The sequence below is a fragment of the Thermobia domestica genome, chromosome 9 (genome assembly GCF_964235325.1).
Source record: "Thermobia domestica chromosome 9, izTheDome1.hap1.1, whole genome shotgun sequence".
NCBI lineage: Eukaryota > Metazoa > Arthropoda > Insecta > Zygentoma > Lepismatidae > Thermobia > Thermobia domestica.
The window spans coordinates 203,064,527-203,180,471 of record NC_137462.1 but is presented as its reverse complement, the minus strand read 5'-3'; the positions used below and the strand labels follow the sequence as shown (position 1 = coordinate 203,180,471).

At 36.4% G+C, this 115,945-nt stretch overlaps 1 protein-coding gene across 1 annotated transcript; it reads right to left on the bottom strand.

The window, feature by feature from the left end:
• Window positions 1-26,300: 26,300 nt before the first annotated feature.
• On the bottom strand, window positions 26,301-97,284 carry LOC145660541 (UDP-glucuronosyltransferase 1-2-like). Its single transcript, XM_081725734.1, has 5 exons — window positions 96,989-97,284; window positions 48,204-49,086; window positions 40,878-41,100; window positions 30,344-30,560; window positions 26,301-28,808 (listed from the first exon to the last, which is right to left on the bottom strand). Exons 2-5 carry the CDS (start codon window positions 49,062-49,064, stop codon window positions 28,427-28,429), a joined length of 1,683 nt encoding a protein of 560 aa, XP_081581860.1. The 5' UTR covers window positions 49,065-49,086; window positions 96,989-97,284; the 3' UTR covers window positions 26,301-28,426.
• Window positions 97,285-115,945: the final 18,661 nt, after the last annotated feature.

Here is a 115,945-nt window from a genome sequence, read left to right as displayed (position 1 = left end):
GCTTGGTGTCTTCTTCGCTAATAGCAGTAGTACACTCACAACTCGTCTAGAGGTGGATTCAAGGAGTCGATCGCCCTCCCAGAAGAAACGTTCTTATTTTATATGTAAATAAAACCCATTCCAGTGTTTCGAGCTCTTAAAAGTAGCTCTAAGTAGCAGTATTACACCCCCCCCAGAAGTCCGTCCTGGATCCGCCCCTGCGTAGCACATTGTCGATAATCACAAAACACTTATTTTCACTTCCCTTATGCTCTTCTGGAAACCTGTACCCTGCTCAAAGTCCATGTGGAAGCATAAACAGCACTTCAACTGTACATAATTCATGAGTTATTCATAATTCTGCTACGCACCACTGGTTATCATAAGTATATGCAAGGGCGCCGATCCTGGGGGGGGGGGACCGGACCCCCCAAAGCTGATGTGGGGCCCCCTATTGTATTTATGAATATACAGTATTTGGCATAATTTGAATGCAATTTGTCTTAAAATCCTCATATATATACCTTCTGCATCTGAATCCCCCCCCTCAATCTACAGAGAAATCGGCGCCTTTGCGCATATGTATGTAACAAAAGTTCTTTTTTGCTGACTTCTTAAATCTACACTTTGAATTGTAGAAGCTCGATTATGGGGGAAGCATGAAGTTAGTTTATGGTGACCTGTTACTGCCATAAAAACTTCACCATTTTCCGAAAGCCAAAGGTGACATCGTTGAATACCAGTACTGTCGCAGAGACCCTAGCATGGCCGGTTTCACTGCACAACCACTGCTTTATCTGACCTGTCTGCATCTCGAACATCTGAAAGCGATTTTTAAAGTGGGATGCAGCACCATCATAAATCACTGACAAGGTTTGGGAAATTGTAGACACTTATTTCCACGTATTCGAACCTTTTTCTATAACCTATATTTTCGCTTTTCTTCGAGTATTTTTACAATCTTGTCTATGGCTATGAGTTCATGAGCCGAATCGTGTGTCTTGTCGTCGCTTATTACAACAAAACTGTCAGTTGTTCCATATTCGGGTGATAACTCTGAATTTCACTTTGCAGAATAACAGTCCAGTTTTCAACGAAGTCCACATGAAGTAAAATAGAATTTGCATCTTGAAATTTTATACGATGCTTTTCGGTAGCAATTAATTCTCTTTGGATTTTCTTGATATAGTCATGAATTACAATTCTTACAGTTAAATCAGCAATGTACGATACGAAAACGGAAAGTGGCACACTTTTTTTTTTTTTTTTTTTTTTTTTTTAAGAGATCATTTGTTTTCCCATACGGCGTACGTAACACTTTCATTTTCAGCAGGATCAAAGACTCCATTCCTTTCATTCCAGGACATTCACCACATTCTTGAAGAAGACAGCTGTCATTTTCAGCGGATCATACTACTAAAGGAAATAGGTCACTCATGACAGCTTCAATACAGGTTGCACCTTTGATTTGTTGCAACGCAGTAGCAGATAACTTAAAATTTGCACAATACACACACACACACTTCCCTCGCAGGTTGCGTACTGACCCACTTTAGTCGAATACTATAAAATTCCGAGTGACCCATTCTTATGCTGAGATTGTTCTGTTTAAAAGAAAGTCCGTAAATTTCTTTGATGGAACGCGTAAGAAAATGTTTCGATTTTTTTTTTAAACTTTTTGTCATTTTTCGATCACTGTAATGACATCGCACTTAATTGAGACTTTGTCTGGATCATTCCAAGTCATCACTGAGGTAGAAGTTCAGGCTTTTTATAGATCATCAGAATTTATTGGATGGCCATTTTAAGTAAACTTAAAATTCGTGTATTTCGTAATCGTAATTTCCATTTCAGATTACTTCGGTTTAAGAAAACGGACGAGTAAGAGGGAGGCTCATTTTACTATTCCAGAGAGCTTTTTTAATCAAAATAATAAAAAAAAACCAGTCAGGAAGACCTTTTATTCTTCATTTAATTAAAGTGAACCACAAACATCATCAAATCACTGCACTTTTATTGTTTCCAGTGTTGCTAACTGTGACATCAAAGTTAACGAAACTTCGCTAACTTCAAAAGGCTGTAGTTAATTCATGAAACATTAGTCGAGAATGGTATTTGGTGTGTTTATTATTCATGTAAAGCTAAACCATCTGACAAAATTTCAGAATTTTAAAAGATGGTGTTTTCGAGAAAATGGCGCCCAAAAATGGCGTTTTTTGAGAATTTTACAATTTCTCGAATTTTTTGCGACAAAACGGTTGGACACGGAAGCAATACAATTTTTTTTTTCCGAAAGCGGGTAACTAGGTCTTACCAACCGTGCAAACAGAATTTTAAAATTCGAACCGCAAGTGCTCGAAAAAAATTCGCAAACTTCGACTTTTCAGATAAATTTACGTTCATTTGTTAATTTATGTACAAAAAGGTACGCATGCGCAAACCGAACTACAATAAAATATAGTTTATTTACATCCCTATGTACATACCACAACAAGAATTATAACTCTACCTGTCTCCATAGCCGAATGGTGAGACTCCGAAGTTGACCATTTTTCATGTCTTCTACAGTTCACAAATTGTACTCCCCGTCTTTGATGGCCGATTACTTGGCGGGAAAATTTTTTTCGACAAAACAAAAAATATGGGTCTCTTAAAAACATTTTAGTTGCTATAAAAAAGTTTCAACAATATCTGAGATGGTGATGGTACATGCTCTGCCTGAATTGAGATGGAAGGCACGAAATATGTTTCAGGGAGTGTAAAAATTAATCGAAAAGAAGATGTTTTCCATGGAAGAACACTTACGGGTAGACAATTGGGGGGGGGCGTCATGGGCATAAGGGGGGGCACCACTGACTTTACTTATTAACAAGATCTACGTGACTGGAGAATGGCCAAAAGATTTTCTTGGTGTTACAAAGATTGCATTGCTAGTGATTAGCAAATACAAGACCAAGACCAAGATTTAATACTTAATAATAATAATAATAATAATAATAATAATAATAATAATAATAATAATAATAATAATAATAATAATAATAATAATAGAACAAACCCTCCTGGTAATTAGAACTGATGTTTACCGCCAAGATTATAGCCAATATACAGTTAGATGTTATTTCTTACGGTAGCAGTTGAAATTTTCTCTTTACAGTTAATGGTTTTACCGAAAGAGGACTGTGCAACTCTTTTCATATTTTGTGCAAAGTTACCCTTGATGTACAAAGTAACCCCGTCTTACGGTATATTCTTTTCAGTTCTCCAGTCCCTTTCGTCATGCAATCCAGTCGTTGGTTGAGCGATAATTAAAGTGTGTGGCTGCAGCTGAGACTACTTTCATTAACCAGAACTTGTAATTTGTAGGTTCCTTTGTTTCTCTTTGAAAATGACAGATAAAGAAACATTTCAATCACACCAACGTAATACTTAACAGATGTAAAGTTAAAGAAATAAAAACTTTTTAATAAATTATTTTCTAATTAGAAAAAAGAAACTTATGTCGGTAGACAATCTCCTCTCCTCCCTCCCCTTGTGGCAAAATTAGAAAGGATATATCGCATTTCAAGGGTACACATTTTATCATCTCTTTCAATCTTCAATAAGAAAGCAAAAGTCTTCCTTGTGCTCATCCAACCGAGGAATGTCGTTGGAAGCAATCAGATAAGAAATTTTGCCAGCCGTGGACCCAATACTTCTTGTTATCTTTCGATCAGCGTTTTTCTTCTAAGATCACTGTAAACATTCTCCAAGGAAGTGATTCCTTGTCACGCATTAAAAATAACAGGAAATCACTAACTATACGCTATCTCAGACTAGTTGATAGGAAAACAAGAAAACTCCCCTACTCTCCTCCTCTTTCTCGCCGCAAGAGGGGAAAGCAGGAATACCACCCCTGACAGGGAAGGAAACGTTTGAGACATTCATATTAGTATTGCTTAAAATCTAAATTTTCCACTCCATACGCGCGCGCTTTCTGTCAATGTGAGGGAGTTTGCTGTTCCTTTTAGCTACTCTTAACCCATCCATCATTCACAACTTCAATTAATATGGTTATTTTAAGAAAAGGATATAGCATTGTTTATGTATTTTATAGGACTAATAAATATTGATTTGACCATTTAAAAAAAGTATAACAACAGTTATATATAAACCAAATTTATGCTGATTCTTTTATTTGATGTTACAAGGGGGGAGAGAGTTATGAGGACTTTGCACAGACTATTAAAAGTTGTGAAATTTAAATACGTGTTGCGCAACAGGAAAGGTTTCATAGTTGATAGGGATGATGTTGTGATCTGGAGGTGAAAGTATTTCCGCAATCTTCATGGAAAACTGGAGGCCAGTAGCCAGTCCAAAAATGTAAAGGGGGTCCGGTAGAATTTAGGGGGGGGCGATCCAATCACATTATAGTTCATCAACATATTGTTCATTTTCAAGTCTACAATGAAAATTTTAGGGGAGCCAGTAAAAATTTAGGGGGGGCGGCCCCCTAGACCCCCTTTGGTACGGGCCTGAAAAGGAGTCGACACACTTTTTAGTTTTCTTGTCATATGTTGTTATATATTTTTGCCATATGTTACGGAGGAATGGGGGCTCAGTGGTAAATTATTTACTTCCGGTCCGGTCCTTGGTCATGTAAATTCGTGGCTAATGACATCGTGTCAGTGAGTTTTCTCGGGGTTCTCCCTTTGCTGCCACTTTCCTCTTCCATCAATACTTCCTTATCATTCATTTTCAATAATCCTTTAATCTATATGGCATACGTGCGAGACGTTAACGTCATGCATATGTTGGTGTATTAACAAAAAAGAAACCTGATAAAATCATTGTGCTGACACAATAAATTGTGTACAAGGTCCAACCCTGCCATCAGTTGTAATGCGCACTCGAGTAGCAGACATAGTCCGCTATTCCAACGCTTCTGCACACCCCCGCCTTTTGAATTAATGAGCATACTTAAATTGAGTTGACAGTTACTTGTTAACCCGTTTTGGTTACTCTGTTTAATATGTTAAGAACCAAGAAGTACGTACACGTTTACCTGAGAGTTTCAATCCGTTATTTACACACTTTTTTTTTAAATATCTACATAGCAGCGAATGGGGGTTTGTATTGCTAAAGAGAACAGCAACACAACCCCCGTCTCAAACTGTAGGCAGCTAGCAGGTGGGTGGTGGGGATAGAAGTTCCTATCAACTTGTCTGAGATAGATTTTAGTTCATTTTTAAAATACTGATTCTATTTCACAGGTAGTGAGGTACATAAAGACACAATCATATAGGTATATGAATCTCCAAACTTCACTGCTATTCCAGTTAAAGTTGTCTAGTATATGTTTCAAATAAATATTCTTGCTTTGAATTTCTTATTGCTGATCATTGGGAATAGTTTATAAAAGTGTAGACATATATGGACGTTCAAGTTAGGGCTTTACGTTGATTGACATAGAACAAAAAACGATAATGCATAGCTAGAAACTGTATTTTTAGAATTCAATCAAATTCTCAATAAAATATATCATCTCTACTCTTAACATTCTTCTAAAACCGAACATTTTTGAAATTTACTAGTACCTCTGGTTTCATTATTGATTTCCATTAAGCAAAAACGGCGAGAGATACCGAGAAATGTTTTCCTGGAATCGATTAAACGTCCCAACAATACATGCTTTCTACTCCGTTAACCTTCTATTGAAACAAGGAGTGTTAAAATCAACAATTTCAAATTTTAACGTTGATAGCCGTAACATAAAAACGGTAATATATAGGGACGAACGGTTTTTGGAAATCGGTTCAGCGTTTCAAGGAATTAAGGAACAACAGTAAATTTTTAAACATACACACGAGAATTTCAGGAAAGCGATATGGTTATGTAGTATTATTAGCATTAAAAAAAGTGTTCGTTGTGTGACTTTATCACGTACTTTATGGCTTGCCCTTCTGAGGTTGGGAGTTTGTTGAAGGAGTAAATATAAAAGAGATTTCTGTTATTTTTCTTCACCCTGAGGTTTCTTTTATCATACATGGCAGGACGTAACCAAAACATATTCATGCATCGTATCATTGAAGCGTTTTGTGTTTTGTATATTAAAGTGTTCAAAAATATTTAACATATTTGCATTTGTTCATGTAATCTCAGGTTCAATTCTCGGTGGGAACACACATGAGACAATTGGAAGCTAAAACAATATAAAAATAGTATTTAAGAGTCAGGAAATTGATATTAAAACTTGAGCTATCTGTTGGGACTGTAAGGCCGTAGTTAAATTAACCCACACGTTTCGTAAAGATATATTATGTCGTTATTGTTTATTTACTATAAGCTATCAGATACATCCTCAGAGGCCACTTTACACTGTAGTAATCAACAGATGAAAACAACATTGGAAAAGGAATGAAAGGAAGGTTTCCAGAGCCTTAGATCAAGGTACTAACCTAGCATTTGCCCGGTATTTTGAAACGGAAAATTTTCCGATTCATAAAAACATACTCCACTTATTCCTACATCGTTGTTTAGCCGTGATGTGAGGTGGAAAATTTTCTTCTATATTTTTCCGGAAAATTTTCCGTTCTTAACAAATATCAGTGATCAAGTAACAATTCCTCAGTATTCATAAAATTGATTGAATTTATGTATAGAAATGTTAAAATTGGAAAGATCGTTTAAAGAATCTGAAAATTTTCATGGCTCACACACTTTTCAGTACTATGTAGGAACAAGTGAAACAATGTTTCATAAATCGAAATATCTTGTCTCTTGTATGAAAAAATTGAAATTTTTAGTCGGAAAATTTTCATCATTTTGAAGCAAAAAGTAAAACAACTTTTTGTGAATCGGAAAGTTTTATTGCTCTGTAGAAGCAAATTTAAGGAATTTTCATGAATCGGAAAATTTTCATCACGATGTAGAAACAAGTGAAAACACTTTTCATAATCCAAACAGTTTTGGATATTATATAATAGTGATGTTAGGTGGAAAATTTTCCACTATATTTAACTGCACATTGAGACATACAATTCCTGTAGAGGAAACTTAGACAGCAACAAATTATAATTTTCCAATTAGATTTCGGGAACCAGAAAATTTTCTAATATTTCAAGTTGGGAAGTAAAAATTTACAGTGTTTCTCTTTTTCTCTCTCTCTCTCTTATATCTACTTATTTCTAAATGTTGCAGAGTGTAAATCTATAAAAGTAGTAAAGCTATGAGAAAACCGTCTTATGCGTATTAAACTGACGAAATCTAATATTGTAAGATCAAAGGTGGATTCTGAGGGAAGAACGCATTGAAGTTTTTGAAACATTCTTGAAATGAAGAATCGTTAGATTTTCATTTCATGAAACTTTTTAAAACAATATTTATTACCAATAAATTCTACGGCTAAACAACGATGTAGGAATAAGTGGAGGATGTTTTTATGAATCGGAAAATATTCATGACTTTTAATAAATTGAAATTTTAATTAATAGAATGGGATATTTGCACTCTACGAACTCATGTTCTCTGCTCTTTGCATACACACACACACACACACACCACACACACAGAGAGAGAGAGAGAGAGAGAGAGAGAGGAGTTGAATTGAGTTGGTTTTGAAAAAATGAAATGAAATCTTTAAGTTTTACGTCCCACGGTTATGCCGGTTAGGCTAAAAGAGACGGTGATGATGAGAGAGGAGTGAAATGAAGAAAGTGGGAGGAAACGGAAGAACCCCGAGAAAACCCACGAGCACGGTGTTTGTCCACTACAAAGTCCACACGGCGCGAGCTGGGATCGAACCAGGGACCCCAGGCACCGGAGGTGAACGCTCTACCACTGAGCCACCGCGCCCCCAGAATTGGTTTTGAGTTTAACGTCCCTTTCACCAGCGAGACTAGATAAGACTGGACCAAGGGACCAACTGATTAACGTGAAATCCGAACTACATGAGCTCCCGCTGGGAATCGAAGCCAGGTCTCCCATGCCAAAGGCACGTATGCTAACCGCTTTGCAACGAAGGAGGTCGCAGATGAAGAGAGAGAGAGAGAAAGACTGTGTAAAAGTTCACTTCCCAACTTGAAATATTAGAAAATTTTCCGGTTCGCGAAAGCTAATTGGAAAATTATAATTTGTTGCTGACTAACTTTCCTCTACATAAATTCAGTTTTGTAGCTGAATGTGCAGTTATAGTGGAAAATTTTCCAACTAACATCACTATATATAATATCCAAAATTCTCTGGCTTATGAAAAGTTTTTTTCCACTTGTTTCTACATTGTGATGAAAATTTTCCGATTCATGAAAATTCCTTACATTTGTTTCTACAGAGCAATAAAACTTTCCGATTCACAAAAAGTTGTTTTACTTTTTGCTTCAAAATGATGAAAATTTTCCGACTCATAAAAAGTTCTTCAAGTTTTCCATATAAGATAGAAAATATTTCGATTCATGAAAAATTGTTTAACTTGTTCCTACATACTACTGAAAATTGTGTGAGCCATGCAAATTTTCAGATTCTTTAAACGATCTTTCGCTTTTTTACATTTCTGTACATGAATTCAACCAATTTTATGATTGCTGAGGAATTGTTACTTGATTACTGATATTTTTTTTAGAACGGAAAATTTTCCGGAAAAATATAGCTGAAAATTTTCCACCTCACATCACTACATATATTGTTACAGATGGCTGTGGGTGCTGTTGTTTACTCTGAGAAATGAATCTTCTTAATAAATCTCTGTTAGAAATTCCATCAGACTAAATATGCTTTGCTGAGTGAGCGTCAGTGAAATGGACATACACCATTTCGCCGTCTAAAATGAAATAAAAATCATAGTGTAAACTGGTAATTAAGTCAGCAGGCGACAAGAAAATTGGTCAAACAAGAAGACACCATTAGAGACACATGATCCTAGGTTTTAACCCCTATGGTCTCACTGGCCTCACTAACTGCCTCCAATAAATAATTAGATATATTAGTACAACATGTGGCTATCTTTGATCTCTTGCGTACTATTACATCCAAAAGTTTCTTTCCTTTTACTTTTTTAATTCAAAGCTTTAAACATACTAAATTTTAGTGTTTAATTCGTGAGAGGAAGGTTGGGATACATTCGCTTGTTTTTTTAGCCTACTTCTGGTACTTGAAACACATTCAAATATTGTAATTTTTGTCATCTAGCATCTCCTTTTCTAAATTTCATAAATCGTAAAGTATTCTAGTAATCTGTTCCATTGGCGTCTTGGCATGTAAAATTTGGGGGGGACATCAAAGGAAATGATCTAACTGCTAGTATCTCAGTGGAATTTTAGATTGTGTCACTTCAAAATATTGGGGGAACGCGTCCCCCCCGTCCCCCCGCCAGAGACGCCCATGATCTGTTCTATGTTTCCATTTGAACAATCTATTTATATTCTTATTCTCTAACTCGGTTTTTTTTATAGGTATTGCATTTATTTGAATCTGGTCTCTAAACTTACATTTAGATAATGAAAATTCAAAGTATATACGTATATTCAAACGGATGTAAATGCTCCCCTAAACCATCTCTTGGAAGCGAGAAACAGTAGTAAGAAAAATCTACCATATACTCATATAACATGATTTTTGATTTACTAATTGGTTGTAGAGTTAATGGGCACATAATTATTGATGCGTTTGTTCCCCGTTACGAGGAATTTGATTTTGTATGATTATTTATGTTCGCACCAATTCCTCCGGATATAATTATAGAACCGTGTTAACCGGGGAAATACAAACTTGAGTAGTGGTTCAGATCCACTTATGTCCCGTCTCGCATATCAAAAAAAGGAATATGTATGTATCATATATATTAGACAATTAGAATCGAAATAGCAACTTGAGCTTTTGTTGCTTACGAGTTTAAAACTCATATAAACGAATTTTATATAAATCTCAATGCACAGATTTTTTGTTTTAAATATCTAATTTATAATTCAATTTTGGAGATTTATATATAATTGTGTCTTCATATACCTCCCTACCTGTGAAATGAAATCAGTATTTTAAACATGAACTAGTTAGTGATTTCCTGTTATTTTTAATGCGTGACAATGAATCACTTCCTTGAAGAAAAAGCTGATCGAAAGATAACGAGAGGTGTTGAGTCCACGGCTGAGTGGACACCTGCAAAATTTCTTATCTGATTACTTCCAAAGACATTTCTCGGTTGGATGAGCAAGGGAAGACTTTTTGCTCTCTTATTGAAGATTGAAAGAGATGATAAAATGTGTACCCTTGAAATACGTTATATCCATTAGAAATGATGCAACTGAATGTAACGTTAATTTGTTCAGCATATTTTATTACTCCATCCGTGTTGATCCAGTGGCATATTTTATCGGCAACCGAGACTACCGGCGGTAGCCCTGTAATATAAATAAAGTTATTTAATTTAACACGTACAAACTAATTTAAAATAATAAGTATACAGCTTATTTTCCTTTCCTGGTACTACCGTTAACGCTTGGAACGCAATCCTTTTCCCTTTATTAGAGACTGACGATATGGCAATCCCTGTTATACCACTGTCTACTGTCAGCAGAAAGAAACGTATAGGTAACTGCTTGCGCGCTCACTTAAGGCCGATGTCTAACGTTTTGAGCTGAGATCATCAATCCCTATATAATAACATGGTGAACTTCTTTCCAAAATATTATGAAAACTATTTGTCTTATGCAGTTCAAACTTTTTCCAGATGTCAACCTACCCCAATACTACATGTTCACTTTTTTTTTAAACTAGCTCTTATAGTTCATTAATATTACATTTTAAAAATAAATGTGACAACGCCGGAAATAATATAAAAATAAACACAAATTCAGGTATTGGGGAATCACCAGGGTTTCTTTTCCTGCTCGTGAAGCTGCAGATACAATCTCTCCTGATTCATTCACATCATTGTTCCTCACTGATCTTCAAAAAGTTGGTAGGGGAGGATAACAAGTTATGAAATGAAGAAAAAATTGTTTATCTAATAATGTGGAGAGTATATATTTTCGAAGTTATGTTAGTTGACAATCTGATCATATGGTTCGGAAGAAGAAAGGGTTGCGGAAGGCAAGAATGGCTCCTGTCAGAAAAGAGACAACCTTATCTGCCTACACATCTTTTTACTTCTATTTTATAACAAGCCTTGTCAAACAGGATACACTTTCACTATTTTCATTTTTCGACCATTTTTAAGCCTAAGTCTTGATTTTTGCACGGTGAAAAAGGTGATACACATCAGAGGAAACGCAAAAATTAAAAGCATTATTATCAATATTTTGCTTTCCAAAATAAGGAATGTAACTTTAAAAGAAATATCTGGGAAGATGAAAGAACAAATCATGGAATTGCAGGCGTGTGCCTAACAGTAATATACAAAATAAATAAATAAATATTACAATATTTCTGAGGATCTAGGTCATTTGGACCCGACATTGGCATTCCAAGGATAAGCAAGTGAAATATTTTTTCACTTGATTTTGACCGAATACCTGATTTACAAAATTGATTGAAAAGTTCGCAGCAAAACAACGATAACTCTAATTTTAAAACCGCGTGAGTTGGTTACAGGGTTACAGGAAACAATAATAACACTCATGTGAACTGAATTGCGGAAACAATTCAAGATTAAAAAAAAAAAAAAAAAGAAACATACTAAATATGCTGTTGTTTCAAACTTGATCTCTTTCGACAATTAAGCTCACATGAGTGTTAGCTTCCCCCAAACTCTTCAATTATATATATATATATATATATATATATATATATATATATATATATATATATATATATATATATATATACAGAGTGATTCAATAAGAACGTACTAGGCCTATATCGCAGCTAATACTGCACGTAGAGCCTTCAAACAAAAAATTGCATTACTAAATCGTATGTGTAGAATGCAATAAAAATAGTAGCGAGACCAGTGGCGTCTCGTGAATACCTCCAACGGGGGCAACTTCAAAATTTGCAATGGAAAGTGGTATAACTGTTGGAATCGTTCGAAAGGACATTAAATGTCATGCAACTTTTAGAGGACAAACTTTGTCATATCCTTTCCCATTTAGCCCATAAAATATTCACTAAACACTTGGAAAATAATAATATTTATAATAAATAAATGACAAGGCAGAACATAATAAGTGATTTTATTAATTTTTGAAAGAGGAAAGAAAAGATATTTAAGCAGTTAGTTCCCGGCTTATTAATATAACACTTGCGTCGAAGAGAGATCTTCACAGTTCGCTCATCATATAATTTAATTAGATAAAAGTGCAGAACAAGAATGGAGTGCAACTTTTTTTTTTAATTTACGTGTAAAATCTGTTAATTCAGAAACGAAGAATTTATTTATGTAGGCGAATAACGTGTAACCCATGTAACTGAGATACAGCGCTAAAAAGTTTGCCCCATCACCATGATATTGTTCTATGTGAACAATGCAATGAGCATAAGTATTTAGTAATATTATGAAGGTTAATTTACATTTATGCACTAATAATTATAACAAATATATTCTGATCAGTGGCATATTTACGGAAGCTATCGAACTCGAAGCCCCCCCGAAATAATTTCATTATTATTTTTCGCATTATACGCACAACACAAATGCATCTTACTGATTCTCAAGCCCCCCTCCCCCGAAACAAGATCCTAAATTTGCCGCCGGTTTTGATAATATTTGAATCGGTATTATAAGCAGTAATACTATATAGGAAGTTCAAATCTGAATTATCACAGAAATAGGAACACGTAAGATCTTAATAACTGTAGTCGCATTGTCGAATGAAGTTTCAAAGGGTTGACCTCTTGAATGAAAATGTCATAGATACTTGTTAATTTGCATTTGAAACTAACATCTCTACAAGTGTATTGGCAGTTTATACTAGAAAATATTTCACTGTGGCGCAAGAAAACAAAAACTGGATATTGTATCTTTTTACCTTTTTAAATTCGAGACGAGGCAAGAAACACAACAATTATCGTCTCGTTTTCGAGACGAGAAATTCCTCGAGTCCTGTGGGCAACACTAATTCACCCAAGTCTTGGATCTCAAACACTTACACTTGGATTTTAGTGGTAAAAAGCTACAAATGGCTAAAATGATGGTCTGAAAACAATGAAGAGCATTTATCTACGTTTAAAATATACAAGTCATTACACAATTTACTCCAATAATAAGTATGGTTTAAATGTTGTTATATCACACTATTCGTGAACCAATCGTGACGCAGAACGGTTGTGATAACTTCCAGTTGAAATTAAGAGAAATAATTAGGGCATAATTTTTTTTAACATAAATTAACAAAACGAAGAATAAAATTTCGAGATAAGAACAAAAGAAGCCTCCGAGGATCGAGACAAGACAAGACCTATTCCGCCTTATGCAGAGTCGTTTTGACGTATGATTAGCGTCATATTAAAGGCCTGACAACTGCAGGAAACACATGTTAATCGAACTCTTTAGTATGATCGGGTAAGGGTGAGGGAAATGTGGAAACGTTTCCACATTTCCCTCATCCACATGTTTCCAAGTTACCAGCACTGTAGTCAAATTGGATTGTACGAGTTAAGTTAAAAACACGTTTGCTTGTGATTGATTGAAAGCCACCAATACCTTCCCAATAACCCCCTTTTACAATACTCTGACATGTATTACACTACATCTGTGATACTTAAGACTTAATAATACTACACACTTACTGCCAAAAACTTCACGAAAATGTGTAAACAACAATGGACGCACCACCATTAACTACACTGGCCGACTGCTTCATAACGTTGTGCCGTGACTAATGGGAACGAGGATGACTGTTTACAGCAATCGCCGCTAGGGTAAAGCTCTCTGCAGTCAACATACGTTACGTTCCCACATTTGCACCCTCTCCTCTATATATTTCACATTTTGATCTTTGCTAATATATATTGATCAGTATTTCAGAATTAAAATAACTATTTATACATTACTCAAAATGAAAGACTGCTATATGCTAGCACACAAAAACAACTTTTTAAAAAAAAAAATCAAGTAGCATCACAGTTACTTTTCGTAATTACAATGAATTATCTTACTGTAATATGCTATACGTATTTCAAAGGTATTAAAGGTATAATAAGTAGAAAAACCCAGAACTTTTTATATGGGTGAAAGTAATTAAAGCTAATCTGCCCTTTTATTATAACATTTTTATGCATTTTAGGAGTTATCAGCATTTTAAAAGAAAGAAAAAGTTATTTCAGTTGAAAAATTACAGATAACATTTTAGAATATATGACAATTGAAGGGAAAAAATAATCAAATAGGGTGTGCACTGGTATATCCAATATATGCTCCTATGATTTTGCCCTTTGGGTTTTGTCTTCGTCAGAATTTTCATTTTGATCGCTTGGATTTAGTTACTACAGCTATTTTATATATAAGTTCCGATCTGCATACAAACAAGCTAGGAGTCAAGCTTTTCGATGCTGCATTTCCCTAAAAGTTTCCTCCTTGCTTAGATTCTTTGTCTCCAAAGATTAGGCAGAACGGAAATTCCGACCCGACCCGTGACCCAAATTGACTGACCCCACCTGGCCCGAGTGACCCGACCCGTGATCTTACTAGATTGACCCGACCCGACAACCCGGCCCGAGCTGACTCGACTGACACGACCTGATAACCCGACCCGACTAGCCTGACCCGACAACCCGACCGGAGCAGACCCGACTGACCCGACCCGACAACCCGACCTGAGTTGACCCGACCCGTAACCCGACCCGAACTGACCTGACCCGACAACCCGACCCGAGTTGACCCGACCCGTTTGCGAGCACTAGCTACTACCAACAATGCTAAATAAAACACTAACACAAAAGATGTACGGCGTCCAATGAATAACATCAATTCTGGTTGAATTGCCTTCACATAGGATAAGGTCTAATAAAAAGTTTGTTTCTACAACAAGGAACAGACAATTGTATACTTTTCTTCTGTACTTTTTTATAGTTGGCACATCTCTTTTCTCTCCTCGTTTGCTTTCTATGATTTTTTAATTTAAAGATAGTGTATATCGTATGTGATCTACAAAATTCATCCAATCTTCACCAAACTTGACATAGAAGTATTCCTTGACTTGATTAGTATTCACGTGAAATATTTTCCTTACGAATCTTTACGGTTCCTAGTTATTAGCAATAAAAGTTGAGGTTTGGATTTGATCAAATTTTTGAAAACATGATATTGATTTTGAGTTTAGCGTTCGTTTCAGTAGCGAGGCTATATGAGATATGGACCTACTGCTTAACGTGGGATCCGAACCACATGAGCTCACGCCGAGAATCGAACTCGGAATTTTTTTAAAAGGAAAGAATTACTATTTGAAAAATGAAACTATATACATTGAGGTCGAACGTTATAGGTAAATGCAGTGCGTAGTTATAATTAAGATTCGTTAAATGAAGAACGATTTTCCCTCCAACAATCAGGGACGCCATTTGGTGACGAGGGGAATTGCCCCCCAGAGTTCGAGGAACACGAATTTTTAAGCAATTATGGTAGTATTGTATACTGATAAAAGAAGCGTAAAACTTATATAACTAGAGTCTTTCCCGCCTCCTCCAGCTCAGTGTAAAAAAAAAAAAAATCCTGCTGCCTTCAATCACAGCTGCTTTTCTTTCTCTCTTTCTTTTCTTTTTTTTTTTTTCGTTTTCAACGATATTGATTGTCATCTTAGAAAACACAAGTTCTTAAGAATCCTACATCACGTTCACCTTCGATTCATATTTCGTGTCTCTTAAACTATGTCATCGGTGTTGAAACACAAAAGTTAAAAGAAAATATTTAAGGCTGTAGACGTACCGTACCGTCATTTTTATGGAAATGTAAAAAACAAAGGCCTAAAAATGTATCTATGAATATCAACTTCTTATTCTTGAGATTTCTGTATTTTAGTGTGTTCGCAAGAAATTTGGTCGCTATATGCCACTTTCGTATAGTGTGTAGCATATCAGAAGACAGTAACATCACTATTTCAATCATGGGTAATGATGAAATCTGGCTATCGATTCTTCGTCTATCACCATGTTAAATAAGATTTCCTTTAACACTTTTCACTCTTTACTCACTGCCAAAACACACCATAATTGTATCCTAAATTCAATGTTTTCTTTTTCTGTTATATTTTTAGACTAGAATGTTTTGTGTGAACTTTTGTACTCTACTGGGCCAGAGACATGAACATTAGCTATGCAAAAGGGATGAAAACGGACTGTAGACTTTCGAAATGTTAATGTGGAGAAGAATTGAGAAAATTTGTTAGATCGAACGGAAAACAAATTAGGAAGTGTTAGGAATAATAGGAAAGGAAAAACATAGATAATGGAATAGAATAAAAGAAACTGGTTAAGACATTATCTGCGAATGAACTGTATTCTTTGGAGAGTGCTAGACGGAACGATGGAATGAAAAAGAGGAAGGAGAGTAAGATGCTACAGTTCATGAATATAATTAAAACAGAATTCGTACGTGAAAATGAATAGGTTAGATGAAGACCGATGTGCATGGAGATATCTCAGTTTGCGTCAAATAACTTGCCAATAATGACATTATACGAGGGAGAATCAGACACTAAGGTTAGAAGGCCGATATTTCTGGAATTTCGTCTGTTATAGAGGAATGAGGAGTGTGCGGTAATTTTAATACCTGGAGTTGGCAACTTTGCAGTTTCAGCCATCCGCCACCTACAGCGCTAGTTGAAAGTCAACACAAATGGCGAATCGTTTGGAAAACTGGTCTCGCGAAGAAGTCTACTCAGTTATTTAATTTCTGTGGGTGAAACATGAAACCGCGACTAAAATTCACCGGTAGCTGGTAGAGACTTACGGAGAGACTGAAATGTCTCGTCAGCATGTTGCAGAATAGTGTCGAAAATTTGCGCCTGGTAGAGAAAGCGTCACCGACGAGGAGCGCAGTCGCCGATCCAGCACACTCCCTACAGCTCCGACCTCGCTCCAAGCGACTTTCAATTGTTCTCGCACTTGAAGGAGCACCTAGGAAGGCGTCGCTTCGCTTCAGATGAGGAGGTGAAACACTTCGTGACAACGTGGCTGTGCACACTAAATTAGAGAAAACCTATCCCTGCCAAACTCTATACTACAATTCGAAACCAGAAGTGCGGCCCTTTTTAGAGCCATGCCGAGACCAAGGAAGAAGACACCAACAAGACGATTGTGTGAGGGAGATGAAGTAACTCAACCAGAAGTAGACGTCTTCAGGAAGATCCCATTGTTAGGGTCTACGGATTATATACTGAACGAGACATAAACAGTCGTCGAAAGGAAGATGCACAGCAGTCAGTTCCAGCTAGAACATCTCCAGGACCACGACTATAATGTGTATTTCAAATCAGAAGTGGCAAGGGACGCTTTTCTGAAGTTCTTTCTGAATGCAGACCCTGCCACAACCTTCGGATAGCTCTCAAGAATAGTGGACAAGCAGAATACTCAACATAGAGAAACTTCTCCAATCCCAGAACCAAGAACAGATGAAACTACACAGGAAGGGAAATCACAGCACACACAGGTGAAAAACCCACGCTCCGGCCCTTATCAGAGCCACATAAACACGCAGGTGATAAACCTAAAAACACAGGTGAGGAAACCACACACCAGAGAAAGAACTGGCTCATATGAGGACCGGAGGAACGCACACCCAGACGTGACGGTTATTAAACCAGCAGAAAAGAAGCCACAAAAAGAAAACATATAAAGAAACCAAAACGAAGAGGATGACTTCCAGGAGTTGAGAAGAAAAATAAGAAGAGTGAAGCAGAGGGAAGACCAAAACAAAAGACAGAAGAAAACCACAGCAAGATACCACATATACTTGTGTGATTAAAGGAGTATTTACCTCAACAGATATCTCATAAATCCAAGAGGCCCTAATAAATGAAAACATCCGCTTCACAAGCCTAATCCAGATCCAAACAGCTAAGGGACCAGCACCGATGCTTAGACTGTTCTCCAAACACCCAGAAGATGTAAATCGCCTTACTACATATAGACTTAAAACTCAGGGAAGACCTATAAAATAGAGAACTCAAAACTTCAACCCAGACCGATGCCCTGCTGGAATTACCAGTATGGGCATTGCCGCCTGCAATGTACAGCTCAGTGTGTATGCTTCCGCTGTGGAAATTCACATAAAGAAGAATGCAAAAATCCAATAAAGAAAAACTTCTGTGCAACATGCAAATCAACGACCCACAGAACAGGAAGCAGCAGTTGTCCGTCCAGACCAAAGCACAAAAATTCACAACCTTCACTTACGAAGAGGGAAACCAACCCAGCGGTGCTGGCGGCCCTGTTCAGAGTCACAACAGCATACAGCAGGAAGAAGCTCAACCAGATACACACCAGCAGTTTCCCCCACATCCAACACAGGAGCATATCCAAGAAGCAATAGAAATAGCAACCAACCAGATTATAACATGGATTACTTCAGTTTTAACCATCTCCGCACCACCAATCAATCATCAAAGGATACTGGACGCCATACAAACAACCACCAAGAAGATTTTTAGAAAAAACTATAAACGCTCTCACGATAACAAGCAGAAAATCTTCACATAACAAGGCCAACATATGCACAGAAAATAAAACAAACAGCTAGCCGAAAACCAGTCACAACCACTAACGCAAGTAAACAGAGCCAAACGGGGGTCAGAGGAATAAGCAGAAGCAGCAGCGGTGAAGAAAGCAAGGAGAGGGAGTAGCTGCAGCCTGCAGACCGATGACTACCCAAAGCACAGATAATGAACAAATTGCAAGCCAAACTGCATGCTCATAAAATAATAACAAACCCCACTAACAAAACACTTCCCGACTACAGACAACACAGACTTAATCTAACATTTACAGACAGGGTTTTGTCTTATTACTACAGACTTGTTTACGTGGATTTTTGCCACCCTTCAATTGTGGCTTTGCCATGTAAATACTATTGCATGCAGCATGACAGATACAGGATTTTTCCCAGCTTCCAGGTTTTTTTATCCCTCTATCAAAACATAATAAATCTTTTCTCGCGGTTTCCTATCTTCTTGTTTACCTTTCTTTCTTCTATCTTACACTTTAACTACAGATCCGCGTGTAAATGTCTACCGAATAGATAGAAACTGCGGCACACACACACACCAACAGCAGCTTTAGTTTACTAACTGTATGGGGGAGAGGCATGTAGAATGTTGGTTGATGCCTCACCCACTATCCAGGGCGCGGGCTTTCCCGAGGGGCTTCCTTATTTTTAACTTTTCTTTTTCTGTTTCTGTTATGTTCTATAGTGTCTATATAATGTCTGATTAAGGATATGTTAGATATCCGAAATTGTAGCACATTATATTGCACATTAAAATACAGTGTGTGTTGAAGCTTTGGTGAGTGTTTCTTTTGTTAGAATATCCAATCCAAAGCCATGGATAGGGTTGTTATAGAAATAGTAAAGACAAAATGGCAAACATTTAGAGTTTTGAAATTTACTAAAGCTAAGGCGTAAATGGTTATTACAAGTTGTGTTTTATTCACAATTTCACATTTTATTTCTGCCATTGCTTGCACCCTCAGGTTGGGAACTACTGCTTTACATCCCGAACAAATTTGATGGTGATTGATCAAATAGTTTTAAAATTTTTGTCTTCCGGACGGAGAGACGGATAGGGCAAATATATTGTAATATTTCACGTGGTATTGTGTACAAACAACACATTACACATGGTTTAACGTCAGTATACTACCCACCACATGATCAACTACAACTAGCAGACGACGGACTTCTGGCTCCTCCTACGAAACAGACGACGATATCGGAGCAACATTGCCACCGCCGTCTGGAGATCTATAAATTCAGAAGCAACAAGTGGACCAATACCAGTTCTCTGGTGTTCCTCCTACTGTTTGCTTTGAAACATTAGGGATAACCTAACCCCAGGCCTAGTCTGCTACAGGACTCTTGGCTTTTCCTTTCTCCTCGCTTAGCCTGCTACAGAGCTTTGTGGAGATCCAGTCTGTGACCTCTCGGTCAAGGACTACCTATTTCTAACCTCACAAATATAGAGAATAACTTTGTAGTATTTCTGTAAATACTGCTATTTAGTGAATTTTATAATAAAAGCCGGTAGTGGGAGTCTATTCCGGACACTCATTTTATTACCTTGCTCTACCTATAACCTATATGGGACAGAGATTAACAATATGAAGGAGTTCTGGCAGACTAAACTTCTTAAAAATAGTATTCCTTGAACATGTAAAGCTGGCTCTTCAGATTTCAGATATTTACTATTACAAGATTTACGAACGGCTGTTCATCAACAGTTGAGTTTTCCTTTGATTGAACACAGTTTATTGACTGATTATTGGGGTATACTCAAAACTATCAAAATCGAAATAATAGAATCGTGTTTCGGTGATAGGACCCAGTAAAATTATAACAGTGTGGTAATTCTGCACTGATCAAGGTAAGTGTCTAATATAGAATTTTTAGAATTATTTACCGTGGAGTAGAGGTAACATATGTGTCTGACAACTAGGCGACCCATGTTCGAATCCCATACGGTTACGTTTTTTACGGTACAAAAAGTTATTTCAAGATAAATGTGTATGGAACCATTGAAATCACACTAATTTGACTCTTGAAAGAAAGGCATGTGACAACGTCGTAGAAGTTTTCCGATCTACGTGTAGTATGAATTGAAACATTCACTATAGATTCACATGATGGTTGAGTACATTTCCAAGTATTCTTTCTGTTCAAGAGATGAAAGTTAACATTTCACTCTACAATATTATATATAATTCCACAATTGTTGTGGCTTTGAGAAAAAAAAAAATACAAGAGAATTGACGATTAAAACGGAACTTTGGAGATTGCACAATTATACAGATGTTTACGAGAAGCTTTTATAGTTGATTTTCGTTTGACTTACTTAAAAGAAGGATGATCTTCACTTAAAATGACTGAGAAATCTAAGACACCACATTACGCAGGTCGATATGGAAATTTGGTAGATAGAAATGTTCACAATCAATAAATGTTCACAATCAAGACCTATACGTTTTCAGTGGACGCAGGCCCGTGCTGGCCCACCGGGACACCGGGACATGTCCCGGTGCGCCCTCCAAAAAATCACAATATAAATAAAGGTACGAGTTTTTGTATAATAAATTCTTACAGTTGTTATTGGTAAAGAACCTGTGATAAGTACACTGTGCCCTTTATATAAGGCGCCCTTGCGAAACCACATCAAAGATAAACGGTTTTATTTATTCTTCTGTATGGCACAGTTCTATACAATGAATACATACTTTTACTGTTGGTAAAGAACCTGAGAAGGGTACACTGCGTCCTTTATGTAAGGCGCCCTTGCGAAACCACATCAAGGATAAACGGTTTTATTTATTCTTCTGTATGGCACAGTTCCATACAATGAATACATACTTTTACTGTTGATTAAGACTCATTTGAAGAGTACAGGGCGCCCTTTACAGAAGGCGCCCTTGCGAAACCAGATCAAGCATAAACGGTTTTATTTATTCTTCTGTATGGCACAGTTCCATACAATGAATACATACTTACTTTTACTGTTGATTAAGACTCATTTGAAGGGTACAGTGCACCCTGCGCACAGGGCGCCCTGCGAAATATCACTTTATATATTAGCGGCTTTAGTTGTTCTGTAGCATACCATTTCAATATAGTAAATTCACATAGTGACTTGGTAAAGAACCTGCGAAGGGTGTAGTTCGCTCTTATAAAAGACGGCTTACGAAATAGCATATTACAAATATTTTTTAAAAATTCTTCTGTGTACTAGTTTTGTATTATGCATTCATACAGTTGCTATTGAGGGAGGACAGGTAAAGAGCACAATCGGGATATACATAGTCCGATGAAATTGCTGTATAACAGAATATGAAGTGATGCGTTCAACGTTAGAGGGTTGTCTCTAGGTATTCAGGGTCGAATAAAAGTGTAGACGTTGGTGTTTAAGTAAAATTGATTGTGTTAATCTGTACGTGCCTGCGCAATGGCAGATTACGCTATCCATGAGCTGGCAGATATGCACCTCATTTATGGAGAGGCAAAAGAAATAGCCCAGAGGCGATTCGTTTATATCGTGACCGTCGCCCTCAAAGAAGACTAATTTTTCTTGTATTTTTTCCACGCGTCCATATTCGCATTCGAGAGATAAGGTCTCTTCAATTTCCCTTACGTGAAATCGGATCGCACCATGTGGGCAGTTGAATTTGAAGACAGCGAACTTGGCATAATCAGAGACCGTAATGAAACTAGCAGCAGCCAAGTGTAGGGCGTAAATGTCCACATGCAACTTTAGTGAAGGATCAGCAGCAGAGATTTAATACGAGCGTGCTGTGCAGTATGGTGGATAATTTTGTGGTAGGACCTTATTTATTACGGATTCTCCTGTGTGGGAGGACGTATTTTTTATTTTTACGTAATGTTCTCCCGAAACTGTTAGAACATATGCCCTAGAACATAAGACAGCAGATGTGATTCCAGCATAACAGAGCACCTGCACATTTTAACAAAAATATGCAGGCCTACCTAAATAAAACATTCCAGGATCCCATGCCGTAAGCGTCGGTGGACCACCGATGGGCACCTAGCAACATCTTGAAGATCCGCGGTGGCCCCACTTCCGTTTTGAAAATTATACCATTAGTGGTAGAAACGCGACGAAACGTCAATGAACCACAAAATTTCTCCACAAAATATGTCAAATCGTCTATACGAATATTTTTTTTAAATTTAGGTGATCCTAAAAAAAAACACTAAAAAAGTATTTAAAAAAGTACCTTGGGAGTGGTAGAGGCACGAGCCATCAACCTTTGGATTACTTGATTCGCATGCTTCCGACCTGGCCACGGAAGCGATGAAGATTATGTCGCTTGTAGATGGATAAATGTTAGAGGTCTTTTTAATTTGGCTAATCAGAGTGCTCCTTTAACAATGTATATTCTATGATAACCGTTTGGGATCAGGTAAAAAGCATTCGCCATGTAATTTTATAATAAAATGTTGATTGTCTATTTAATTTATTTCAAGGTTCTCCCATATTCACTTTCAAATAATCGGTGACAGTTGTTATCTAAATTGATACAATTATACGCACTTATCTCAAGATTTTTCACTTCATGATGCTGAGACAGGAGTCACTCTTGGCCCTAGAGCCCACTTTAGGAACAATTCGCCAGGAAAAAATAATATATAATAATAACCGCATGCAGATGACTGGCGATAATTCGTGTTGGTCCCTTCGCGATTCTCCGCGACGAATCGAAGGAGCGCGGACCAAAATGAAGTCCTCGCTGTTACGCGGTGGTAACCTCAACACCCGACTGTAGATATCTCTTTCGAATCGACGAAACCCTGCCACCAGTGGCACACTAGTGGGAGTCCTTCGACGCGTCGCTATATCGACGATCGACATTTACTGGCAAGTGGGCCACTAGGTGTTGGTGACTTTTACGGCATGGGGACCTGTCTTATGACAACCTTGTTCATTCTACCTCACACTCCTTTGATTCCTTTTTAAGGAGGTGATTGAAACGCGTTTTGTATGCAACACCAGCTACGACAGCCGAAGAACTTGTTGCTCGAATTAATATAGCTGCGGCATTCATCTCCGAAATTTCAGGTGTGTTTCACCGCATGCAAAAAAATTTTCTTCTCCGATATCATCTTTGCAATACGGTCAATGGTCCACAATATCAGACTGTGAACTCTTATTATTCCCATCTGTCTCGTGTACACATCTCCATTGCACAAATGCTGTACAAGGTACCTATGAGTATTTCATAGTTATACTACTTTGTACAAAACAGAATAAATCGGTAGTTTGAAACTGTATTCCTTTGTATCATTGTGCAACACACGCAACAGCTTGTGTTTCGTCGAGTTTCATTGCTTCTGTGCTTGGAGTTATTATCTTTCACCGAATTACGTATTACAAGGAGGAAACCTTTTAATACAGGTTACTTTTGCCCTAATTGTGTTGACATAATTTGTGTCAAATCACTGTTATGATATGACGAATCCCTTGTACTCTCGTTCATCATACATGATCTCTGCTGCCTGACTGTCTTATGCACAATCGTTATAAACCTAATCTGGATCAAAGTTATTTTTTCCATTTTCACACACTGTTACTTTGGACAGGAAGCAGTTAATTTGTAATTCGTTACCATTAGCATAAGATATAACTGCGATGCGTTAAAGACTTCTTTTCATTTAAACTCTTCTTCAGAGAGTTTATTTTGTGCTGAGACAAAAGAGCTCAATCACACATGTGTATCTCTCTTTCGAACTCTAAGTGTTCTAATTTGAACTCTGTACTATTACTTTTGATTGTTGAAATCTTGTACTTGATTGTTGTACATTTCCTCATTCAACGTTTGCTAAAATACTCGAAGCCATACTTCAGTTTCTTTGGGAGTCACCCTTGCACCGCCCTTGCACTACACACAATTGTACACTAATGGAATCTACAATTAAATATAATGGATATTCTCTTTTGCCCAGTTTCGATCCGACATTTTGTTCCCGAGTATGGCTGTTTTTGCATTTTTCCGAAAATTTTCGGGTGTTCATAGCTCCGATACATCTCTACACCCAAGTTGGTCTATACTTTCCGTTTTATCTCGGGGACAGGAAACACCTCCGAATGTTTAAGACATTAATTTATAACGCACACACACACACACACACACACACACAGAGGCATATATATATATATATATATATATATATATATATATATATATATATATATATATATATATATATATATATATATATATATATATATATAATATTCACGTTTGTATGGGCGTCCTTTTGGTAGACTTGTCCACCGCCCTCGTTAGTATCCCAGCACGGCCTTGGACCAGGGACGCCTGCAGGAATTTTTCCAGAGAGGGAGCAAAAGATTGATACACAAACGCGCTTCCGAATATGCATACACTTTGATGCACCTGTGCAGATAATATATAATTTAAACAACAATTATTTACACACATATATCCTTATTAGCATCAGTAAACAAACTCCAGCACTATAGTTTTAATCTTGTGTACATGTATTAAGTACTAGGTATTATAGTATATAGTAAGCAAATTTGTATTTTTTCGCATTTACTTCCAAGAACTGAACACTTTTCTAAAATCATACTAAACACTTGCCTTCCATCCCCTACCCACACCCCGCTTCAGGTGGCCATGAGTGGAACTAATTGTATTTCGAGTGAAACACAATTGGAAAAATGTACATATAAAAGGTACAAAAATTACAAAAAATACATATAGGCCTATTAATTTCATATACGTTAATCTTGTAGAAAGTTGATTTTTTTTCTTTCTTTTAAGATTCTTTTGTATCTAACTAACGTTATGGCCTATGGAACCCGAGATTCAATACGCGGCCACAAAAGCTCTCCATTGACTTCTGCCCTTAGCCAACTAGATCCAGTTTCTACTTTGTATTCCTATTTCTGCATCTTATGATTTAAATTTTAGAAATCTACTTTTACGCCCAACGCTATACTACAAAGTTTTACTTCCCATTAGATTATCAAATATGGGATACTCACACGGTAATTCACTGTATTAATCAATGAGCTTCTCAGCAAGTTATTGCATTCGCGTATTAATAGTTTTTGGAACAATTATTAAAAATCAACAGCTAAAACTCAGAAAGCAACGAACTTTCATTTTACGTCTGATATATGTTCATAGCAGGTGATTGATTAGTTGTTTTGTTAAAAAAAAAAAAAAAATGAAATTATAAAGTTCTGTCAGTTTCATGTCCAGGGCTCGCAAATCCCGAGCGCCAAGTCGTTACGGAGATTAGAAATACGAGTCTGGTGAGCATAGCTTTTTCGACGTTAGTATTCCCAGTTTTTTCTTATAGAATTCTCATTTCAATGTGCATAAATTTATAAAAATTAACATAATAAAATTATTTATAAATTTCCAATATTCCAATTTACCTTGAGTCGCAAACATACTTAAGAGTCTTCATTCCGGCGAAATTAAAATACCGCCAATTTTACAGTAATTATGTGATATCTTCAAATAGATAAAAGCTAATTGAAATATGGAACAAGAGCGCCCTAGACAATATTATTTTGCGTGAGGTACCGTTATCACAAGTCACCTAGTGGCTTTCCGTTTTCAGCTGTTTAGAAACGCGAAAATAAATGCGGATTTTCAAAATGGCTCGAAATCGAAAGCAGATAAGTGAGTCGTGATAACGGTTTCTCATGTAAAATAATATTGTTTAGGACGCTCTTGTTCCACATTTCGATTATCTTTTATCTATTTGAAGATATTACATAATTACTGTAAAATTAGCGGTATTTTAATTTCGCCGGGATGAAGACTCTTAATTCGTACCGAACAATGAACAATTTGTATTTCAAACTACGAGATATGTAAATAAAGCACACACATTGCTGCTTTGCCGAACTTCACTTATATTGTCCTCAATAACTAAGATAAGACATTAACTATAATTTAAGGCCAAAACGTAAGGCCTATGTATCAAACTGAATTTACATTGTTGTAGCACTTTGTTTTCAGAACTGGTGCCTAAGTCAGAAGATCATTTTTGGAGAGCTCAGTTTCTGAGAGGAAGACATGATCAGATTCAGACTCTATTCAGAATATTATTTACATTAGGCCTTTTTGAAATTATAAGAGTTCTTACTTAGTTTCCATGAGAACAAGATCAGCAAGATCTACCCAAAAGAGGAAAATCAGGGCGTTTATTAATTTAGAAAAACTATGATACGACTTAAAACATATTTCTACCGTGTGTAAATGCTAGTATTTAAGTAAAAGTTTCTACCCATAGGCCTACACCATCCTCCTTCCTGTTTGCAGTCATATAGGAGACAACTCTTTTCAAGATCATAACAGATAAACGTTTATGATTTCGTCTACTCAATCAAAGTAAATAAAGGAAGTGTGATAAAAGGCAAGCGTGATTTTTACATATTTTTAAGTATGATTTTTACATATTTTTAAGTAGTTCATAAATTTAAGTAAATTGATTGTACTTAGAACTTTGTGGGAACCTTTGAGAAAATTTTATACAATATAGTGGAATTTCATATGGCATTATCCATAGCGTCTAGAACAGTGCTATTTAACGGGGAGGGGGGCTACGCGAGGGTGTTTCTGGGTATACGTAATCAACAGAACATGCGTATTAAGTTTAATAAGTTCATTTCAATTTAATTTCTTGTAAACAGCTTCAGGTGTACACAATTGGATGGCAAACTGTGTCTAGGGTTACGCGAGAGAAAAAGGTTGAATAGCACTGGTCTAGAAGATTGAAGAATACCTTTCATAATTTATAATGCACAAGGTTGTCTTCTTGTTGAGATGAAATTGAGATTCTTGTAAAAGTTTAAAACTATCTCTTAAAAATCGTTAAAAATAGTTTATTTAAAATATACATACTTTGAAAGTTTAAAAAATAATTTTATTATTCTGCAATATAGTATTCTTTTGTCTGGTTATCATGGTTGTAGGATAGAATATGATCTGAGCCATATTAAAAAATGATTTAGGAATTACAGTGTATGAGCTAGGATACCAATGATAAAACTGTTACATTTGGCATATTAGTGAATGCAACAGTTCTGAATATTTATTCAATAAAGAGTTGAAGTAGTTTTACGATTACATATATGTTGGGACTAATGGACTTTATGAGGATTCGTTTTGATATATGATTAGCATCATACTAAATGCCTGACTACTGCAGGAAACATATGTTAGTCGAATTCTTTAGTATGGCACTAATCACGCGTCAGACCGACTCTACATAAGGCCCAATGTTACTATCGTTAGGAGTTTTCATATTTTGAGTTTAGTGGCGACAACATGCCAAAAACAAGAATAGACTTTTACATTAGTACTGGCAGTATTGACAGATAATATCATCACTTCTTTTTTACAAAGGTTTTTTCTCGCATCATTGATTCTTGATACTATGACTTAAAACGTAAATACAGAATATTTAAGGAGACCAGCTCCGATGTTCTTATTGTAATAATGTTCTATGAACATTCTATTTATAGACGGAGATTTTTCATCGAAATGGCAAGGAACCACAAGATAAATAACACTTTACTTGATAATTATGCAAATTACTTAGCTAATAGGACTTCTTTTCATAAAGAATGGAATAATGGATTTCTCCCTTATTGCCTCCCTTATTGTGCCATCGTATGCCTTTTTATTCGATGAATAGACTACTGATAGAACTTATTATGAATTAATGTCTACATAAAGCTGATAGTTACAAAATAAACACAAATTTGCATTTGTACTTGAATACCAAGCCCAGCTTAGTACACTTAAAACCTTTTATTTGTTCAAAAATGTATTTTTTTTAAAGTTCCTTCTTCAATATCTGGTAATCAGGTGATGGTGTTAGTTCTACAAATTTTTCCCAGATGTCACTAGTGGGAGGACCAACAGCTACAGCAGGTATAAAATATCTCCACGCTCTCTTGAACAATAAAATTAACGTACGTAGTAATACCCAGAGTGTTCGATAGATGGCATAAAATATTGCAACAGTCACAAGAATTAAAAGGGGTATGACGTCAAGGCCATATAGTTGGAAGACGTTGAGGTGTCTACTTGCAAGTTTTAGATGTTCAGCTCCTCCGTGGCGTATGATGTACTCGATGAACCAGACCGCTCGATCCATCGGATGCTGTGGCTGATCTCTGATAAGGGATTGACATTTTCTAGCATTCTCTCGATAGCTGTAACAAGAATTAACGAGTAAGAGAAATATTACTAATCAGCTCGTCATAGCTTATATCTTGAAAAAAAAAGGGGGGATATTGTAAAACACCAGTAATATGACCAATTTAGTGAAACATCATTAGGATATTTACCTTCTATTATATCTATTTTAATCAAATTTCATTGTTTCATAATACATTTTATTCATTTCTCAGAATAATAATTGGGGATTTTAAATAAATGAAATTTTAAAACATAAACTTACGATTTTTCGAAAATTATATAGGATCATTTTACGCAACTTGCATCGCGACCAATTTAGTACCTACTGGCCTGATTCCCTTGCTTTCTTCCGTATTAAAAAAAATGAAACTCTTAAGACAAGAACTAAACCGTAAAGGTCGATTTGGTAAGATATACAGGGTGGCCCAAAAGTAGATATACACTCCTGCTTGATGAAGTATAACATTCTAGCTTATAGGTTTATTTGCTTTGGCTGTTCTGAGCTTAAGATATAAGTAAAGAGACATTAAGTACAAATAATAAAGAAACTAAGTCTATCTGATCGATAACAATAAGAAATGATATAAAAAGCAATGAGTTGATCAGTACGGCACAGTAAACTACTTTTGGGCCACCCTGTAGAATATCAAGAATGCCTTACAATCCTTTTCTAGTGGGAAATAGGTTGAACATTTGCCATGCACAGAATACATACCAGGTATTAGAATCTTCTAAAAATGGCACCCACTACCCAGAGACGTAGCTACATTCCTTCATTTGGGAGGGTTAAAACTAATGACCCGCTTATTTGGATAAATGACTTGGAAATCTAGAACTTATACTTATTTTAAAGTACTTCTCTAAAGTTAGTATCACCACTTCCCTTGTGTTTTCTCACAATACATTATAATTGTAAAACATTCTATATTGTACTTGATCGGTCTAATATAGTGTTTGTCATGGGCGGATCCAGGATCGACTTCTGGGTGGGCGGTGTGGGTTGTCATACTGAACTTTTAAGGGCTCCAAACTTTGGGATAAGAAAGCTTCCTCTTCTGGGGGGGCGATCCCGCCCGGATCCGCCCCTGGTGTTTGTTTATATTATTTTATACTTCTTACGAGTGATTGATTTCAACCAGGCAAATATGAAACACACACACTTAAAAGAGGACAATACCGGTATTTTCCTGATTAAAAAAATGTTCATAAGTATTTAATTACTTTCTATTCTAAAGAAATAAGCTAACAATAGAAAAGATCTGTGATGATTTTATTATGATACCTGCCGAATGATCCAATTTTCGTGTACTGATATACAACACAAAATAAATAATTAGAATGTTGGCTCACTTGCATTTAACCGTGATTCTTAATCAAAATAGATAATTGTACAGTAATAAGATAAATCTGATGTGCTTTAAGTTTTACAGTAGGGGCTACTAAAATGGGCTAGAACCTGCACTCAGGCATACAAGATTTAGATAAATATATAGATGTATTTAGTTAATTTTTAAACTATAAAATAATTGAAATGTCATATTATACGTACCTAGAGTTTGTGAGCACTTCAACCATAGCAGCATGTAATTCATCAGCTGTTGCTTCTTTCTCCACCCTCACACCGAGCCCTTTATTTTTGAACATTTCCGCAACATCCGCTTGGTCCCCGTATACAGGCATCCCAACGATTGGAACTCCGTGGTACACTGTCTCCATTGCACTATGCATACCACAGTGCGTAAAGAATAGTTTAGTTTGAGGATGACCTGCGAGACATTAAATACAGTATGCGTTATTGTATTGTATAAAATACCGTAACCTGCAAAGTTCCTAAAGAAAGACTCTGATCTATGTCAGGGTTTCTCAACCTGTGATACGCTTACCCTGGTGGTAAATGAGCTGCTGTTGATGGTACGTACGATTTATGGTAATATTAATAATTAATATGCTTTTGTGGTACCGCAGTGAGTGAGAAACCCCTACTCTATGTTAAACAATTTTATATGTATTTTCCATGACTCGAGTGTCACTGTCTATAAAATCAATAATAAAGCTAAAACCTGTCTTTGGGTGAACTATAACTGAGGTAATCAAATAATGTTTTATTTGTTTGCATAAAATAAAAGATTCTTTTTAATAACACATTTATTTTAAGAGATTTAAAAATTTATTCTTAAAATGTCCCTGTACATTGCATTATGATCAGTTCCCATTATACCAACAATACAGTGAAAATCCATTATCCGTAATAAATGAGTTCTGGATAATCCAGATACTTAGAAATCCGAATAACTGCAAAAATCACCAAGGAAAGGTCATGAAGTAAAAACAATTTCTAAAATCGTTTTCGTTTAGTAATAACAATGAAAAATAAGTCTATTATATGTCGCAAATAAGATCAGTTTTGCCACAAACAATTGGAAAAAATACAGAATGTTACAAACTAAATATAAATTTTAACGTTGGTCAAATATAAAATTTGGAATTTATATCTTTACGGACGAATATATACAGGTCGGATTTCAACACTTTTTTAAATATATATATATATATATATATATATATATATATATATATATATATATATATATATATATATATATATATATATATATATATATATATATATATATATATATCCTTGTATTGATCCGGATATTTGGCGCTGCGGATGGCTGGAGTTCGGATATTCGAAATTATACTGAATAAGATAATTTCTACTTTTGTAAGTAGTATTTTGCTTCATAAGGGTCTTTTTTTTTTTCCCTGCAAAATGCGTCTGCATGGGAATCTTACATTTTAAAAACTCGTACTAACAATAACACACAACCAAGTATCACTTGATAAATTTGCCAGTAAAAATAGTTTGCCTTTACATTTATGCACATAAACGTGTCGTTGCACTCTAAAATTGCTTTGAATTTCATGGTGTAATGTCCATATTAGATTACGACGTTTTCATTGTTAATATTATTACTATTACTTTTATCCATATTTTTACTGTCATATTGAGTAGCAGTGATAACTTTAAGGACAACATTTCGTTGTAGTTTCTTAGTTAAGTTTTCTCTACGGGTATGGGTGGCTTTTCATTGAAGAAAGCAATGCGTTGTTATACACTTTTCAAGATTTATTTTTTAACTAAAATATTCAGTAACATTCTAGAAATAAACGTCAGTAACAACAAACATTCTTAATTTGGCCTTCGATATCGGTATATCAGAGAAAAACAAAAGAAGAGCCAGCGTCTATAACAAGACTTCTTGTAGGTGATCTTCAGTAGGTTTCTCTTCAGTTTAAACGAGCCTCTAGACGCTGACAATCTTGTATATGATAGAAGTAACATCATATCAACCCCGATATAGTTCCTGGAGATGTCTGAATATCAGTAAATAATTGAAAGAATAATTGCCTTATTACTTTTCCTTTCTATTCCACAGGATCAAGGCTGTAACTTGTTGGGAGGGGACAGAAGAGGCAACTGCTCCCCCAGGGAAGCTTCCCGCCTCTCGAGGAGGGGCCCACTTTAAGACAAAATTTTCTTACTCCGTATACGATATGAAGATGAAATTATAAATGAAGCATCAAACAGGTTCACTACATTACATAAACAAAACAGCATACAAAAAGTAAATAAAACAAAAATGAGTCGTAGGTAGTGCTCTCAACGGGTCGGGTCGGGTCGGGTTGAAGACCGACCCGACCCGACCCGACTGACCCGAACCGTGATCCGACCTCATTGACCTGACCCGACAACCCGACCCGAGCTGACCCGATTGACCCGACCCGACAACCCGACCCGAATAGCCTGACCCGACAACCCGACCCGAGTTGACCCGACAACCCGACCCGAGTTGACCCGACAACCCGACCCGACCCGTTTGAGAGCACTATGGTCACGACACTGGGTGAACGCCAAAATCCACTCACATTGGGAATTAAACCCGGACCACGTGTACCGAAGTCTTACACGTTAACCACTAGCTAGATCAAGCGGTGGATTTGTATATGCATCTTAATGAATATTTGGCACTTTTGAGGTTTGGTTATTTCTTTTTATAACTGATACCAATGTCCGACGTGGGAGAAGTTTATTTTTTTTTTCTTGCTTTAGTTATATGTGACGAAATTTTTATTCAAGGTCAGTGTTCTCACCTGCTTGGACGGCAGGGGGTCTTCTCGGAAGGCAATAGCAAGAGTCTTTTGGAGGAGACAAAAGGAAATCGTTTAACCACAATGATAAGGGTTGAGGAAACAGGAGAACACCTGTGATTTTTTCCAAGCCTTCAACTTTCATTCCAAAATAGGTTCTTATGTTTCCGGGACCCGTGCCACTTTGACTTTTCTTTCTTGGTAATTAAAACGTATTTTACAGTATATATAGTTGCAAATAAGAAGATACATAATATGAATTTTGTAATTTAAAATTTAAAAATACAGTATGATATTTAATTACAAAGTACTAATTTTATTTAATCACTTTCAGCCCAACAAATGAAATTCAAACAATTCGCACCCTGGGTCTTGGTCATCAATACTGCGTCATATTCTTTGTCTTGCAGTCAAGTCTTGGTCCTGCATTTCGTAGTTTTGGTGTTCTTTCATGCTATACAAGAGCCAAGAATGCTCGCCTCATCGGTACAAATGAAGACCAAGTGTGATTTTGGTTATGGTCTTTCATACTATACGGAAAGCAAGAAAATACGCTCATCGCTACTTCGTGATCACCAAAACAAGGCCAAGAGCAAGATTACTATGCACTTCGTCTTGCATATCCAATCTTTATCTTGTTCTTGTATTGATGTCCTTGGGCTTGGTGAAATAAAATGAAATATTCAGTTTAAGGTCCCTCGATTCTGCACCGAGGCTAAGGGATACGGTGACCATGAGAAATGAATGAAATGGTGGAATGAAGAAAGTGGGAGAAAACAGGAGAACCCCGAGAAAACCCACTACACGGCATTTTTCCACCACAAAGCCCACTCAGCACAAGCTGGGATCGAACCATGGACACCATGCACCAGAGATGAACTCTCTACCACTGAGCCACCGCAGCCCTGCTTGCGCTTGGTCGTCCATATCCAATCTTTCTTTTAGCCTTGCTTAACATGTTAGTTGCCATGTGGGTCCGATCGGACCTACTGGAGTGATCTAAGAAAATGTTCTTGTAGGTCCGATCGGACCCACAATTTCTAATTCGTCGAATTAACGTTAGAGTACTTGTATTGTTAAATCCTGTCTCTACTGTTATTGAACTGTAGTGTTTTTATTACACATGTAGGTTTTGGTCTTTGATATTGATTATTAACGCCGCTAGGGGCGCTAAATACCAAGTAACAAGCATTTGTTGCTTTTGTAGACCCGATCGGACCTATGTTTTGCTTTTTCAGTGACATGTTAAAAAGTTTAACAATGGATTCATTATTTATTCTAATTTATTTTCACAAGATGTCAGTGTCCCTGTCATTTGCTGAATTTTCAGAAAAGTCTAGATCACTACACTGCTATTACTAATGAGATCGAGTTCTGCGCATATTTCTTCGTTTTTCATTGCACAAAGATATTACTTATTAGCACTAAAAGCAAGATGAATATATCCACACTTCTCACTTCTGCACATGTAGTAATAAACAAATAACTTTCTAACAGAGTTGCCAGTTCAACTGTAATTTATCCCCTTGCCCATAAACAAAATATACACACGTAGGTCCGATCGGACCCCCGACTTTTATGCACGCGGATTCACTACCATGCCTTAGATTATGTTTCAATATTAATATTATGTTATTATGTTTAAAAAATATGAACAAAACAAGAATAATGTAAGTACGCTTGGCACTCTACCGGTGAACAACAAAATTCACCCTTGGCAGCAACGTGTTAAACAACTTCTAGTTTTGTTCTAAATCCAGACTCCATATTGGCGTAGATATTAATATTACAGTCGATTGGTAAAATCAATCTTCCACATTTACAAATTAAAGTACACACAAGTACAAAAATAAGCATTTACCATAAAAACACTAGCTGCAAGTGTTCAAAATAGATTTATGGCTTCTATAAAATCAATTGAAAATTGCTATTTTTAATTAGGCAGCTAGTGAAAAACAGCAGCTTTCGACTCCAGCCGAGTTTAAGCTCAACCTAAACTCAGTTGACCAAAGTGAGCTGACCCGACTGACCCGACAACCCGACCCGATAACCAGACCCGAGCTGACCCGACAACCCGACCCGAGCTGACCCGATTGACCTGACCCGACGACCCGACAACCCGACCCGAGCTAACCCGACTGACCCGACCCGAGTTGACCTGACCCGACCCGACCCGTAACCCGACCCGTTTGAGAGCACTAGTCGTAGGTCTATTTCAGTAAAAAATTGTCTACTACTAGAGGCCCTAGAATTAATATTTATTCGTATAGCTTTGAAATTTGTTAATATTGTCGCCTTAATTAATTTTTCTGGAACGGGTCCAGGGGTTTGCGGGAGGCCCACGGCTCCGGGGCCCACAAAGAGTAAGAGAAAGGTGGAAAGAAAAGGCCTATTTTAAAATTTTGCGAGAGGGACCAAAACAACTTTTTATAGGGGACACAAATATTAATGTGGTGGCGCGAAGGCTCAGTGGTAGAGCGTTCACCTCCGGTGCTTGGAATCCCTGGTTCAATCCCAGCTCGCGCCGTGTGGACTTTGTGGAGGACAAATACCGTGTTCGTGAGTTTTCTCGGGATTCTTGTGTTTCCTCCCACTTTCTCCATTCCACCATTTCACTCATCTCTCATTATCACCGTCTCCTTTAGCTTAACCGGCATAACCTTGGGACGTAAAACTTAAAAATTTCATTTCATTTTCATTTCATTTACAAATATTAATCCTTGCCCCTCCAGAAAAAAATCTAACAAGGAACCCCTTGAGTGCGAGGTCGGAAGTGCAATCTCTAGTAAGGCTAATTTGAAAGTGTAGTGTGAACAATGATGACAGGGAAAATATTAATTGCTAATGGAGGGCATGGGATGCACCATGTGCATCAGGAGGGCAACAGAAAATACGTGTCCGGGAGGTGCAGAGATCAACCTTCTATGGGTATACGTATTACACTTCACAAAATGGACATCGTCGACATTCACGAAATGTTCAAAATAAACCATTAACTTCACCATGAACACCAACTGAAAAATGACTCGCCACAGTGATCACAAATGTTCGCACCATCAAGATCGAAGGCGAACTTCTTGGCAATTACAAACTGTTCAGGACGTTCAGCTAGGTATCCACTTTTAAAGGATGCATATAGAATCATCTTGATATAATGGGGAGATGAGAACTGTTGGAATGTGAGGGCACCCGTTATACCAATTGGATTCTATATGGATTCTTTAAGAGTGGATACTTAGCTGAATGCCTTGAATGGTTTGTAACTACCAAGGAATTCGCCTTCGATCTTGATGGTGCGAACATTTGTGATCACTGTGGCGAGTCATTTTCGAGTTGGTGTTCATGGTGGAGTTAATGGTTTATTTTGAACATTTCTTGAATGTCGACGATGTCCATTTTGTGAAGTGTAATAGATATATCTCATAGAAGGTTGATCTCTGCACCTCCCGGACACGTATTTTCTATTGCCCTGCTGATGCACATGGTGAGTCATTAGCAGCTAATATTTTCCCTGTAATCATTGTTCACACTGAACTTTCAAATTAGCCTTACTAGAGATTGCACTTCCGACCTCGCACTCGAAGGGTTTCTTGTAAGTTACGGCGTTGCACAGGATCCTAAAACTTTAATGATATTGTAGCATGTAATGTGAATAGCAAACGATACAAGTTTATTAGAAGTACGTATTTGTGAATTTCTCACAGATGCACTGATAAAATTGTATGACTGCAGCAGAAATAATTTGTGTTTTACTGACATACTAGTTTGAAAAAAAATGCTTAGTTTGTATGAGAATGAATCCCATCGAAATAAATAAATGAATAAAGTCTATGTTGATAGTGATGGGACACAACAGAAGAAAATTCCTGCGTAGAATTGGAAATCAGACAAGAAAAATATGTGATTACTTAGTGCAGAATTATAACTTGAGAATCGGGAAACTGATATAAATTCGAAACTTTAGCAGAAGTGATATTCATAGTGTTGCCCATGAAATGAGGAAACAAGGTGACGTCACATCTTGTCTTGATTCTTGAACAATTCTTTCTCTACTCGTCATGATTTTCCAGTAGCTTTTCTAGTCCCGTGTCGAAGATATTTTGTCTCGTAAATTTATGTTCAAAATTTGTGTCCTGAGTTTTTTCTTAGTTTCACCTAAAAGTTATCACTATTCTTCCGCGTCACAAGAGGTCCCCGAAGGGTGAGATGTAACAACATTTTAACTATATTTACGACGAGTATATTGTGTAATGATTTTCGTATCTTTAAACGTTCATAAACGTTTTTTCATTATGTTCGTACAATTGCTTTATCAATTTATACTTTTCACACTATGCATCATACAACACTAAAACAGTTTTTGAGATATAATGTTTGGATAAACTGTTGTTGTCTCTGGTACTCGAAAAACGTCTCGTCTCGTATCGACCCTCGTTTGGAAAACGAAAAGTGTTGTTAGGGGAGACCGGAGTATTCACGAACACTTAAGCTTTGATTATAAATAACTCTTTCGTTTCTGCAGATACAACTAAAATTTCTTGTGCATAGAAAACTTGGAGTTTTTCCTGTTTACTAAAGTGCAGAGGAAAGTCAACAGTAGCATTTTTCACAAATGAGTGACATGTTTTAAAAATGTACCTATGTTCGGGATTGTCCCAGTGGTCGGGGTAATCCCGAACATACTGTTTACTTTAAACTTTCCTTTACAAAACAAGCGAAATGCATTAAAATACATTAAAAATATACCGTAATTTAGTATTTAAATCTTTAATAAGAATTATAATTACAAACATAACTAATAAATACTCGTATAGCAAATAATAAATACTGCAAGCTATCCTAATTAATAAAGCTAATGGCGTTTATTACCAAGACATGATCTATTTCCCAAACCAATTTCATTAACTTATTACTTACTTTTCAATTAAAGAACTATTTTTTTAAAAAAAATCATAATTTATTTCACATCATGAGGCAATCCCGAACATTTTGGGATAATGGCAAACATTCTGTCTGGCATTTCCTCATGAGACATCATTTTATTGTTAAAGTTGAAACTAATTGTTGACTGCATATAGGCTAGTAAAATTACTAGGAACTAATGCTCAAATATAGGAGAATATATAGCCTTATCTGTAACAATATAGATAAGATAAGAGCCTACTTACCTTGCCCAGATTGTTGAATCAACGTTATAAGTGAATCGACAAAAACAACAAAACGTCTTCTTCCCGGCAATCCACTCAATTGACTCTTACCAAATTTATGCTACACTTTTCTAGGTTTTTTTCCTAGCGTGCAGCAAAATTCCCTGTTTTCTAACATGCTTCCTTGGGCGTAAACTTGTGTGTTCGACATTACCCCAGTGTTCACGAATACCCCGGTTTCCCCTATATATTTGTCGTCTGTTTTGAATTTAAGAATAGATTTCTCGACTTATCTCGTGGTCAACACTAGCTATTCGATATTAATACGTAAGGTTTATGAATAAAGATATCTGCGATTAATCATTTCTTAAATAGTAGCCCAAAATTATCATAATTTAAATTCATAATTGAATTAACACTGAAATTTTCAGTGCACTCTCACAGACAGAAATACAAGATAGAATAGTCCAGAAGCCAGACATTTCTGTGGTATTTCATCGTTGCTTAATCCTAACTTATATTTAAGTGCGTTCGTTAAATAGGTACTGTAGAGAGTGTGCCAGGAGAAAATTAGGACATTGAAACTAATGAATGATGTAGATCCTCATTACGGAATATATTGTATAAGAACTATTTTTCGTTATTTGGTAGTCAGGCAATTGCAGTCTCACATCCTCCGACAGCAGTGATGCCAAGATGTCGTATTCTAACATTCGTCGATAATCCATCGCCGTTAATTAGTATTCCGTCGATGAAGCATGGACCCACAATACGAGTTGCGCACACGCTACATCATATTATCACCTTGCCGGGAATATCTGCGAATGTGCTAAATCTATGCGAATTACTATTCGACCAGTACTGCACGTTCCATTTTTTAACCTCGCCAAACATCAAAAAGTCTGCCTTATCAGTAAACAATATGTCAGAGGCAAATGTGGAGTTTTTTCGCAGCTACTCTGTGGCCCATTGAGCAAACTATAGACGATGATCTTGATAATCTTCTGTAAGTGTTGGTGAGATTGCAGTTTGTAAGCTTGTTCTTCACTGAATGATGTGCATGATTCATGTTCAATTAACACCACTTTCACGGGCTACACTACGCGTGATCTTCTTGGGATTTTTACTGAATGATGCCAACATTCCCACAGTTGTTGTCTCGTCTGCTGTTATCGGTGGTATACCAATCTTGAGTCAATCTGCCATAGATCCGATTTCTAGGAATATCTTCAGCGATTTGAACTCAATAGCATTCCTGATGGGAATTCTTTCTAGATGACAGCGGCTAAAATCGTCTGCAATAAACCTGATGCTTCATTCTCCAGAGATCAACACGATCTCAATGCGCTCTGCATGCACTAAGGCTATCTTCTACTAAAGTTCATTCAACGAACCTTCTGATCCTAATGTAAACATTGCACAATGGTATTACTCCGCCAGTCATCGGATGATTGGCTATCGGTCAGCGCTTCTTTCAAGAAGCATGTGCTTGTAGCCAGCCAATGTTTTATATATATTCCCCACACGCGGCCATATTGTAAACTGTGATTCGCGCTTAAGATGGGTCAAAGCCACTTTCTGCGCATGCGTATTTTCTTTTATTGCATTAATTCAATTTACTTCTTAGATACAGTGTTGTTTCTGTTATTTAATTGTAAGAAAATTGTATTTCTGGTAATGACCTTTATAAGCAAAAGCAGCTTACTTACCAATGGACTATTTCCTTCTGCCGCATGGATGTTCCAGGGCTCTTTAACCAATAAAATGAAACAATCACCACGTGTATTTGTTTACATGAGGTACTGTACGTTCCTTGAATAAACTTTAGTAAGTCACCAGCAACGATACAAACAAAGAAAATAGTTATAACTTCGTAATGATTATAGCATTACAGTAAAAATAAGCGCTATTCAACTTCTACAAAAGTTTGCTATTTAAATTACATATCACATACCATGGCTTTCATTCAAGACAATTGCGTAAAATTCAAGATGGCGGAAGTCATTGTTATGTGTCCTCACATTTTTATATCCGTATTCCCCGCCAACATTATACTTGTATATATTTTATAGTGTTTACCACTTATTAGAGTATTTCCACACTTATGGACCATCTTGTATATATATCCTCTCGAGATCTGATGATCGATATATCGACTATTACAATTTTCCGTTTAAAATAATTGAGATATGAATAATATAGCGATATGAGTGACAGTGCAACATTTACATTTATATATCTTTGTAGAGATATTATACTTTTGCACCTAGATTAGTTAGCAAACTGCTGTTCAGAATATCGGGAACATCAGATTCGGCAAGAAGGTAATACTTTTCTTCTTGCCGAACCTGAGAGAAGGAGACAGACGTAAAACTCAAGTTACACTCATACTGTACTCCATGAATGAAATGTCACGGTGGTTGACAAATTATCCTGTAATATTTATATTTTTTAAAGAAAACTATATAATTTCCACATTTGAACCAAAAGTATTTATATAACTGACTTCGTCTTATGGTGATAAGATTCTCAACACAAATCAATCAGAAACAGAAATTGAAGAAGTGAACTCCACAACCAGCTGAAATGTTTATTTTGTATAGTTATGACTCACGTTTTTGAAGTTGAACAAAGATATCTATATGGAATAATATTAACTGCTGATCAGTTACATTAAATATACACATTTATATAGAATACATCACCTTATCTAGCACTATATCACACTTTGTAATATGTCACACTTACCTAGTATATCAGACTTATCTAGTATATCACACTTACCCAGTATATCTTGTTGTGGCAGCCATCTAACGATACGAACGTTTTTCGGAACTCCTGTTATTGTCCCGTCGAACTTCATAAGAACTCGTTGCTCCAAACGAGAGAATGCTTCCATTAAACGTTTCAGTAGGGATCTTGGAACAACAGATGCATCAAATGTAGCGCCCATGGCGAATAAAATTACGCCGGCTTTCCCAGCATCTTGCATGTATTCTTCTAACTCCTAATTTTAAAATAAAATATTAATAATATTTGTAGTCGACGAAAAATTTATTTTATTCAACTCTTTTAAATAAAATTTTATTTGTTCATAATAGCAGCTCAAAATTCATATGTTACAAATTTGGTCAAAATCTATCTAAAAGGTTAAACAAATTAGCGCAATAAAGATGCATTTTCAACATAAATTAACCATCAATAAATTAGAATAAAATTTGATATCTAAATTTATTATACTGAAGAAATGTTCTGGAGTCTAAAATTTACTTTTGGAATGAAATCCATTTTTTTTAAATAGTGCAATATATTGATAAACCTTCTGTAAAAGTTAACACTTAATTTTCTCTAATTTTTATTTCAGTATGCAAAATATTCTTCCTTTTCTTAAACTAAGATCTTTTTTATTTTGAAAGCTAGCGACATTTCTGATTTTGGGGGAGAAGGGACAAGGTTCTCCACCGACATAAGAGTTTTAAGTTTTTCATTAATGTATTAGATACAATTCTTTAGCAAATATATTATATTTCTTAAACTCAGGGGAAATTTAAGACGCTCCCCAAATGACGCTCCTAAAGTATTACTATTTTCCGAAGCTTGCTACAAATTTTACTATTACAGTAATTAATATATACGCTATAATACAGAAGATTCATGTCAGCATAGTTAGTAGTTTGCAAAAAGTCTATATACTTCTGACACACATACTCACATTCACATATAAAAAGATGTTTCTTGTGTTCCCTAGACTAAATCAAATCCAAGCGGTCTTGTACCGGGTGCTTTCAGATAAAACATAAAATACTTCTAAATCACAAATATTTGAAAACAAAAGAATGAAACAAAAATGGGATAGGAGAATAATAGAGACTGTATTGAATGGAGGCTTCTGTATGCCTCATAGGGCTCCTATCATGCGGCCCAGCGGGTCACCCAAAAATTTTAAATAGAAATGTAATTTTTTTACATCATTGACAAGAACATGGAAAAACAAACAACTTTTGAGTAAAAATATTTTGTGCAGGGCACCCCTTACGAAATGGTCACCAGTTACTTGTGAATTATTGAACATTGGAGTAGAACGTCCAATAGTTCTGAATCACGAATAACTGAAGATAAAATGGTAAAACAAAAAGGGAGACAGGAAAATGTCAGTAAAAGTGAATCGAATGGAGGGCTCTATTTTTCCCCACAAGGATCGTATCACAGAGCCTACCGGGGCACTTGAAAATTTTAAAAGTTAAAGTATGAATTTCACATATCATTGAAAGAATCATGGAAAAGGAAAGCTTTTATAGGAAAATTTTTCTCGTTTAGAGCACTTGGATGAAACGGCCACTAATTCTTCCCAGCTTATAAGTAAAACTCATATTTAAAAGGTGGAAATTTTACAAACGGTGCCCTGCAGTGAACACTTTTTCCCTAGAAAAGTGGTTTAGGTTCCATTTTTTTTTTTTTTTCAATAATGTGAGAAGGTACATGCTTTGCTACTCAAAATTTTCGAGTGACACCTGGATTCCATGATAGGAGGTCCTGTGAGGCAAGCAGAAGGATCCATTCGATTTGTCCTCTGACCCCATCTGTTTATCTCCATGTCTTCAACTGTTTCTGTTTTATAAGTACTGGAGTTTTTTTTTTTCTGAAACACCCCGGTATTTTATATAAAACGTTCAGTGCTTATTCACATATATCAGCTTCTTTCTTCCAGATGGTAAGCTTCTAAATCAACTTAAACTTGCATAACAATTTATAAGTTTTGTGTAGCATTTCCGGCATTAAAGGGAAATAGTTATTAAATTAGTTAGATTAGAGTTTAGCGTTCCTTGAAGCACCGAAGCTATATGATACGTGGATTTACAATTTGTACGTGGAATTCGATTCACAAAAATGCATTCAAATTTTTCAAGGCTCTCCCACTGGGTATCGAACCCGGGATAGAATAGTTATTATTCAAAATAACGAAAGAAAACTAGCGAAAAGGTAATGAAATTATATTTTTAAGATATCATATCTACCTTACTTTTCCATTTTGTAACCTAAGCTACATCTGTTCATCTGGAGAGTTTTAAGTATCGTGAAGAATGATTACGAAGTGAATTTTCATTTCCATGACAAAAGCAAAATAATTTATCTTCATACAAAAGTTCATTTTCTACGAGTAATTCACATTGTAACCAAAATTTTAAGCGGAACCAATTCGTTTCTCAATTTGTTAGCATTCAAAACTGAATACTACTTTCTTTCTCCAATTCAATGAAAAAGAGGGCATGTAGTCCGGTGCAGAAGGCCAAACTTTGAGTGAACTTGCATTGTGGTTTGCGCAATTTTCTCATTTACGAGATCATGCTAGAAGTGAAAATCATGGCGACATAGCCGAATAGCGGGCATCCAATATATACTGACTAGAAGCGAAGCGTAGTTGTTAGTTTTGAATGCTTGTAACTTCTAAACTAGCAACCTAAGCTGTATCGTTCGAACACTAAATTATGTAGAAGATAACAAGATAAAGTATAACATCACTTACTATTACTTACACTTAATATCGTAACGAGAAAAATAACTGAATTTAAAATACTTATTTTTTGGAACAACTTTTCAATTAAAAATTGCGAACTTATAAGCAAGCAAGTAGAATAATCGTAAAACGTGTGGAACACTTTTCAGAGACCATTAAATTTACTTTAATTTGACGATCGTTTTATTTAGATTCACTAAATGATAAGTTATTGACATATGTTAAGAAATGATAACTTGAAAACCTTTGTTTTTCAGTGAAAGACTTATTTAAAAGACATTTTGTTATTTGTTTTACATTTCGTTAACACATAAGAAATATACAAGTGATGTATCTATTTTACTCACATGACTGAACTAAATAAAGTGAAATGAAACTTGTTATTCCATCTAGTTGCCCGAATGCAATATGGCTGCTAAAGGTTTTTTTTTTATTTTATTTTAAACCTAAAGTTAACTTACAACTAATACTAACAAACTAATTTAACAAACTTCATAGTTTTACATTGTCATTACATAACTTTGAACCTTTGCTTTATATGAGTACTATAAACACACATTAAACGTTTTTAACTTTATACTAAATGCCTGTGGATTGTTCGGCCACATGAATAATATACATTTTATCTCAAATTACATTCGTAGCGAAAAGAATCTTTCTGGACCAGTCCTATGAAACAACGAGATATGCCACTCATAAACCCTTAACAGAGTTTGAAACAACTATGAAGAGGTAGAAGGGCAGAAGAGAGGATAATGTAAGTCTTGTAATTTTCCTAATGATCTAATTTCTGGAAAGTAAGTTAGAACCTTACATTCCGAAAGCTCATTAGGGGCTCTATTTCCAGATACTGTACTGTAAAATGTCAAAGTGCACATGGTTTATTTGTCAATTCTAGAATGCAATTGTAGAATGCAATCTGTAGTGGATTGGTTAATGTTGATGAGAACCTAGAATGTACGTAAAGGCAAAGTCAGATTTTCGAAAGAGTACACATATCACTGTACTTTAACTGCGATCGAAAGAAACCGTTCTGTCGTAAAAATTACTCACTTCAGTAATAAATATGATAATAGATGCATCAAATGTTGCAACTCAATATTGCGTTTTTATAATTTTGTGTATCAAACTGCGATGTGATACCGTTTTCTATATATAAAAAAACGTTGATATAAATAAATATAATGAAACATTGTACAATGCGATTCAAAAGTCACCGAACTCGAAGTTTAAAACGTAATTACTGAAAAAACTAGTATTGCTGCTTGTTATTTTTTTGAAGGACTTGGAAAAACGTTTTGCCACCATCAGGTGTTGTGCCAACTGGCACACTTGTGCGGTATAGTTGATTGCATGTCAAGAGGGGAGGAGAAAATGAGTCTTTCACAAGAACGGAGTTACGTTTGTAGAAGTATATTTTGCAAGAAAATCGTATGAACGTTGCTTCTACATATATATCTATTATAACAATTCTCTGATATTCCTACGCTAGGAGAAACAACAGTGTATGGCGTAGTTTAACTTTTTTGCTAGACAGGCAGTGTTTGTAAATGGGACTAGAAACGGCAGATTATCCGCAATTTATAGGCAGCAAGTTATGACTCCAGTTTTTGTCGATATAACTGTGAATTCAAATAAATTCACTAACAAAATATCATTCAGATCATGGCTATGCTTAGTAATTTCGATGCTTTTGTTGGTTCCAACAGGACGAGGCTATCATCCATACATTCAATATGGGCATGGAAGTGCTTCACATATTCTTGCACGAATGACTGATATCAAAAGGTTTGTGTCCCTCGCCCACATGATTTCGATCTACCAGATTTGTGTTTATGCAGTCTCTGAAGAAGACAGTGAGGGATATCCCATTTAACGCATAGAAAAGAAAACCTGCAATCAACATGTGTCTCTGGTCAGTTTGTACTCACCCGGGATGTACTTAAGCCTGAACCCACGAAGTGGGGGTGATGTATATATTTCCTGAAAGCTTATGTCAAGGTAAAATAAAAACCGGTTACCAAAATTGGGGAGGTCTCATGCACTCCGCTTGTGGGCAGCGTCATTTTTATTAAAATTTTTAAGCGTGACCATAAAGTCCGTTGCAAGCCCGAAAAATCTGAAACGGTGAGACGGATATGAAAAGAGAAAAACATGTCTTCCATCATTTCAAAAGTACAACGTATCAAAGTAAAATAAATTGTCCCAGGGTCAAAGACGGGGTCCAACTCAAAATTTTTAAATGGAAAGGGGGGTCAACTTGCACATCGTATGAAAGTTGGTTTTAAATGAAAGAAGATAAATCAAGTCTCGACTCCCTACGGTAAGCCTGTGCAAAATAGCGGTGGGTCAAAATATCAACACAATCTTCATTGCATAGTTTATGGCCACTCGTATGAATCTGAAATGGTGGGGTAGGTGTAAAAACAAAAACAAGGGTATGCCATTATTTCAAACATATAATGATTCAAAGTAAAAGAAATGTCTCAGGGTCCCAGACGGGGTCCAACTCAAAACGTTGAAATGGGAAAGGAGTTCAAGTTAAATATCGTATCAAAGCTGATGCTAAGTGAAAGAAGATGAAACAAGTTTCGACTCTTGATGATAAGCCTGTGCAAATTGATCATGGGTCAAAATCTCATTACAAGCGTTATTGAAAATTCTATGCTCTTCACCTCTTGTTTAACAACACTTTTAAACGACGCTTTTTAACATAGCCCCCTTCCTACTTACATATTTTGAAATGGACTCCATCTGGGTCTTTGACAAAACAAAATCCTTCAGTGTGTTCCACTTATCAAATGATGGGACACACGTTTTCCTGTTTTTACGTCTCTCTCACCGTTTCAGATTTATAGACATTTGGATGAATATATTTTGACTCGCTGCCATTTTGCAATGCTTATCGACAGTCGGTACTTGTCCAATGTCCAATTTTCTATCATTTAACACGAGTTTTCACATGATTTTCTTATTTACCCTCCTTGGCATTTGAAACTTTTGAATTGGACCCCGTCGGGAATCCTGCGGGTGACCCTGTCATTTCTTTTTTTACTTTGATACATTCTTTTGCATCTGTCTCACCGTTTCAGATTAATAGGAGTGGCCAGACTTTTCAATGACGCTTGTGTTGAGATTTTGACCCACCGCCATTTTGCACAGGCTTATCATCAAGAGTCGATAATTGTTTCATCTTCTTTCACTTAACATCAGCTTTCATACGATACTCAATTGAACCCCTTTCCCATTTCAACGTTTTGAGTTGGACCCCGTCTGGGACCCTGCGAGGGACCCTGAAACATTTCTTTTACTTTGAATCATTATACTTTTGAAATAATGTCATATCCATGTTTTTGTTTTCACACCTATCCCACCGTTTGAGATTCATACGAGTGACCATAGACTTTGCAATGAAGATTGTGTTGATATTTTGACCCACATTATTTTGCACAGGCGTACGGTAGAGAGTCGAGACTTGATTTACCTTCTATCATTTAAAATAAACTTTCATACAATGTGCAAGTTGACCCCCCTTTCCATTTAAAAATTTTGAGTTGGACCCCGTCTGGGACCCTGCGGGGGACCCTGGGACAATTTATTTCACTTTGATACGTTGTCCTTTTGAAATGATGGAAGACATGTTTTTCTGTTTTCATATCTATCTCACCGTTTCAGATTTTTCGGGCTTGCAACGGACTTTATGGACACGCTTAAAGATTTTAATAAAAATGAGTAAAGCGCTGACCCCAATGAATCTCCCCAATTTTGGTAACCGGTTTTTATCTTACCTTGACACAAGCTTTCAGGAAATATATACATCACCCCCACTTTGTGGGTTCAGGTCCAAGTACATCCCGGGTCAGAGGTCAAAGAAAATTTGAACATCTTTTGTAGAGATAGTGTAAAGTCACTTGTTGTTGAAATGAAAGTAAAATGTATTTCATGAAAAAAAAGATATAAAATATTGTACACTATTTTATTTGATTATATTTAACTAATTTCAACAGAGTTCAGGGCGTGTATTAAATTACTGTGGTATTAACGTAGAACAGTAGCCAGAAGTTTCTTAAGAGACAGAAGCATGACTAACAATAACTTGTTTCTCCTCCGCAAGAAATTTCTGGCTACGTTTCTAGATTAACACACACAACTTGATTATTTGTATTCAAAATTTAACACTTTGCTTGCTAAGCTTAATTTTTCCAGTAACGAAGACACAATAACTTAATTCCTGCAAGAGAAATTTGATGTCTAGCGGAATCGCTCTGTGTGGCATACCTAATATTATAAATACAAAAAAGTTGAATTAATTTTAAAGTCCCTTTCAACAGTGAGGCTATGTGAAACGTGGATCTAGTTATTAACATGGAATCCGAACCACATGAGCTCCCGCTGAGAATCGAACCGGGTCTCCCACACCGAAGACGCGTACACTAACCGCTTAGCCACGAAGGAGCTCAAATAAAAAGCTGAAGTCCATATCTCATATACTGAACGGTATTTTTGTGATAAAGTAAAACTACGTAGTAGAATTGCATGAAATTACGAAGTATGAAAGAAAATTTTATATTTGTTCTTGTATTATAATACATTACCTTTGGTAAAGTGCGTGGAAGTCGACACTGCATGCAGCCTACGTTCAGCACGTTTGGCGGCATCTGTCGAGGATAGTCCAAAGCGAAATCAGAGTTCTCCAAAATTGCTGAAAGATTCGCTAATAACTGCCTAGGATGAGCAGATCCTGGATAATACTTCTGAATAACACTATTAGTAATAAAAAATTGAATTTCCATTATGAGATGTCCTAGAAACTTATAAAGGTAATTCTTGACTCGTTGCCAATAAGTCATTTTATCTGTAACTTGGGACATAAACGTTGGCACATATGAAGGAAACAATGACATTGATGTGTAATCTATCTCACCACTGTTGAGAGGCAGTGCCCAATATGCAACTGCAGGAATCTGTAATTGGTTCACAAACGCCAGACCACATTCATTCGTAAATATATCCACAATAGCAACATCAAATGATTGAGTTCTAAGCTTGTGCAACAGACGCCTGTTACCTAAAAGTGTTTCACATAAAGGGTACATGGTAAGAAAGGCATCTTTTGGAATCTTTGTAGCGAATAATCCATTATTCCACATTATGTCTAACGGTAAATCAAACCTACCTTCTTTCTCATTTGTTATATATGGATATAAACCTTCTCTATTATCAACTGATAAGGTAATAAGCGTTATGTTTGGGTTTTTGTTTGGGATATTTATAAAATTTTTGAATTTCACATATGTCACTTTGTGTCCTCTACCAACAAGCACTTCACTTAGTCCCCGTAACTGGATCTCATGGCTTCCACTGTGTAAAGGATGAATCACTAAGATATTAGCAGCTTTGGCACAGGTGATTAGAAGCATAAGAATGGATGAAATTGAAGTCGAAGTTAGCACCATTTTTTTTTTTTTTCAATATTATCTGAAATGGAAAAGAAGAAATGATAAATAGTTAAATTGAATTGTCGGTTTTAAGAAGAAAATGAAGAAAAAGACTGTTTGTACTCTTCATTATCTACTACCAGTGGCGTATTTAGGGGGGTGGCTTCCGGGCTTAAGCCCCTCCCGAAATCTTAGTTAGTATAGTAAAGCAAATGAAATATCTTGCAGAATTTTTACATTTCCAGGCAAAGCCCCCCCGACAGTTAGCAAAGCCCCTCCCGAAACAAAATCGTAAATACGCCACTGTCTACTACATTAGTTTCTAAGTTCACTCTGTACATGGGTGGTATAGCGTATAGTCCTCAATTTCCAGTACAAACATGCTGTTTGTTGAATGAAAACTCTACCACTTATACAGTTTTTTTTCTTCGATTTCTCAACATTTTGGTTTCGGATTTATTTCCTTTTTAAAATTGATCATTCAATTGAAATCTAAATATTTAACTCTAGGGTCCTCAATGAAATAATGATTAGTTGTACTTCTTAGCAGAGATTCTTTCTTTTCTCTCTAGTATGAGAGCAAGGCATATTTATTAAAAAATGGAACGTAAATATACTGTTTTATTTTCGCGATTACAACCTGAATGCTAATGAAGATGATTAATGAAAGTGAATAATTATAAAAGAATTTGTGGAATGCAAATAAGGAAAAAACGGGAGAACCTACACGAATCCCACCGACACGATGTTGTTCACAATAAATTCTCATGTTCTGGAGTCGAACCAAGGTCCCCTCATATCATAAGGCAGCACTGTACTATTAAACTACCATGTCTCCCAAAAAGGCTTAATATGAAAGTTGAAAGAAAAGTAATGCCTCCATAATTGTAATTTTTTTTTTTAAAAAAAATGTTAATCAATATTCAAACTATTTTTTCTACAGCCACCAGCAAACGTATCTCCCTTCTAACAAGGAGACTTACGGAAGTGTCACTAATCGATTTGAATGAAACTTTGCACGTTTGTAGAACATCGAAAAATAATCGGTACGTATATTTTTTATTTCGGCAATGGTGCGGGTTTAAAGGTAGAAACCACTCTTTGAACGTTAGGAGTAGTATCGAAGCATAGACAAAAGAAACAATCATTTAATGTAGAAAAAATAAAATGCCAGGAAGTTTTAGAACAGCTTATTCAAATCTGACGTCAAAATTACAAAATTCAAAATGACGGATCCAATATGGAGATTACAATTACAAAAAGTCTTCTGATTTGAAATGCTTTACTTTTAACCAAGAACAATCATAGTTGGCAGGGATTACTGAGAGGAGGTTGCAAACCTATTTGAAACCCTTTTCTGTACTTAATTATTTTAACGAGATGCTTGATTAAACTGCGTCTCTGCACCTTCACTATTGGGGGTGCGTATTTAAAATGAATCCCCTTGCCTACCGCTATTCGATGTGCTTATTGAAAGTGACTTCCCTTCCCTCTCACTAGTTCGGGTGCATATTTAAAGTAAGTCCCCTCTCCTCTCACTATTCGGAGTGCTTATTTAAAACTAGTTCCCTCTCCTCTTACTATTCCGAGTACATATTTCAATATCTAATGCAAAGTTGATTTTGTCATTAGATTCGTGGAGTGGTCACAATTCACCAATTTTTGAACCTATTTTAAGAACAAAAGAGTACCTGAAAATAGAAACCATTTCTGCAGGAATAACTAGTAGGATTCAATCTTTTGATGTGTTCTTCTTTAGGCGATAGAAAAAACTTCTTGAAACACTTTCCTGACATTGTCCTTCTCTACAACTATAACATGACTTTACTTCTCCATAATAACATAACTAAGATCCAATCACTGACTGATAATCACCATTCATCTCCCAGATTTGCAAATCTTATTAGGTGTTCGTGGTACAAAAGCGTTAAAAAAATGCATTTGAAAATCACATAACATTTTGTTTTAAAGATTGTGCACATTTTGTGATTTGGGCACAGTTATTGCCCTAATAAAGTATGTGTGGTGTAAACAATGTTTATACATCACACACTTGTTTTTACGGAATATCATTATTGCAAAACTTTTCTCAATAAATTCATAATTATAATAATTGAGAATAGACTATGAAGTTCTGACATAGTGAGAGGAGAGAGGACTCACTATACATAAATGAAATGAAATGAAATCTTTGAGGTTTACGTCCCATGGTTATGCTGGCTAGGGTAAAGGACACGGTGGTGATGAGAAATAAATGAAATGGTGGAATGAAGCAAGTGGGAGGAAACGGGAAAACCCCGAGGAAACCCACGCACACAGTGTTTGTCCACCACAAAGTACACTTGGCGCGAGCTGGGACTGAACCAGGAACTCCATGTACCAGAGCTGAACGTTCTACTGCTGAGCCACCGTGGCCACTCACTATACTTAAGCACCCCGAATAGTGACAGGTGCAGTGACTCACTTTAATCAAGTATCATGTTAAAATAAGTACAGAAAGAGGTTTCAAATCGGTCTGCAACCTCCTCGCAGTAATCTCTGCCAACTATGATTGTTCTTGACTAGCACAGCATTTCAAACTAGAAGACTTTTTGTAATTGTATTCGCTATATTGGATCCGCCATTTTGTATTTCGTAAATTTGACGTCAGATTCTGAATCAGTTATTCTAAAACTCCCTGGCATTATATTTTCTTCTACATGAAATGATTCTTTTCTGTATATGCTTCGAGACTACCCCTAACGGTTCAAAGGGTAGTTTCTACCCTTAGAACCGCACCATTGCCGAAATATAAAAATACGTATCGATTATTTTCCGATATTCTATAAATGTGCAAAGTTTCATTCAAATCGGCGAGTGACACTTCTGTCTCCTTGTAAGTGCTCTAATTCCATTAATTGGGGTCCAGATCATTTGCAGTTTGTAAAACGCCTGGACAGATGCAACCCAACTTACACTAAACTTTTCTCGGCACTAACAGCAGTTGGTAGCCCTGATCCATGTGTTTATGCAGGTAAAATTATAAAGTAGATGACTAACGAAAGAGCTCTCCATTCTAAGATGAATCTCTATGGTTCGGATCGTGTTGTCCAATGAACACCATATATTATTCTCAATATTGCTGCGGATGTAATGTATTATTTCGTTATATACTGTATCTTCAGAGAAATAAAAATACTGACCACGCAAGAATCAGAAAATCCTTGAAAGTAGATGAAAATATCAAATCTAGAACAACTGCTGGAAACATCTTTTTCTTTTCGAAGAGGAAATCTTGCTTGTTACACTGATTATGAGTATAAATTGAAATTGAAAGATTTGAAAAAGTTTGAACCTGGCCAGGATTTGAACCCGTGTCCGCCGAATAGAAGTTCAATCCGCTAACCATTTATCTACCGCGTCACATCATCTTCCACCCAAACTATTAGCTAGTTAAAATCGTTGAATGTTTATTTCTGTGGAATATTTGGCCCGGTTTCTTTTTTCGGCTCCCACATCCGGCCCTTTACCTTCCCCGTTCTATGGGAGGATTAAGGCTGGTCAATATCCGTCTTAAATGTCACACCTTGTTTATGCTTGACTTCTATACAGCCGTCCATAAAGTTGAGTCCTTCACACACCAGTGGATCCGTTGTTTTCGGTCGAGTTGTGAGTTTCCTCTCAACCATCCGTTCATTCAATTCTATGACTGTTGCCCGTCTTAACATTGTTTCATTAATACAGCACTAGACCTATGTGGGCGTGTCACTATGCCCTGAACTTCAAGTATCTTGTACCATTTGCTTGCGTCTTCTACTTACGATTCGACTCTCTTACGGATCTCTCAGCGTTTCCCACAGATTAATTGGTCTTAAGTTTGGGTTAACATCTATACCCCCGTTTTGCCGTCCTATTTCCAGGTGACCTGGTTTCAAAATGGTTTATCAGTTAATATCCACCCGTGCTCCCATCTTTGGGCTGCATCGTCTCCCCGACGCGCAGTGCGGTAGATATACCCAGGAAGATACGCTGTCACACCGTTACACTTATTGCGTCGGTGCTTATTTGGAATTGCCTCACAACATTATTAGGAAAAAATTGTCGATGACCCCCGTTCCCGTCTGTTCACAGTGGCTTAAATTATGTTTTCGGATTTTCGTTTTCTCCTACCTGCAGAACATCATGCCGTTCTTTTTCTAGTTACATGCACCATCATTTATATTCACCAGCTACGCCACACTTATTACGATTTTCTCAAACGCACTCGTTACAAGCTATTTTCTTCTGAATGGACAAGCGGTATTTTAGTAGATTTCTAGAAGTTGTACTTTCGTGAGTTCTCCCTTTCTTGTTCGTTACGTCTAGCTTACCCTGAGGAATTGCTTTCATTTGTTATATTAGTCTTAATTATATATATGTTTGTGCAGTGTTCGAAGTGGAAAAAAGCAGAGGCGGTATACTTTATTACGATTTTGACTCGATATACCGGTTATCTAAATGTTGAAATACAGTGAGAGTATGTTGCCTAAAAATTGCATTTCTATTTACATAATGACTGAAAACCATTGGGAAGGTTATCTTCAGTTACGGGGAGGGGAGATATGGAGAGACTTTAATCCCCTGCCAGCAACTTTCTGAAAAAAAAAATAAATAAAATACATCCCCTTGTGTTGTATGATAGAGAATTATGACGAAAATGCTCAAAACCGAGTTTTTATATTAGTAATTTCCTGCGGGAAAACTCCCGAACCCCTAAGGGGTATTCCAAACCCTGGAAAGATCCGCCCCCACACCAGACAATCCTTAAATATGCCCATGCTCAAAACACAACATATACGATGCATTTAGGCAAAAGACACACGCATACATTATATATATATATATATATATATATATATATATATATATATATATATATATATATATATATTAACAACCTCCTCGCGTCGTGCTTATAGTGTTTGGGGATGAATGAGTTGTGACGCGGAGAAGTTGCTTCTACTCATTATTTGAAATGAGTAGGTTTGAGTAAATTTAGTTACTAGCGAGAGGATCATTTAGTAAATTAAAGAAACACTCCACTTTATTTAGAATTTTATGTATTTTGATCAATGAAAGGTGTAACGTGTAATTGTGTTGTACTAGCCGATATGACTTAATGAATTTAGATTACAGTACTTAAGTGTTTGGAGATTTGACCACAAGTAACACTTATAGTTGAGGTACACATACCTTAAGATGTTCTGGCTGCTTGGTGCGACAAATGTTCCACTTCTGGGCTTCTCTCTGGACTACGTTGGCAGATCTTGGGACAATCGAAGGTCTTTAGTCCTAGGTGATGACCATGGAATATATTGCTCTCACGTTGATCGAATATGTAAACTACTGAGACTTGTATTGGCAGCTCGGCTTTATCACAACTAGCCGACTAGAAGCCAACCATCAAAGATGATAGTTTGTAATACTCGTAACCGTTGAATCTTAAGACTGCAAGTTCTCGTATCAAACTTTGATCTCGAACTCCGATCTCTGCTCTCCGACTTCTGATCATCTTCCAATCTAGATCTGGTTTTTATTCTCTTTTCCAGACGATGAAATTCGTCGTTTCATGTTTTGACGTTGATTACCTCAACTATTGGTCAAACTTTTATTGCAAACCTTGTCACATTGTGACCGAATTTTTAGACTGTCAATCTCTGCGAATCTGAATATTATGCCATTTCCAAATTGTGTTTGTGTTAACAAAATGGTTTCATTACATATTTCTGAAATTTAAGCTTACATTTATTTTTCTTAATTTTTATTTACACCATACTGCGAGCTAGCGTCTCAACAGTATTTCATGAACATTAAAACACAACCATGCATAACTAATTACATTAACAAACAATAACAAACAATAACAATAACAATAACACGTGCCATTCCAACATATCACAATTTCAAATCTTTGTAGTTTTTTAACTTAGACTTAACTTTAATTAAATTATAATTATTCCAATCACCAATAAATAACCTATAATCATTTAATATTAATTTTCATGTATCTACAATATATATATATATATATCAAAATAATTAATCACACTGAAACTTTACAAAGTGACATGCGACGATATTGTTAATTCTTGACACATAGAACGGGGGGAGGGGTAGTATTTTAAAGAAGGTCGCAAGTGATATGCAGGAAAAAATGTTCTTCTCTCCTCCCGGTTTCTGTTTTCTTCCGCTATTTGACATATGTTATGTTGTTTTGCTTGATGAATCCTTTTCCTCCTACATTAATAAAATTGACTTAAACTATTGCTTTTGTGCTTTCTCTTAAGCCCCAAATGGAAAATAATTGCAGAAAGCTATTTTCCCTCCTAGCTTCTCATTTTAGATAGTGTATATTTACTACGAAGGGCCAGAAAGAAACAATTCAATACGGCAAAATATAAACTAGATTAACTTCTTTGAAGACACCTCATTTTTAAAACAAAAGGTAGGAAAAGGGTAACAAAAATGTTGGTGTTGTCAATTTAGAAATTATTTCTACATAAGAAATAAGATCTTTTTACGTGCAAAGCTATTCGTCAATTACTGTGTATAAAAATTGATTTATTAAAGGTAAGTAGCATCTACTCTCCAGTGACGGTATGTCTTGATCATTAAAAAAAGAAGAGGCAGTATGCCTTCATCACTGAAAAACCAGAGGCGGTATGGCATACCACCGCATACCGTCTCACTTCGACCACTGTGTTTTTGTCTTCAGTACTTATAGTGTTTTGTTACGGAACCAACCGTATTCTGTAAAGTTTTTGTAAAGTTGTGTACAGTCCAGTATATGTGTAATAAAAACCCAGTAGGTAAATGGTTAGCGCATTGAACTTCTAGTTGGCGGACACGGGTTCAAATTCCGGCCAGGTTCAAGCTTTTTCAAATGTTGGAATATCAATTTCAATGCATACTCAGTGTGACTCTTTCTTCTTCTCTCCAGAAAGAAAAAGATGTTGGAATGAGGAGAATTGGAAAAGGTCTGTCAGTTGAGGCTATCATTTACCTAGGTATAAACTTATTTCCAGCAGTTGTTCTGGATTTGATATTTTCATCTACTTTCAAGGATTTTCTGATTCATGCGTGGTAAGTATGTTTATTTCTCTGAACATACAATATAACGAAATAATACATTACGTACACAGCAGTATTGAGAATAATATATGGTGTTCATTGGACAGCACAATCCGAACCATAGATATTCATTTCAGAATGGAGAACTGTTTCGTTAGTCACCTACTTTACAATTTTACCTGCATAAACACCTGGATCAGGGCTACCAACTGCTGTCAGTGTTAAGAAAAGTTTTATGTAAGTTGGGTTGCATCCGTTCAGGCGTTTTACAAACTGCAAATGACCTAAACTCCAAGTAATGAAATTAGAGCACTCAAGCGGGTAAAATACTGTTGCTGGTGGCTGTACGTTATAGGTACATTTGTTCTCTATGTAATGCACTACTCGCTTTTCGCCATATTCACCATCCCTTTCCATCCATTCAAAATATTTTCTAGTTGTGCCACCATGTGATTAGTCGGATAAACCCGTCGGAAAAGAATTTCAGTGGGTGTTGTTGACACCAGGATTGAATGGCAAGTTGAAACGGGGAGATGTGGTATGGCAGTACTTTAATGATTGTCTCCTGTTCTCGGGATCAAAATGATGCGCTCATGATTCATCTACTGTGATAATGCGGGCCAACAGAATCTTTTTAATATTTCACGGAAGATATTAATTTATGTTTCGGAGAAAACCCAGGATACCTGGAGTTTCGAACAATTTTTGACAGTCACATAATGCAAATTCGGGACTGTTCCGGCTAAATCAGGACGTCTGGAAACTCTAATCTTAGTATATACTTTTGTCGATAACACAAAAGGAGGGGTACATCGCCGCTATATCGTTGGCAGACGTACCTGCAAAGTGAACGCGGGTGATTCGAGTTCGACTCTCAGTGTAAGATCATGTAGGGTTACCATACAACCGACTAATATAAAGGACAATTTTTAGATTTCACAAAAAAAGATGTAAATTACTTGACAAATCCCTCAATGGTATAGCGACAAAATATAATTTATACAACTAAACAATTTACAGTACTTATTACGGATATATTAGGTGTTTCAGGTCCATATATATTGTGTAAATTTCAATTAACATTTATATATTTAATATTTCTTCATCTTTTATTTAAGCATTTAGTATTTTAGTAATAAAAAATAAAAATTGACTAAATTGTTGTGTTTTAATTGTTCTCAAATTTTAATTCATAAATTTACACTTATTGTTTACTTAAGCAATAACTATTCTTTCTTTCTTTTTTTCTTTTTCTTTTTTTAACGAGGCAAAAAAAGACAAATTGACCATCAAAATGAAGAAGTAAAGATGTTAAATGAAAGAGCGATATAGCGTGCAGTAGTTATGATATATGCAGTTATTCATATGTCTGCTTTTTTCTGGTGCGTGGAGTCCTTGGTTCGATCTCCGTCCAAGTAAATTTATGGTGGACAACCTCGTGTCCGTGGGTTTTCTCGGGATTCTCCAGTTTCCTCCCACATTCTCATTCCACCACTTCTTCCATCATTTACTTGCCTTAATCATCTCCCTTAGCCTATACGCACAACCACGGAACGTTAAACGGAAAGACGATATGTCTGGTATTAAAATAAAAGGACAATATAATTTCACTTCTGTATAGCTATAAAATACACGAAATTCAAGCTTATTTTGACAATTTAATCCTCAGTGGCATTTAGATGAATCCCAAAGTAAAGTCCGGGTAGGAAAATTTTTGTCCACGAGCTTTCACGTCGAAAATGGCCTGAAACAAGGAGATACGTTGTCGCCATTATTATTTAACTTTGTGCTGGAATACGCCATAAGGAAAGTCAAAGATAGCAACCAGGGCCTAGAGTTGAATGATATTCACCAGGTTATGGCATATGCTGATGATGTAAATTTAATAGGGGATGATAGGAGAACAATAGAAAGAAATGCAGAGATCTTATTAAACGCTTGCAGGGACATGGGTTTAGAAGTAAATGCAGAGAAAACTAAATACATGAAAGTGCGTCGGGATCGTAATACGGCAAATTGTGGATGCGTTAAAATATTAAATAATACTTTTGATAAAGTGGATAGTTTCAAATATCTAGGATCAATATTAACAGAGGAAAATCATATTCACGAAGAAATTAAATGTCGACTCAAAGCAGGGAATTCGTGTTACTATTCGGTTCAAAATCTCTTGTCGTCGCGAATTCTGTCGAAGAATCTGAAGCTTAAAATATATAAAACGATAATCATGCCAGTTGTTCTGTATGGTTGCGAAACATGGTCTCTTACTCTGAGGGAAGAACATAGACTGAAAGTATTTGAGAACAAGATCCTGAGAAGAATATTCGGACCCAAGAGGAACGGGAATGGGGAATGTCGGAAACTTCATAACGAGGAACTACATAATTTATACGGTTTACCCATCATTGTTAGGGTCGTCAAGTCTAGGAGGCTTAGGTGGGCAGGTCATGTAGGTGGAATGGAAGAAAGTAGAAACGCTTTCAAAGTCTTGACTGGAAGACCCATCGGAAAATGACCATTAGGAAGACCTAGGCGCAGATGGGAGGACAATATTAAGATGGATCTCGCAGAGATAGGAATACAAAGTAGAAACTGGATCCAATTAGCTAAGGATAGAAGTCAGTGGAGAGCTTTTGTGAACGCGGCATTGAACCTCCGGGTTCCATAGGCCATAGAGTTAGTTAGTTAGTTAGTGGCATTTAGATATTTAGTAGTTGAAAGAAACCCTTATATTCGTAACCAGTGAAAGTATGTTGCGCAGTTTAATTTAGCTGGAATTATTTTGGTAATATTAACAAAATTTTTTGCTAGTATATCACTCACTAGTCGCTGGTATGAGTAAAGGGAGGTGGGAAGCTTGCAAACAAACCAGAATTTTTAACCTAAGCAGGACTCAAATTCACGTAACCTGTTAATTTCTGCATTAGCGATATTTCTCAACAGACTATTCAGAATATAGAGAAAAATTAGAGTAGCAAGTGATGGTGATTGTTGTCATGATCAATATCTCTAATTTCTGACACACATATTCGTACTTGAACAGGATCTCTCAGAGAGTAATATGTGATGTCATTTGTTTTGTATGTTATGTAGTGTCACGAGGTAACAAGTATTGTCTAGATCTTAGTACGTGACTTTTTTGTGTGTGTAATGTGTGCGTACGCGTACTTTCAAGGCATTTGTGTGAATTATGTATTCTGGGTGCGGTGCATTGCAAAATGGTAGGGAGCGTGCCTAACGAGTTAACTCAAACCAAGCGTCAATCATAAAAACAACAAAAGAGACTTACACTATACTAATCCGGATTTGCATTTTTTTTATCGTTCGTTTTAAGCGAACAATGTATCCTTTCTAATTTAATTATATTTCTCATTTAGTTTAGTGAATATTAAAAGATCTAAATCTGAACCTGCAGAAATAAAGCTCGACTTTACTATTAATAAGGTGCGCCTTATTACCAAGGGGTGATCAGGGGAGGCTGAACTGTCTCCTGCAACCACCTCAGCATTTATTTACTTAAATATAGACTTATGCTCCAAAATATAAGCAGTCAACACATTCTTATAATTTATTTTGTCTCAAAAATAGGAGTTCCATTTGGTTGTGGGACAGAATAGAGAATCAAATTTAAAATTTTAGTATTTTTTGGTTGGCCCATTGTTCTCCGGAAAGGTCCACAGTTCTTTTTTTTTTTTTTTTTAACTTGATCTTTGTGCCATCGTGAAGATTTCTTGTATCACTGAAGGAGGGATGAGTATGAATTCAGTCATATCTTGTTTCAATCGACCAATCACTTCAAGGAAAAAAAAAGAAAAAAAAGAAAAAAGAAAATACAGAAGCAGCCATATCAGTACCATACACTTGAATACTGATTGGTCGAAAATGTTAAATTTATTATGTTAATGTGGATGATCCTGTATTTCATCTTTTTCTTTCCAAGTTTCCATGAAAGTTCGAGATGTCTTATCTCATTACGTGGTGTTTGGCCATCGTTGCTTTTGCCCTTCATTGTTTCCTATTAGTAGCTAATCTTTGAAAGTTATGAGTTAGAGTCTCAAGAAGAAATCCTTCATTCTGTCTAACCGGAAACAAAAAATAAATAAATAAATAATACTGAACAAAATGAGAAGTTACTTGAATTTACTTTTCTTTAATCTTCAACTAAAACGAACCACAAAGCGAAACCTTAAAATCGAAGAAAAATGGCGTTTCTATTATATTTTAGATAAAGAGCTACCGTATTTTACGGTCTATAGGACACTACGTATTATAAGACGAATCTTAATTTTGAATATTTAAAAAGAAACTACTGTAACATTTTTATCATTTTTATTATTAGATTGCAAAGCCAGACTTAAAAATTCTTAGTTTATAAAACCGAATTGACCTTGAAAATCCCTGAAAATTGTCATCTGAACTTTCTTCTTCTTCTTCTTCTTCTTCTTCTTCTAGTGTTACTAGATAGAGATAGGTTTCCCACGGCATCAAACATATGGCCATTTTTTAGACTGGCGGGAATTTTAAAGCAAACACTGAACATTTTTATATTTATTTCGAGTATAAGACATCTGAATTTTGGAGGCAAGTTTTCGAATAAAAAAGTGCGTCTTACAGTCCGTAAAATACGGTATATATATATATATTTTAGGTACTATATTTAAGATGTAAAAAAAATGTTCCCTTCGTTGGCAGGCCGGTAGCCAGTCCAAAAATGTAGGAGCAGTAGAAGTTAGGAGGGCCCGGTCTAACCATATTATAGTTCATTTGCAAACCCATCTTGAAAATTTGAGGGAAGTAAAACTTTAAGGGGGGCCCGGCCCCCTAGACCCCCCTGGATACGGGCCTGTCTGTTGGTAATACGTAGTTTATCTCCTGTTGGCTGTGTGGAATCCTTATCTGCTTTATTCTTTAATTTTAAAGATGAGCATAATCTGCGTTTTTATTTTTTCAAATATCTGAATATTAGCAAATTATACTTTTGGTCGTAGGTTATATTAAAAGAATAGACCCATAATTCTTATGGAGTATGGATGGAATTATATATATATATATATATATATATATATATATATATATATATATATATATATATATATATATATATATATATATATATATATATATATCCTTTTCTGTTTGTATTTCTTCCGTGATTGCATGCTTCTTTTATTTTATTTGGTTTTATCTTTAATTTAGCGTCTCTTTCAGCAGCGAGGCTATATACGACATGAACCTACAGTTTAGCATGGGATCCGAGCCACATGAGCTTCCGCCGGGAATTGAACTTGGGTCTCCTACGCCAAAGTCGCGTACGATAACCGTTTAGCTTTGAGGAAGCGCCATATACTTCTTTTATATTGATTTTTAATGATCTTTTAGAGTCTTTCATTTCATTTGTCAATGATTTCTTGTAATACTTTATGCATGGCAAATGCTTCTATTTGTATTCTCTGTAATTTTAATTCATGTGAAATTTGTGTACATTCAGAGCTATATCTGACAAAAAACTCACAGCATTTTCTGGTGTCCGTGGACAATTATGACCGATTTTCGCTTACATCGTCCACACTGGCAGATTGCTCGAATTTGATTAATTCAAATTCAAGTCGTTACTAAGAAGGGAAGAAGTATATTATATTTTACCTTTGCGCAACCTTTGGAAACTAATTACTGGAAACCTGTTAGGAAAACAAAATTAAAAAATCGTTCGCGAAAATGCATACTATAAATATGCTGCGTGGCCGTTCGAACAATCAGATATAAGAATTTGTTGCCGCATTCCAGTTTTGACGAATCGAAAACAATTTGTTTACATTTTTCATCTGTGTTCTCTGCCATGTATTCTAATAGCTTCTGATAGTGAGTACTAAAACAGAAAACCATTAGTAATTCTACCACAGACAGGTTGAGAGAACGCAATGCAACGTATCCACAATTAACTTATTTGGAAGTTTAACTGTAACTATGGATTCCTAGGAATAGTAAAGATTTTGTATTAGCATACATTATTTTATTTGCCGGTGATTGATTTTAGCACTTGAACAAGATCAGTTTCTAAGAGGAAAAGCCAAGACATACTTCTTACGGAGAAAACCCACGAAATTACCAACAGGGAATCGCCACGACGGAAAATAGACACAGATTCTTTTATCTTTTTCAAGCAGACATACTTGATATTCACTTAATACAAATACGAATTCATTTTGCAACGAGTTTTGAATTCAATTTTCAGAAACTGTTAAAAGCACATTAAAATGTGCTAATTGTTTCATTTATTTCCAATGCTTTTGTTCCTACATAGCTAATTATGAAAGTCGTATTTCATAATAATATCATATAAATTTGAGTTGAATTCTCCTCCCTCTGTCTTAGTCTTCTAGGTATAGGCCTGCTACCGATACAAGAAAAATGTTTTACAATTTGCTTGATATGTGGTGATCCTTGTTCCTTATTGTTTAACATATCAACTCATATCAACCCTATGATCAAATAGATTTTTTTCTCTAAATAAAGCAGTATTATTTCTAGATATACTTAGCAAGCTTAATAGAACGTGAGAAAGAAAATGTTCTTCGCGTACAATTTTTCAAGAACTACTCATGACAGTATTTATCAACCTTTTATAGTCTGTGATCCAACAAAAAAGGATAAGACTTCAGAGAACTTACCAGCACAGTAAATAGAAAATTCATATGTTTATACTGGAAATCAATTTTTTGAAATTAGTCAAATGTTCAAGACTAAAAATCAAATATGTTTATAGTATTCACAGAACGAGTGTGACGATTGGACTTTTCATTCTTCCTTCTTTATTTGTTTCTCTAATATAGGACCAACATATTATCCTCGAAATCTGAAGCAAAAGAAACCTATTTTTGTATTAGTTTTGATATAATCTTAATTTACGAGGGGAAGTCAAAAAGTAAAGGGATTTTTGAGAAAAGGTAGATTTATTCTAATGATAGAAAACTGAAACACATTATTTTACTACATAATCTCCCTGCACTTCAACGCACCTTTTCCAACGTCCCACAATTTTTTTTTGATTCCGTCGAAAAAAAAAATTCGGTTGCACCTGTAATCAAGTTTGGACCGCATCAATAACTTCTGCATCGGTTGCAAATCTTCTTCCCCTGAGCGTTCCTCCAATGGTCCAAACATATGAAAATCACTTGGAGCCAGACGAATCGTTTGGCGATATCGTCCACTGTGATTCATCTGTTTTCCATCAATGTACCCTCAACGACTTTCAAATTGTCCTCAGTCGACGTCAATGGCCTGCCTGATCTTTCCTCGTCACATAAACAAGTTCTTCCCTGTTTGAAACGCTCTATCCATTCGCAGATCTTGCTTCGCGATAAACAGCTGTCACCATACTGCACAAACATTCGACAAATAATTTCCACAGATTTAACACATTCCGCAAACGAAAAGCGAGAATGACTGCCCTCATTTCCTCCTTGGTGCAGATCGCTGCTACACTCCAACGGAGCTGCTACACTCCAACGACTAACGCAGCAATAAGACTGACACATTGGATGGAAGTGTTGCAGACAATACTAATTCAGCGCTAGATACTAGCAGTATTACCAAACCCTAGTGAGAGAAATTGCAGGTCCCTTTACTTTTTGACTGTCCTCGTGTTTAACTGTATACATGTAGAAAATGCTTTAATTTACGACGACCATAAACTTTTATATGGTTACTTTGTGCGGTTAGCAAAGCAAGACATAAAATCTTTCTTCAATGTTGTAATTTACACATGTAAATTTAAAATTGTCTTTAAACTCTGTGGTAGGTACTGTATACCTTAAAGCTAATGGTCTCAAATACTTATCAAAGCTCTTTTCCTGACGTCAGACAAAGGACATACTATTTACAGAAGCTATACCTCGACTTCCTTCTTATCAATAAACGGAAACAGTGGGAAGGAACATTTATTTTGTACATTGTTGCTCATCGCATGAAATATTATATTAACATTCAGATATTTGATTTTACAAAGTTTGTTTCCGAAAGGAAATTACAAAGGAGAATATGTATGTTAAAACATTGACAAAATCTGTGTACGCATTCAAGAATTTTCAATAAACGCTTCCAAGAGAAGTTTACTCTTCTTTGCAAGGACTATGATGAAAGGATTATGCAGTTGTAAAAATCAACCTTCACTGTCACTTTTCTTGGTTAGTCAAAGATTACTGTGACTCACTGATAAAATGGAATGTTAAGGAAACGTTAATAACTTTTTTCGTTATATTTTAGAGCGTATTTTTACAATTATCAAAACACTGTAAGTAAATAAACGCATCATAAGCTTTTGTCCATAAGTATACTGTTGTACGCCCAAAGTAGTGAAGGGGAAGTGACAGGTAAAAATTAAAGTAAATAATACCTACTTCAAAACTTCCTGAGTGGTACATTAGAGAGATGGCGTAGGTCAATGAAAACTTAACCCATCACCCACTGACTCACCACCCAGCGTGACCCACGACCCATCATGATCTACCTATCACCGTGATCTACTCTAATCCACCACCCTATGTGACCCACTCACAAATCTTGACCCCTTGACCCACTGGTCACTCACAAATCTTGATCCACTTGACTCACGACCTACTAAAAAACTCACAAATCTTGTTCCACTTTTTTTTATATAGATCATTTGACCCACGCGGTACATAGATAATGTCAAATGCTTGACTCTAATTTGCCAAATTGTTAAAAAAAAAATATTCATAAAAATACGTGAACTAGAAGCAGAACAACAAGAAGAAAAGACTACGATAATTTTTATGTCCATTACTATTAGGATCACGAGGTAGTGGGCCTTATAAGGTTGTAATGTTAGTTCGTCCGTTACTCCACACGATAAGTAGCAATAGACAGCTAAAACGATTATCTCAGCCGAATTCGTTAATGGAGTCAGTTCGTTAACATCTTCACGAATAACGGTGAATTTAACGGTGGTTATCTATATCTCATTTAGTCATAAATGTACGTTTCGTGTAACGCTAATACGCAAACCTCAAATCATTTAAGCCTTATGGGTTACATAAACATTTAGGCAAAAATGTTTCTATATTCTTAACCCTTATCTAATATTAAGGAAAATAAAAAGTCTGTCCGTGTGCAGCCTGGAGACCAGACGAGTGGACCGAAAGTTACCAAATTTCCAAGTTACCAAAAGCGACCAAAAGGTACCACACCGCTTTAGACAAGGAAATGTGGAGGAGGGGGTGAGTTGAGCTGAATACCGGAAGTAACTAATCGATAAGAAGTATATTTCGGAATGCATAAGCATACGGCGCAAGAGTTTGTTCCTAATTTCGACTTAACTTTTTGTACGGGGCGCGGTGGCTCAGTGGTAGAGCGTTCACCTCCGGTGCTTGGGGTTCCTGGTTCGATCCCAGCTCGTGCCTTGTGGACTTTGTGGTGGACAAACACCGTGCTAGTCGGTTTTCTCGTGGTTCTCCCATTTCCACCCACTTTCTTCATTAAACCATTTTACTCATCTCTCATCATCACCGTCTCCTTTAGCCTAACCGGCATAACCTTGAGACGTAAAACTTAAAGATTTCATTTCATTTTTTTTTAACTTTTTGTAACATTTTCTATTCTTCGAACTGTACATTGCCAACACTTGTTTAACTCACATGGATCTATGACCATATGTACACAGTATACTATCAACATTTGTTTAACTTCCATTTTTCTACTTCATCTTCTCTCCTTTACTTAATGTGCTTTTCTTTGCTTTTTTTTCAGATTGTGAAATCCGCCAGTTCACTGGTATTAATCGTACGCTCCTTTCAGAGGTTTATTCAACCTTGATTAAATTGTAACGTAGACAAAATTTATGTGGCTAGTGCTTTTGGTTCCAAAGCGTGGAACTTTAAAAATTTGGTTTACAGTCTGCTTCAAACGCCTTTCCTGTATGTTGTTTGCTATTAAGAACTGACCTGTGTGAAACCAGACAGAACTAACTGCTTATTTTAATGCTATATAAAATTGGCACTTATGGAAACTGTGATTACTTGACATGAACTTCTGTCATTGGGAAATGGGCCCTACGTGATTATTGCGTCAATTTCTACACGTAGTTTGTTGTAGCATAACGTTCAGTATTTAATACGCGAAACTCGTATGTTCTCATACTTAAGGGTCTTCACTACAGCGAAATTAAACTACCGCTAATTTTAGAGTTTTTTGCAATATCTTCAAAACAAATAAAAAATATTCGAAAAGCAGAAACGTAGTGAACTATACAATACAATTTTGCATGTGATACCGTTATCACAATTCACTTATCTGTTTTCGATTTGGAACTGAATATAGATTTAGCAATTTTTGCGGGTTCTGTAAATAGCGGTATACCAAAACCAGATAGGTAAATTGTGATAACGGTATCACATGCAAAATCGTATTGTCTAGTTCACTACGTTTCTGCTTTTCCAATATTTTTTTTTTATTTATTTTGAAGATATTGCAGAAAAACTCTAAAATTAGCGGTAGTTTAATTTCGCTGTAGTGAAGACCCTTAAACTCAGAATTCGACGAAACTGTAGTTAGTGAACTCTTGTTCCAGACAGCTTAAATAATGAAATGAAATGAAATCTTTCAGCTTAACGTTCCACGTTATGCCTTTAGGCTAAGGGAGACGATGATTAAGGCAAGTTAATGATTGTGGAAGAATTGGTGGAATGAGAATGTGGGAGGAAACTGGAGTATCCCGAAAAACTCAAGAATTCGTTGTTGTCTACCACGAACTTACTTAACCGAGGATCAAACCAGGGAACCCACGTACAAGAGGTAAGCGCTCAACCACTGAGCCACCGTGGCCCCCACCAGTGTAATTAATTGTAATATAGTTATTTTCTTATTTTACGTGGGTATGAAATAACAGACCTGGGGAAGATCCTGAACCCCCACCAGGCGCCTCCCCAGGCACGTCCATCAGATATGATGGTTACCGGGATTTTCTCGGGGGAGTACCAAAATCAGTTGCTGCTGGCTTGCAGAAGAGTACATGCATCTACAAAGGCTAAGGGAAGAAAACCCTGACAGAAAATTACCTGGTCTTCCAGCTTGGGGGTTGGGCGTAAGCCAACAACCCTGCACCGGAATAAAAGCAGACATAGAAGAAGAGCTGAACGGAAAGAACTGATGGCGAACTGTCCAGGAAAACGGACTAGGACGTATGGAACTTGGAACATAAAAGGTCTGAACGGAAAAGAACTCGCAGGGGAAATGAAAAAGACAAAAGTAAAGTATCTAACCATAAAGGAAACTGAAAAGAAGGGGATGGTCTGTGAAATACTGGAAGGTGGATTTATGTTGCTTTACAGTGGAGTACCGATGAATGTGAGAGCTAGAGCAGGAGTTGGCTGTGTCATACACAACGAAAATATGAAGGATCTCATAGACTGGAAAACTATAAATGAAAGAATTGTGGTTATTAGCGTAAAAGACGGGAATAGTTAAACAAATATGGTAATAGCTTACGGACCTAATGAAGACGAAATGACCGAAAAGAAACATAAATTCTATAAAGAATTGCAGAACACGTAAACAACAACACAACGGGAAGCACTATCATTTTGGAAAACCTAAATGCTAGAGTGGGAAATAATATAGAAGTTGGAAACGTCCGTTCTGATAATGGAGAAAGGCTGTTAAATATATGAATAGGAAACATCCTCGTCATCACGAACACAAAATTTCCGTACAAGAAAATACACATATATACAAGAGTCGAACTTTCCAGAAATGAAAAATCAACAATCGATCATATAAGTGTAAATGAAGATAAACTGAAATATGTTAGAGACTCCCGAATAAGAAGAAGTCCCGAAATTTGCAGAGACCATTAAATGCTTACAATGGAAATGGTAACGTAAATCACAAAAAATGAAAAGAGCACAAAGAAAGAGATTCTAATGCAAACCTACAAAAGCTACAAGTTGAAAGACCATCAAGAAAAATTGAAGAGGAAGATCCAGGAAGAGGTAGAAGCAATAGAGGAGGAAAGGAGGAAACCAAACAGTTTAGAAGGAAGCTGGAAAAATTTCAAACAAGTGGTAGCCTAACTCAGCAGAAGAGGTATACAGTAAACACAAAACGGGAATGCAGAAAAAAGAACTACATGGTGGAACGCAGAACTCAAAGAACAAGTACTAAAGAAGAAAGAGGCATAGCAAAAATGCCTAAGGACGAAAAAAGATGAAGACTATCAAAATTACAAATTCCAAAGACAACAACGAAAAAAAAGTACAGACAGCAAAAAAATCATAGGGAAAATTTTCCAACATCATGGAAACAAACAACAAAGACAAAATTGTTTTATAAAACACTGAAGAGCCTGAGGAAGGACAAGGAATGCCCAATAAAGACGGAAAACTACTAACAAAGGAAGTATATATCATGAACAGATTGAACGAATATTTCACCGAATTATTAGAAGGAAATAACTTAGACCCACACAGCGAGGAAGACCCAGAAACACAGAATGCAAATTCGGAACTACAAAACGATGAAGATTCGATTACAGAACAAGAGCTGCAACAACCCATAAAGAAGTTAAAAATTGGGAAAGCAGCAGGACATGACATGATAACGCCAGAAATGATCAAATACTGAGAGAAGCAGGAAACCAACTACTATTGCATACAATCCAACTAGCTTGGAAATACAAAAAGACTCCCAGGGATTAGAGAATAGCTGTTATCATTCCTATTTACAAGAAAGGAGACAACAGACTATGTAATAACCACAGAAGTATATCACTACTGAGCGTACCAGGAAAAATATATGCAAGAATCTTGGAAAACAGACTGAGACAAATAGCCGATTATCAACTAGAAGAAAACCAGTGTGGCTTCAGGTCAAATCACAGCACCCAAAATGCAATATTTACTTTGAGGCAGATATCGTAGAAGGCTATCGAATACAATAAAACGGTGCATTTGTGTTTCATCGATCTGGAAAAAGCTTTCGACCGAGTACCTTAAATTGCAATATGGGAAGTTCTTCGGAAAAGGAAGCTTAAAAAAAACCTAATATATGTAATACAAAGTTTTTACAGCAACTGCAAGAATTATGTACGAACATGTAACACCAGAAGCGACGAGTTCTATACAACAACAGAAATAAGACAAGGCTGTATACTGAGCACTCTGCTATTTATAATTCTAATGGATGATATTATGAAAACAACAAAAGAAAAGACAAAATCCCTTACTGTAGGAAATTGGCGCATGAAACAGATATAGCTATCAGAATTGGCATTTGCAGACGATTTGGTCTCGTGGCTAAAACGGAAAAGGATTTACAACACAACGTAAATATATGGAAAAATGAACTTGGAAAAAGGAGTATGAAAATCAGCGTAAACAAAACAAAAACTATGGTAGTAAGTAGAGAAACAAACAAAAAAAAAAGAAAAAGAAAAAGAAAAAACATACAATAAAGTTGGCAGGTGAAGACTTAGAGCAAGTAACACATTTCAAGTATTTAGGAGCCATAATTAGGAATGATGGAAAATAGACGAAGAAATAAACAATAGAATTGCAGCAACAGGAAGACTATACCATGTCCTAAAGAGAAACTTTATGGGTAGAAAAGAGATATCAATGTCAACTAAGTTAACTGTATACAAAACAACGTACAGTATATACCAACAATAACATACGGATGTGAGTCATGGCCGCTGACAACCAAACATCACAGTAAGTTACAAGCAAGTGAAACGAAATATTTAAGAAAAATAGAGGGAAAAACAAAGAGAGACAGGGTGAGAAATCAAACTATCAGAAAGGAACTAAAAATAGTCTTTAAAACAGCAAATAGAAACGACACAACTACAATGGTTCGGACATGTTTACCGTATGGGAGAAGAAACGATACCGAGAAAAGTGTGACAGGCTAGACCAGATGGAAAGAGGCCGAAAGGAAAACTCAGGCAAACATGGGAAGAAATGGTAGGAAAAATTCTGAAGGAAAGAGGGTTGGTGATAAATCAAGCAAAATTCCTTACCAAAGATCGTCCCAAATGGACAGCTCTATGTAAAACGTCGACACCTGATGGCAGGGCCGGCCTTAGGTGATGCGGGGCCCGATTGGGAACGTTTTGCGGGGCCCCAGGATTACAACAAGGTCTGTAGAATATATATATATATATATATATATATATATATATATATATATATATATATATATATATATATATATATATATATATATATATATATATATATATTGCTCTTCCTGCTTGTCTAGTGGTTATACCCATTTCCCTTTATAACGTTTTCCCATCTGCAAAATGTTCTGGAGAAAACGCTCACCCTGTTCATTGCTTATTGCAACTAATTTTTTAGACAAATAACTCAAATGGAAATGCAGACAGTGAATTATTTTAAAATACGTATTTCAGCCTTGTGCCTCACAAAAAGGTTCTGTAGCAGTATTTCATAGTTTTCTTCTCTTACAAGTAAACTTATCGATGTCGAAATCTAGTTTCTTGACCAAACTTGGCAGAGAAATATAGAATGTCAAGAAACGAGTGTAAGCAAAATTTAAAGTGCTTCCATCCATAAAACGACCGCAGTGGCCAAAAACCTAATTGTTTAGAATAAGCCATAATAATGTGTTTCAAGTTTGAAAATATAATTTTATTTGTAAAAGAGGTAAAGGGGTGAAAAACAAAAACATATTAGCCGACCCCGGGAGGAAGTACACATCTATTTCAGTGTGTGCATTTTATGGCTGCCATCTTGAAGTCAGCCATCTTGTATCTCGTTCGACATTTTTAAATAGGAAGGGGGTCATGTAATATATCAAATTAGGTTAGAATTTTACGAGAAATAGAATAGTAAAGTCTATGTTTCCATAAGTTTATATTTGTAAGACGTAATGAAATGCACATTGATATCAATTCGTTGGTTCAAAGATTTCTTAACAGCTTTTTGAAAAGAATTTAAGGCAGAGAATCCTAAGGAGAACATCGTAGATAGCTACTTATAAAAGGTATAATCAGGTTGAGATCGTTATCGAAGCAGCCACGTATTCAGTACGCACTAGTATACATTCCGTTTTCCTGACTTAATTTTCAAAAAAAAAAAAAAAAAAAAAATACATCCACGGGATATTTCGCAGGAGGGGGCAAAGTTTTTCCTCAGGTTTGGTACTTTTAATATAGCTATAATAATAAAAATGGTATGCAAAGAACTCGCATTGACAAGGAAAAATGACGAACTGGTCTTCTGAGACCTGAACGAGACAATTGTGTTTTAATTTGATGTTTGATAACTAGACGAATCCCAAAGTTACACGTGCTACCTGTCATGATATCGAGTAAAATATATTAGCTGGCACCTGACAGAATAATTTGAACCGGGTCATTTGTTCGGAAACGGTCGAGTAGATGAAAAACTCAGTGAAGACGTATCCCCTCCTTTTTCAAGGACATACTTTTTGGGGTAAAAGGAGTTTGCCCAGGGTCAACCGGAGGGTCCCAAACGGGGTCCAATTCAAAAGTTTTAAATGGCATGGAGGTTTAAGTATCACATCATTTGAAAGCTGTTGCGAAATGAAAGAAGATAAAGTAAGTTTGGACTCTACGACAATCCTATGCAAAATGGCATCGGCTCAAAATGTAAACAGGAAAGTCCGTGGCCATCCCTATAAATTGGAAACGGTGAGACAAATGTGAAACCAGGAAACCACGTGTGGCATTATTTTCAAAGTACACGATTTAAAGTAAAAACGTTTTGTTCCAGGACCCCCGTAGGGTCCTAGGTGGGGTCCAGCTCAAAGTTTTCAAATGGCAAGGGGTTATAGTAGCACATCGTTTGAAAGCTGTTGTCAAATGAAAGAAGATGGAATAAGTCTCGACTCTTTACGACAACTCTGCAAAGTGACAGAGGGTCAAAATGTAAACACAAACTTAATTGAAAAGTCTATGGCTACCTTGAATCCAAGATGGCCACTTAAAACCTATGTCGAAGTATAGGCACTCCAAACTGCTGAAGCCAGGAAAACCAAATTTGGCATGAATGTTGATCAGTAAGCGTAGGTGACGAAAAGATACGAAATGTTCAAAAATGCGATATTTTGAGTCCAAAATGCCGCACTATGTATCACACGCATGTCCAGCTCAAACCACTGGAGCGGGAGAAGCGAAATGTGGTATTTACGTTTATTGCCAATAGTAGATATCCACAAAAAGTCAAAGACTTATCATCTGTAATCCAATAGCGCTGCCACCGTAAAAAATTAGTTTGTATATAAATGTTGACAATTATGTTGCATCTTCATTCATTCAACCCGTTGAAATAAAGAAATCTACGGGTGACCCAACCGAAGTACAGATAAGTTGTTGCCACCAGGGGGCAGCTCTAACCGCCGCAGCAGACGATTGGAAGCATCATAGAACGGAGACTACTATTGTTTTCTTTATTTATTTACCATTTCGATTATTTCTTATTTCTTTGTTATTCTCACTTTCATTTTCTATCCTGTTTTCATCATACGTAAATTAGTCCGTCATTGTGAACTCATCTTCTTTCATTTCCCAACAGCTTTCAAACGATGCGCTACTATCCCCTTGCCTTCGAAACTTTTGAGTTGGACCCACCTGGACCGTGCGGGGACCCTGGGACAAGACATTTTTACTTTAAGTCGTTGTAATTTGAAAATAATGCCACACGTGCTTTCCTGGTTTGACATTTGTCTCACCGTTTCTTATTCATAGGGGTGGCCATGGACTTTTCAATTAAGTTTATGTTTACATTTTGACCCGATGCAATTTTGCGTAGGATTGTCGTAGAGTCGAGACTTGCTCCATCTTCTTTCAATTCGCAGCGCTTCGAAATGATGTGCTACTTAACCTCCCTTGCCATTTGAAACTTTTGAGTTGGACCCCGTCTGGGGCCATGTGGTGGATCCTGGAGCAAACGTTTTTATCCCAAAATGTGTGTCCTTGAAAACGATGGGATACGTGTTCACCGAGTTTTTCATATACCCTACCGTTTCCGAACAAATGACCCGGTTCAAATTATTCTGCCAGCTCATAGCTTTTACATTACAGAATATGTTTTAACTAACGATAACCCGACCAGTGGCCGTATATCTTTGGGATTCGTCTCGTTATAATATATCAAATGAAAAGACAATTGTCTCGTTCAAATCTCAGCGGAGCCAGTTTGTGATCTTCTCTTGTGAGTCTGATTTATGTAATATCTTTATATCCACGTTACTATCACATGGCATAATCAGTGAGAACGCCAGGAACTTTTACTTAGTGGGGTATTCAAAACAAAAGAGAGTGTGTGCACCCAGAATAATGATATACATCTTTACACAAACTCAAAGAAAACAATATTTTTATGCCAAAGGGTGTGTGTAAGGAAATTTGAGGAGTATTAGAGGTGTTGCGGGTGTACGGAATACTCCCTGGACATATCTATTTTTAAAACAGAAGTGTAAACGTATAAAAATAAAGAAACTACTGCAGCAATTAAATTCAGAAAATATTTGTTTATGTCTAGAAACTTAATACAAACTATTCATTTCCTTGTTAGGGAGAGGCCATACCCTCCTTTATGGAGTCCATGGATGTACCTGTATTGCAATATGTTGCTGTATGTACTTGTCAATTGCTTGACAACCGACAGTAGCAGAACCATCTTAACGGTACCATAGCCATTTGGTTGGTGGCCCCGCGAATAGTATGGCATGTATTAATTACTAGGTACATTCATTTCCAAAATTATTGTCGCATATCTATAACTGTTTTCTTGTAAGAATATAATTTGATAATGATTCTGCAGGGTACTTTTAATACTCATACTATGTGTATAATCGGGAAATGTATATTTGTGGGAAATTTCATAGGAAAAGAATTATAAATACTAAAATTAGAATGAGTAAAACAAAATGTTCCTAAATGCCCAAGAAAGTTTTATTTTCGTTTCATTGTTCTTATTTGCTGCTCTTTTGACATGAAATTTGCCACATACATGTCTTTGCCGATTATACACATACTAACATTATAAGAAATACCGGGCGAATTCGATATCAAATTATATTCCTACAACAACATATTTATAGACATGCGACAATAATTTTGGACATGAGTGTACATATATTAGAAGCAAAATTTAGTCATAGAGTCCACAGCCCACTTGTTTGCTCTGGGGCCTAATATGATGTTAAAACGGCAGTTGAGAGTACAGTAGATTAGACTGGACAATAGAGCAGACGGCACTAGCGCGGGGCCCGATTTGGAGCAATCGGTCCAATCGGCTTAAGGCCGGCCCTGCCTGATGGTAGGAGAGAACCAACCATGGAAGTAAGTAAGTATGAAATACGTAACAGAGGCAAACTATTTTATATTTATTTTTATTTATTTATTTACTGAACAAATTCCCAGATACAGCATAACTTTGCCATTTTACACAGGGACATGCTAACAAAAGAAAAAAAAACAAGACAACAATAACAACATAGAAAAAAAGAGTGTAAAAGTAAAACTATTCCGTCAAAGCTCGTTTAATTGCTCTTTCAAACACTGGGTAGCTCGAAAAAATGTCCACATCAGTTGTTACTTGATTATAACAGTTTGGTATTCTATAAAAAAAGAGACCTCTGTATAACAGCCAACCTAGGACGGGCAAGATGGAATAGGTGGGTATTCCGGATGATGCGGGAAGGGACACGTAAGGATAGTTCCTGAAGTAATATTTCCGATCTTAAGCTTCCATTAACTATTTTATGCAGATATTTCAGGTCAGAGATAATTCTGCGTACTTCAGGAGTCTGAATATTAAGATGTCGCAAGAGCTCCTTCTTAGATAATATTCGAAGTGCAGGAACACGAAAACGGACTATAGCAATGAAGAAATTGAGAACAGAATCAAGTCTGGAGAGATGTGTAGGTGTTGCCATGGCCCATATGGGAGAGCAGTATTCGATCTTGGGCGCTAGTAAAGTCTTATAAAAAGTTGCTAATGAAGAAACAGTGCGTAGTTCGGTGAATTGATAAAGAAGTCCCAACATGCGCATTGAATTCTTTAGTATTGAGGAGATGTGGTCAGAGAAGGTGAGTTTTGAATGAAAGATGACACCAAGATCGTTATGACTAGCAGAATGTGTGATAGGGGAATCGTTGATATGGTATGTGGAGGGAACAGGAGACTTTTTCAAAGTAATAGTAATACTGTCACATTTCTTACTGTTGAGTTTCAAGTGCCACATTTCACACCAGGTAAGGTAATTTATGTCTTCCTGTAGAGCAATTGTGTCGTGGAGACACGATATTTCTCTGTATAACTTACAATCGTCAGCAAAAAGCAGAAGACCACTAGGTTGAGCTGATAATTGCGTGTAGAGATCATCCATATACAGGACAAACAGCAGAGGCCCAAGTACACTCCCCTGAGGCACCCCTGAGATCACGGGTTGGGGGTTAGAAGTCGCCCCTGAAAGAACAACTCTCTGTTTACGGTCCTTCAAGTAGCTTGTGATTAGAGAGAGAATTGGCAGCATTTCGTGCCAAATTGCCACTCTTTACATAAGGGCGAGTTTTCCGCAGCACGAAAATATAGTTATTGTGGTCTGTCTTCAGACAGCTCATTGTCTCATGTGGTTCAGAACCTAACAAGCACAAGAGTCATTTTTATTTTATGCATGTTGGATGTATCAGTAATGATGGTTACGCAAGTTACATGCATCTTAGATAAACATTATATATGGATTGTATACCGTGTTTTGGCACCCTCTCTCATTCAAATGCACTATAAATTAACAAATGTAAATTAACAAATGTACTTTTACATTGTAGCTATCAATGCAAAAGTATACAGTGCCAACCATATATTATTTAGAATACTGAAATAAAGATATAACATGTGGAAAAAGTGTAAAGATTTTTACGACTGAAAACCGGGACAAAATGTAAACCTCTGACACACCAGGACAAGAGCCTTCAAACAGACTATCCTGGTCAAAATGGGACGTATGGTAACCTTCTTATACAGCTACGGTGCTGAAAGGGACTCTTCAATCCTTAAGTTCAAGATTAACTTAAAAAGAACAATTGAAGTACAAACACATTGAAAGTAACGCTTTAGATGACGCTTTTATGGAAGTAAAAATAAAACTTTATCTAAAATATTATTTGAAGCCAAATAGCTTGACACATCTCCTTTCCATACTTCTCAGTCTCTGTAATTTCCCGTTATGCGATTTGCATGTTTTCTTTACGTACGAGTCATCTCCAAGATATTTTTCTTTGTTTTCCAAGATTGATTACAGAAACAAAGCTAACACTAAGAAAAATCAAGGTACATTTTGTATAATGAATGCAGAAAAGATAAATCAGAAGAGAAATTGCTTCCAAGAGTACATCATAAAAGTACCTTGATTATAAAGATAGGGATAACGATAAATAAGTGCCAGTTTTCTGACATACTTGTTGGTACCGTACGTTTTTTCGGCTCACCTTCAGCAATTCATCCGGAAAATAATTATGTTGTGCTATTCTGCAAAAGCGCTGAAGAGTAGACTCGTTAGAACCGAAAATTGCTATTTGTCACGGAAAATTGTCCGGTGCGCATTACTGTGCTTTAAACAACTATACAGAGTGTCCACAAAAGTATTATCATAGTTTAAAGTCCTATTACTTCGCTTTGGATAATAGTATTTAAATGAAATTGATCACAATGAAAGATTTTTCTTTACTATACCTCGTAGACATTTAATGTGAGCTCCACGAGTGGCAATGCAGACATCAAGACGATATTTCCATTCACGTTACACACGCTCCAACAAATCTGATGAAATGGACTGGATGACAGCACTGATACGAACTTGTACTTCATTCAGGTTTTGAGACAATGGGGGAACATAGACATGAGTGTAGGAACCTGGTGACACCTTCGCTTAAAAGTACGCTGAAACTGCACCAGACTCTGCATGTTGTCACATTCCAAAACACACCAACTTCTTTCTTACGAGGTCACCATCACTCCTTAAAACAAGGTGACCAGAATTTTCACTTGCGAAGACGGGACGCATACGAATCGGCTACGGCGGGGGGGGAGATATCTGACTTCCAGATTGCATTTTGGGACTCAGCAGTGTTCTCAATTTACAAAATACACAAGAAAGAGTGATAACACACCGCTTCTAACGTTACGTGTACCACACAACAAATAATGGTTCCCGATTCCAAGTTTTACCCAACAATTCTTTTAATTAGTTGAAGACTCAGAATTCCCACTCAATTCCCACTTGAACCACGAACACTCAATTACCATTTCAAAATTCAGAAGTTCTAGACACGGCTGAACCTTGGCAACGAGTGTCGGTACGGAAGAGAGTAGAATTTCCATTGATGATTTTTTATATTTTGAAAAAATAATTACGAGACACCTAGGTCATTTTTAGTTAAAAACGGGACATTTAGGCGTCCCGTTCGAGAATCAGAAAAAACGGGACAACGGTTGGAAAAAAGGGACTGTCCCGGCTAAACCGGGACGTCTGGTCACCTTGCCTTAAAACTTATTCTTTAATAACAACACAATGAAAGAAAGAAATTTACTTTAGCATATTAAGGCATAACAGTATAGAAAGATAAAAACTTCCCAAGTGACCTCCAGCAGAAACAGCAATTGCCGCCTGCTAAATATCCAACAATGAACCCATATCGACTAATAACAAAATAAACGTGAGTAAATTTACTTTTTTCTGTGTTTGATTCCGTCCATTATTGAAATTGTTGTCCATTGTTGATATGCACAAAAATATTTGAGCTTGTCTTTCAAATGTGACCAATTTTACTTAAATACGATTATACAAAGTCATGTGTTACCATTTTAAAGTATGATAATATTTTTATGGACACGCTGTGTATATACTAAATTTGATGTCATAGAAACAGTCAGCAGTTTTCGTCATGTGATCCAAAAAGTTGAATTTACAGTAGTTTCTATCCCTGGGAAGAATTTTGTGTTGTCACCTAGTTAGTATTATTTTCCATAAATGTATGATCTAAAATAGACACTAGGCAGTATTGCCGGTTATCAGGAATCCCTTCCTTGTTAAAGGTCTTCACTACAGCGAAATTAAACTACCGCCAATTTTAGAGTTTTTCTTTAATATCTTCAAAACAAATAAAAATATTCGAAAAGCAGAAACGTAGTGAACTAGACAATACGTTTTTGCACATGATACCGTTATCACGACTCATCTACCTGCTACGATTTGCAACTATAGATAGATTTAGCATTTTTTGCAGGTTCTTTATATAGCGGCATACTAAAAGCAGATAGGTGGATTGTGGTAAAGGTATCACATGCAAAATCGTATTGTCTAGTTCACTACGTTTCTGCTTTTCGAATATTTTTAGTTGTTTTGAAGATATTAAAGAAAAACTCTAAAATTAGCGGTAGTTTAATTTCGCTGTAGTGAAGACCCTTAAACAGTGCATCCCTGAGCAAAAGGTAAAGAAAGAATTAACTTACAGACGAAGAGACTTGGAATAGCATCTTATATTTATACAATTTATGAGTCACAAATTTCATGTTATTTTTGAAATGAATTTTTAACTCTAGGAACTAAGGAAAGAAACCTTACCTAATGTACTAACTCATTCTTGTATACAACTTTCTGAAATGGTATCAAGCTTCCTTCCTTTAGTTTCTAGCGATAAAAATGTATATTTTTACAGATGTAAATTCCCTCAGAGCCGCCACTACATACATTATTTCGCGTTCAGAAATGTCCGTGATAATTAGTCTCTTCTAATAATAAGTTTTTATTTTTAAGATTTCGTTTATGGCCGTGCCCAATAAAAAGGAGCATACAGTATGAGATAAAGTAAACAGAAATTCTCATTGACAGAACTTCAATAATTTGAAACGAACTTCATATACAAGGTGTTACAAAAATTTATCACAAGATTTTGGGAATATATTCCTCACCTATAAAATAAAAAAATATATATGGACCTGTGCATAGTTTCGTGCAGTGGTCGAAGTGAGACGGTATGCGGTGGTATGCCTGGTTTTTCAGTGATGAAGACACACACCGTCACTGGAAAATGGATGCTAATATACGGTACCTTTAATAAATCCATTTTTATACAAGGTAATTGACGAACAGCTTTGCACGTCAAAGATTTCTTATTAAAAATAATGTCTAAGTTGCTAACGCAGACATTTTTGTTATTTTTCCTACCATCTGTTTTTAAAATGACGTATCTGCTAAGAAGTTTACTTCTTACAACTACGCAAAAACTCGTTTTGGTTGTGCTGATTGCAGACAAGGGCGCCGATTTCTTCGTAAATTTGGGGGGCCCATTCAGATGCAGAAAGTATATATATATGAGGATTTTAAGACAAATTGCATTCAAATTATGCTAAATATTGTATATTCATTAATACAATAGGGGGACCCACATGAGCTTTGGGGGGGCGGGCCCCCCTGGATCGGCGCCCTTGGATCCCATGCGAGAAAGGAATACATTATGGGCTCAATCCTAACAAAAAGTAGTGTATTGAGGTGGCTCATTTAAAATGAAATCGGAAAGTATTGTTATGATTTTGTCCAGACAATGAAAAGAAATGCATAACTGAGACCGGTATTTATGAGAAAAAAATATAGGTTATGCTATCAAAAAAATGTGTCGTTTTCATTAAAAAGTATTTCTGCGTCGCTCTAAAAATTGAGTTGAGTTGATTTTGATTTAACGTCGCTTTCAGCAGCGAGGCTATATGAGACGAGACCTACTGATTAACGTGGAATCCGAACCACATGAGCTCCCTCCGGGAATCGAACGCGGGTTTCCCACTCCAAAGGCGCGTGCGCTAACTGCTTAGACATGAAGTGGCTCCTTTCAAAAAAATTTAATAACCCTGTGAATACTTGTAGGGTGATTATCTGCGTGCGTGAGTATATCTTAATATTTAGATCTTTGTGACGATTGTTTTAATTTAATCTGATATTATCAGTTAATGAAAGTAAAATATTTTCAATATGGAGAAGCTTTCAGTAAAAATTAAAAAAAAAAAACTCTTTTACATGACTTCCCAATAAATTCATTTATCAGGAAGTTAATTTTCATGATATGAATTTTGCTGCATTTCCTGATTATCTTACTAAAGCACAATGGGAGGCCAAATTTAAGGAATATAAGTGGCTGACATACAATGAGGTGGATTTGGTTGTTCTATATGCATAAGTGCGAAGGGAACTTTGAGTGCATTTGAATCTGAAAAATTGAGGTTGAGTGGATTTAGAGGTTTTCTGCTGTAGAGAAGGCGGACCTTCCGGTGGTCTGGAATACCCCTCAGTCGAGTGGAGGTCTGGGAGTTGTCCTGTGAGAAATTATTTAAAAACTGTTCATATAAAAACTCGGTTTGAAGCATTTTCGTGTATAATTTTCTATATAGATCACAATGAGATATATTATTTTTATTTTTCTCAGAAAGTTGCGGGTGGGGGACAAAACCTTTCTATGTTCCCTTTCCCCGTAACTACGGAGAAGCTCTCCCATGATTGTGAGACATTATGTAAATAGAAATGCAATCTTTTAGGCAACATACTTGCACTGTATTTCATCATTAAGATAGCCGGTATGTCGAGTCGAAATTGTAATAATACATAGTCTTTTTTTTTTTTTTTTGTCCACTTCGAACACTGGTTTCGTAGTTATATGGTGCCGGAAACGTGAAAAAAATTAATTTTAAAGGTCCATAGTTCCATTGTTGTAGAACCGATCGTAATCGGGTCAAGACATCACTAAGGAAATAGTATGTGAACCATTCAAATATCTATCTTTCAGAACCTCCGGTACTTGCACAATCATTTTTAGAGAGGCTGTTTTGGAGTACTTGATCATTCTCCACCTACCTCTCTAAACATTGGTGTGCAAGTACTGGAGCATTCTTAAACATGGATATGTTGATAGTTCAAATACCAGTCCCTCAGTGATGTCTTGATCCGATTGCAATAGGTCCCACAGTAGTGGAGCTATGAACTTTTAAAGTTCGCTTGTTTCACGTTTTCGGCACCCTATAATTCCGAAACTATCCACTTTTGAGCACAGGTACACAGGAACTTTTTTTCTTATTTTGATGTGAGCAATCTGTTTCCAAAAATATTGTGACACATTTTTGTAACGATTCCCGGCGGGAGCTCATGTGGTTCGGATTCCACGTTAATCAGTAGGTCCACGTCTCATATAGCCTCGCTGCTGAAAGGGACGCTAAACTAAAATCAAACTCAACTCAACATTTTTGTAACACCCTGTATATTTGAAATGTCTTTTTTTTTTTAAGTGATCTTAAGAATTTCAGGACTTCTGAACCGTCGCATCATCTCGCCCTCGTACTGCTTTGAGTTATGCTAATTCTTCCTTTACAATTGTAGCCCACTTCGAAAATTATCTTCAAGCGACAACATAAACGATAGCTTCCACAGAGCTATAAACCTTTGATATTCATCAAGATCGTTCACCATGAAGTTTTAATTATACCTTACGTAGATTTATTTGTGGTTCTTATAGAGGAAACATACAACCGCAATTTTACTCATTAAGTATTTATTTTCCCAGAGGGCAAGGCAGTCGTTGCCCAATTGTACAACTAGGAGTCTCCGGATGAAGTTTGCGGGCTCCTGAAGAAATTTGAAGAACAGAAAGTACGTTCACTGATGAAACTAACGCATCACATTTATCATTAACAAGCCTTAGATGAATGAATATTCTATCTTGGTAAGCGATGTTGTTAGTGAATTATCTTGAATATTATTGAGGACAAGGGTGTCTCAAATATTGCTCTTGGCCCGCTATAAGAAAGAACATCTTGACAAGCGCAAATTCATAAGGGTGTGTCCTTGGAAGAGGTCACGCCTCAGAAGAGATACGTTTTCTTTCCCCGTAAGTTCCTCAACTTCCTCCTCCACTTCAACTGTGACTGAGGTGTGGCTAAAGTTCTCTTTTTCTTCTTTTTATAAATGCGTTATTAAAGCCTCGCCCTATTATTTACCTCAACAACAACCCAGTGCCTCAAGTTGTAGACGAGATCATTGTTGTGTGTGTAGATTGTTGTTCTCGTTTCTGAAATGGGATGATTGAAAGTGGTTATGTCATCTCTTTGCTATTCGCACATTAACACGTGACAAGAATTGACTTTTGTCAACTACCTGCAATCAACACTTTTTTTATTTTTGTCAATCTGTGAAAGCTGTATACAAATACGAAGAAAGTTACTCCATTGAAATTGTAGATGTCTTTTAGTTTCTTGTAAATGTGACAATTCATTACCATTCAGTTTCTTCTTTCTTCAGTATTGTTGTAGAATAATATTTTGACACACCTGTTCCGTTCCGTAGTCCATTTGTCCACCAAGCTCTGAAGAATAAATGTCTTCCAGCCAGGAAGAAGGAAGGAAGGCATTTTAAGACTTCTTTTTTGTATATAGTATTGAGATGACATGGAGATTACAATTCCTAAACACGTGTCAGAATATGATTTCAACCTTACCAGTAATAATTATGTATTCACTTTGGATCCATACAGCTGCCCTGTTCGGAAGGAAGAACCATATTGTTCTTGAAAAATTGTTTCCTTATTGTTCTTCCCTTTGTTCGACTAAAATTATCTCATTCTTTCTAGGAAAGTCATGTGACCTAGATTAATATAGGACTGTGAACCAAAACATTCTTTTTTAAGATAGTGTTTAAAAAAAACTCAGTTTATCGATTAGTGCTTATTGTAAGAATAGAGGTGTTCATTCCCCGTACCATAGCGAAGTTCTGGCGAGGTAGTTAGTGAAATGAGGCAAAATACGAGGTCCTATGAATATTTCCCTTCTTTCAAGTTGACATCCCAAAATCTCAAACCTCTATATTCTATGATTTATAAAGAATATAGGCCTATTTATCCTATTATCTTACTATTATACTCAGTGGCGGCGGTTGGACGTTAAAAGTGAGGGGGCAAGACATGATCTGAATATTTGTATATAAATGTTAGTTTTCCTGGTTGTTTCTAACATTTTGTTTGACGAAAGGTTGTATAACTAATAGGATACTATAGTTTCAGTTAAAATACCGTATATCGTATATAATAGTTTATTAAGTAAATTGAGAAGAACAAAGCAAGTAGATACTAGCCCTTTGTACTCTTAAACAACGAAAGTGTAAGAAGAGATTTGATTCCTTGCTCATGAAAATCTTAAATTCTGTCTGGAAAATTGTGTGATCAGATTATTTAATAAATTTGCAAAACAAATAAATAGAAAGGATAATATTAATCATAGTAATGAATAATGATGCTTGTTTTGCTAAAGTTATATTGCAACTGAGGATTAATGAAAAACTTAATATTTAATTCCACACATGCTATTAAATGTATGTTATTACTCTTAGAAAATGAAAGGCAGTAAATACTACAAGCATATGCTACGACATTTAAAGAAATATTTGCTTTTGCAACTTCTTGAAATATGTTCGTTGCCATTAGGTGCAGTTTTCACTTTCTTGGAACACATCAAAACACAACAATACTTAGAATCAATCCACACTTCAGTTATACAAAATAAACTTAATACCTAGAATTATGTTCAATTTACTAAATTTTATTGTATATACACTCGTACATCCTTAAACACAACACTTCACTCGTATATTACACTACAAAACAATGGAAAAGGTAGAAGTTGTTTCTCATCACGCTCTTTTTAATCGATATTCCTTACTTTAGAAAGAAGAAAAGACATTTTAGGAACTGTCAATTTTTGTGCAATTAAAGAATAACTTGTGAAATAGGCCCTACTTTTTTGCATAATGTTCTTTCGATTAGCTTCAAAGCGGCTCACTAACATATCGAGCCCTTGTAAGAAGAAATGAAAGTATGCTGAAATTGTGCTCCAATAGGTTATTTTTTGGGGTTATTTTCTGTGGCGATTAAAACGCAATTACTGTAGCTTTCTTTACTCCACGGGAAGACAACCAATACGTATTCACGCAACAGCAAATATTATATGGCAGCATTTTTTCCTATTAATCAGTAACACATACAAAATCGTTACATTTCCAAATGAAACTATATACATTAATTGGTTACTTCAAAAAAGTGCGGGGGCAACCCCCCCCTAATCGCCCCCCCCCCTAATCGCCGCCCATGATTATACTGTATATCCCGACCAGTATGAGTGCAGGAGGCCGGTTTCGTAACTAAAATGTGAACAGCAATGTTACCAACCAGTTTGCTTGTAATTAATCTACCAGAGCTATTTTCGTCCTGTTCGTATAAACAATTTCACGCATATGTTTAGTATTGTTAAAAGAAAAAAAAACACCTGATCTATTTGGCTGACACTCAAAACAAGAATTTATGTGTCAATCGATAAACATATATTGATCGATAAACTCGTAAAATGCAAACGCTAGCATCGTAAAGTTTGTTAAGCCTTAATCTTGACTTGATTTATACTCGCACATAAAAGATGTAGCGCAAGTCAAAGCCGAAAGTCTCTTATCAACTCTAAATTAATCTATTAGTCATTGGATTGTCATTCCTGTCTTTCATAGGTTACTCCTGTTTTAACATGAAATCGAATAGAAAAAATGAAATGAAATCTTTCAGTTTTACGTTCCACGTTTATGCTGGTTAGGCTAAAAGAGACGGTGATGAGGAAAAATGGTGAAATGAATGATGGAATTAATGAAGTGATAGGAAACAGGAGAACCCATGAACACGGTGTTTGTTCCCCACAAAGCTCACTTGGCGCGAGCCAGGGTCAAACCAGGATTCTACGCATCAGAAAGGAACGCTATACCACCGAGCCACCGTGTCCCCAAATCGAATAGAAAGTAGCTAATTTTTATACAATTTGGTTAATGCACGGTAAAAACTCACTGAATTGTCAATTGTGCTATGTTGTTCTTGTAGTTTCCATGCATATATTGCTATCAAAAATACGTTTTCATTACTACATGAATGGTAAACTATTCCTATATTCAATAACAACTATACTGTGCTATTTATGGCGTTCTTTAGTGCAAGAAGATTAGACTACTTATAACATCTAAATTGAACTTTGAAAAACAGTTAGATACACTGTAGCAGTGACACTCTCTACTCACCTGTACCAGCGCGCTCACTCACATGTCAGTAACTGAGGCAAACATAACACTAACGCCCCCAGCCAAAATCAGCACTGCTGTCTTGGTCAGGTAATACCGTACCTTGATCAGGAAGGAAGCGAAGAAGAGTCACAGATGAATGGTTTTGAAAATAAATAGTTAACATGGTGTAGGAATTATTTATTATCAAGAGTACCACTTTACCTCAGTACAGTGTTGCCAATTTCGTTTCGAGACGAGACAGACCCAAATCTAGTCTCGTGGGCAACACTAGTTCTTATGCAACACCGAGAATATTAAGGACCGTACCTATGGGCACCGAATCACGATTGGGCCTACAGGTGCACGGACCATCATGGAAGATCAACCTACATACTATTGGCTGTTTCCCAGCACGACATTGCCTCGGCTATCTATGATGGGTTAAGAGTAATTAGTCTGGTGAAAATTACCTTCTCCAGCATCGTTAATACAACTAAAGTGCATCATTATATTAAGAATATTCCACTGTTTCTCTGGAAACAATTCACGAGTTACATACCATCTGTCAGATCTCCAGATGATATTCACTGATATTCAGACAAGATGATATTCACTGATATGACAAATCAATACATCCATTGAAGCAGTTTTAGAATACAGTCTTGGGGCCACATTGATTAGCAGTTTGCATCAATGGAATGAAAAATTTGCGGTTTAGTTTGCAATAATCGGCCTAGCAGTTCAAAATTGATTTTTGTGTGTTTTGCATTGCGTTACGGTCCGCAATTTTTGCGAAACTTAATACAGAATAAGTCTCTTTCGGAATTGCTTCCAAATTCGAGGTTCGAAACCTTCTGGATGTCTAGAATGGTGTTGAAGTGCGTCTTCCTTTCAACGCCAATTTCAGTTTTGGAAATAGCCAGAAACCCCATGGTGTTACGTGTGGAGAATATGAGTATGATCGTGCTCCACGACCCCTATTTTGGACACAAACTCGTGTACTATCTTGCTCTTGCGGGTGCAGGAGTGCATTGTTGTGCAACAGAGACCGTGAGCCTTGTTACTGATATTCAGGTCGAGCTCTACAGATCCTGGCCAAGAGACTTGCAGACACCTTCTTAATACTTAGTACGAAGGTCACTACGAAAGTTTTGAGATATGAAATAACTTACATACTTAAAATCAATTTAACACTTACATTTTCTCAAAGTATTCACCATTACACTGTACACACTTTTGCATCCTCGAAAACCACTTTTGGAAGCAGTGTTGCCAGTCTTTTTCTTCAAGTGTTGAAAGTTCATTCTCGTAAGCCACTACAGCTTCTTCAGGGCTGCAAGATCTCTTCCCACGCATGCGATCTTTGATCCTGGGAAACAGGAAAAAATCACATGGGGCCAGGTCAGGCGGATGAGTCATAAGTTTAACCTCCGTAGATTCTAAAAACTGAATTGTGATGTTGCCGTGTGTGCGGACGCGTTGTCATGATGAAGCAGGATCCCACGCAATCCAGTTCTTGGACGCCGTTCCCGAAGCTTCTGGAACACTTTTGTTAGACAAACAGTGGTGTACCACTGAGCAGTAAAAGTCCTTTGTTCTTCAAATGGAACAGTTGCAAACATGGCCAGATTTGGAGAAGAAAGTTGCGACCATCTTCTTCCCCACACTTCACGGTCGCTTCACTTTCGTGGGTAGATTTTCGTCTGGAAAGATCCAAACTGTAGACTGGCGTTTATTTTCAGGGTCAAATTGATAGATCAAAGTCTCATCACCAGTAACAATGTCAGAGACGCGTCGAGAATTGCCTCCATCAAATCTTGTAAGCATTTCTTCACACCATTCCACACGCATGCGCTTCTGCTGTTCAGTCAAAGTGTGAGACACTTAACGAGATGAAACCTTCCTGAGCCGAAGATGATCATGAAGAATTTTTGTTACTGCTGGCGATCCAATGTTCACTGTAGATTCAATGTCCTTGAAAGGTTTTCGAGGAGTTTCTCGAATCATTTGTTCCACAGCTGCAATGTTTTTATCTGACACAGCTGTTGCCGGACGTCCAGCTCTCTCTTCATCTTCAAGCGATGCCCGGCCTCTTCTGGATTCACCAAACCACCGAAAAATTGTAGCACGGGAAGGAGCAAGGTCCTCAAATGCCCTCTGCAAACGGCCAAGGCTTTGTGTGTCGTTCAAACCACTTTTGAAATCGTAAAGGATCATTGCCCGAAAATGTTCCCTTTCGCACTCCATTCTAGACAGCCGAATACTGCTCACATCTACAAACAAGTGAAGGCGATAAGGCCACGTCGATAAGCGAGGCGAGTTGAAACTTGCTTCGCTTCTTCGCTCTGGATACCACTACCGAATGCAATTGCTGGAATTCAAATACTGTGCCACAGCAATGTGTATCTCAAAACTTTCGTAGTGACCTCGTATTCAGTGTGAGCCTCTAGAATGAATTCCTTGATATCTTTGGAATCGAAGAAAACAGTGATCAGAGTTATGAATTTGACTCTTCTGTATGTGCACTTTCTTCGGTTTTGGAGAGTTTTGACCCTGCCATTCCGCGATCTCTAACGCTTTGTGAGTGGTTTGTACTAAAAGCACCATGTTCCATCACCTACTAAATTACTTGATATGAATCCTATCAGCTACTTGTTTTATGTCTCTGTAGTGTTCCACTCTGCTATGAATTTGTTTGTCACTGAGTCTATGTGGCACAAACCGCGTTTTCAGGTAATGACAATATTGTGTTATGTTACTCAGGGGTAAAAGTGGATCTGATAAGGTGAAGGGACGCATGACGTCACACCGTCCCCCGTGCCTATCTTTGATCATTGTAATTTTTTAGAAAGTGGAGGAACGCCACAGATATTTTCGGGAAGTGAGGCGTCCCCTCGCATTCTCCCGCACTTTTACCCCTGATTCTACTAAAATTAAACTAATATATTATAAATTCGAAATTCATTGTGTCAAAGTGTAGGCCCTATAATAGTAATATGAATTCATCATTTGATTGTTTGTTGTTGTTGTTGTTGTTGTTGTTGTTACTGCGCGGGAAACTCGGGTTCAATTCCCAGCGGGAAGTCCTCTTGATTGGACCTCACATTAAGCTGTAGGTCAACGTCTATAGGTATAGCCTCGGTACTGAAATGAACGTTAAATTCCAATCCCACCAACCAATTATTCGTTACTCGAATATTTTTATCATTTTCGGATAATTATTAGTACAAATGTCGTTCAAATAATTCTTTCTTTCTGCATAATTATTTCGTTATTCTAATAATTATTTCCTAATCAAATTTTTAATCTTTTGCTCGAATTTATTCTAGAAAAATTGTTCAAATAAATTTTAGAACATTTGTTCAAATGATTACCATTGTGTTCGAATAACAAGTACTGTATTTGTTAAATGTATTGTTCAAAAATTGAAATATGATTTATTCAATTTTAACAACACTAGATTCATAGAAAGTTAATAGAAAGTTGAATATATCAAATCTATTTATGGGAACTTACGTTCGCATCTGAAAGGACCTGGCGAAGCAATTGGGATTCTTGGTTGCTACTCACGAAAGTACAACAACTTTCAAGGAAGGATTTCTTTATGGCACATCTTATGTATGGAAATAGGGGGCCCTTATAATCTTAAGTAAACAAACACTTGGCAGTATTTGTTGCCAAAGAAGACTCCGAAATGACCAAAATGCTTGTAAATCCGTGACACGCTTTAGGCAAGAAAAACAGAGGTAATTCGCTTTCTCATACTCAAAAACGTCATCAAGCGACAACTTCGTTGACAGTTAAGAGCTCTTTTTGATATTTTCACGGAACCAAATACTTTCTGATGAGAATTCTGAGACTGTTTAAAATTTCCTTTGGATTATTATACAGTAAACATGAACTTGTTGTTAGACAATTTTACTACTGGTAAACTGTTCCCTAGGCAATGAAATATTTAAGTTAAACTGTTAAATCTTTTGTCGAAAGAAAGAAGATGGCAAGTGGATTTTGAAACAAGTAGCAATGTCATATGTACGGGAAGTTTGGTTTGTATGGTGTGATATTTTCTCAATTTAATACTGAAACCGGATGTGGTAGCTAATAGATTTCTAGCAGTCTCGGTTTCAGTAAAGAGAAGAGCGAAGGGAGAAGAGAGAAGGTGAAATATATTCTTGGGACGATCAATTGATAGAAGAAAATTGGTTCTCACTATTAGCCTAACGTTTTACTATATAGTTATCAATAATATAACCGGAAGTGGTTTATTTCTACCACTTGCGGTTTGAACAGTTGGTCAAGAGAGAAGATGATGATAGCTATTTTTCGATTTAAAACGACGCTTCTTACTTTTTTTAAATCGTTTTTGATCAATATAGATCAATATTGAAACCGGAGGTTCTAAATGATATCTATCATTTTTGGTTTTAAGAGAGAGTTAGGGATGGAGATGAAATGCATTCTTAGGACGCTTAAGCTATTCTAGGAAACCACTTCTCGCTGTTTATTTCCGTTTTTGTTTTATAGTGATCAACGTTTAAACCGGAAATACTTGATTTCTACTATTTTTTGTTTGGATATCACCTCCATCAACGCACTATAGTTTCTTAACTTTTGACCTTGTACACTCTGGCCAAAATTGATGGTGATCCCTCAAACAGTTCTTGAGATCTTTTGTCTCCCGGACACACGGACAAAGTAAATGCATAAAGGCGTTTTGAGAAATCTCTTAAAACTAAATGGAATAATGAAGACAATGGTAGGCAGCGGTTTATTCATATCTCCTTACAGGTCTACAATACCTATACCATCTTTATTTTTTTTTTTAGCCCATTAAATTTATACGGGGAATAATACTCTTTTCTTTGAAATCACTGGAATTTTATCGGTTTAATTTTACCGATTTCTTCCTCAAACTTTTTAAGATGTCCCTTGTGATCTTGTCAAAATTCACTGAAGTTATCTAAGTTTAATATTACCTTAATTAAATTTGATTTATAATTATTGATATTACTGTATATATATTACAAAATTAAATTTTCACAAAGCATGAGTCACTAAAATAGATTTGAAGAAGAAACTAATTCAATCGAACTGTTATTGCCATCCATTTTAAAGAAAAGAGGAGACTGCTTCCTGCATAAATCAATGTTCAGAAAAAACTTATAAGTGGGGTAGGTGTTATGGTTTTCAAACATTAGCATCCAAAAATTTTGCTCAAACGCCATCTCAAATAGACATCAGAAACACCCTTCCTTGCAGAGAAATAATATATTCTACAGATAACTCCACAACCCTCTAAAATTTCCACCCCTAACCATCTAGTAACTACATGTACAAAATTCTGAGTAGACTACTGGTGGGAGAAAATAAGAAAATGCTAAATATGCACGGTTCTGCTTTCATCTAGCCTGGAATAAAACCAGGAATTATTCTATCACTGAACCAACATATTCTCTATTTTGCGTTCAGAAAAAAATAAGAAATCAATCTTTATTTGAGTTACAATTGTCTAGTGTTATTGAACGGTACAAACGGTACATGTTTGGACACTTAAAAAAAAAAAAAAGAAAAAAAAAAGAAAAAGAAATAACTTTTGGTTGTGGTTTAACATGTCCAAAAATGTCATGAAGTGTTTTATCAGTGAACGAAAAAAGTCTAGAATGCATTCTAACAGTGGTTTATTGGAACTACGTTAATATGGAAAAGTGTTCAAATTATATGTGAACTTCTGACGTGTCCAATGAGTATACAGGGAGAAACAATTTGCAAATACGTAAATGGTAATGGATAAGGTGTCCTAACACTGTTTAAAATTCATTTTTGAGTCCGTACACTCACTGGACACAACCGTTGTTACGGAACATTTTGAAAACTTTTAGGGTAGTTCCTACTAACTACTGTTAGGATGCATTTTAGACATTTTATGTACAATTTTAGAACACTTGAGAAATTTTTTGAATATATTAGACAATGTCCAAAAGTCGTTTCTGAAAGATGTCCAAAGTATGTTCAAAAACTGATTTATATATTGCAGTGTAGTCGCTACTACTCTTTCTTATTGTTCAATGAATGTTTACAAGGTAGGATCGCTCAAAAAGGGAAAAGCATATTGTAGCCTGTAATGCAGAAACATCCACATGGGAAATAAATTAGTTTACTGCGTAATGAATTTCCGGTAGGAAGAGCGAAGCTGTCCTAAGTTCCATACTGTCCGAGCATTCAGTCTAATTAGCATCGGTACTACTCTGAACCGATTATACCGATTAAACTTATTGCTCAAAATGAGGAGAAACCATCACTTAGGTTTGTAACTGGGACAATGGGAATCGAAACCAGGGACTATGCAAACAGAAAGCACAAGCGTTAGCAACTCAGCCACGAACGCACTCGATACGCACAGGTATTGGTTTCAGGGAACGGGGATGTAAGAACAAAGAACCAAAAGTAACGTGTTACTTTTGAATTTACATGCCACAAAAGACAAAGAAATAAAGATAATTCGCTATATTGTCTTGAATAGGATACAATTACATTACCTTTCTTTGTCGGCTTGATACATGAAGATGTTGAATCTACACAATCCCAACTATCGCCTCGTATCACCCGAAAGTGGACATTAAGTTGTAGTCAATCAATCAACATTTCTACCTGGTTCTGTTGCTCTTCTCTCGAACTTTTGAGTCGCTGATTTCGACATCGTATTTAAGATGAGATGAGCAAATACACTGTAAAATGTTATTCATTAAAGGTACAGTGGACCTTTGTCGAACACGTTGCCATCCTCTAGCTGTTAAATTACAGTGATGAATAACAAATCCGGTTAACATTGAAATAAAGAATGATTCATCGTTATTATTTCATTTATTTCTAATTTTTAGTTTTTAGTTTCACAAGGCTAAAAGAGACGGTGATGATGGTAATGAATGAAATGGTGGAACGAAGAAAATTGAAGGAAATAGGAGAACCTCGAGAAAGCTCAAGCAAACAGTTTCTCTCTATCGCAAAGTACACTTGTCTCGAGCTGGAATAGAACCATGGACCTAACTTTGCCAGATTTTTCAGAGAGATAAAAGAACGAGTTTACGCATTTTAGGAGGGGGGGGGGGGAAAGGAAGTTACGTGATATTCAGAGTTTACATATGACAAACACATCAAAGGTTCACATAGTAAAGTATTATATTAATTGGAAACTCGGGCAGCACATGAAACAGATGGAACAATTGCAACACATAAAACATAAAAAATGTCTTACAATTCCTGGTGGAAGCTCATGTGGTTCAGATCCCACGTTAAACTGTAGGTCTTTATTTCATTTAGCCTCGGTGTTAAAAAGGACGCTACTCTCAAATCCAACCAACAAAGAATATTACACAGATTTTTATTGCATTTTAGTTGTATTTTAACGCAGATATTGCATGCCTTAGAAACCTGACATCCTTCCTATTCTAAAAAATCTTGCAGGATATATTAAAATGCACAATCACTAAAAGCTGTGCTTTCATTAGTTTACAATAGCTTTCTGATCCTAATATCAATATATTATTATCAATTGCATGCGCACCGACTGGGATACGGACAAAATCTCGCGGCCGAAACATCGCCGCCCAAAATCTCGTCGGCCAAAACATCGCGGGACAAAATCTCGCCGGGCTAAAACCTCGCGTGGCCAAAACCTCGCCGCCCAAAACCTCGCGGGACAAAATCTCGCCGGGCCAAAACCTCGCGTGGCCAAAACCTCGCCGCCCAAAACCTCGCGGGACAAAATCTCGCCGGGCCAAAACCTCGCGTTGCCAAAACCTCGCCGCCCAAAATCTCGCCGGGCCAAAACCTCGCCACCCAAAACATCGCGCGGCCAAAACCTCGCCGCGAATGAAACTTTTCTTTAAAATTTACCAAATGAGTTTCTTAATATGCAATTCCACATTACAAATAATAATAATAATAATAATAATAATAAGAAGAAGAAGAAGAAGAAGAACAAGAAGAAGAATAAGAATAAGAATAAGAATAAGAATAAGAAGAAGAAGAAGAAGAAGAAGATACAAAACATCGTGCGCGTGGGTTTTCTCGGGTTATTCCCGTTTCCTCCCACTTTCTTTATTCGATCATTTCCTTCATCCTGGTCATCTACGACTCCTTTAACCTACAAAACATAATCAAGGGACGTCGTAAAAACTCATATATTATTTCATACTTTCACAAATATTATTAGATTTTTGTTAAAATTTTAAGATTTGGATGTTCCAAAGTTCACGAAACTAACCCCGTTAGTTGCCATTACTTTCCTTATGCAGACTTTCTTTCCCTATAACCAGTTTAAAAACATCCTGTCGCCCTACCTTCACATTGAAATCCTCTAATACAGAAATATAATTTTCATATGGTATCGCGGGACTTGGTCAAATACCCGTGATACTTTTTCTGAAACAGTGTCTTTTATACCGTCATCCTTATCATCTGTTGGAACATTTACATTTTGGTCAGGCGAGATTTTGGGTATGGCGATATTTTGGGACGCGAGGTTTTGGCCAGGCGAGGTTTTGGCCCGGCGAGATTTTGGCCCGCGAGGTTTTGGCCCCGCTAGATTTTGGCCCGCGACGTTTTGGGCGGCGAGGTTTTGGCCAGGCGGGGTTTTGGCCCGGCGAGATTTTGTCCCGCGAGGTTTTGGGTGGCGAGGTTTTGGCCAGGCGAGGTTTCGGCTCGGCGAGATTTTGGGCCGCGAGGTTTTGGGAGGCGAGGTTTTGGCCAGGCGAGGTTTTGGTCCGCGGGGTTGTGGCCGCGAGGTTCTGGCCGCGAGGTTTTGTACCCAAACCGCACCGACTACGTGGGTGCTCCGGGGCTCCGGCACTCACAAGACTTTTAGTTTGGACCCGGGTTTGAACTCGTTTCTCTTGCGTTTAAGTCAATCGTGTTACCGACTGAGCTAGGGCAGCCCCAGCTCATCCTTATAGCAACGATATATTTTACTTTATCACAGCACAATCCTTTACGACAGTGTACATAAAAGATTTTAACTACAAATAAATCAATCAAACATTGAGACTTCCCTGAAAACATATAGGCTAACACGTCCTGCCATTGATATGCACCCACATACATTTTAGAAAGTCGGCGTCGTTGATCAATTGTAACTGTGATGTGATTGAGATGGTGTTGACAGACGAAGGTTAAGATATCACAACCAAATTATCCTTAAACATAAGGTTTGGGTGGACGATGTTGTCCACCACAAAATACCTGGTTGGGATCGAACCAGGGACCCACGCATCAGTGGTAAGTGCTCTACCACTAAGCCTTGAATGGAAAGTCGACGATACGTGAATTACTGTTTAATGTCAAATTCGAACTATTCAATTCCCTGTAGGGGGCAGGGGCACATTTCGGATGATCGCAACATAGGTATACTAATATCGCCAAGGGGAAAGAGAGACGAGCCTACCCTATGTAGTTACACCTGTCAACAGACGTATTGTGTTGTAATATAGATCAAATAACACAAAACCATGCATTTCGGTATGAAAAAAATGTCTCCGACTTTTCTGTCTCTCCGCCACTTCCCCCTCCCCATCGTCACTGTTCCAGCATTCTAAGGAAATGGTAAACTTAATGAACATAATTGTTCGAAGAAAAGTGGCAATGAATAGTGAGTTGTGAACTAAGAAAAAATAGAAATAATGATAGAAAAATATTGACTTACTAGTCAATGAGCTGAATTTACATCAAATAATCGAACTCGAGTCATCCGTCCATCTACATTTTTCTATTATTATTATTATTATTATTATTATTATTATTATTATTATTATTATTATTATTAATTATTATTATTATTAACATTTTGTATATGGTAAGTAGGATAAGTACGTTACTTCTGATTAATATTAAAATAATGTACTACGCGAAATATGCATATTTGATTTGGATAATTTTGTGCACTATACATAACAGATAGGTAGTGATGTGAGGTGGAAAATTTTCCGCTATATTTTTCCGGAAAATTTTCCGTTCTAAAAAAATAAAAGTAATCAAGTAACAATTCCTCAGCAGTCATGAAATTGACTGAATTCATGTATAGAAATGTTAAAAAGTGAAAGATCGTTTAAAGAATCTGAAAATTTTCATGGCTCAGACAATTTTCAGTACTATGTACGAACAAGTTAAACAATTTTTCATGAATCGAAATATTTTCTGCCTTATATGGTAAAATTGAAGAACTTTTTATGAGTCGGAAAGTTTTCATCATTTTGAAGCAAGAAGTAAAACAACTTTTTGTGAATCGGAAAGTTTTATTGCTCTGTAGAAACAAGTGAGAGGAATTTTCATAGATCGGAAAATTTTCCTCACTATGTAGAAACAAGTGGAAAACACTTTTCATAGGCCTGACAATTTTGGATATTATGTATAGTGATGTGAGGTGGAAAATTTTCGACTATATTTAACTGCACATAGAGCTACAAAATTGAATTTCAGTAGAGGAAAGTTAGTCAGCAACAAATTGTAATTTTCCAATTAGCTTTCGGGAACCGGAAAATTTTCTATTTCAAGTTGGTAAATAAAATTTTAGTATTTCTCTCTCTCTCTTGCTCTGCGAGCTCCTTCGTTGCTAAGCGGTTAGCATACGCGCCTTTGGCATGGAAAACCTCGCTTCGATTCCCAGCGGGAGTTCATGTAGTTCGTATTCCACGTTAATCAATTGGTCATGAATATTTTCCGATTCATAAAAACATACTCCACTTATTCATTCGATTCATAAAAAATTGTTCCACTTGTTCCTACATAGTACTGAAAATTGTCTAAGCCATGAAAATTTTCAGATTCTTTAAACGATCTTTCACTTTCTAACATTTCTATATATGAATTCAATCAATTTTATGAATACTGACGAATTGTTATTTGATCATTGATATTTGTCAAGAACGGGAAATTTTCCGGAAAAATATAGAAGAAAATTTTCCACCTCACATTTCGACTAAACAACGATGTAGGAATAAGTGGAGTATATTTTTATGAATCGGAAAATTTTCATCACTGTACAGGACAGATAATTTTTCGATTCATGAAAAATTGTTCCACTAGTTCCTACATGGTACTGAAAATTGTCTGAGCCATGAAAATTTTCAGAATTTTTAAACGATCTTTCACTTTTTAACGTTTCTATATATGAATTCAACCAATTTTATGAATACTGACGAATTGTTAATTAATCACTGATATTTGTTAAGAATGGAAAGTTTTCTGGAAAAATATAGAAGAAAATTTTCCACCTCACATTTCGACTGGAAAATTTTCCGGAAAATTTTCATCACTACAAATAGGTTTTGATTCAAAACATTTGTAAGGAGCGCTGTGATTCAGCCGTAGGACGTTCACCTCTGGTGCAAAAGGCCACTGGTTCGATAGCAGGCTATGTGAGTTTGTGGCTGACATCATATTTATGTTTTTCTCAGTTCTCCCACATTCTCATTCCATAAATTCTTTCATAATCATTCACTTTCATTAATTTTTCATCTCTAACTTGTGTGATGTTAAATTAAAAAGGGCTGTTGTATTTCAAGTTAAGAGCCTGTCTTTGCTTGTTTGCTTACTTTTTCAAAACAAGAATTTGAACAATATTTTACTGTCAAATAGAAAACTCTTGTTTGTTGTAGTTAACACAGAAGATATATTCAGTAGTAGGTAAATTACTTAAAGAAAAAAAACTAAAAAAAAAAACTGAGACTTACGAATAACGCGTAACCTTTCCAGTTAAACGTCCGAGGAGTTTCTTCTTTGGCACTCGGTCTGCTGAAGCACGACTTACAATCAAATGGATTACTGGCCTTTGTTGACAATGGGTTTCCCGCTTGGGTGAAGTCCTCTGCGACGTGTTTCCTAGGTCAAGGATATTTGGCACTGCAAGTGACAGCCAAGATCATAGAGAAGGCGTGTACACTGGAGCAACACCACCACAGAATTATGAAACCTTCATCTTCCATTTCGTTGGTCAGGTCTTTATATGCGGAGAACCAATGAGAGAGTGGAATGCTTGGAGATTATTGTTCTATAATAATCAAGCATGCATAAGAGAATTGTTTCAAGCTTTTCAAAGATATAATACAAAGAGCAATTTACTTCTCTTTTAAGTCACAAGATAGTAGTTTTCTTTCAGGTCTAGGATTTGGAATCTAACACCGAATAATAAATATGATAGGAACTCAGTTTGCTGCATTCCAATTGTCGATTAAGACAATTGAAAATGTGGTCGAAAAGTAGACACAGAATGTAAAGTTTATTTGCACGAATTGATACACGTTGCAATGTAAAATATATGAGGCGCCTAGTATCAAAAACCACCAAATCCATTTTTTTAAACCGAAATTGAGTTATATATCGCTTGTTATATGTTCGATCTAAAGGAATTCCACGGAAACAGAATTTGGTTTAAAAGCTTACTATTTCATACTAAAAATCTAGTTCAAATATGGGAGTTTGTAAGCGTGTATATGGAGCTTCACTGCACGTTTTGCGAGATTACTTGAAGCTAAGTGAAATGAATGTGGCGGATTTTAATACTATGCGCCTCATATTACTTTTATTTATCACTATGTTTAATTGATTTAAATAAACAGAAAATATAAGGAAAAAAGTTCCAAAATATGTAAATAGTCTGAAGCATGGAAAGCCGATGCACGCTAATTGGATGTACTATAAACTTCATATGCAAACACAGAACAGAGCGTCTTTTAATTACCAGTTTAATTTATGGTAGTATGCAGCAGCGTCGCAGGAATTTATTTCGGGAGGGGTCCAAAAGAATATGAGGGTATTTTATATTAAAATTCCTAAAATTACCCCTAAAATTAGGCTAAATTTACAGGAAGGTCGAAATTTCGGGGGGGAGGAGAATGTCCGGGCCCCCAAGACCCACCCCCTGCGTGTCCCTCGTAGCATGCCTTCAAGTAAGTGGAACGTTTCGGGACAGGCATCGTAAAATCAACTCGGTTTCACAAAAATAGTGTTATCTACAAAGCGAGACAAGCCGGGAAATAAGGTTTTGTCGTCTCGTCTCGTAAATTCTGTAAAGTCTCTTCTCGATTCTAGTAAGATTCTTTCTCGGCTCATGGGAGGCACGGTGGCTCAGTGGTAGAGCGTTCACCTGGTTTGATCCCAGCTCGCACTAAGTGAACTTTATGGTGGACGGTGTTCTTTGGTCCATCTTTGACTAGACTAATAAAAAAACGGCTTAAATGCCTGTTATAGAACCTAAATAAGCTGTCAAAGATAATACTACACCATGATGACAAAAGTTACCAAAAATCCTAAAAGGGTTAAATGTGAATATAAAATTTATTAAAAAATAATTTTGCCCAATAAAACCAACTGGGCTGTTTCCTTTAACTGTTTCTTTCCACAACCCTGTTTCTAACACTTACTTGTTGGTTAAAGGAGAGATAAAAATAGGGCTCTAATGCAAATGCAGTTGTGCCGGAACGTTTAATCGGAAATAAAAGAATTAAAATTACAATTTAAGCACAAACACAAAACTGAAATCAAATTAGAATGTTTATTTATGAATGAACGAACATTTAAAACACAACTTTGAACACTATTGGTGTAAGTTAAAAGTAAAGTTTTCATTATTTTACTTTTTTTTCTAAATAAGAAAGCAAATATTTTTCCCTGACTCTGCACCGGAACGTCGTTCCTCCTCTAAAGCTAGACTGGAGCGTCACTCCGCTCCGGGTTCCACAACATTCCTGGATACGACCCGTCAAAAGTAATCTAACTTTAAAAGTTAAGATATGCTGATGAGTGCATATCGCTGCAGCCAATGTATAGATTGACTGGGCAGTTGATAATCTGCCCTCCTGTAGTGCTCCACAGAACTATACTCTTCAAATCATGGCTATAATTGTTCTCAACTTTGTGGACTGGGGGGGTGGAGCACGTTGGTTCAGTGGTAGAGCGCTTCTGGTGCAACGAGTCTTTATTCGATCCCAGGCCATTAAGTTCGTGGTGGATAACTTTGTGTCCATAGGTTTCGTTGGCTCTCTTCTGCTCCTCCCACATTCTCATTTCCCAATTATTTCATAATCATTCAGTTCCACCAATTATTCGTCTCCTTTAGCCTGAAGAGCATAATCATGGATCATTAATTTTAAAATTTAATTTAATCTTCAATCATACGCTTTTCCTAAATACAAAAGTACTTTTATGATTTTTATTTAATTGTTTCCCGTGTAACCCAATAATAATAATAATAAAATACTCAATTCATTAAAAGATGCATTACTATAATGAAAAGGTGTAAATTCTCTCTCTGAGGCAACATAACTTTTTCTTCAAACGTTATTTTCTTTTAATTCTATACAGTTACATTTAAGTTATTGAGAAATGGTCTTTAAGTAGAATCAACAGCTTTAAAAAGTGGTAAAATACTGTATCAAAAAAAAATCTTATTAATGCGTTTACAATTATTTGATAATTAATATTGCACAAATTAAGTCAATGTACTCATTATGCCGTAATAGGTACTTTATTCAAGGTCTACTCCTTACTTATGCTCTGTAACAACGATTTATGATTAATAATTATGCATTTTCTGTATAAGGGCATTGCTTCTTTAAAGGTGTTTAACATTACTATGGTAACTATTACTTTAGAAACTATGTATACTTATTATTAACCCCATAAACATCCTTCTTCACCATTAAAAACTATAATCAACTACATTAGCAATTAAAGATACACAATAAGTTAAACACTTTCATCAATATACTTCCTTTATTGCGTTCAAAGGCCACTATAAAATTAATGAGTTCGTGGAACTCAGGTGGTTTTCCTTATTCGCTGAATTTAATTAAGCTTTATTGATTTCTCAATGTTTTTTTGCTCCTTGTCGGACAAGAAAGATAGCTTGGGGTTAGGTTTTCATTGTTGGATTTGTAGTTATATCACACAGCGGAATTTTAGAATGGCAATTGTCACCGTCAATACCAAAAAATCAGGATCAAACTCATAATCATTATTCCATTATTATTGTTATTTGTTAAATTTAATCCTATTCTCATTGACGCTTTGAAAAATTTCTACATCTAAATGACATTTCGCGTTTATTTAAATGATTCATGAATATGCCCAATTTTCTTAAGCTATGCCTCCATTTTTCTCTCTTCAATCATCATACTGTATAGTATATTTATTTATTTATTGTTTGTTTGTTCTTATCCAAGAGATCGTCTCGACAGTTTACGAGGACTGAGTCGAAAGTAAATTACGGGGCCTAAGATGTAAGCGAGAGTTCGATATCCAGCACTAATAAATTGTTTTGCGCCAACTTTGACTTTTATATATCAATGATAGTGATGATAGCGACTACTACTACTACTGAGGCTCTATGATATCGAAATTTCGAATTCAACATTCGATATTTTTCTGATATTGATATCGAATCGATATATCGATATCGAATATCGACAATATCGAATGTCGATATAGACAATATTGAATATCCATATCGACAACATCAAATATCGATACCCAACATATTGACCAGTCTAGAATAGGCCTATTCATGTTGATATACACAATTTGGTCTCAAAACGTTTCAATGGGGAATATTCCAGAATAGTTGTTAGTTACATATAACTGACTTGTGTTCCTTCTAATTCACCAGTCTTTGCACCGAAAAAGTTAATAAAAATAGTCAATTAATTGTCTTTCCCAGCTATTATATTGGCCATCATTGCGGAAACAATGAGAGTGAAACAGCGTGTCACAGAATAGTGTGTTTTATTTGTGTGGGTGTGTATTTCACGTATGTGCATTTGTGAATGTGCACGTGTGGTGGTGTGCGTTTGAAAGAAAGAGAAAGAAAGACAGAGAGAAAGAAAAGTTCTTTCTACAAAATAACGCTGTGCCCAGTGGCAGCTTTAGAGGGTAGGCCGGGTAGGCACAAGCCTGTCTAAAAATTTTGAAAAATATATAAAAGCTAAAAGATATAATAAAGAGTAAATATATTTCCACTATTTATATTAATGGTAGATAATTATTTAACAAATAACATTAATGACTACTGTAAAAGTGATTTCCTACTGTCATTACTCAATCAAATGTGTATATGTATCCATAAGCGAGGGAGCGGGCCTATCCAAAATTGAAATCTTAAAGCCGCCCCTGCACATGCGTTGTATTTTGAAGCTCACACACAAACAATATTTGATCCAGATATGGACGAATGACGTATCCAATCAACGAAAGCAAAATCACGTAATCCCCGTTTCTCTTCTGTACTAACCATTTGATGTCTTACTACAAGAGAAAACCGATGCATATCTTCCAATGTCACCTACATAGATATGGAAGAAAACCCCCCTTCACTGATGGAAATCTCATGACAGTGAATTTCCAAAATTAACTCTTATGGCTCGTAAGTATTTGTGTATTCAGGGTACCAGCGTTCCATCGGAAAGGGTATTTAGTTGTGGAGGCAATATCGTAACTGATACTCATACTTCACTTAGTGCAGAACATGCGAAACAACTGATTTTTCTCTCCATGAATAAAAAGCTCGTTCCTAAATAGCGATGTCATGAACTTCCATGCAACATACATTTCTAGTTGAAAACTCAGTAGTAACAGGCATACCTATTCCTAAACAAGACAGTTATTGTTCATTTTTCTCCCTCTCAGTGTGATTTATGTGTTTGTGTTATTCTGAGTTAATTCACTAGCTTTACAAATCTAACAGTTGGACAAGATTCTTTTATACTATTCGAATTAAAACAGCGCGCGATCTATCGAGATCTCTTTCATGTTATAATTAAATTGATAATCCTTTGTATTAAAGAGCATTACGCAAAGACGTGTCATCTCCCACATGAACTGGAGAGGTTTCTTGTTATTAGTTTTGTGCAAACACTTAGCTAAAAGTGTTGATGTTTTCATTAAATTTAAAGCTTACATCCGTCTTATACCATTATCCAGTTTTGCTTATCAAATCAATTTAGAAAGGTTCTAACAAGTAACACTTCCCAAGTGTAACGATCCGATTTTGATAAAATTTGGCAGGTGGATACTACACATAAAATAAACGAATACGTGTTTATTTTATTTTCTATGGAGAAACGATTTTAGGGGGCTAAAGCCCCACCCAAAAATTTTGAAAGTTGACGCCCGAAAGGCAAGAAGAAGTGAACCGAAGTAAATGAAATTGTGCACAGATATTGTAGACTTAAAATGAGGGAATACGTGTTTCGTATTTTCCTGAAAAAAGAAACGTTTGGATGGGGCACAACCCCCTCCAAAGCTTTAATCATGAAATATCAAAAGTGCTAGTAGGATATGTCAGAAGTGCCTAAAGGACAAGATGAATTGGAACAAACCTTTGGGTAGGGACAATAAGCAAAAAATAAACGAATGCAGGTATTTTATTTTCCGCGGAAAAACGGTTTTAGGGGAAAAAAGCCTCCATCCAGAATTTTGAAATTTGACGCCCGAAAGGCAAGAAGAAGTGGACCGAAGTGAATGAAATTGTGCACAACTATTGTAGAGGTAAGATGAGGGAATACGTCTTTCATATTTTTTTTTGAAATGAAAAAAAAAAAAAAATGAGTAGACCGAAGCGAATGAAATTGTATGTAGATATTGGATATGTAAAATAAGGCCTTTCGTGTTTCACAAGTGCCTCCATCCGATTTCTTCAAATTTGACAGATCAGCAACAAGCACAAACAGTATAGCATATTTTATAGTATTTCAGGAGGAACCTTTAACCCTTAAACTGGTTTCCCGCATAAACAAAAACACGTGTCGATTAATTTCCTGTTTGCTATTGATGTGCTAAATTTGAAGCATAACGGATAGGGACACTTGAGAAACACGAAAGGCCGTATTTTACATAGGGTCTATACAATATCTACACACAATTTCATTTCCTTCGGTTCACTCCTTCCTGCGCTATTACGGTAATATTTACTTTTCTTTTGCAGAGGGGGGCCTAGGAACCAACACTATTTTTCCGCACAAATGAAAACACGTTTCATGTATTGTTTTGTAAATTGTCCGTATACGAAGTTTCGTTACAATTCTTAATATTCTTTAGGAACTTCTGACGTATACTTATTAACACTTTTGATATTTCGTGATCAACGGTTTAGAAGGTCCTTGCCCCACTCAACCGCTTTTTTCCAGGAAAATACGAAACACAATTACCTCATTTTACGTCCACAATATCTGTTCACAATTTCGTTCACTTCGGTTTCACTTCTTCTCGCCTCAACTTTCGAAATTTTGGATTGGGGCTTTGGCCCCCTAAAACTGTTTTTCCGCAGAAAATAATAATAATAAAAAAACGTATTCGTTTACTTTTTGCGTATTCTCCCTACACAGTGTGTCGTTCTAATTCTTCATATCCTTTAAGCACTTCTGATATATTGTTATTGGCACTTTTGATATTTCACGATCAAAGTTTTGGAGGGGTCTGTGTCCCACCCAAACGTTTTTCTTTTTCTCAGGAAAATACGAAACCTGTATTCCCTCGTTTTATGTCTACAATATGTATGTACAATTTCGTTGACTTCAGTTCACTTGTTTTTGCCTTTCGAGCGTCAACTTTCAAAATTTTGGGTGGGGGCTTTTGCCCCCTAAAACCGTTTCTCCGCAGAAAGTAAAAAAAATACGTGTTCGTTTATTTCGTGTGAAGTATCTACCTGCCAAATTTTATCAAAATCGGAGTGTTACACTTGCGAAGTATTACTTGTAAGTCATTCCTAATAATAGTGCACCTAATAATGCATTTTCTAATACTTAAGCAAATCCAAAGAAATTGGGAAGTGTTGATACCACCTAAACAGAATATATAAGTCTGTGTAGTGAAATAACAGAATGGAGGCTTTTGTTTGTTTTAGTGGACTGAGTTATGTGGCTCAACTTGCATTAGTAACCATATACAAATAAACGGAAAATTACTACTTTGCACAAAAATGAGTAGATTCTTGTTTTCCTGTTTGTTTAGATTTAAACAAATATAAGCATTTGATTCTTCACTCGCAACGGCAAGACAGCAAAAACATTAATTGCAGTGAGGATATCAAGTTGACTCGGTTAAGGAATGAGGCCATGTTAATGATGAGAAATATTTTTGGAGGGCATAGGTCCCAGCTCTGCACTGGTTTGGCCCCTTGGTTTGATTTGGTGAAGAAGTGGTGAAGAAGAAGAAGTTAAATATACAATAATTAGATGCACTAGGTAGACGTAGAAATATCCCTACCCCACCACTGATTTGACCTATCTTCAAAAGGAACTGAATTTTTAAACCATACTAATCCTGTGTAAATTTGGTTTCATTCTGTTGAGCAATGCAAATGCAGCTGCTATCGCGAGCCAAAAGCGTTATATATATAAAGCAAAACCAGCCGCAGTATTTTCGAGACCGTATCGAACATCCGTATCGAATATCGACAATATCAATATCGATACATATCGAAAATATCAATATTTAATATCGATATCAAAAATATCGATATTTAATATCGATATCGGCGATATTGATATCGACAATATCGATATCGACAATATCAATATATTTACGTCGATATTTCTACGGTATCGATTATCGTATAAGCTGATATCGATTATCGATATAAGCTGGTGTAGATTATCGATATAAGCTTATATCGATATATCGACATATCGCACAGCCCTAACTTCGTATGTTGCTCATTCATTGGTTTGCGACCCGTCTGCAGAGATTCCGTAGAGTTTTCTTCATTTAAGACGTTTGCATGATAATTTCAGCATTTATTCTTGATTCTATTTTCCTAACATGGACTTCTCCATTCTTAATTTGTAGATTCTGCACAATTCGCTTCTAAAAACTTGCAACATGAGCGTTTAAATTCATTGTAAAACTACGTCTAACAACCTAGGCAACCAACCTAATATCCTCGGAGCATCAATCATGTCAGGATGAACCTTGGCTTCGTCCTCCTGCACACTTCGTTTGGAGCAACAAATACACAGATTACGTGCCTACAAACCACAAATTTCACACAAGATGGAGTGAAAGAATGAGACTCTCCTCATTTCTATTCGCATGAGGAATATAAAAGGAAATAAAGTGAGCCTATATATTGACAAATGACCCATGTACTTCAAAGAGGGACGCGACAAAGTTTGTTATGGACTATATGTAATAAGTAGGAGGATCAACAAAACATAGAAACATAACAATACATACTGAGTGTTGTAATACACATATTTATTTAAACAAATAAGAATGCTCATAAAACGCGGAAAAGTTTTTAAAAATCTCGAACATAACTGAAAGAAGAGTTTACTTCTCCATTGTGTTTCCTCGTAGCATCCACCTACATTGAGAAATAAGAGAGAGAGAACATCTGAGAGATTCACGCGTATACAACATCGGAAACTTCCGAATGGAAAAAGTGCAGACCTTAGATGAGATTCGAATTCAGAACCATAGCACTAGAAAGTACATACTTTACTAATGTAACTATTCTGACTGATAACGTGTTCCTACATTATTACGCATGAAGGATCAAATGAAATATGTAGAAGGTTAGGTCTCACATGTCCCATGTTTTTCAATAAAGTAAATCTCCACATTAAGCGCGTTTTCATATTCAGACTTCTAATTATGAAAACATTTACGATCACTCCAACCTCAATCATTTCAAGGATTCAGCCTCTTTTATAGAAGTTATTAGGAGTAAAATCAAATGTGATATATTCGAAACATACCGTTCTTCTATGCATTGCAGGAGCTGTAACTTCCAAATATTTACAGTAAACTCATAGTTTTATCAGTCAAAACAAAAGCTAGTATGGAGCAGAAAACTACTGTACACAAAAGTCAAAAGACATGATCGTATAAGAAACAGTCGAGCGGTTTGGATCAATAGTGTGTCAATTAGAGTGCTTGTGTTCAAACCCAGTAAGAAGTCTCTGTTTTTCAAGTGTTTTCCTATTTTCATCCGGAGACACAACTCGTTCGCTGCCACTTGACGTCATATGGCGTCATTCATGCCTATTGCTGTGTGCCATTGAAGCTTTTGGCGTCAAGAGGTAGTTCTCATTGTAGACATTCTCTTTAAGATTGCACCCAGGTATTAAAATGCTGCACGGGCTCGGGCCGAGCCCTCGGTCCTAAGCCTGACCCGGCCCGCGGGCCGGACTCCGGCCTACAAAGCATATATCACTTCGGGCCCTGGGAGGGCTGGGGCAGTAAATTTTTAAATATACAACCATATTTCTCGGGCCTAACTTTGTAAACATACTGTACAACGATATTTATTGGACCGTTCTTTCTGGAGGATTTTAAAATCACAACTGCAAAATTAAACATCTAATTGCTGTAAATAAAAATACAATTTTGCGTTAATTATTAAGTTTCTGTAATTCGGGCTCATTTGATTATCACACGACCTCGGGCCTAAATGCTAAAATATATTTCGGACTCGGGTCGGGCCTCACATTATAAATTCACGGGCCGCGTTGGGGCCGGTCTAAAAATTCCGGCCCGTGCAGACCTCTAGCAGGTATAGAGCTTTTATACTTTGGTGGCACACAGTGTTGGCCTGGTCATTTTCTGTAGTGTGCTTGGTTTTTGCTAGATGTACCTAGTTTGTTACAAAAGGCTAGATGTTGAGAAAGTATAGGTTTCACGTTGGGTTGGGATACTGAAATCAAGAAGGCAGCGAAAGAGTTAAATAACTCATTGGTAACTCCCTTTCTTTGAAATTCGGTTAGAACGGAATCTTATATGAATTACAAATCTAAAATCCATAGCTGAAAACTACATATTAAATGTGTTCACTGTTCCATTATTATCCTCTGATTTGGAACAAACAACTATGTTTAAACAGTAGTGATTTCAAAAGATTTTCTCCGGCGAATAGTCAATATATGGAGGAGGGATACTGCAAAATCACTGGTAGTCCACATTGAGCACGTTCGAAGATATGGCTCCGAAGGGAGAAATTTCTGAGCTCGAGGGGGTCTCGAAGTCCCCCCAGGTCACTTCATGAAATTATCTAGGGTTTCTTAAGAAATACTTGTAGAATATGAGAATTGTTTCTCCTTCTACATTTGGAAATGGTAAAATCATAACTTCTTCTTGTTGTTCATTTCAACCATAGGGTGGTGGTCAACATAGAAATTCTAAAACTTTTCTCGCCCTTGGGAGAGCTGCTTTATACTTTGATAAGGCCTCTTCTTCGTAACTGCATCTAGATATTATATCCTTGGTCTTCCTCTTCCTGATTTTATTTCTACCTTGCCCTTTATCAGTACAGCAATTCAATCGGAGTGCCGAATAAGATGGCTAAGCATGCTGTTTCTTCTTTTTCCTATTATCTTCATGATCTATCGTCCTTCATTATTTTCCTTTAGTAGGTCTTCGTTCCTTTTCCTTTCTGTCCATGATATGCACAACATTCTGAGTCAACACCACATTTCAAATGCTTCCAGCTTATATGGTTAAGCTTTTCTCAATGTCCACCCCACTCCATACCAGAGACTTCATAACGAACGAACGTCCAACGACATTTCTTGAGGTTAGTAGTCCTCTTTTCCTACTGAATGCTTGTTTAGCCTCGCTATTCTGGAACTTACGTCTTTTTCACTTCTTCCATCCGAGGATATTAAACTTCCTAAATAGGGAAACGTCTTCGATTTTTTCCCCATCTAGCCATACGTTTGCCTCTTCCTATCCTGCACTTGTGCACTGTATAACTTTGGTTTTCTTCTTATTTATCTTCATTTTGCATGTTTTTTTTTTTTCAGTTGGTCGTTAAAATCATAACTTACAGAGAATTATAATAAAGACATAAAGAATTATAATATTAATTATGTAAATATTATCTTGTACGTTTCCGATTTCTGGTCGGATTAAAACTCGGATATATATTTTTTTTTTTTTCGGATTGCGCTTTAAAGTAAGTCCTTTCAATATACACCTGACTGGAAAGGCATATTTGACTCTAATGATTAATCAATAGTTTTACTGATATACTATTATTTTAATATTTTACTATTCAGCGTTATATACATTTCATTTCCATAATCAGAATCTCGCAAATATGTGTTAGATTATTGCATATTCGCAAGAGTATGTGCATGTGATTATATAATTAAACAACAAATGAAGATAGTATTTATAATTTAAGTGTGCTATTTTGAAGTACTCTTTGAGTTCCCCTGATAAACAAACATACCTGAAAATGACAGATATGATTAATTTTGCTATTTAAGATGAAGGATAAAAATCATATTTAGAGAATAGAACCACAGTTGATGAGTATTTAGCCACAAAATTATTTATGATGCTTTAAGTCAAGAGCAATAAGACACATAACATTAAAAAAGTTTCGTAAGATGACCACAAAGCGTGGCGGACATCCATTTTCCTGATGTTCTTAAATCTTCTCTCGAAGATATAGTCTCTTGTCTACGTCATTCAAGTATAGTAAATAGATGAGAGCATGTTAAATCATACGGGAAGAAAGAGTTTAAGGAAATATTAAAGCGTGACCTTACGATTACCGTGACAAAGATGCAATTATATCCTTGCACTTTTTGAGTTGGGCAATTTTTAAAACAGCAGTGAAAACGAGTGTGAACTTCACTCTGTTATTGCTTTGAATGACGTCAGTAAGCATTTTAAAAGCTAAAGACCATGAAAACGTTTCACCTTTAACCTCTTTATAACAATCAAGAATACTGCATTACCTAAAGTGAAAATGAAAGGACATTTAAAAAATCTATAAAGTTCTTTGCAGTTATTGTAACACAAAATAATAATAATAAAAACTACACATTACTAATGATGAACATTTTATAGTAAGCAATAAATACCAGTCAATAACAACTACACAACTTTAAGATATAACAATTATATACATATCAGTGGTGGTGCCAGAAAGACAATTTTCTGGTGGTAGCAGGGATTAAAAGAGAAAACAGGAGACACTACCGATGAGTATCGTTAGTGCAATATTCAGAGCTAAATTCCACCTTCCACTACCGGTATTTAGGCTTATATTTTACGAAATATTATAATTGAGAAGTACCCAAATATATCCGTGTGAACTATTTATAGTATGACTTTGAATATATGTATTAACCACTTTCTTCTGTAAGCGTTCTATTTTCCACCTCACAATTTCATTCTATTTTCTGTCCATACCTTTTAGTCATATTTGCTAACATTGCTTTCTTTCACCTTTACACAACTTTGAGGACTGGGAGTGAAAATCAATGAATTTACAAAAACAGCAATATTTTTGGCAAATATTGTTAAGAATGTGGATAATTTCTACCATTATCCCGTCTGGTCACTTTCAGTAGTAATTATTAAAATAATAAATAATAATGAATAATAAACTTTATTTTTTACGTGCTGAGAACAGCTAAAATACAGCACTTTGTCTTATTCTACATTATTTTAGCAATGAAAATATAGTGCAAGTGATAAAATTATGGTTACATCTATAATATAAATTATTAATAATAAAAACACTGACGTCAATTATTAAAACAAAGAAGTGTCAAAAATTAAAAGTAAAAAATAAAAACTGTAAAGAAGGAAAAACGTAATAATAATAATAATAATAATAATAATAATAATAATAATAATAATAATAATAATAATAATAATAATAATAATAATAATAATAGTAGTAGTAGTACAGTGAAACCTCTCTAAAGCGGACAGCCGTGGGGAATCAAAAATTGTCCGCTACAGAGAGGTGTCCGCCTTAAAGAGGTTTCAATGTTTTCTTACGTAAATTAATAAATAGGGTAATATGCAATTAGAATTTTTTTTTTGCATGAATCATTTATTCACGAATATTACCAAAATGTTACTGTACCTGCATTATCCTTCGCCGTCCAATACTTCACGTTCCAGGCACAACATGCAAATAATATGTTGTAGTTCTCTGCACTTTACATTTATCACTACTTAGTAGGTTTTCAGTATGTTGCTTTAATTTGTGGGTTAATTGTACTCCATTAGTGTCTTTTTAGACAATATACGTATCGACAGGCAAAAAATAACGAAAATTTCTTTCGCTTGGTTAGAGATTCCAGCGGGACAGTAGAATAATGTGTCATCCAAAAAGGCGGGCAACTGCCAATCACTTTTGTATCTAAAACAGCTTGGGAGGGAGTGGAATGCAAGCAAAAAACACGAGAGTGTTGCTAAACGGAGAAGCTTCATCTGGGTTACTGAGCAGACAATTGAGGAGGCAAAACGTTGTCGCAATACTTCCTTGGCGACAATGGTATGAATTACTTAAGATGTATTTTTACAATACTTTTCAACTTGTTTCTAGAGAAAGTGTCCGTAGTACGGAGGTAAATTATACCTATAAAACACAGAAAAGATTGTCCGTGTCCGTACTAGAGAGTGTCCTCATTAGAGAGATTTGCCAATATGATTTTTAGTATATCAGTGTTTGGGGATTACAAAATATGTCCGTTACGGGAGGTGTCCGCTTTATAGAGGTGTCCGTTAGTAGAGGTTTCACTGTAATAATAATAATAATAATAATAATAATAATAATAATAATAATAATAATAATAATAATAATATTGGATTCTTGCTGAAAGCTCTCTGCAAGCAAGCACGTATCGAGGGAAGTTAACCAAATGAAACATTTCAATATAGTTTGAAAATTATGGAACTTAAAAGAAACAAAGAACATTACCAGAATGATGGCTTTTACGCACCACAAAACCTTGATAAAGGAAAACCTTCACTGTTATTTCGTTTTAATAAAATTAAATTCTAACATGTTCAGTCTACTTTCTAAGAAAGAAACATTGTCCTTTTAAAAAAATCTGAGTCCTCGCTAATTAAACGTTCATTACGCGTACAGTAGTAAGAATCTTACTGAAAATATCGATTGTCAAGAATAAATATTATACAGGTAAATGTATCAGTCATGAAATATTTATAAGAAAAAAAGAATATAGTCTTAATCCGATGTAAATTATTCGCTGAGCAAAACAATACGCTTATTGTAAAAATCTCAGTAATTTTTACACGGATTTAAGTCTACTAAAGCAAATCTTGCACAATGGAAAATATTACAATGTAATCTTGCTTTACAGGGAGTCTCGCTTATCACAACGAAACGATTGTGTAGTAAAATATTAGAAATCCCAAAAACTTCGACTGAATTTCCTTCAGACTGAATCTGCTTACTAGCTAAAAGGGAAAAAACTAGGCAAATGGTGTGTAAATATTGTTCTGGAGTAAGTAATACTTCAAAAATAACTTGTTCTATTATTTATAACCTTTTGTATACACGACTCCAAAAGTGCATTACCACCTGCAATTCTCGTTTTCCTGCAATAGCAGGCGACCCAAAAAGCTCAGCGGTTGGGTTGGTTGCAAATTCGAAAGGCTTTGGACCAAACCTCAATTTTGTCACAAATATATCAGTGTGCCAAACTGCAAATAAGAGAATAAAACAAATTATTAAGAATGACAATTTTATTATTGTGACGGAGTTGGATGACATCAAAAGTTACAAAATGACTTACTTAAGCAGTTCAAACAGGATGAATGGTAAGAAACAGATATAAGAAGAAAGCATTTCTCTCTTTCCCCCCACCCCACCCAAAAAAGAAACTCATAAAAAGAAAAGTTATATAATATAAAGGTTTCATATAAAAGCCTCACAGCACAAAAAGAAATAGCTAAACGAAAGGAAAAAGAGACAAACACAGAATATAGGACACCAGTGGCGTAGCAGACTTGCGGCCCTCCCATGCAAGATAAACAGATGGGACCCTAGTTGTAAACCCCATTGTTATAATAATAATAATAATAATCATCATAATCATAATATTATTACTATTATTATTATTATCATTATTAAAAAGTCGATTCCTTTACAAAATCTTACTCTGCCTAAGAGCATGAATGCATATAGCGATCATGTGTGCACGTTTTGTCAATGAGCGGTCCCAAAGCCCAAAAGGGGTGGAAATCTCCAAGAGAGAGAAATAAAAAACTTTCTTATGGTAAGTGCTTTTGCACGTAATTTTTTTGTGTCTTTTTTCAGGGAACAGAAAAGTTCTGGCGCCTAAGAAATTATACTATATAATATTGCAAATTTGCAAGTGGACTTATATACATTGCAATTAATGGTAATAAAGATATTATGATTAGAAAACAATATTGTAAAAAGTAAGTTTAATTTCTTCATCCATCGCAAGTCTTAGAGGCCCCTTATACCTCGCCGCCTCCCGAATATCGATATCGAAAATTTACAATGATATCTTCATGTCCATATATTTGCGATATCGAATGTTGATATATGATAATATAGATATCGACGATAGCGATATATCGATATATCACATGCTCAGGTCTGAGAAGTGATGCTAAAAATATACTGGAGTCAACAATCAAATTCTAAATAAGTTCTCCATTTCTGTATTCAATGTAGAGGGGGAAGGATGTGAACCCGAATAGAAATTTTAAGAAAAAAAGTTAAGATAAAAGTAGGTTTTCCGTTTCCCCTTGAATACAAAACTATTAACAGAAAACTATTACTGTAATTTACCTTTTACTTCTGTTTCTGATTTTATAACAAATCTAACAAATCAGTACACATACTTTACATAGTATACCAATACACTATATAACTTTTCACAACCAAGCAAGCAGAAAGATGAATTCCTGTGATATTAAAGTGGAATGATCTACAAAATAGTCATAATTCATTGGCCACATTTCTATCAGTGCATTGGTACTGACTAAGAGCTACAAGACTAACAGAACTAGAAATTAGAGATTTCATTCCTTTTTTTCTCAGACTAAAAGACTTCTGCATTTTCCTGAGACTTTCATTGTCTTCATATAAGTCCCGTATCATGGGCTAATTCTGGCTACCGCGGTTTGGAGGTAATCGGTAAACGAAAGAGTAAAGTTTGTCGACTCTAAACCCTCGACAGTTTGTGAAAAGATATTTCACCGCTATTAAAAGATGATCATCGGGCAGCGGTCTTTACCTTTGAAAGATACTGCTTATCAAAATGTTTCCTAGTAACTTCAAATTTTCTTGTTTTTGTTGTGGGGCGCGGTAACTTAATGGTAGAGCGCTTCCTCTGGTGCGTGGGGTCCTTATTCTTTCGATCGACGGCAAAATGAGTTGTGTGGTGGACAAGATCGTATCCGTGGGTTTTCTCAAGGTACTCCCGCTTCTTCCCCAGTTTTAATTCCACCAATTTCTCTATTATCATTGACTTGCTTTAATCATGGGGCACGGTGGCTCAGTAATAGAGCGCTTCCTCTGGTTCATGGGGTCCTTATTGTTTCGATTCCCGGCCAAGGAAGTTTGTGGTGGACAAAATCGTATCCGTGGGTTTTCTCGGGGTACTCCCACCTTTTCCCACTTTTCATTCCACCAATTCTTCTATTATCATTGATTTGCTTTAATCATTGGGCACGGTGGCTCAGTGGTAGAGCGTTTCCTCTGATGCGTGGGGTTCTTATTGCTTCGATCCCCGGTCACGTAAGTTGTATTGTGGACAAGATCGCAACCGTGGGTTTTCTCATTGTACTCCCGCTTTTTTCCACGTTTATTTCCTCCAATTCTTCTATTATCATTGACTTGCTCTAATCATTGGGCGCGGTAGCTCAGTGTTAGAGCGCTTCCTCTTGTGCGCGGTGCCCTTATTGTTTCGATCCCCGGCCAAGTCAGTTGTGTGGTGGACAAGATCGTATCCGTGGGTTATCTCAGAGTACTCCCGCTTTTTCCCACGTTAAATTCCACCAATTCTTTTATTATCATTGACTTGCTCTAATCATTGGGCGCGGTAGCTCAGTGTTAGAGCGCTTCCTCTTGTGCGCGGTGCCCTTATTGTTTCGATCCCCGGCCAAGTCAGTTGTGTGGTGGACAAGATCGTATCCCTGGGTTACCCCAGAGTACTCTCGCTTTTTTCCACGTTTAATTCCACCAATTCCTCTATTATCATTGACTTGCTTTAATCATGGGGCGCGGTGGCTCAGTGTTAGAGCGCTTTCTCTGGTTCATGGGGTCCTAATTGTTTCGATCCCCGGCCAAGTAAGTTGTGTGGTGGACAAAATCGTATCCGTGGGTTTTCCCAGAGTACTCCCGCTTTTTCCCACGTTTAATTCCACCAATTGTTCTATTATCATTGACTTGCTCTAATCATTGGGCGCGGTAGCTCAGTGGTAGAGCGCTTCATCTCGTGCGTGGGGTCCTTATTGTTTCGATCCCAGGTCAAGTAAGTTGTCTGGTGGACAAGATCGTATCCGTGGGTTTTCCCAGAGTACTCCCGCTTTTTCCCACGTTTAAATAAACCAATTCTTCTATTATCATCGACTCGCTCTAATCATTGGGCGCGATAGCCCAGTGTTAGAGCACTTCCTCTTATGCGTTTGTTTCGATCCCCGGCCAAGTAAGTTGTGTTGTGGACAAGATCGTATCCGTGGGTTTACCCAGAGTACTTTCGTTTTTTCCCACGTTTAATTCCACCAATTCTTCTATTATCATTGACCTGCTCTAATCATTGGGCGCAGTAGCTCAGGGTGAGAGCGCTTCCTCTTCTGCGTGGGGCCCTTATTGTTTCGATCCCCAGCCAAGTAAGTTGTGTGGTGGACAAGATCGTATTCGTGGGTTATCCCAGAGTACTCCCGCTTTTTCCCACGTTTAATTTCACCAATTCTTCTATTATGATTGACTTGCTCTAATCACTGGGCGCGGTAGCTCAGTGGTAGAGCGCTTCCTCTGGTGCATTGGGTCCTTATTGTTTCGATTCCCAGTCAAGTAACTTTGTGGTGAAGAACACTGTATCCAGAGGTTATCCCAGAGTATTCCCGCTTCTTCCCACTTTTTATTTTGCCAGTTCTTCTATTATCATTGAATTGCCTTAATCATTGGGAGCGCTGGCTCAGTGGTAGAGCGCCTCCTCTGGTGCGTGGGATAATTATTGTTTAGATCCCCGACCAAGTAAGTTGTGTGGTGGACAATATCATACCCGTGGGTTTTCACAGAGAACTCCCACTATTTCCCACGTTTAATTCCACCAATTCTTCTATTATCATTGACTTGCTCTAATCATTGGGCGCGGTAGCTCAGGGTTAGAGCGCTTCTTCTTGTGCTTGGGGCCCTTATTGTTTCGATCCCCGGCCAAGTAAGTTGTGTGGTGGACAAGATCGTATCCGTGGGTTTTCCCAGAGTACTCCCGCTTTTTTCCACTTTTAATTCCACCAATTCTTCTATTATGATTGACTTGCTCTAATCTTTGGTCGCGGTAGCTCAGGGTTAGAGCGCTTCCTCTTGTGCGTGGGCCCTTATTGATTCGATCCCCGGTCAAGTAAGTTGCGTGGTGGACAAGATTATATCCGTGGGTTTTTCCAGAATACTCCCGCTTTTTCCCACGTTTAATTCCACCAATTCTTCTCTTATCATTGACTTGCTCTAATCATTGGGCGCGGTAGCTCAGGGTTAGAGCGCTTCCTCTTGTGCGTGGGGCCCTTATTGTTTAGATCCCCGGCCAAGTAAGTTGTGTGTTGGACAAGATGATACCCGTGGGTTTTCCCAGAGTACTCCCAATTTTCCCCACGTTTAATTCCACCAATTCTTCTATTATCATTGAATTGCCTTAATCATTGGGAATGCTGGCTCAGTGGTAGAG

Coding starts and splice junctions, on each gene's coding strand:
- LOC145660541 (XM_081725734.1), bottom strand. CDS start 49,064: ATGGTGCTAACTTCGACTTCAATTTCATCCATTCTTATGCTTCTAATC. Junction 30,561..40,877: donor GCCACAACAAGATATACTGG/GTAAGTGTGATA, acceptor AATGTCTCGCAG/GTCATCCTCAAACTAAACTA. Junction 28,809..30,343: donor GAAGTGCTCACAAACTCTAG/GTACGTATAATA, acceptor TTCTTGTTACAG/CTATCGAGAGAATGCTAGAA.